Consider the following 107,159-nt stretch of genomic DNA (forward strand, 5'->3'; position numbering starts at 1 on the left):
ATTATTAACCAATTATCGAATGGCTCTTTCTTTGGAAGCCAGGAGACATGCTGTCCACGTCCATTACATGCTTTACTTAATTTCTTGAAATCTCTAAGAGCAGCCTTTTTCACCCCATCACTAAGTTTCTGAGGGAACCCTTATTTTCACTCCAATGGACTGGCTTTAAACTTCAGGATTCAATCATTCACTGAAGATACATTTATTTTTCTGGAGTATATGGAATATAAGCTAAGTGCGGAGTGTTGGACTGGGTACAGTTAAAGGCACAAAAGGAAGAGGAGGTGAACCCTGATGTCAGGAAACCTTAAGTCTAATCAAGGAGATAATCTGTAGGTAAGTTCAGGTGAACAACATGGTGCAGAACACAGCCAAATACATAGCAGAGCTCGAAGAAGGGAGAAAACAGGGCTGTCCAGAGAAAGTTTAATGGAAGGATTGGAATTTAGGAGGAAAACTGCATCAGTTCCATCTTAGGTTAAGGCAGGCTCGCTCAGTCTAGGCACCAGTGACACTGTGTGGGGGGCCCTTTCCATGCACTGGAGCTGTCAGCCAGCATCCCCCACCTCTGTTCAACATGCCGGTAACAGCCCCCCTCCAAGTGTGACAACCAAAAATCTCAAGATGTTGTCATATATCCCCTGGGGAGCAAAGTCACTCCTGTTGTAACCCTCGGGGTTAAGGTAGCCAGTCATCTAAGTGAATTATTCAACTGACCCTTAGAGATGGGTGACCAGTGCCCAGAAGAGAACTTAGGGCTGAAGTTTCAGCGTGGAGGAAGGATGTGAACTGATCATATCAGGGAGGCAGGAATAATGGTGGGGGAAGAGTGAAGAGGAGAGGTAGCCCTGAGACCAGATATGGCAGAGTACATAACTGTAGTTAGGAAATTTATTTGAGGCACTTAAACTGACATCTTGAAAGCACTTAAAATGTTCCTGCCTTTATTCTCACATTGCTGAATTTCCTGATATAGGATTTGCCTTTGACAAGACTCCAAATAAAAGGAGAAGCTGGCTACGTACAACTAATTATCTCAGAAGGTATCTCAGTAACCTATAGGAACAAATATGATTATAGGCGAGACATCAGAGCAAGCTTTTAGGGGCAGAGAGCTCCCTTTTCTCTATGCACGATTTTGCTTGAGAACGTGAGATCTAAACTGAGTGCCGAAGTGTATAATTACTACAGAACGTATTTCAACATGACACTCAGCATAAACAATGTCATCACAATCCGTCATGTAGTCCCTTTCCAGGGCGCTATTTCCCAGGGCTGCACACGAGCAAAAGTCTTCACCACCATCAGTAGCCACCAGTTTTCCCAACATGTCAAGTCAGCTCAGAGGAAGAAACTATTACCTATGCACAATCTGTGACTTCGCCAGTGACCTTGGAAGGGGACCAGGGAAAGACCACTGGCAAAGGGACTCCGGATGCCATGGTAGTCCTGTCGGTACTCCTTGGAGCTTTCAGCAGGCTCCTTGTCTCCCGGATTCATTTTGTAATAATTCTAGCAGGAAGTGAGAAGCCCCAGTGAGTCATGCAGAGATACATCCTTCAAAAAAAACCCACAAAATTCTAGTAGACCATTCCAACTTGCTCAGATGTACACCGTTTTAAAATTTTGCTTGTTTTTAATTCACCAAAAATCAAGTATTGTGGGGACATATGGTTGCGTGTTGACCACAGTGGATCTGTGTGTCTAGAAGGTGGTGGCTGGGAACATAAAGGGGGACAGAGGAGGGTAACCAGTTCAGAGAGGAGACTGGGGTCCATTGGAAAGTTTTACCAGCCTTGTCGCGCTAGTTTCAGGTCTTTTTCTTTTACTCTTTGCCGGGACTCCAGCGGGCCGGGAGCAGCAGGGCAGAGACCGGCTGATTCAGAACGTCTGGTTGCCAGAAACAGGAAAATGAAAAGGATTCTGTGTTGAGACAGCAGGCTGGACCCAGCGAGGTCTGTTATCCCTGCATGCGGGGAAAATCAGAATCTTTTGAATCAAAATATCAGAGTGGAAAGCAGCCTCAAAAAGAAAAAGAAAAGAAAAAACTTTTTTTTTTTAACGTGCTGACTTTCCTCTGATTTCCAGAGTTTTCTGATGAGGCGTCCATTAGAAATGCCACCGTGGGGAGAGTGTTCTCACACAATTCTTTTTCCCCTCTACTCCCAGTGAAAACCGTTGCGAGACAGTGATTCTTGTAAACTATAGGCAAATGTGAAGGATATTTTTTTATTTTGTCCAAACCCTGTTATTCATCTCTTCCTTTTAATCCTCTCCTTGCCCAGCCATTACCATCTGCTTCCTTTAAAAAAAAAAAAAGAAGCTACTCAGATCATGACATACACTAGAATAGCTCCAAGTCCTATTCTTAGATTGATATATAAGGAATTTACTTACCACTCCCTCCAGGATTAAGGAGCATTAACCTTTGGAACACAGTCTTTATATGCATGTCAGGGTATTTTTAAGAATGGGAAAACCCAAGACACAGATAAACAACAAGGGTTCCAAACGCAGAATATTTTTAGATCTGAGATTCCAAAGTATATAAAGCTACGGATACCAAAATGGTTCTCATCCTCGTGGACGTGCCCCTCCCATCACCTTCGCAGACTGCTGTGCCCTTGCTCTGTTGCATTTGTGTGCACACAGACATAACACACATGTACCATGTACACACAACCTCAGACCTCTTCATCAAATCCCACTGCCATAATCCCTAGTTTTGATCATAACTCAAACTATGATAAAGAGTAGAAATATTTAACTGTTTCCTGCAGATAAAAAGACCATTCTTGCTAAGGCTTCCCCCCAAAAAACTTTAATTAAAAAACACCTGGGTTGTGGCAAGTTGGTCTATAAGCATTTGAATATTAGTGATTTCTCCAAACCGGTCTTGAACTCTAAGGGGGAAACAGGAAAATAGGATCCTTCCTGCAGTTACTACCAACCACCAGTCTCTGAAAAAATGGGCAGAGAGTCCATTGGAAAGAATAGAAGAAGCTTCCTTACGTGATACAGCATGTAAAACCTGCGATGGAAAAGGAAGTAATAACATTTGAGAATTGACCTAGTTTGTGCTGACCGAGAGACCTCTTTTGGGGGTTCCACAGGGGTCACGCAGAATCACGTGCTTACTCCCAAGCTGTGAGTTCATCTAAGACATGGAGTTTGTGTTCACGAATCTTTGGTTTCCACTGATCTAGAACACACGGCACCCCCGGAAGGACGAGTGGGATCTGAGCATAACGGACCCGTTCGCTCTGCTCTTTAGGAGAAAGCAGCAGTCCTGTGGGTCTGGCACCTGGAGGGAAGCAATTTTTCTAGTTGGTTTTACCCATATTGTCTGAGTCTCTTCATGTTTCAGAGAAGGATCACGATGCTCACGATTTTTAAAATCTCAGTTGACTGATAACAAGATCAGGAATTTATTTCAAAATAATCCAGTGGGAACAAGAGGGAAGTGAGGAGACATGTAGACAAAACTAGTTCTAGCTGAACAGAGGGTTCAGGGGCCCAGGACAGGGTTGAGGGTATTCTTGCCACTTCAGTGTAGGCTTGACATTTTCCATAATAAAAAGCTTCTTAAGGCTTTAGGTGGTCATTCGTTTATTTTCTATCTCAACTCTCTGAGTCACTCTTTCAAAAAAACACAGTTTCCTGGTTTAATTCACACAGTAAAAGCACACAGGCAGCCAGCAACCTAGTCTGGGGGCATTATAAAGCAGTGTAAACAATAAGACACCCAGGGGCTCAGCTCCTGATTTCATCACTTACTAGCAGAGAGACTTCAGGGAAAATTACTTAATCTCCCTGAACTCAGTAATGTTACATTTGAAATTGAAGGTCATAATATCTACTTTATCAGAATTGTTGTGAAAGTTAAACAACTTAATATATCCAAAAGGGTTCTGACACTATAGGTGATGAATACATGCTGATTTTGTTTTTCAACCAAACTACTGATGGAATATAAAATGCTGTTTATGTCAAACTCCAAAGAAATAGAACAAGCATTCATTTAGGCATGTATTCGACCTATATATTTGAAGCATCTTTTGTGTGATTTGAACTGTGCTGGGTACAGCACGGAATAATACATGATCATTGCTTTACAGGATCCCATAGCCTAGAGGTAGGCAGAGATATAAATTTATACCACCGGTTGGGGAAAAGCCAAAACAGGGGTGTATATGTGGAGCTCCTGGAACCCTAGAAAGGCTACTGTGAGCTCAGCCCAGAAGGGGTCATTGAGTGGTTAATCAGGCACTCAAATAGGGCATCCTACTGACCACTAAGTCCTGCTCCACAGCCTCCCAGGGAATCCATCCAAGCTCCCAGCCAATCCATTGCCTCCCCTGGCCATATCCTAGGTAACCAACAGACAGCCACGGAAACGGAGCATACACAGTGGAAGGAAACCAGAACAAATAACCTCTGGCATTTCCACTCATTTCAGGACAGTACATCTGAATTGTTAATAAACAGAGAACAGAACTGCTGGAAGGAACATAGCAGATTGGAGGGTCCCGCTTCAGGGGCTGGGGCGAGGGCTTGGTAACGGGAGATGTGGCAGGAGGGCCTGAGTACTTGAGAGACAGTGAGGGGCCAGTTGTGGGGTCCTAAGGACGTCAGAAGGCAGACTCTTGCACGCTCTGCCTTTGGTCAGGGACAAAGAAGACTTGAAAACCAAAAAGAGAGAGAGAGAGAAATAGCTGGAGTGGCGGTGAGCAGAAAGAGGCAATGGCCAAATAACTCGCCTCTCCTGTTTTCTGTTGGCACTATAAATACCATTCTGAAATGTTACCGTAACTTAATGAGTCTCTTTTAGGAAGCACTGGGTAGTGAGTCATCGCGAAACTATGCATGAGGCTGAACACCCTGCTCGGATTCTGTGAAGCTTCTCCACTGGCTCATACTGGGTCTGGTTTGGAAGCCCATTTCTGTGGCGAGGAAGGATCCCGAGCACCGTACAGACAAGGTCACCTTGGCTGCCAAGGTCTCACAGACTGCATGTATTCCCGTCTTGCCCGGGGGACTTCCAGGAGAGGGGGAATACGCCAGAAGCCTGGATGACACTGATCAACTTTTAAAAAGAGAAGGTGGGGCTAATTTTCATGAATAAAATGTTTTCAGGGCCAGACCCTTTGCAGATGGCAGGCAATAGACAGATGGGAAATAGACCAGTGGCTCCAAGCAAGGGACTTGGGTTGACCGGACCTGATCCCCAGATCTCCTGCACCCCCTGTCCTCTGGGGTTAGTGCTGCAGCGCTGGCCAAGCCACCATTCTGGCCAACCTGCCTAAGGATGTTCCACAGACGTTCCTTTAGGCCTTGCCTCCTCTGCCTTGTGGCTCTTCAGAATGTCAGCAACCCAAACCAAAAAGTGTGTCCACACTGGACAACAATTCTAGCAAAATTTTTGCTTTACCTTACCAAGTAGGGGCCTGAGTTTATATTTCATCCTCACCAAACTCTGTGAACCTCTGCTTATTAGCCTTGGGTTGTTAATTTCGTTGAGTGATTCTGCCTTTTGAATAAAAAGTATTTCTATCCTAGTAACACATGTTCACTACATGAAGATTATAAGGCAAAAAAATAACTCAGGGAAATAACTGTGGTTCCCATCCCTTGGACATAAGGGCTGGTAGCATTTGGGTGCATTTCTCTGCTGAGTCGCATGGAGCTTTAAGGCATAGACCTGGGGACAGCTGCCTGCTTTTTTAGTAGCCCCTTCACTTGAAACCTATGCAACTTCTTTTTAAATTGAAGTACTGTTGTTATACAATATTATGTAAGTTACAAGTATACAGTATGGTGATTCACAAGTTTTATACTCCAGTTATAGTTATTATAAAATATTGGCTGTATTCCCCATGTTGTACAGCATATCCTTAGCTTACTTTATACCTAATAGTTTGTACGTCTTACTCTCCTACCCCTTAATGCCCCTCTCCACTTCCCTCTCCCCGCTGGTAACTGCTGGTTTGGTCTCTGTATCTGTCAGTCTGCCTCTTTTTTCTTATATTCACTAGTTTGTTATACTTTTTAGATTCCATATATAAGTGATATCATACAGTATTTGTCTGTCTCTGTCTGATTTAGTTCACTTAGCTTAATGCCCTCCAAGTCCATTCATGTTGCTGCAAATGGTGAAATTTTGTTCTTCTTTATGGCTGAGTAGTATTCCATCTATATACATATGTTTATGTTTAATTTCTAATACATACTTTATAATATATATTCATAATATATTTATATAATTTATAATATATTATATTTATCATGTATTTATATAATTTATAATATAATATATAATATATACATTTGTAATATATATATATCACATCTTTTTTACCCAGTTATCTGTTGATGGACACTTGGTTTGTTTCCATGCCTTGGCTATCGTAAATAATGCTGCTATGAACACTGAGGTGCAAGTATCTTTCTGAATTAATGCTTTTTTGAGATATATCCCCAGGTGTGGAATTGCTGGATCGTGTAGAGACCTATGTGACTTTGGCCAATTTGTTTAACCTCATATGACCCCATGTTGCTTATCTGAAAAATGGGGACTATTTTAGACTCAGTCTCACAAGGTCATTATAAAGACTAATCTCCAGAAAGGATGTGCCACAGCAAGATGAGAGCCAACAGACAGGGGCTCAGTAATAGAGGGCAGAGGGGCAGACGGAGGGGAACTTCTACCTGACAGCTCACGCTTAGGAAACCCCTGTGACTGATTACAGAATTTAGTTCTGAGTTCACTGGCAGCCAGAATAAAAGTAGTTAACTAACGCCTTGTTCACTCTCAGAATCTCATTAAGAAAAGCTTCCTATTACATCAGGAAAGACATATTCTATTAGCAGTTGGCTCTAAGAGGAATCATTGTGCAGTCTTTTATATATGGGACCATCAAGGGCGTATTAATGGCTGTATTTTAAATATTTACCGAAAACACAGATATTCCTCGGGCAACTGTCTCTCATCTTCTCTTGATGCTCTCCAAGCACGTAACATTTTGCTTTTAAAACTGAATGATATTTGTAAAAAGAAACATAAATCACCCCACATACAGCAGGTTGCCCTTGATTTAGTAGCTTCTACTTGTTTGATCACAACGCTGTGTGGCTTAATGCGGTATTTCACTTCACGGCTGTCGATAATTCCTACTTACACTCTTTCTTGATAGAGAGGTTCAAGAAGAAAATTCAGCCGAGTACATTTTAAAGATCTTAATTGGCTGTGTTCAGTAATTCATAAATCGGGCAGCATCCAGTTAGGCAGCAGATAGAAAGGAGTTCCAAGGAGTTGTGCAATTTGAGAGGGTTTTTATAAACCAAAGTGAGCAGGAACAAGGAAGCGACTGTGGGCAAAAGCAGACTGGTGAGCGCAGGGTTACTTTGCTCACGTGGAGCAAGGGGGAGTTCGGGCGCCCTGTCGAGTGACATGGATCAAGCAGGCAAACACTGGTTGCCCTACACTTTCTCTTCTGGGAGAGCTGGGGATAGAAACGTAGTCAAGATTTGGTTTGCTGAGGGGCTCCTCAGCTTGCAAAATTTCATCTCAGACCCAACAGAGCTAATATATGGATCCATTCCCTCTGAGGAGAAAACATGAATTAAAAAAATAATGTGTAGGGGAGGAGGGTATAACTCAGTGGTAGAGTGTGTGCTTAGCAAGCAGAAGGTCCTGGGTTCAATCTTCAGTCCCTCCATTACAAAAAAGTAATAAAATAAATAAATAAATAAATATAAACCTAATCACCTCCCTCCCCAAAAATTAAAAAAAATTTTTTAATTAAAAATTAAAAAAAAAAAATAGCGCCAGCAGAGTCTGTTGATCGTGGTGTCAGAAACAATATGTTTTTATAAAGCTTGAAAAAAATGACTAAGAAAGACAAGATGGCACGGAGCTTACTGAACATACTCAAGGATCATTTAAAGCTCTTCGTAAGTTGTTTACGTCCCCCAAATTGACAACAACTAAAAGCAGCTCTTTTGCGTCTTATCTATATTATCCTTGTAGTAAGTCCCGCCACAGCCTCTGTTACATAACACTTTCTTTATTCTAGAGTCACTGCACTTTGAAAGCTTGAAAACAACAAGGCTGCATTTTTAAGTGATAGCTCACATTTAGATTCTCTATTAATTCCAACAGCTCAATTAATAATTCCTATCATTAAAGCAGCAGAGAGACTGAGGGGATAAATATAGGTCAGTGATCTGAACGCATCCCCTAGAACTAAAGAACTTTCCAAAACCATCCGTGGAGCAAGCTTCCTTTTTTGAACAGCTGGTTCATGTTGTAAAAGATCACAGAAGCCCCCAGACGGCATTTTCGTTGTGTGCGAGGCTTGCTGAGCAACAGTTAACAAGGTTCGCAGTTTGGAAATGACGTCACAACTTCAGCAAGAGGGATGTTGGTTAACTTCGTAACTGTGCACATCTCCTGGCATTTCTGAGGGTGACTCGTGGTCACGGAACCGGAGCAGGGAGCTTCTTTTTAGACCGCCTGCAGCATACTTCCGTGGTGCGAGGACCACTCTCAGGGTGACTGAGATGGCATTGGAAGGGACAAAGTTTTAAATGACTCATATTTCAGAATCGGTCGCTGGAGCTGTGCAGGTTCAGCTCAGGTGGGCCACGTCCAAGTAGTGCTCACCACGACAGCACCCGACACACCTAGCCTCGGGGATGTCTGGGCAGGAGAAATGGTGAAATCGTAGAAAAGCCCAGAGTCCAGAATGAGGAAGAAATTTCTGCTCTTAGGCTCCATGCCTGACTCCAATTGGTTCCCTTTATTGGTAAAGTTTTTCTTTGTGGGTTTTCTTTCTGGTCGACTGAGGACTCGACCAATAGCCCATGGAATGTGTCAGCTCTAATTGCCTGTGTGGATTGGCACAAGTCGTGCCTCAAAATTGGAATGTTGTCACATATAACATAGTCCTGCAAAGGGATGAATGTGGCCTGGAAAATGTTTTATCCAAACATTCCTTAAAAGCAATTGTGTTCTGCTATGGTAAGGGGCAGACAGCCCTCACAGAACCAGCTGAACGAATTCCCAGGGTGCCGAAGTTTCAACACGTGTCAGAACACTGCTACCTCCCCTGGCCCCTAAAAAGCAGATTTTCTCTTCCTTTCAAGGACACAGACAATGGCCAACTGCACTCTGGGGGTACTCAGGCACTATTGTAGTCAGGGAGGATTTCCAAAAGAAGTGGGTGATTGGAGAGCAGTGCAGACAAGGGGTCTACGGACCTCAGCTCACTTTGAGGGTGAGCCTCTTAATTGATGAGCTTCTTACACAAGTGTCACCTGATGGGCAGGTAATAGCTGTCAAGCAAGCCTCATTGGAACAGGTTTGAAGAAAGCAAGGAAGTTGTCTCCAGGGAGGAGATTTGCCACTAAGTAAGAAAGATGCCATGAGGTAAGGGCATAATGCGATCAGGGAGACGAAGAAAGGACACGGACGGAGATCTTGAGCACCTGTTACGTGCCAGGCACTGTGAGCTGGCATTTTTATCAGTTTTCTCTCAGGGTTCTAAAGGTCAAGCACTCACATTCTCCTGCAGGATCTGTTTTCCTCATAAATAAATTGTGGCAATCTGGTTCCTGTGAGCCCTTTAAGTAGTAAATAAGGGGCCACACCGACAAATCAGTTCTTTGCTTGTTCACTCCATTTCCCTCTGCACCTGGCAGACAGGTACTGGGGGAGGAACACAGATGCCTGAACCAAATACAATAACATAGTCGGGAAAACATTCATTGTATATGCCAAAAGCCCAGGTAATGTCCCTATTGCCTCAGAAACATTCCTCATTAAAGGCGAATATGCAAGGGGGTGGGTATAGCTCAGTGGTAGAGTGCATGCTTAGCATGCACGAGGTCCTGGGTTCAATCCCCAGTACAGCACCTCCACTGAAAAAAAATAATAATAAACAAATAAACCTAATTATTTCCCCTCCAAAAAAGCAAACAGACAATAAAGGCACATATGCAGACACCAACGCATTGTTAGTAAATAAAACAAAGCAAAACCAAAAAAATTAGTTCAGTTGGCTACTTAAGGCTCATCACCTGGTTAGCTGATTTAATTTTTGGACAAATTAGCAAAATTGAGTTGCTGTTTTTATCCTAGGAGATTGAGTTAATTGGAGACTCGTAGCCAAGCCAGAACTCTGCATCAGTTAGGAGAGAGCTGCCGTCAGGGAAGGACTCTCTACCAGAGAAACTCGCCAGAAAGTTCCCATAGAAAATCTCAGGCCCACAGGAAATGTCTAGTTGAGATGACGGATCACAGACCACCCCATTAGCCAAACGTCCATTCCAGCCTCCTACAGGTCATATGAAGAAACAACTCTCTTGGTCGTCTTGGGATACGTCTTTTTTGGGAAATGACAAACTGTGGTCTTCTAAACATTTCATGTTCCACAGTTGACATTTTCCCAAGAGACCCAACCCTCTCCTTGCCACGCAACAGACTAGAGATAAAGATGCTTCTTTTTTTAGAGACAGGCGACATTGCTTAGGGAGAGCTAGACAGATGCACAAGCATCTCCTAGCAGAGAAAGGAACCGAGAAAACTAGATCCCTAGAGGTGTGAGTGTGAGTCTATCACCACATGACATTATCAGCACTCATCTTCTGATTGATAGTTGTTCAAATATTTAAAGCATCTGTCAATGATCTCTCATTGAAATAATCCTGTTTTAGGAATACTTTCTCATACATTTATATCAATTTATTCAGACAGTTCAGTTGACCACTGAACAATGTCAGGGGTCGGGGATGTGTACCCTACCCACAACTGAAAAGCTGCACATAACTTTACAGTTATATCCCGCATCCATGGATTTAGCCAACTGCAGATCGAATGGTGCTGTGGTATTTACTAGTGAAAAAAGATCCACGTATAAGTGGCCCCATGCAGTTTAAGGGTCAACTGTAATTGACAAATACCAGCATGGATTGCATCAGATTTCCTTGGAAGGGATCTTTTCTTTTGGCCCCAAAATTCTCTTTCCATCTCAAAAATAACCTGATTTAGTAGGGCTGGGATGGACACAGCAATCTGTAATTTTAAAAGCCCTCCAGGTGACTCTGTTGTGTACCCTGGTTTGGGACCACCGAAGGTAGCTGGAGTGCTCATCCACGAGGGAGTGTGAGAGTTTTGCTTCACCCTGCAAGTGTAGACTTCTCAAAATGTCCTACAGAGGAGACTGGGCAACAGAGTTTGGTCTAATTGGCCCAAATCTTTCTCCATTATTGGCAAAAATGTCTAGCCATTAGCAGATTGGTAAAGCCCATTTGTATACAGCTATTATTTCCTTTAACTTTGCCAGTGATAATTATTTATGCTCCTCTGCCCTTCTGATTTAAGTGGTTTGTGGGCTAAATTGTGTTCCCCTCAAAAGACACTCACTCCTAGAACCTCAGAATATGACCTTACTTGGACACAGGGGTTTTACTCAAGTAATTAAGTTAAAATGAAGTGATTAGGGTGGACCCGAATCCAGTATGATTGGTATCCTTGTTAAAAGGGGACGTTTGAACACAGAAAGAAACATGCATAGTGGGAAGATGATGTGAAGAGACACAGGGAGAAGACACTCATCTATAAACCAAGGAGAGAAGCCTGGAATAGGTCCTCTCATTCACAGCTGTGGGAAGGAACCAACCCTGTGTAATAATACACTATATAATATATAATCTATAATAATAATAAATATAAAAGCTAATAAACTAGTCAATTAGTCAGCAGTTGGTGGCGCAGCCTCCATCTACCTTCCTAATAAACTTAACTTTTCTCCCGTATAATTATATTTCCCTAGTGTAAGCTATCTTGCTGGGAGGGTAAGTCCCTGTTCCCCCACACACCATGGAAGCCAAGGGGACAAGATTCTCCCTCCATAACCCCATGTTCTTTTTTGTTTGTTTCTTCTTTTTTCTAGTCTTAATATTATGGTAATTTTTTAAAGAATCCATGTTCCAAGCATAGGGATTCCTAAACTCAGACAATTGGATGCTTTCTTCCTGAACTTTCTATCTTGAGTGAGGGTGGCACAGATGGAGGAAGCCGCAGGAGGCCATTCCCTGAGGCCCCGCAGCAGCAGTGGTGGCTGGCTCCCCGGCGCCTCCACTGGCAAGTCCTGCATGAAGAGGTTGGTTCCTCCTTCCTGTCTCCAGTCCCTCCAGGGCTCCCTTGGTTCCTGCTCATCCCCAAGTCTGGTCTCTCTGAATCCTGCTGATTCTGTGAGCCCTGAATATATTCATCAGTAAACAATCTTTTTTGACCAACAATCAATAAACCAATTTCCTATGGTTCAACCTAATAATTTTACCAGAGTGATTTTCCATTGTTTATTAATAAGACCCTTGATACACTTCCAGTGCATCTCATGCATGGATTGTTGTAACCCACTGTTATCATTTCCTTGTGTCTGTCTTCTCAAAACCACTCTATTCCCAGTTTCTGTAGAGTGCCTGTCACATTGCAGGTGCTGAATAAATATTTGATGAATTAATTGCTTTCGACTTCCAGATTGTATTTCAGATATTTATATTTAAATCTCTTCCAGAAGACTATGAATGTCTTCTGACCAGAGATTATGGATTTCTCCTCTCTGAATCTCCAGCAATTTACACAGTTCCTGGTAATATTAAAAGTTGCTAAGTTACTCAATTCACAAAGTTATTTTTTGAGAGAAAAGAGTCCATACAGATCATCTGATTAAACTTTCTTGCTTTACAGTGGCTCTAGTTTAATTAGTAAAAGTCATGCAGCTAACTTCTTAATTACAAAGGAAAAAATAGTAATTGTCTCAATGATCAGTATTATGTAACCAATCATCCCAAATCAGTGGCTTAAAGCAGCAATAATCATTTTTTTATTATTTCCTTTTGCAGTTCTGGGTATTAATTGGACTTAGCAAAGCAATTCTTGCTTGAGGGTCTTTGTGCAGAAAAATGTCACTGGCTGCAACCAGAGCCTTCTAATGGCTTCTTCACTCCCAAGTTGGACATTTGATATTGACTGTCTGCTGGGATCTTGGCTGAGACTGTTGGCTGGAAGCTTTCAGTGTGGTCTCTCCATGTAGCTTGGGTTTCCTCACAGCATGGCAGCTGGTTTCCAAGAAGATGCATCCCAAGAGGACAAGGCAACAGCTCTATCTTTTATGGTCTAGCCTTGAATATCATGTAGCAGCACTTCCACTGTGGTCCTGAGCCCAGCCAGATCCAAGGAGACAAGACATAGACCCTGCAAGTATTGGGAGGAGTGTAAATTTCATGAGGTAAGTTGCACATGTGGGAAGGCGTACATTGTGGCAGCAGCCATCTTTGAAAAATATGATCTTTTTCCATCTTCCCTCTAGGGACTACAATAGTTCAGATCTCTCCCACATGCCACATACACACAACCCTTCCTTCCAGACCATCACGTCTCATGCCATAAACTTGAAGTCCAGGATCTTGCTATTTAAGTAAGACATGGATGAGGCTTTGGTGAAATTCCTTTGGTACATCTCCCCAAGTACTGTTTCTCTAGATCTGAGGACCAATGAACTAAATTCCTGCTCCCTCAAAAGACATGTCCAGTATGGGACAGGAAGAGCATGTCTTGTTTCTCAAAAGGAAATGAGTTTCACAAGTAAGAAAGAAAGAAGAGATTGGAGGCAACTTGATTATGGTTTAGAAGATGCGAAAGGGATGGAGGTCCTGTAACCTTGGTCATGTTTGAGAAGTATCCATGTCCCTGCTTTCCCAGACAGCAAGCCTCAGAGGGCAGTCAAACACAGTGCCTGAGCCTTGGGAAATAATGACTGAAGGAGATATTTGAAAGGATGAGCCTAAGGCAGCACTGGGGAATTTTATGAAGTCAGCTTGAATCAAGAAAACAAATAAGAGTAGCCAACCGCTCTGAGAAAGGCATGGAAACATGAAAGCCTCAGCCAACAAGGGGAGAGATGGGGTTAGGAAGAGGAGAATGTAAAGCACGTTTTCCTGACAAGAGGGAAGCTACAGCAAGTGCTCTGACATCGACAGCACATGAAGCAAGAGTATATGGCGAGCTGGGCATGGCCTGTCTGCCATGAGAGCATTCCTCATTATTCCCTGCCCTGTCTGCCAACATAGAGAAGCCAAGCCCTCCATGTTGCATTTCCTAGCATCCCGTCTCACCTGGCTTCCCACTGAGTTTAACCAGTGAAGACCCCAGAAGAACAATGAGGGCAAAAGGAAGAAAGAATTTAGGGAACTTTTCTCCTTCTTTGTCTCAGACAACATTTCCAGCAAAGATCATGTGTCCCTCAAGGCACTGGCTCCCAACAGACAGGTCCCCTTGGACACCAGCCCCTGGGCTCTGGAAACACAACTTCTTCTCTTGTCCCTCAGGCTTAGGGGTGGTGCTGGCGTCCTTTGGAACTCAGGGAAGGTCGAGGAGGTGGAGTGAAGCCTCTTTCCTACAAACAAGAAACAGGGGACACAGAAAGAATTTATACCCAGGAGGGCCCCACAGGGTCCCACTCCATTTCATTATTAATAAAGATGTCTTTTGAAGCCTACCCTCACCAGAGACCTAAGGCTTTTGAGCACATTAGGATGGAAATAGCATCCCAATATATACAGTTGTAATTGGAGCTTCATAATAGACACAAATCAACGTGAAACTTGCTTTAAGAGAACTTCCGGTTGAGGTAAATGCTTTTGGAGATATTGTCACTGCTGCTACTGTGTGACTAGGGAGAGTTATGTCAGAAACTCATTACAGCTAGTCACACTTTGTTTCTGTAAGTGTGTTCATAATTCTTTACTGTCTTGTGAAATATTTGATAACTACCAAATGTGGCAGAAGTTTTTTTATCTAGATCAGAGTCTCAGCAGCATTGACATCTTTGGGCTAGATAACTTTATTAAGGACACTGTCTCACGCATTGTGGGATGTCTAGCTACAACCCCAGCCCCTACCCACTAGACACCAGTGGCACTTCCTGAGTTGTAACAACCAGAAATGTCTCCAGACTTTGTCAAATGTCCCACGAGGGAAGGGAGAGGAGGAAAAGTGGCTCCTGGTTCAGAGTCACTGGTTTGGATGGAATGAGTTAGCCATGGCATATAAATCAAGATACACACACTTAGCGAGTTGTAGTGATGATTTTGTGGATGATGGTGTTGCTGGCAACAAAACTAGGGATAATGATAATTTTGTGCATTGTTTCTTCCACTCTAGGCTAGGAGCTCCTGGGGTGCAGAACTAGTTACCGTTCACAGTCAAGATGATAATAGATCGAGAAATACACACCCCGAGCTCTCTTTGCTGATCCTCCACCTGCAAAAGCTACATGGTTCCGGTCTTTCTTCTTCATGAAGAGCAGTTTATTGATTCCTTTGTGTAAACTGGCAGAGTTGGGTTCTGCCTGGCACAGGTGTTAAAAGTCCAGCCACGTATCTGATTGGCAAATGAAAGGTGTCGTTCTCATGGAAAAAATATTGGGAGAAGTAGAGCCTCTTCCTTCTCCGGGACCCCTAAAATCAGGCTGCCTGATTCTGCCTGCACCAAAGATGATAAACCAATCCCAGCTCCTGCAGCAAGAAAGCCGCAGCACGAGAGCGGTGAAGCATCTTCGTTAGGGACTTCACTGGGCTGAACTCTCTGCTCAGCGTCCCCACGGAAGGTACCCAGCCTGTTTTGTTCACTTTTGTGAATCTAGAACCTAAAACCTAAAACAAAATCTGGTACCTAGGATATGCTCATAATTATTTGTTGAATTAATCATAATGAAGAGATGCTTCACGCTCACTGGCACAGTCCTAGAAAAACACACGAGGGCAACCAATGAACCAGAAACAAAGCGCTTACAAAGGACTTTGTAGACCATCTAATCTAATGCTTTTACTTTACTGAAGGAGACATTGAAAATGATTTTTCTGGGTGCTAGATTTGTGGGACCCAGTGGCAAAGATGGAGCTGTAGTTTCATCTCATGCCTTTCTTCAGTTTTGGCTGTGAGCTAAGTTGTATAGGAGATGCTGAGAACACAAGATAAATAAGGACAGGTCTAGACTAGGAAATGTAGGCTTGGGATGGCTCGCCATCATGAGGGAAGACCCCTGGGGGTAGGACCTGACCATTCCCCAAACCTGGCACAGCAGGGCACAGACAGAGAACAAACGGCCGCTTCTCCTAGTCACATCGTTTATGCAACCAGCTCCTTGTTTTTTCAAGCCCATGGTACAGCGGGATTCCTCTTGGAATCTTTGGCTTGAACTTAAGCCCACTTGACCAATTTGTTCTCTATTTCTTACTACACTTGTTTAGTTGCTTTGGTGTTATAGACAAACATCAAGCTCTTGATTAAATGTGTGGTGCACACAGAGTTGATGCTCAGTGTAACCCACTCCCTCTCCTGTCCCCCTCCCTGGGTACCCCCCTTCCACATCCATTGTGCTCTGAGTGTTCACTGGTCTCGCTATTCTAGTTCCCTGATCAGGAGGAAATAAATAAAAATCGACTATAGTATCTTTGGTTGGAATTGTTTCTTGTGCTACACCAGTGAGGGTATTGATATTAAAATTAATTTTTAAAAAATCTGTCTATCTATCTGTCTATCTATCTATCATCTACCTATCTATCTACCTATCTATCTAAAATCCTTGGGGAAAATCCTACAAGAATAATTCTTCATGGTTGACTATAAGAGCCTGTATTCAAGGATTTGTTAGACCTCCCTGGGTCTCCTCTAGACCTACCAGACCAGCTTCTGTCTGTGTTTCACTTTTGTAGGAATCTGAATGTAGCCAGTGGCTTTAGGGGACACCAGGATGTGAGCAAGGGGAAGGCGGACACACACAGTGATGTGAAATTGGATATCTCATGAAATGAACCACCACCACTTGATTTAAAGTGCTGCTCTGTTTTCCGTACTGTGGAACTTAATTTTGTTTCAAATGAAGAAATGAACGTTACACCCATGTTGGAGGACAAGCCAAACTGCATGACTTCACATCGCCTTTCAAGCTAAATTGGATTACACATAACTTCTTGTTTGCTCCTCACATCCTGAGAGTCAGGATTTTCTATATGAATCAGAATGGAGATTTGGGCCTGACTCCTCAGGGGTTCCCATCTCCAGGGCTGGCCAGACTCTTCTGATGTCACCTGAGTGACACATCTGCATTCTTTCAGTTGGGTTGGCATCTACAGGAGAGGAAATCCCAACTTTGGGGGAAAGCCTGAGAGATGATATTTGTCTTGACCACTAATTTTTGCCTTGCTGTTTAATTATGTCTGTTCTCTTAGGCTGAATGATTTTCCTCATTTTGATCACACAGCACAGTCTCCCTCAGTACATTCTGTTCCTTTTACTAGGTCTCTGCCCAATTACAGGAACACACTCATCTCTTCTCCAAACAGCCATTACTTGCTGAAAGAAAGAAACCAATTACAAAGTGTTTCAGGGAAATAGAGACACAGAAAGAAAGAAACCAATTACAAAGTGTTTCAGGGAAATAGAGACACAGTCACAATTGGGGGGAAACCCAGAGCAATTCTTTCACTTAAAAAAGGTAATTGAAAAGCATTTCTTTTGCAATTTCAGGTAAAGGTATTTATATCTATTGATGCAATTAGCTAATATTTCTGTTAACAAGTCTCCAATCTCACAGGGTGTTTACAAAAGAGGTATAAAAATAACATTGCCTTGATTGCCTCCGAAAAAAAGTTCTGTTTTCCCCTTTGTTCAGCACATCACATGCGATTTAGTAGGTTATCGGTAACGAGGGGGCAATTCGTTTTTGCTAGAATTACTGGGCGACAGTCTGATAGAAACAAAGGCATGTGTCAGCTTAAAGCCCAGAGGCCAGTTTGCCGTGACGATCTTGAAACTCACGGCGCCCCAGCGTCTCGCTTTATGGGCCCTTTTGAAGGCTCTGAATCTAATTTTGTATTTGTAATTTTGATTTTTAAAAAACAGAAAAACCTCCCTTATATAAGCTTCCGGAACACAAAGCCTGGATCCAGCCTTGTAAAACCTGTTAGAAAAGAGAGCACAGCTCAGTTTATTTCCAGATAGAAAAGCAATGTCTTCTCAAGACGAGCGACTTGAACGGGCACAGTGAGTGTTCTGGCTTTTTTCCCTCCTTAAACACAGCAGAAAACACTGTCACCAGTGCATTAATGAAGATTTCTGTGGCCTGAGAATATTTGGTAACATAGTCCAGCTACCCTAGAAGTAGGTTGTACTGTCTCACTTAGGAGTGTTTTGCTGGGAAGTAACCATCAATTTTACCAAGAGCTTTGCCAGTGGACCTTGTATAATATTTGTGTTTTCATGACCACATCTGTCAGTCCAACTATTAGGTTGAACCCTAAAGAACTGGCAACGTTCAACAAATCATGACCTACAAAAAACAGCTTCATAGGGTTTGACCCAATGCTGTTCAAACATAGGTTAATTAAGAAAACAAAAGCTGGTAATACAGCTTTGAGTAGAGTTTAGCCTTTGCTTTGAAACAGAGCTGCTTTCAAATTCTACTCCAGAGGCATCTAACAGAAATAGAAAGAACTTTCGGTTCCACATGGAAGGACCTCAGGAGTCACCACTGTGTCCTAACAACTAGTAAAACGCTGAACTGAAAAAATCCACAAATCTTCCTGGATCCATAAGTGGGGAAGACACAGGGCAAACTGCTGTCCCCAAGGTTGGAAAGACAGGAAATTACAGGTCACCACCGTTCACCAGAGCAGACTCACAAGCAGAAAGCACTGCAGGGACCAGGGCCCGGGCAGGAAAACCTGAATGGTAATTGATGAATTGCTGGAGGCTCAGTGCGGATGACTCTGAGAGGTAAAAACTCTGGGGGACCCCAGTCACAACATCTCTGCCCCCACATACGCACACAGTATTGTGAGATTAACTTCCAGGAGCTCCACTGGAGTGTCACAGTCAATACCAGAGAAAAATCTGGTACCCCTTGCAGGGGAAAGGGAGAAGGAACCACTCGGAAATACACCAGAGCACTCTCTTCTCAACAAGCCCTCCAGGTGACCAGAGGCTAACATGCTGGAGTATTATTGTCAGAGACTGGTTAATTGCCGACCTCCAGGAAGGGATATATCCAATTCCAGCCCATTTGAGCCATCTTACCCCAACGACGAGGGGAGAAAAAGATCTGAGACACTTTTTTGAGTTCACAGTCCAGAAGCATAGGCTCACTGAAACACTGAGATCTAATTATTGACTTATAGAACCTTCCCCTCCCGCCTCACCGCCATGTTTCTAAGGCCTATTTATAGAAGTTCCTCTTACCTAGTATACCATGTCCAACTATCCAGAAAGGCAAAAACAAACAACAAACAAACAAAAAGACCCTCACAATGTGAAGGGACAGAGTAAGTATCAGAAGCAAACATGGCGGGATGTTAGAATTATCAGGCCTGGAATTTAAAATAAGCATGATTAATTAATATGCTAAGGGCTCTAATAAATAAAGTAGACGGCATGCAAGAACAGAAGGGTGAGTAAGCAGAGAGACAGAAATCCTAAGAAAGAACTGAAAAGAAATGCTAGAGAATTAAAAGGCAAGGTACAAATGTGAGCCACATATGTGATTTTAAATTTTCTGGTAATTGTATTGGTAATTATGTTAAAAAAAAAGTTAAAAAGAAACAGGTGAAATGATTTCAATAATATACTTTATTTAATCCCATACATCCAAAATGGTATTCTTTAGACATGTAATCAATATTAAAAAAGTAATGAGACATTTTACATTCTTTTTGTTTTCTTTGGTACCAAGTCTTCAAAATCTGGTGTGTATATTTCACCTTGGAATATCTTCATTCAGATGCGTCATATTTCAACTGCATGAAAGCCACAGATGGCTAGTAGCTCGTGTGTTGGACAATGAGGTTCTAGACCCTCCTCTGACACACCGGGTGATCTTGGACATGCAATTTAACCGTTCTGAATCTGCTCACTTCCCTGTAAAATGGAGTTCTCTCAAGACAATCTACATCATAGGGTGAAATGTGAGGTTACCAGAGAACCACACCCAGTGGGCCCTCGGCACACTGGAGTTCTCATTGTCCCCATCTTCGAGAATGGGTCCTTCAGCATGCCGCCTGGTCTCTGCTACTCTGGATTTCAGTTGGTGGACTTGAGCAAAACTTCACCTGAACATTTCCCTCATTATTTTAAATGATTTCTGGTCAGTCATGCAACCAAAATGTTAACAAATAGAGTGACAGAATATTCTCAGGAAGAACTGATGGCTTGATTCATTGATGAGATTAGGATCAGGAGGGTTTTTGCACATTCAGTATCAAGAGGGAGTCTGGCTCCGGGTCCCAGTCTGAGTACGTTAAAAAGCTCATTAAAACAGGATCGCTGAGAAGCCAAAAACTGCATGGGAAATATTGTTAAGACTACGGATTTACTGAGCATCAATCAGCTACCGGCCAAACACCAAAGTACTTTTCATATGTCAATTTACGTAACAATAGCAAGGGCACAAAAACAAACACACAAAGTCCTGTAAAGCAGATCGTCTCATCCTCACTCTAAAGATAAGGAAGCTCTGAGTGAGCTGATAGATTTGCCAAAGTTGATACAGCTCTTGGTTGATTCTTTTCATGACCCTGAGATACCCTCTTATTCTCACAGGTCAAGTAAAGGTGATGTGGGCTGGGCTGATAAGCCGGGTCCTGGCCGTCTTCAGAGAAGCATGGACTAACTGTTCTAAAGTCAAACATTTCCTCTATCTGAGTCGAGGTTAAAAGATGAAACACAGATGGTAGAAAAGGGAACCGGTTTCTATCCTCCCTGGACATTTGAACGGATGGTTTGTTTCTATGTGATGTTTAGACAACAGGCACAAACTAGTTCTTTCTTGAGATAAAGCAAGACAACCAGATGGAGCCACAAGTCCTTTTTTTTTAATTAGTTCTATTTATGCAGAGACTGGCAACTCACTTGCTAACTCTGGTCTTATAGGGAACAGCCAAGGAAGTTTGCGGGAATAGGGGTTTTTTGGTGCAGTGGTAGGGGAGAAACAGAGAGAGGAGGAGCTGATCCCAAAGACCAACCCCAAAGAGCACATGGCTCTTGTTATATCTGGCTGGCTCAGCAACCATCCAAGTTATGGGGCTACAGGGGATACTGTCTAGACCAGTTCTTTTGGCCCTGGGGTTGGCAGAACACAGAACCAGAGAGCCAAAGCATGGTCCAAATATCTCTCTGCATTTTTTCTGGTAGACAGTCAAGCTGGATGGAAACTAAATCTCAAACAATTACCAAACAGCAATAAACAAGGGGAAAAAAAGACTGCACAGGGCTTTCTGCAGTCCTGGACAGATATATCCTGGCTCTTGAGCTGTAAAGCATGACCTCTCTGGAGTGAATCTCTCTGAGAAAAAAAAGCACAATCTTAAAGATGGGCTGACATCTCTAGCTGGAGATCACCCTCACTGCCATCAGAGGCGTTCTCTGTCTCCACGATGATACCATGATAGGAAAAACACATCAACGTGTAATTGAAATAATTTATTTACCACTAGAGCACCACAAAAACAGACATACATTGTGTTAAAATACAGCATAATCAGTCATCAAAATACAAAACAGCTAATCTTATGTTCCATTTTTTTAAAAAAAAATCATGCCAACCATAAAATTGTACTGCTGTTTAACACATAAAAACTGCGGCCCCACCCCACCCACATACTAACATTTCCCCTGTTCCCACCCAACTCCCGCCCCTCCCCTGGCAATATTTACTTATGGGAAATAAAGGCCTTATAGAACCCTCAAACTAAAAAAAAAAAAAAAAAAGATTCAAGAGATCTTAAAATAGAGCATTTAAAATATTATCAGTGCATTCATGAGGAAAGATAAAATAATACAAAACAAAATGTCATTCTATCTGATAGAAAAATACCTGCAGAAATAAAAGTGATTTACATAGAATGAATAGAGAAGTGGAAAAAAAAATCAACACACTCAAATCTGGGATTGGGTTACAGCCACCCCAAGGGTTGTTTAGCATTGTGGCGTCCCATCTCTTGCTTTTCCAGTTTTCAAACTTCCAAATCCAATTTGTCATTTTAATAATGGTCAGGAAATTTCGCCCCCCGAAAGAAGCATACTATATCAAACAACTTCACTCTGGATTCACACCTCACTGTGCTGTTCTTTAGGTAAAACTGCAAATACTCCATTGTCTTACCATTAATTTTTATCCTAAAGCTAAATAAGAGACAAGTGACAAAGTGACATACATATCCTACAAACCCTGGCATAAGGTTACCTTCTTGGCAAAAATGTGGCAAATCATGTATTCAGTTAAGGGAAATTCTAGCCTCTGATTTGATAACTCTCAATCAGAGGAAAGAAAAAAATTTTTGATCATGGGAGCACTTGCCTTGTGCCTTTTCAACGTTCAAAGAATACCTATAAAAACCTTAACTTTGATGAAATAAACTAAATGACTTATGCTGACCTGGGCTTTTTTTCTTCCTTAAAGAAAAAAATCAACAAAAATGTTAATCTTTGAATTTCCCCCTGAACACTAAAAACCCGATTAAAGAAAAAAAATGTTTCCTATGAACTAACTGTCTGCTCTTTAATAACAGTAGAATTCTGTGACAATGCTGATCCAACCAAGTTAGACTTTTCCTAAGCTAGTCACCAAGATTCTGATTTCCAGTCAGATCCTTAAGCCCTTGTTAAAAATACATTTCACCTCAGTCATCTATTTTCCTAAAATAGAAGATTGTTAATGTCTGAATTGATTAGTAAGGATGCTTAGATGATGAAGGAAAACTACCTCTTTTTACACAAGAAGAAAAAAGGACATGAAGACTCAGGTAGCTTATGTCATAATAATGGACAATGCAGAAGCACACGCGGAACAAATACCATCAAACACGTATTTGTAGTGCAAGTCAAAATATAGGGGCTTTACTCAAAAGTACTGGCCAGCTAAAGGAAACACACCATTCTGAGTGATCGTTAAAAAGAGCCCAAATTTAAGTCCAATCTAAATCAGAGTTGACAGTACTACAGACCATTAAAAATATGGTAAAAATTTACACATTACACATAAAGTAGTTAATGTTTTGATTTAATAGTTTGCAAAAAAGAGATCTGCAGACGTGTTTCCAATTACACCGGCTTCTACACCCATCTATTGTAATAACATAGGTCTGGTTACATACACCGAAACAAAGGAGAAACCTAGAGCACAACTATACAGCAATACTTTAAGGTCTGAAGTCTGACCAGTATGCATCAAAACATCTCAATGTCTCACTGCTTTACTAAACTGACAAAGAACCATTTACAATGAAAAAGAAAAGAAAAAAATCTTACAGACTTCTTCTGACTGAAAGTTTCCTTTATTTAACAGGCTTTTCCATTTTCAACCTTACAAGAAGCATCCTTGGACAGCTGGTACACAGCGTGTGGTTGCAGGGTCTTTTTCGTAATGCAGATTTGCTGGGTCATATGCTATCTCGCTTGCATTTTCATCCTGTTAATATGACCTCTTTATTTTTTTTTTTTTCTGGCTCCTTTGAGTTCAAGTTCCTTAAGCCATCCTTGAGTTTCTGGCAAAGTTTTTGGTCTCCACTTTATACACCTGTTTTATTTTCCAAGGGTCATGAAATGTTCGCTATATAGTAACACACAATAAATAACTCACTGTTAACTCTAAGAGGGCGAATGGGAAGGGTGCCTACTGCAGAGCAATACAGAAAAATCAAGTGAGGCCTGGGGTAGGAACGGTATGTACAGCAACTCCACGTAACGGGATTTTCCTGTTTTTTGTTTTTTTTTTTTCTTTCACATAATTAACACTAACAAATTCTTCCAGTGTTTATTTTTTCTCTTAAAAAAAAAAAAAGGTTTTGCTTCTCGTCTCTCTCACTTACAGAGTAGGTGAAATGTAGAATAAAGCCTTCAACTCTTTTTGTGTTTTTTTTTTTTTTCAGACGCCAGTTTTAACAAACAGAACACAAACTTCCAAAGTGTTTGAACTAGTACCGCTTGGTCAGATTTTTGTTTTTAACACTGATGAAGAAGCAAGGCTCTCTCGTGTTTTCTCGTTACAAACATCGCCAATGTCGTCACCGCCGTCACCGCCATCAATATCGTCATTGTGTGATTATCGACTTGTCACTTTTCCAAGAATCTTAGCTGCATTTGCAAGACTTTACGATCATGTTGGAAAGCTGTTCGATCTTGGGTGTTTTGCCGATGTAGTAGAGAATGGTTAGCGGTTCTAAATCCTGGGACACACAGCAAGGGGAGGCAGATGCTTCTGGATTTATGGTATTATATAAGCTGAGAACCTGAAAGGACACAGGAGAAGAAAGAAAACATAGGAAAAGATCAAAAAAGAAAAAAAAAATTATTTTGTAAAAGAACCATCCTCTCTTGTTATCTTAGCAGTCATAGCACTCAGTAGGCAATTGAAAACATTTTTGGCTTATATTTTCCTTTTCTTTCTTTTTTTTCTTCTTTTTTTGTGGAGGTACCAGGGATTGAAGCCAGGAGCATGCGCTAGACCACTGAGTTATGCCCATCCCCCCACACTTTCCTTTCCTTATCTTCCAATTATAGTCAGATAGGTATGTGTCCCTAGTAATCCCAGAAATCATCATTTTCCTACAGAATCCTTTTGTCATTCATTGTAAACAACTAATTCTGCAAAAGTCAGATTGGACAAAATTGCTCATTCAACAGATTTTGCAGTTTTCCCAGTAAGTCTTCACTTTTTTTTTTTTAAATTGGAATAAAGTCGGCTTTCTTTGACCACTGCTTTGTTGCACACACTTCCCAGGCACCTGGAAAACTTGGTCCTCACAGCATTTCATCATGTGTTTCCCGTTCTTTGTAACTGATGTTGCTCCATGAGTAGATATTTTCAATTCCCACCTAGATTAAGAGTTGCCTGGAGGCCAGGGAGTCCATACACTTATTTTTTTTACCTTATACCCCTGGTAAGTCTTCTCTGGACAGAATAAGACTCATGAGCCAGGCGAAGAAATGAATACATGGGTATGCAGGAGAACAATGCGTTGAATTAAAACTCATCAGAGCGTTCATCTATCCTGAGGTAGAGAAAAAGACACCTGCCTGCAGTGTGAAATCTTTCCGCGATAAATATCTATCTTCTCAGGCCAATTTAATGTCACCTAAATTTTCATTTAAAAGCAAAAAAAAAAAGAAAAAGTCTTTCCATTTGTCATTGCTTCATAAATACAACCATGCGAAGAATGCCCTCAGAAGCAATCTATATTCTTAATTATTCACTTTGCTTCATTTTGCTTAAAATCATATAATAATATTATACTAATATTATAATAATACTAATTGACCCTCCATGTAGCTTTCCACGTGGTAAAGGATAGTGGCTAAGTTGGAGGAGTGGAGAGCCGATATTAGAATGAAAAGAAAGTTCTACAGTGACTCTTATCCCTTTAACCCCATTCTACATCAAAGGTGCAATGTGACTTCTCCCGATGGAAGTACGGCGCTCCCCCGGCGATGATAAAGAGACATTTCCAAGGATGCCATTAACGTGTTAGTCAAACTGCAAGTGACCTTTTCCTCGAGATTCACTGCAATGTTTTCAGGCTAAGACAGAAGATCTGTTCAGCACAGCAACACTGACTACTTTATTGAGCTACCTCTGGCTTCTTGGGTAAATGTCCAAACCACATATTTGTGACCATGACAGTTATTCTTCCTCTCTCCTTGAAAAACAAGCGTGGTCTCAGCCTTCACACACTCCCTCTGTGTATCAGGGAGGAGAATTATGTTTCTACTTGGCAGCTGGGCCTTGCCCACATTACAGCTACCGTTGCCACAGCCCAGATGAAGCAGCCTGGCCAGAGAGCTCAGACAAAGGGACAGGCATGAGCAAGCTTCCCTCACGTGGCCAGGCACGTGGTCAGCCCAGGGTGCCAAAATCCACAGGGGAGCTGGGAACACAGCCGAAGGAAGGGAGCCGTATTTGTCAATCTAGAGTTTAGCTTATGTCAGCATTTATAAATCAGTCGACTTCCTCTTCCACTAACACATGATTTTTCGTATCAATTAAAGAGGAATTTTATAATACAGATTGTCTAAAATAATTGATATCCCCCGAAGCCCTGAGTTCGGCTGAATGCATTCTGTGGCCTTGCTGGCAGCAGGTGCATTTTCCTACCCTGCAGTGAAGGCAGTTCTTCTAATGCTTCTTTAATAAGGAGATTTACAGAGGCATGACCCCAACGTGTAGCCACATTTCAGGAATTAAACTCTTAAGACAGAGCAAACGAAGGCCTGGTTATAAAACAAGGAAGCCTGCATTCCAAGCTTTGGTTTGTCACCAACTATTTGATCTTGGGCAAGTCATCTACATGATCCAGACTCCAATTTATTTTTTTAAAAAATGAAAGGTTTGGACAAGATAACTTAGGATGTCCTTTCCATCTCTAGAATCTTACATTATGAGGCACAGGAAGAAGCATCTGGACAAACATCATTATTACATAGAAAAAGTCTTTGCTAATCTGGGCTGGGAGCCCCTGGCATCCAATCAAGGATTAACCTTCTCTCCTCATTAAAGTGACTTAATAAAACACTCAGATTCTCGTTTACTTTGGGTTGTATGAAAAAAGACTTAGAGATACTGATTTTCAAATCATTTTCACGTGTATCATCTTGAAGAGTTCTTCACATCAATTCTAGAGTTTGATGTGATTATTTTAAAGATAATGTTTAATTACAGACATTCTTTTTTACTGACAAGGAACTGAGGTTTGGAGAAGGAACATGATTTTATAATCATCATGCACTAGTGACTCACTCTGCCAAAGCATCCACCGAAGTCCTCAGTGTTTTTTCTAATGTGACAGTCCCTGATGGAGGTGGTAACAGAGCCTTTTTTCTAGAAGGGGACTGGGCCCCTGCACATCTTAACAGTACCTGATATGAAGCAGTGTATTGATTCTACCTTTTATGTTTACAGCTGTTGAGAATATAAAACAAAGAAAAAACATTCAACAAAATTGCCTTCGAGTTGATTACAGTCTAGTTGGGAAGACCAGACCTACTGTCCAAATTCATCATTGTTACTTTCTGAGTTCACCTACAACCTGCATTCTTTCCCATCACTCAAAAGGATTTCTCCAACACCCATTCATTTGCGATGGCAAAAGTGCACCGGGCTATTTAGAATTCATTTGGAAATGCTTTCAAGAGGTTCTTATTCACCGCCCAAGAACAGAAGAGACAAGGGAGCCATGGACTTACCCTGCTGTGCTGAGTGTCTGAGCTCCACAGATACGGGCAGGCTCCAGCACAGAAGTTAGCATTGTACCCTTTGGGTTCATGTATCCATTTCCACCCAAGATCCCTCTTGAAATCAATGTAAAGTGGACGCAGGCAGCAATTATCCTGCACATTTCTAGTAAAAGAAAGAGCAATGGAGATTTTAAAGCCGAGATCCCCCTGCCGCTGCCCTTCATCCCAAATGGGAAAAGTGACTCATTCATTTATTCAACAAATATCTGTGAGCAAATGCCAGGTCCTATCGGTCGTATTGAGATCTCAAGTGACTTTCGTGGTGGGGTGTTAATGGGAATTCTCTAGACTGCTTTCCCTTAGGACTTCTAGACCCTAATCCCCCTTGTCTGTGACCTCAAAACTCAAATCCTTCCCTTGCATGACAAGATATAAGCAGAGAGGTGGCGGATGGAGACCCAGCCCCTTCCAGCCAACACCGCGCAGTTTCAGCAACCAGCCTCTGTTGCCTTTTCAGATATAAAACAGAGGAGGTACAACAGCTATTTTCAAAAAATCATTTAAGGCATATTCCTTTGAGAATAAATCCTTGATTTCATTTCCTGTCCCTTGATCTAGGAATGAACCAGAGATCAAGATACATGGAGTCTTGCTTAGAGCAACCACTGGCTCCGGCAACCAAAAACACACCATTTCTCTCGTGAACGCAGACACTCGGAGCACTTTATCAGTGAGGACCCCTCACTGCCCAGTGGCTCACGACAGAAAGAAAGAGCCTTCTTCCTTACTAGGCTCGATAAGAAACCACAGGAGATCATGCACCCTTTGCCTCCATGAACTCACACGGGAATGGGAAATAAATGCATGTCAACCCTCACTTCTCTCATATTCTGCAGCAAAAGACCCGACAAATAGCATTCTCTTCTGTCTCTCTTGTCACTGTGACCGTGAAGGAGGTTTGACCACGTGTCCTCTGCAGGGGGTGCAAAGGCTTCTACAGAGGCTAAGTCTTCCTAATCAGGGAGCCACCACCATTGTGCACCTCAACTAAACTTATTTTTGCTCTGGGGAGCAGGGGGCTCCTTTTCTTCTTCAGCCTCAAAGTACTTCAGGGGTATTTGGGGGAAAAAATTCAGGAGCCTAGTTTTCTCCCTTCACAGTTGGTTCATTGCTAAAGAACTGATGAATGCAACACAGAAACGACTGCTGTAAGCCCCCGGGAAGGACGGTGCTATGAAATCTGACCGCCCTACCACTCTGTTCCCGGCTTTGAGCAATGAGTGCAGTTCCAGTTCGTTTTTAGGAAAAGGGAGGGGAAGGCAGGACAAGAGTTAACAGACACAATTATTTTGTGGGTTTTATTTTTACTTGCTTTTACCTAAAGCAATAAGCTGCGTCCAAAGCACGCTTCTTCCGCCGGTTGGATGGTTGCGACTCAAGTCTGTAGGAGGGCAACAACATTAGCAGGAGATGTGGGGTCTTCCCACTGTTTTTTTTCCTAGTGGACTTTATAGTTTTCTGATCACCACTGGTATATGTGGAGGTGCCATCAATACCTTGAAAAAATGCATTTGGGTAATAAACATTTAGCTTTACCTTCATCAAATATAATCAGCCATATTCTTTTATTTTTTTTTTCCTTTGCCTATGGTCACAAAGAGCGGTGATGACCACCCCAGCCACAGCAGCTGGCTCCAGCCATCCCCCATGGAAACGGACAGGATTACTGCAGGTGACAAGGAACTCTTCTAAATGGGGCTCTTGTCAGAAGGCAGTTCGGTGTCCAAGGCAGGCCCTGGTGGTTATGAAAGTCACTACAGAAGAAGTCTTTGACCTCTAGTCCAAGGGCAATCCATGCAGTTTATTTTAGTCGGTCCTCAGTTTAGGCTGTGTTCAACCCCTCAACGACTGAACACAGGGCAATAGAACGTGCCTTGTCACCCGCTGGTCCGCTCTCTTGCTGGGACTGCTAAACTCAAAAGACTCTCCTAGTGAACAGAAACTGACACTTACACTCAGCTGCAGTGAATCGGGTTCAAGGGAAACAGAAGTCACCCTTACCTAATGCTATTTTGGGAAGCGGTGAAGAAAGGGCTTTTTCATTTATTTTATGGCATCCTCAACACTTTCCTGATTCCATCTGAGATGGAGAAACTCGAGCTCCCCCAAGCATGCTCCGGAGATTGCCAGTTTAAGCATTTAATCTCCACACTCGAGAGAATCATGACTAGGTTAGAGACTGAAATAAATCTCTAGACCTCTGGGAGCATTTTTCCATGAGCAAGGGTCACTGCAGCCTTCTGCAAATGGACGGAGGTACTAGGCAGCGTTAGTTAGAGAAGGAGGATCAGCTCCCTGAGCTGGGGGCGTGGAGCCAGTGCTGCACAAACACACAGTCCAGACTCCCCCCTCCACCGCGCATCATCCAACAACTTGTTACCTAACACAAGATGGGACTCGAACCCCCGGCATCTCCTCGTTCTCCTTGACTATTGGCTAATTCATTAAAGGTGAGCAAGGATATGGGGGAGACTAAAACCTTGTTATGTGTTTATAAACTGTGATGGAAGTCTGCAAAGGAAGCCACATGGACTATGGGCACCAGCAAGGAGAGGCAGAGAGTTTTGATACGCGTTAAGGTTAGTTAAAGAGGCTGGGGTGGGAGGAGACGCCCTTCTGTGAAATACGGTTATGGGTTCCTGACATGGGGTTTGGGGGGATTATCAATGGACGTCCTTGAATGTATGTTTCTTCTTCTCCTATAATATTAGCATAGATGGAATGTTGGATTACTTAAATGAAGAATACGGGGCTTAACAGGCTATCTAAGAATCTGGAAGGTTGGCGAATCTGTCAGTATCATCAAGTCATCCCTGGGCATTGAGCAGTGTAAACGGAGAACCAGCCCCTTTTCCCAACCTTCCTGTCTTCACATATTTCTCCAACCACATCTTTGTCCAAATAAATGAAACTCCCCACGCCTCACCCAGCAATCTCATTTCCATGTGCAAACTGACTTCATCCCCCATGAGATTATCAACAGAGTCCCTTCCCTCCCGCACCTCACAGGACCAAGTTTCAGTTACCTGCAAATCGTGCTTCTAGTTCTTCACTTTTATTGGGGATGATGTAATTATTAGATGGTACAAAGGTGCAGCAAGGACAGTGTAAACTTATCTTAAATCCCAGGTTCCTATCTGGAAAACATCAAGTCAAGGAGGTCATTGGTCTGTGCACCCCTAAATCTGCAATCAAATCTGACAATAACTTGGGATCGCTGAACATCTAAGGAGGAAAACAGAGGGTGGCTGTACCTTTATGGTGGAGCCATTCGTGAACAGCATCCGTGACATCAAAGGACAGCCATTCACCTTCCGCTCTCGTTTTCACGACTTTGCTGTCGATGTAGCGCTGGGTTGGAGACGTTAAATCTTTGGATTTGAGAATCTGAAGAAGGAAAGGGCAAGAAAAAGGCTCAGCTGGCATCCTGACAGCATGACTGAACCCAAACCATTAACAGTATTCCAATTCATTATCTAAATTTAGCCCCACTCTCGTAGACCCACGTATTGTCATCTCAGCAGCATGGCCCCATGCAGAAAAACATACCACCAGGCCAGATGCCATGAAAAATAGAGCTACTAAATCAGTTGTGTGTTATGATAAAGGTGACAGGAACCATAAAGCCAAGTGTCTAAAAGAAAGTGACAGTAATTATTTTCCTCCGCTGACATAAGCTTCGTGAGATTTCAGCCATAAATTCTGTGCCACTAAGTTAGTGGTTTTGTTGTTTTGCTTCCCTGCTTATTTCACTTGGGGAGCTGGGATATGAGGAGAGGTGGGAGGGTGGGTCCAGTTCAGAGGAGCCGGGATCACCTTCAGAAGGCTCTGAAATATAGATAAATCTTCTAATAAAGAGAGAAGGGTCCTAACTTGGGTTCCTAAATCCACCAGCATTAAAGTCTGTGGCATGCCTCAGCTTTTGAGGTAAGTCTCTCCCTGGGAATTTTTACTCTCAATGTGACTTGTTATGATTTAGAGAGATATTCCATCTCCCGCAGACTAAGAATGAATCTGGGCAGGAGAAGTCTGGCACAGTGTGGAGTGAGAGCCTGAAAGGAAATCAGCCTGAACGCTGAGACTTTAGAAGGATGCATTTATTTCAAATAAGTTAAGAGCAACTGCAGTATGTTCTTGGGTTTCTATGGGAGAAGAACGTTTTAGATTTTTTTTTTTAATTCTGTCTTTAAAGGATAGTGTTTTATGAACCAGTCAGACCACGATCCTAAGTCTCCTAGAACTATATTAAATCCCTACCCAAACCCATATGCTGCATTTCCTCGGTGCTTAGGGGCTCAAGCCCTGTTGTTTTATTCTTCCTTTCCGGACACCGAGTCTAAGAGTTCTGTGGTCATTTCATATATACGTGTTTGGTCTCTCCAACAAGTTCATAAACTTCTCCAGGGCAGGGATCATGTCTTCAATTTGGTATCATTTCAAAGCATAGTGTCCAATGTAATCAGTGTCTATGAAATGACAATCCGCATGTCTAGAAAATGCATTTATTCTCCTTTAAACCTTGCAAGACAAAAATGCATGATCTTCCTGCTGATTTTTAAACGCCCTTTCCTCCCACGTGTGCACATGACTTGTCTCAAGTAGTTCAACCACAAACACTTCTTAGAATATCTGGCATGATAGTAGACATTGTTTTCTGGATGAAGTAAGGATAGAAAAGGAAAAAAAATCATACAATTGTACTTTGGGTGCCCTCATGAACTGTAGACAAAGCTCACTCAACAAACCTGCCCCTGAGGTCCAGCAAAGCCCATTAAGTGAAGAGAATGTCGGAGGCATGATGATTCTACCATTGGCAAGAGATGCTGTCTGTCGATTAAAGGAAGAAGAGAAACAGGAGTACTTCCGGGCTGAACTTTAGAACGCCAGCATAAGAGAGGCAAATATTTTAAGAAGATTATAATGAATGTTGGCACAAGATAAAAATTTAACATGTGGAACATATACACAGCTAATGCTGACATAAACCTGCAACTTTAAGGGTACAACTTCACAGCAGTCAATCCTCTGGAAATCAAACCTTGCCTTGAAAACACTCCCCATTGGGCACATAAGTCACCACTTACCCAATTCACAATAAATGGTATAATCAACCTAACACAGGATAACAATGGTTAAAAAAAATAGTTGAGAAGAAGTTTTCAGGCATCCATTGACTGAAAACTAATAACATTCTCCAAACTCATTTTTCCATCTTCAAATTTCTTCCCCTAGCTGACTTTCAATAATGATGCTTTATTTCAGAATGCTTTGTGTATTTGCTTTCCTCCTAATTAGCAGAGTGTATATCTTATGTATCTTTGTAACTCTAACATTTAGACACACTGCCTAGAACAAAACCTTGCTTTCATTGTTGAATTAATTACATATGATGAATACATACAGACATCAAATGCCCATGGATCTCCTTATGAGATCTATGTATATTATATCTCATATCTTAAGACACCATAGATACCCATGTATGTCTACATATATGTGTGTACATATATACGTGTGTACACAAACACACACACACAAAATCTCACTGAAAACACAGAGTTTTTTTTTTAAAGTCATGACCACCTTGACCAAGTGGGCAGAAAAAACACATGCCGGTAAATCTATGGAAATTCTTCATCTCACAGAGAAAAAGGAAACCTAGATTATCTTATCTTAAAAGCAGATCAAGGAGGGGCAAAGAGATTCTGAACTTTTTCTTCTTTTTAAATCTCATTAGAAGATAAGTGCTTCCCCAGCTGCAGACCACTGGCAGGTTCTGACATCAGACAGCTTCACACTCTCACAAGGCTGAAAGGTCTTCCACGTCTTTCTACCAGTTCAAGAACAGGCCAACGGAAATCACCCAAGAAAGACAGCTAGCGAGCGACATCATTCTGAAACAGGGAAGTGACTTTGGTCTTGTGTGTTTGTTGTCTTGAACTTACGACCAAGGAGTTCTTAAACCCACTTGTTACAATTTAACTCCATTCTTTCTTAGGCAGTCTTCCGTGGAAACAGGAAACAGCTGCTTTCCATCACTCATAGAATATCCCTCATATTCTTGGAGACTATTATTAAGTCCCCCTCAGCATGCAAAGGCTCCCTCTCTAAGCTAAATAAACCCAGTTCCTTTAGCCCATATTTAGAGGGGCAATTTCCCAAACCTTTAATCACCTAGGTCGCCAACAGGATGGATGATGCTATATAAAAGTGCTTCTCCTGCAGCTTTGTGATTTCGTTTCAGAACTGGCTAGAAAACCTTCTAATCACAACCCAAAGTCTCGAATCTTAACTTGCAAGTTATTTTCTTTCCAAGAATAGGCACGACCTCCCTATTCCGTTTATTGTCCATTTATCACCCAAGCTAAGTGAAGCTGTAACGGAAGACAATCAACCTACTGCTCTTGTCAGTTAGAACGTTCTTATATTCAATAGTTGGTACAAGAATGGCCACATTGGTCAACTTGCCATTTTATGTTAGCCTCTGCTGTCTGCCTTTGTCCCGTCTCCCAACAACAATTGTACTGGATGGTAACAGTCACGGATGTGCAGCTGTCGTTTTTGTCTAGAGCCACAGTCACTGCCGAATTCCTTCACACATCTTATCACGACAAAGATAATTTAGTTGGACGGTAAAAGCTCTCTTAACTGGCCTCCATTTTACTGGCCAGATTAACCAGTATTCTGCTTTTGTTCCGTAATGCACGTCGGTTAACGCTAGGGCTGTTGCTACAGTATGCTCTGAGGACTTCTGCTCTTACCAGTTGAGTTGCATGCTTACCAAGAATCAGTTACATATTTTTCTAAACCTGTTTATGATAATTGGACTTGCAATTGTATTTAAGTGGTCTAGAAACTGATGAAATACAGGATGAAAAGTAGAGAGTTGTTGCTTCTGTGAGAGCCAAGCTGAATGCCTTAGAAAGTCTTCATAAAGACACGTTGCTTTAAGCAAGTTTTGTTTCTCTCTCTCTCTCTCTCTCTTTTTTTTTTTTGAGAACAGTTTGGTGTTCCTCAAAAAGGTAAACATAGTTACCATGTGTTTTAGCAATTCTACTTTTAGGTGTATACCCAAAGAACTTAAAGCAGGGACTCAAACAGATACTTGTATGCCAATGTTCACAGCAGCACTATTTGCAATAGCTGAATGATGAAAACAAGCCAAGTGTCCATCAACAGATATATGGATAAACGTAGTATATACACACACCAGAATATTACAACACAGATGAATCTTGAAAACATTATGCTATGTGAAATAAGCCAGACACCAAAGGACAAATAGTGTATGATTTCACATACATGAAATACCTAGAATAAGGAAATTCGTGAAGATATACAGTGGACTAGAGGTCACAAGGAGGGGGAGGGGTAGAGAGAATGGGGAGTTATCATTTTATGGGGACGGAGTTTCTGTTTTGAACAATGAAAATTTTTGGAAATGGACAGTGCTGATTGATGGTTGTAAAACACTGTGAATTTACTTGATGCCACTGAACTGTATACTTTAAAAAAATGGTTAAAGGCTAAATTTTATGTTATGTATATTTCACCACAATAAATTTTTTAAAAAAGTTTTACATGTGAGAGAGAGAGCCGTCAAACAAAGAACTAAAAGAATAAAAATCTCGAAGGATCCTGAACTCAGTATGCTTAGCAGTTGTCCTGAAACTTCTCTCTCTTCTTTAAAGAAACTAAAGACTAGAAATTATTGATGACACATGATGGATGTGGTTTATGCAAAAAATAAGACGTGGGTTGGCAACAGGCAGAGCCACAGTCTAAGAAATGTCCTTGGTCTTTTACTAAAAAAAAAAAAAAACTCAGCATGTAAATTATGTGTGTGTTTATACATATATATATATATATATATACATACATCTTAGGATAAAATAGAAAGTTTGCTTCTTTCTCTTTCTCCCTCTCTCTCCCTCTCCCCCTCCTCTTTCTCATGGTTTTACAATCCCTTGCTTTAACTGCCTTTTTCCTTTAAATAACAGACCAACAGCTGTTCCTGACTGAATCAGAAGAGCGCTTCTACCGTATTAAACATGAGATATAGCTGTCTCTTGCTTAGCTACCACCCACAGGGGTGCTGAATGGTACCCTCATTATGTTATTGGTATGTACACATTATCTGTAATATGTGTGAAATACCCACATACGCCTTTGGCAAGGCTCAGTTCTTCCCTGAACTACAAAACTCCCTACACAAAAGAATCCATTCATCTCTCTGCCACTGGAAACCAGCCAATCAGGGAGTGGAGAGCGAGGCAAATGCGACTGATGTTACCCAATAGTTTAGGGGCGCAAAAAAAAAAGAAAGAAAGAAAGAAAGAAAAGTCTAGATGCAAAATTGTAGACAGAGGAAATCTGAGTCTTAAAGGAATAGGCTGTAAATCAACTCAGGATTTGGCGTAGGCCCCGAGGGGCGACGCTTCTTCTACTCCTAAGAGACACTGCAAAGAGTTATAAGAAAGCATTGGGAATTCTATTTTACTTCCCATATTCAGACATCAACAGATCTACAGGAGAACCAAGGGCTCCATTCAATCAGACTTCCAATGGAAAGAGAAATTTAACCATAGGGCGATAGAGAAAAACTGACGCCAGGTTAACTAGTGTGGGCCCATCTTGTTCTTTTTAAATGCTTTCTTTCTTTTCTAAATTGAAGCGTAGTCAGTTTATAACGTTGTGTCAATTCCTGATGTACAGCTAAATGCTTTTAATGTATTAATGTTTAACATTGCAAATGCTTGCAGTTGGCGTGCACGGAGCGGTGAGGGGATGAGGAATTAAACATTGGCCCTGCTGGCTCTGAGCATCTTTCTCTAAGCTCTGCCTCGCCTCCGGTCATGACTTCCGGGTCATGAAAGACTAGTCTCAGAGAGGTCCTTAGGGGCCACCTGCTCCAACCCAACACAGCACATCCTCTGATATCTTTGTCTTTGTCTGAAGACCTCTCAGGACAGTGAACTTGCTGCTTTTTTGAGAAAAAGCATCCCAATTTTGGCCAATTTGTAGGTTGAAATTTGTCTTTCTCTTGGACTTCAAATTTCCACCCACTCATCTTAGTTAATAAGAGCACCATGGCTTCATCTTCATACAGTCCTGTCAGTCTTTCAAATGTTTAAACATTGGCACATTTTTCAAGTCTTCACAAAACCCTGTGAGGTGGACCTCATGGCCCTTATTATCCAAAAACCACAGCGGAAGGAGAAGCCTGAAGCACTCACCTGGGTCGCCGAAGCCCAGCCGGAAAGCCTGGACTAACGTCTTGCCCTGTTGACACCAGGGGAGGGGACCCTCTAACATTGGACATATTTTGCTCTCTGCAACAAGATGTAAAATTCTCTTTCTTCTCTGTGTCAGCCCCCCATCGCAGGAGGTGGCTTCCCTCAACTTCTTCCTTCAAGTCAAGATTCGAGGTGATTTCCCATCCTTGTCAAGGCCCTTTTCAACATCCCTCTCAAAATCAGGTCCTAGACTCCAGGCACAGCGCAGCAGAATATGGCAAATACACAGACTATGCCGAGTGGGGCTTCCCTTGTTCTCATCACTATTTTTAATGCAAACTCCTTATTTTTGGGCACCAGCCACATCGCCACATTGAGTCTAAACTTTTTGTAAAATAAAACCTTTGTTTTCACACAAACTGTTACATCAGATTTTCCACCCCGAGTCCTTTCTGGAATGACACAGAACAGAGAGAAAGGAATCAAGGACAGCAAAGAGAGAAGGAAGGTTGGTTTCTCTAGCCAGTGGTTCTACAACTTCAGCCTGCATTAGACACATCTGGAGGGCTTATTAAAACATTTACAGAGCTTCTGACTTAATAGGGATGAACCTGGGGCAGAAGAATTTGCATTTCTAACATGTTCCCAAGGTGATACACAGCTACTGGTCCAGGGACCACTCGGAGAACTACTGTTCTAGTCTATATTTACACAATTTATTTTTGAACCTAAGTGCAAGTGACACGTGTCTCTGTTAATTTTAAACTTCTTATTTGACCTGGGTTTTTAGCATTTTAGAATCTCTCTGATACCTAAATTTGTGATTCAGCATCTAAATTGTCTTTGCCCTGGTACCAGCAATGATGCATCCAATGCCTTCATCAGGTTGATGATAACAATGTTAAAAGACACAGAGCCAAAGCCATAACCTCGTGCTGTATCTTTAGTTACCTCATTTCTGCTTGGCCCTGTTTCTTTAATCAACACCCTGTGGTGTGTTCTGTACAGCAGAAAAAAAGTAGAACTTTACTAGTGCAAGTGAGGTGTGAGGCCCAGGTTAAGCCACAGTCCTGCTCATCTTCGCCAATGGACAATGCATTCCATACCCTCTGTGGTCCCTTAGGGTTTCTCTGAAGCATCCATGGGCTTGCCCAGTGCCTTTGGAAATCATTAGTGGAGGGAAAAAGTTCATAGGCTTTGAAGTCAGGCAAACCATGACTCACTGAATCTGTGATTTTCTTGTTTAGGAAAGGCTTAGTAAATCCCAGCTTGTATGTCTGTTGAGAGAATTAAATGACATAGAAGAGGCAACGTGCCTCAATGAAAACATTGCCTGGTTTTCAATAAATGTGAATTATTATTGCAACCTGTTCCTTACCTGGTCAAAATCTTCCAGAGGGCTTCTACGTGTAGTAAATAAACTCCAGATTCCTTAGGTGAATAATTAAGAGACAACTTGCCACCAGCCGATCATCCTAGACTCACCTCTCATCCTTGGAAGCCTGATCTAAACACTCTCCCTGAAACATGTACTGCATGCCCCAAACTCTGTGTTTAAACTGGTATCCTCATCAGAATGTCTCCTCCCCTCCTCTGATTTTTACCTAAAAACAAAAACAAGCCAAAAAACAAAACAAAACAAATTCCTAGTCTTCCGTCCAGCTTCCAATGAAATGGTTACTTTCATTCCAAAGTCGATTTTCTTTTCCCAGCTTCCCAAGAAATTACTGGGTGTCCAGCCCCTTGTACGTGTGCGTGTGAATGTCAGTTTCTCCCAGTGGGATGTCAAGCTCCTAAAAGACCGAGGGAAACACGGACTTATTTAAATCTCCACAAACTCTGTATTCTAGCTTGCGTCCACTAGTAGCTTAAGGAATACACAGTCATCGATTTCATTTTAGAGGAATCTGACTCTCTGGGTTGAAATCTTGCTTAACACCTACACTTAGTCTCACGCAGACAGTGCACATTGGTGAAGGGATTTCTTGGCTTATCCGCAGAAGGAATGGGGGAAGGTACAGCTCAGTGGTAGTGTGTGTGCTTAGCATGCATGAGGTCCTGGGTTCAATCCCCAGTACCTCTATTTAGAAAAAAAAAAAGAATAATTAAAAGAAGAAACACTTCTCAGAATTTTGCACATGTATATCACAGAGACTTCATAGGTCGATGGACAGACAGACAGACATCTATGTCTGTATATCCATATCCTATCAATCTATCTATGTATGATGACAAAGAATCAGCAGACAATGTCAACAATTTTATACTGTATTTTACCCTCTTGACCTAATATATTTCATCGTGGGAATGAAAATGAGAAAAAGCAAGAAAGTGAATTTCCCAGTTTTAGAAAGAGGGGCCTTAGAGAGACTCCAAACTGGGTAAACAGCATCTCTCCCGTGGAGGCACGGTGGTGGCTCTCTGCCTCTGCCTAACCGCAGCCTCCTTGAACAAGGCTGGGTCACTTCGGGGTGTCTCCAGGCTGACACACGGCATGACAACCCTTCGGAAAGTGGCCTCACAGACCCAGCTCTTATCAGCCTGTAATGATCACAGCTCCTTTGTGATCGCACCCTGCTGAAAGGTCAGACATAAGGCATGTTTCACAAGAGCTCGCGAGAGCCTGCGTAGTTGACACCTATGGAATACGCATCAGCTCCAAATTAAGACTCATGTAAAAATACAGTCTCTTTGGAGCTCAGATATCTCCATTATTACACCCTGGTATTAACTCTTTCTCTTTACAGTACCAAGTAATGCACACTGGTACATTCCTAAATTACACGGATCCCTGTGCGTTATAATAAAGTATGGCATACAGAGGTCTTTAATGACCTTTATAGAAATGACACCAACAGGCTACACACACACACACACACAGGAAAGCCTGAGATGAAAACACCTCATAATTCCCTATTGTTTCCTTCCCTTTTTTTCATCCTCCACACTTGGGCCTTTGTGCTGACTGCACGTGCACATGAACAAGCACATGCATCTCTCCAGGTCCGAGGGATGAAGGAGCCCTTTGTGTAAATGGAGAGTCTCTGCAATATGGCAGCTCAGGAGCATTCACAAGACCATCAGATATAAATCACATAGCAGAGAAAAAAAAAGATTCAACTAGACTGAAGCCACCCAGCACAGACAAGGAGAGAGGTCTGCTCAGTCCAACGGTCAGAGATGGAAGCTGAAGAGAAATGAAGTCAAGGCCACAGGTCAAGGCAGTCGCTGGGGCTGAGCCCCGCAGCCTAGTCCTAAGGATGCTGGTAATTACCCAGTTGTTTCCTGCCCTGCAGGGAATGAGTCTCCCCAGCAAAGTGCCAAGCTCCCTGGGGCCATATCTTCTGATTTTCTTATTTGCTCTCCCCTTCTAATTCTGCTCTGATTTGATGCTAACAAACACACACACACTTAGGCAACAAAATTCCAGTCCCCTTTTCCTTCCTCCTGGCTGCCAATCACACATGTGACCTAAACTGTAATTCAAATCCCTGCTTCCATTCAGCTGCACACTTTAATTTAAGGGGTGTGACCATAAAGCAATGAGTCTAAAATAACATATAAAGAGCCTATTTTTTCTACAGTGTTTATGGGTTGCCCAAGAATATCAGTTTCATTAATTTATTACACAATTATTTTACCTCCATGGTTATTATTCACTTAACCAGAATTAGCTCTGAATAAATAGCAGGAAATGGGTAGATAGCCACGTTTCTTCCTTCATAAGCAGTTTCACAAATATCTTTAAAATGAACCTAGTGGAATTTCCAAATCCAAGTAAATGATGTTTCTCAAGAGTCCCCTGATGGTGTCACACACTTATTTCTACGTTCCTTGTACTTAGATCTTACTTTGAATTTTTTTCTTCGATTTATTCAAACACGTTCACTGAGCTCAGTCTATGCACCGGGTGCTGCTCCAGGAGTTTATCTCTAGAGGTGGAGACAAGACCGTCAACAAGATGAAGACGGAGGGGAGATCAGGTAGAGCCTGTGACCAAGAGCACAGTGGAGAACGGGGATGGGAAGTGTCAGGAAGAGGGGGGACCCTGAGATGTCAGACCGGGTGGCCATGAAGGTCTCTGAGCAGGTGACATTCAAGGAAAGATCTGAAGGAATGAAAGGAGGGAGGCTTCTGTAATGCAACTGCGGGGGGAGGATCAGCAGTCACAGGCTTTAGGAGGCGGTGAGCACAGGGTGTCTGAGGAGCAGCAAAGAGGCCAGGATGGCGGAGCCCCCTGAGTGTGGGAAGTCGCGGCTCGGGGGGCGGGCGAGTGAGCTAATGGCCCCACAGAGCACAAGGAGGCCTTTGGCTGTCATGCAGAGTGAGGTGAGAAGCCGCTCTAGGGTTTTGAATAGGGCATTTGGATCTGACCAACATCTTGGCAGAGGTCACCCTAACTGCTTTGTTGCAAACAGCCTCTAAGGAGGCCAGGGTGCAGAGAGCAAGCCCAGCTAGGAGGCCACTGCATAAGCCCAGGCGAGAGACAAGGAGCCCGGAGGACAAGGGTCATCGCAGCAGAGAGGTGAGAAGTGGTTAGATGTCTAGCTTTTAAAAACTGCCATCAGATGGGAAAATCAACTTAATTACTTCTTATCTTCCTCTTCACTAGAACTTTGGCAGTTTTCAAAAATCAACAATATCTTTTGAAAATCCAGCTCTGTCCCCAGTGGAGGAATTCTGAATTATGTGTTTGTGGGCTCTGAACACAGTTCTAGAGCAAAAGTTCCCCCAAAAGATTCTGTTTTCTGCTGCTATCAGGAAATAAACATATATCCTCTTTTGGAACAATTTTTGCCCCAGTGGAGGTTATGGAGAAGTTGGCACACATTTACAATGTGGAAAAAAAAAAAAGCTGCTACAATCAATCCAGGAAGCATGTCTCAAGACTACACCTGTGAAGCAGGGCGAGGTAGTCGGGGGCAGGGGATGAGGTAAAAAGACATCCCACTGGGGTCCATCACTCTGTAATCATTCTTCAAAAAGCAAAGCCAGACAGCCCACAGCCCCAGCTCACCTTGGCTGCCCTTCGAGCTTTTGTAAAGCAAACACACAGAGCGCTAACACCGCGCTGTTCCCCACAGCCCTGCTCTGCTCCACTGATGATCGAGAAACGGGTCGGACGAGACCCCGTCCACCCAGAGGAGATGACTGACATCATCAGGGAGGAGTCTTACAGTCACAGACCCACTCGAGGGGGACGGTAAACCGGGCCCTAGATGACAAGCAAATCCCCGATGAGAAGAATCCACTCCGGACGTAGCCAGCGTGCCTGACACTCAGCAGCTGTGCTCGCCTCGCAGCAACTCATCAGACACGAACTGTTATCTCTGGTTGATGATGAAAAACTGAGGCTCAGAGAGATGAGGGATTTGTAAGATCAGAGGGCCAGTAAATGACAAAGGTGAAAGGTGAACCCAGGGCTGACCGGCTGCAACGTTCCTCTTCATCCCTACTCAGAGCCACTCACCAGCAGCTGAATGACACCAGCTCAGGCAGGATGAGTTGAAACTATCATTTACGGAGGCCAGGAAGCTCACGCCTCGGATGGTCACTGCAAACCCAGGACCCGCAGCACGAGGCGCTGAGGTGAGGTTTCATCATTAAGAGATTTTGAGCAGATGGTAAATTTAAGAGATTATTTCTTACAAAAGGTCAAAGTCAATGCTTTGGAAACTATAATAATAATCATAATAGTAACCACCGAGTGGACTGAGATTGTGCTGGGAGTTTCCATGCATCCTCTCCATGCCTTACAAAATCCTTACCCAGTAGGTGCATTTATCCACATTTTAGAGATATGGAAATCATCTCAGTGATGTGATTGCCTCAAACTCCCCCAAGGGGCAAAGCCACACCTGGACCCCACACTGGCCCAGCTCCTCCACCAGTAGGGTAAAGTCGTCAAGAGCATGGCCTTTGGGGCCAGACTGCCTGGGTTCAAATCCTGGCTCGGCCTCTTCCCAGCTGTAAAGCCTCGGCAAAGTTCTCAACCTCTCTGTGCCTCAGTTTCCTTATTTGAAAACTGGAGATAGCAATAGTAACTGCCTTACAGGGTCATTATAAGGATTAAATGTATCAGTCTGTATAAAGCACTTAAAATAGCGCCCAGCTCACAGGAAGCACTGCATGTTTAGTGATAATAATCAACAGTTACTGCATCACGTTATGCAAAAAGAACATAGAATTATCCGTGACAATTGCACAATTATTACCATTTCTCTGCCCATTCCGGTGGGAAGGACTACTGTTCACACCACTTTTGGGGTCCTGTCTGCTCACAAGGTTACCAGACTCTGGGTAACGTCATAACCTAATGCAAACGGTAACGATCCAATTTCCTTATGAGGCAAGCATGACATTCGATCAGTTTGCAAAAACCTGAGATATTAATAGCCTTGTGCAAACAAAGTGTTTATTATACCTCATGGCTTTTTTTTTTAATGGGTCACTATTCGGTGTGTGTCTCCAACACGGCGCCAGAGCTAGGATCAGTGTTAAGGGGATTGTATGCTGTAAAATTCTGTACAACAGGAGCACAGTATAACTTTCTTTTTTTCAGTAGCACTTTTTGCAAGTCTCATTTAACAGACAGTCAGTTTTTTTGGCTGACCTCTTTATATTTTACATACCCTTGGGCAATATGAGAAATGAAAGCTGAGCTCTGTGTGCGTTTGTGTGTGCACGCATGCACGCACAAGTGCACACGAGCACGCGCATGTGTCTGGGGTTAGGAAAAGGGTGCGATTGTCATTAACCCTATCAGCGCTGTGGTCCTCGCGATGCCAGGAACCTCACCCTTCACTCTGCAGCTTTAGAGCCCTTTAAAAAGCAGGCCAAGGCCATCCACCTTGAATTTTAACCGTAAAGCCTCAGGAGTGTCCACAGGTCAACATCTTCGGTGGAGCTGAGATATATTGTCTGTTAAAAGTGGCTGGTGATTCGTTCCTCCCCACTGAAAGCTTTGTTGACTTATTTTGCTCCATAAACATCAATGCACCCTTTCATCCTCAAATCTGAAAAATCATTTCCTATTCACTACACAGCTTGAAGGCAAAGATAAACGGATATAAATGACTTAGGATTTAGCCGCTGTTTGTTACATCCTTGGGAGTGGTCTCTGAAGATGAGATTTCATCACAGTGGACAAGCTGGCTACTGTCTGAGTACAAATTCAACCAGGCATTCAAGTCCAAGGACCAGAGAAAGAGGTCAGAAAAAGCAGGAGGGCAGATTTTATTTTCCTCTCTTTCACTGAAGCACTGATGGAGTGTTCTGGGGGGGGGGGTTCCCTTGCAAAGGCAAAGGTGACTTCAACAGAAGTTGGATGCCCTTTCTCTACAAAAATGAATGATGCCATTGCTCCTTCTATGGCCACAGTCAGGAAATCTAAGGTTCCTCTGAGACCCACTGCGATCATTTCATCCCAGCACCTTTATCTTCTCCTGATGAACAGGGAACCATCAGCAGACTGTACTCTCCCAAGCTACCTGGCACCAACATCTGTGGCCTCACACCCACCCCACATGAGAAAGTGACATCTTCCTCCTGACACTTTATGATGTATGAGCTCAGTACCTCCCGTGACCTCCCAGGAAGTTATTCTGCATGAATTTTTAGGGGTCTGAAGATAATAAATTAATCTCAAAATAACCTGCAACTGAACGAGACCAATTCACGCAGAGCAATGCTCTGCTCGTTCTGAGCTGAGTCTTTAAGAGGAACGGCAGCTTCTGCTCTGGACCCTTGAGCCTCATATAAAAAGTCTGACTGCTCTTCTGGGAAGACCACTTGGATACCTCCTGAAACTATGTGGAGAGGAGGAGATGCTCAGTCATCCCATCCAAGCTCCAAGCGTATGAACAAAATCATCCTAGGTCCTCCAGACCAGCCCAGTTGCCACCTGAATGCCACCAGGTGACCCTGGTCAGAGCCTCATGGAGCAGAAGAACAATTCCTGCCCAAGTTTCTGACTCCCTGAAAATTGAGAGACATAATAAAATAGTTGTTATCTGAGGCCATGAAATTTGAGGGGTAAGTTTATCATACAGTGACTAGATCATTGGAACAGTTACAAAGGTACAAATCTTATTATCCTAGAGTTGGTAAAGTTTGGAATGAGCACTAAGTGTGTAAGGGTGTAGGTTGGTGAGAGGAAGCTGGAAATAGCTGAGAGCTCCCAGGTCCTCTGAGGTCAGCACCCCTAAACATAAGTATTCTTTGACCCATGTGGGGTCCCTTAAATAAGGTAGTAATTACTCAGGGCTTCATTTCTTCGCTTGTAACGCTGGGAACTTACCTCCCTCCAAGATGGCAGGTACCCTTGCTCTTGTTGGTGACATTCAATTGAAGAAGACTCCCATTTCCTATTTTTCCCCTCTCATAACTCTGGGCATGATTTTAATCATAAATCCAAGTGCAACGTAATCAAAGAAAGACAGATTCAATTTTCCAAAAGGGCTGAGAGCTATACTAAATACCGCAGATTTGCAAGTATTCCCTGAGCACTGGGGTTTTTATCTGAATGTATTTCAGCAAAAGCTGCCTTTGGTATAAATCTCTAAAAATACGGTAAGAGTCACTCCTACTTGGAAAAATTTCAGTTTTCATCTTTTTTTTCCCCTCTGTCCCTTCATATCAGAAGGCTTTATCTTTTTCCTCTTCCCTCCGATGTGGGTGTACGTCTGAAGTCACACCCTGATCACACCAGTCAATGTGATGCAGAGTCTGCTAACAGAAGTCAGAGGTAGCAGAGGACAGTCGAGTTTTATATTACCGCCATTCGTCAACATTCCGACAGACTATTCTATAAAGAGGAGAAGAGTGAAGTCCCCTTGCCAAACTAAACATGACTTCCACGGAAGCTCGGGTGTCCTGACCCTCCCAGGCTGGGAGAGTCAACAGATGCACAGCTCTGGACAAGACTAACTCTGAACTCACAGAAATGCTGTCTTCCATCTTTCCAGCCTGGTATTCTAACCCTGGACAGAGTACCTATATACATTTTATAGGACAGAATGACTCCAGAATCTTGGAATATGCCTTCAATCTGTGATTCCCAATGGAGAATGGAGAAGGATCACATCTGAATGATGAGGAGAGCTTTTTTTAAACCACATCTGCCTAAAGGCAAATCTTTCCCTCGAATCAGAATCTCCTGGAAAGGACCCTTGGGCAGTCCTTGCAGGAGCTCCCCAAGGGCTTTCACAGGTGCAGGAGTGAGCACACGCGCGTGTGCACGCACACACAAACACACAGGCATTTTCTCTCTCTGCTTAAAATCAGTGTCTTGAGGAATCCTGATAAATCATCCGTACAACCATCTAAACACCCTGGGAACCTATTTGTAGTCATCCTACCCTTCTTCCTCTAGGAAGTGCACCGTGAACTATGTGTCAAGTGACACAGTACTCAAAGGGCATCGAGACACTTCTGAGGCTTTGTTCTTCTGAGCAGTCGAGCTCTCTAAATAGCTAAAGATCTGCCCATTTATGCACCAAGTGTTTTATTTTTCAAACTAACATTTCAGCAATTTGGGATACAAAACTCTCTAGTATTTTACTACATGTGTTCAGTTTCCTGAATACAATTTAGGCTCATCTGCATAATTCAAGGCCCTTATCATAAGCATCAGTTTCTGTCCCGGGACTGGAAGGGGGAGTGTGTTACTGAATGCTGCAAAGACTTCCAAATGCACTGAAGGCAAGTAGAACGTTGGGGAATAACAAGCCAAAAATGGGACTCCAAATAAGGGGGCGATAAGCAGATGTCAGAAGCCAGGGAGGGTGCCACAGAGATAAAGAGTGAGTTAACCATAAACAGGATAAGATGAAGGAAAACTGTCCACAACAGGCATTGCATTCTGCGATTTGATCTTCTGGGCTGGCATCACAGGGCTGCACGGGCAAACATCTCAAGTCTAAAAGGTCCTCGGCTCTAGCTAGAGTGTCTTCCTCCAGCCCTCCTTCTAAGTCAGTCTTTAACTTCTTGTGGTCCTAGAGAGGGCCGAAGGCTGCCTTTCCAGTGAGTCAGCTGTGTGTGTGAGCCCTGCGTCCTCTGTTAGGAGGCTCAGGGATCTCTCTGACTCAACTTCCTGGACCCTGGCTGTGTTTCAAGAGGTTGGATTGCTGCAATGCTGAGCTCCAGAGTGATAAGGAGTTGTTATTCTTCCTTATTTTCCTCTAAAACTACCCCCTTCCGGAGTCCCGCGGTCAGTGTCAGTGAACCAGTCCACTTCACACTCTGCATAAAATAAGCTTGCACTGTGGGCTGTATCTTTCCCAGTTGGGGGACTTTCGTTGGTACAGAGCTTGCTGTTCGTGTCATGGGGTGGCCAGGGCTGCAGTAACCTCTGGGATGATACACATCCACTAAGAACTCAGTAAGGTCTGCTAAATTACCAGCCTCCAGGGACAGATCCCCTCCCGGAAATAAGATGGCCTTTGGGAGGAAGACAGACCACTAGTAATCCGCTATCAGAGGCCACTCCTCGGATCATAAGGTCAGGAGCCAAACAATAACAGTGATTTAGCAGCTTACGTTACAGACAACAAAACCTCAGAGAACTTGCCTTCAATTTACTGAAGCCATGTAATTGAAACAGGGCCAGAGAACCATCTGTGATGCTGTCATCTGTACAGAGAGGCATGTGAGACAGATTTAATTGAAAAAGAAGAAAAGAGAGGACATGGAATCGGGTTTTGGTTTTTATTTTTTAAATCCCCTTGCAATAATTCTGCCTACCTATGTTCAAGATGTTTTTTCAGAGAACTCAATCATTGCTTTCCCTCCAAATATCACCCCACCTTCTGGCCGGCCTGGTTTTGCTTATTTTTCTACTATTCTGGATGATATTGAGGTAAAGACATAGGGAAGGATTTGCTATGAGCAGCAAGTGTGGGAGTCAGAGCCGAGAACTTGTACCCCAGCCCCACCACTTCCCATCTGTGTGACCCCGGCCAAGTGGCTTCATTTCTCTGTGACTCAGCATATTCCTCTGTAAAAAGGAGAAAGAATACAGCAGTGGGAAGAATACTTGAAACGAGTGAAGGCGGTCAAAAGGTACAGAGTTCCAGTTAGAAGATGCGTGAGTCCTGGGGATGTAACGGGCAGCAGGGTGACTACAGCTAATAACACTGTATTGAATATCTGAAAGATAAGAAGGTAAACCACCTAAAGCTCTCGTTAGAAATGAAGATTCTGCTCTACATTCTGCGCATTCTGATTTAGTAAGTCTGGGGTAGGGCCTGAGATTCTGCATTCTTCACAGCTCCTAAGTGACGCTCATGCTGTTGCCCAGTAGCCCACTTGAGTAACAAGCTGTTAAGAACAGCTCTCAAATCTCAGTGACTCAGCACTGCGTCACCATCACCATCGCCATTATTCTCACCCTCATCCTCATCTTTTGACACAGCGGCTCAGCAATGGTACTGAGGAGGTGAGACGTCAGGGCTGCCTGAAATAACGGAGGACGGGGTAAACCAAGGATGTGCATTTGGTGGGGGCTGGAGGTGGGAAAAGGTGGGTAGAATCAGAGAGGAAAAGGAGGCAGGGTGAGGTTAATGAAGAGACAAGAGGTAGCAAAGAGAGGAAGACAACGGCATGAAAAAGACGGGGAGAGAGAAGAAGACAGGAAGGATGAGATGAGGGAAGTAAAGGAGGAAGGGAGTGGCCATTGGATGAGAAAACAAAGGTAGCCACCTTCTCTCCTTGGGGTGGGACTGGCCCTACATTATCTGACTTTCCTGAGTGGAGGGCGCTCTTCTCGACTAAAGCCCTCCCGAGGGTGGGCACTCCGGCCATTCAGGCTGCTGGAAAGCATGCTCAGAGCTTCCCCGCTTCACTCCCAAGGCTCTTCCTTCCGGAGTGATGGAGGAATGAGCTGTCACTGTGAGAGGAATAACACATGGGGGCCGATCTCACGACTGTGAGTGTAGAAAAGGCGTCTTTCAGTTCAGAACACCCAAGTCTGGGGGAAGTCTCTGACCCTCAGACTTCGAGCTGATTGTCCATGAAAACAACCCAAACAAAAGGTACCTGATACAGTTCGATCCGTTGTTCCGCGACTCTGGCCTTGGGGTTCTGTAAACGAAAGACTCTGAACTCAGCCTTCACCAAATTGGAAGCATTCTTCTCCATCGCTGAGACGTCAAATCGGACAATTCTGAAGTAGGGTCTGTAGAAAGTGGGCGGGATGGCATCTGTAAAAAGGGCAATCGTGAAAATGATTAAAATCCATTGTTCTCTCAAAAAAAAAAAAAAAAAAAAAGACCATGCAGCATGAGATAGACTCAAGAAACCAAACAGGAAATATCTACAGAATGATTTTGTTTCCAGTGGCCAATTTAATATCATTAACAATTTAACCAGAAAAAAAAATAATGTGTACTTGGTTCCAGGAGGAGCAGATTAACAGAGATTAACAAACCACTTCCAACTCCATTTGAGGGCGTGAAGTTAACCCTATCCTTTGAAAGCTGATGGCATGGTGGAAAATCCTAGATGGTTATGAATTGGAACAAGTTCATGACAGTTGATGCCTGGAGAGAGCTGTCGGGCTTGCATACGCTTTAATCAGACGTGCCAAGAAAATAGCTCCTAATGGCAAGCTGTTTGCCCACGTATTTTTCCTTGAAATTTTGGCAACCAAACACTCCACTCTATCCAGGTTCATGGATTGCATCTTTTTTGGCTTCAACAGTTTGGTCTTTCACACACATATGACCAAATACACCCTCTATTCAAGTCAGGCGGAGGACATCTGAATAAAAATCTGTGCACACTGGCTATACAAGGTCCAGTCTTAAAATTCTTTATTCAGTATAAATGTCCGTTGGTGGGAGGGGGTCCTAGCTAAGAAAGAGAAGGAATCAACCCAAATTCCTTCTGTTCTGAGCCATGAAAAGTACAGAGATGCAGAGCACACACAACAACTGCAAGTTCATGGGCTGCTAGAATTTTGCTGTTTATTTTGCAGTCGTCTGTCATTGCCTCATGCGCAACTTGAGGTTACACCCAAAGCAAAGCAAGTCCTAATTCTCTGCCCATACTTCCTATGTGACACCCATTGTTTAAGCACCTCCATGAGGCAGACCATCAGGCAGACCTACAGGTCTGTTTCTCTAAACCTCGTCTAAAATCTCCTTACTTTCATCCTTCTGGAATGTTCCATCCAACTCTGGCATCTCCATTACTTTCTACCCTCTCTTTAATCATGTCGCTTCATTACAACGTAATCATTCATGGTTTTTTACGGCTCCTTACAAATGTTTTCGTTACTTCAGTATTATGTTTGTTTATTTTTGTTTTCCCCCATGACATCTGAGGACTCTTGAGGACTGACCATCTTTTCCAGGTTTTTTTCTTCTCCCATGTAAGACAGGGCTCTGCACTCGTGCAGTTCACCAAATAGCCACTGTTCTCACAGTTGGTCAGCAACAGGAGTCTTGAAAGACTCAGGCATCTGGCTGTTGGCAAGACTAGTTTCTTATTAAACAAACGAGCCATCCTGTCGATCTTAAAATAGAAACAAACACCTTTCGTGATTTCCTGGGAAATCCATCCCCTGACGATTATACTGAAAAAAAAAAAAGCAAAAAAAAAAAAAAGCGAGGGACGCAGGAATACTTCCTCATCTTAAGAGCTCCGCACTTCTTCCCCTGATAGAGGCTCTCGCCCATCCCTTTCCCATGACCTGTGACTCTCATGAAACAGCTCATCGGGAAGCAGTGAATTCCAAACCACGCACGCTCAGCTCAATGACCGCTTCAAGGACGGTGTGAATTGAGGCTTTGAGCTCAGGAGTCTCAGACACAAACAACGAACAGACTCCCCCAAAATCCAAAGCATCCAGGTTTCAGGGAAAAGGACGTCTTCGCACAGATGCGGTGATGGCCCGCCTGCCGCACCACGGCTGTGAAGTCGTCGGTGGACAGTTTCAGACCAGCAAACGTGCACTTAAGTGGGGAGGATGTGGGAGCCCCCTCGCCCAGCAATTTGAAAAGGGAGCTTCGAGAAGAAATCAACCTTTCTCGCTGCTGGAACACGCCCAGCCCAGGGGACTGGGCAGGCTGATCGGAGCCTGACCAGCTCAGCTGAAAGCAGGCCAGTTGCCCAAGCAGAGAAGCCTGGGGAGGGCTGGGGCCAGGCTCCCTGGCCTCACACACTCTCTCGTTTGGCCGGAACCTTCCACAGGCCTAGCGGCTGCATTCATCTTCACATGGCCGCCCCATTAGACAGCAGAAGCTTCAAATATGCTTGAAAAAGCGTCCCGAGAGGGCCAAGCTGCTTCAGAGCATTTCCTGTCATTAGGAAGAGTAAACACTTCCTCGGGTCCCCCCTTCCCGTCAGTGGAACCCCCACAGGCCCGCTCCCCTTCCACAAACACCCATCTTTCACACCCACTCGCCCCAATCTTTTCCTTTCATCAAGTTTGTAAATAAGTGCTCTTGAGATTTATTTTTATTCTCTTCTGTGTTTATTAAACTTTGAACAAATTTTTCCCCCTTTTTGGTCTTCTGCCCACACACACGCTTGCTTTTTAAAGCCGCTTCCGACCAGGAGGTCAATTTTGTTTCTCCTTTTTCTAAGCAAATCGTCCAATGATCCTGTTCAAGCCTTTCGAGCTTTGAAGGGGTGTTTGCAAATATTTACAGGAGGAGCTTGATGGTTAAGGACGGTATTCTGCTCCACTCCCTACACACTGGCCAACAGCCTTCCTCCCCTCTGGCCATTATAACCGTTCCCGCTGTTAGAACCGAACCGCCTGAGGATTCAAGTCCAGCTATTCGGCTCTTGTTTTCTAAGTCGAAGCAGTTAACGTAGGAGGGCAAATGACTGCCCCACGCCCCTCCGCCCAGCACCTCGGCTTTGGTCTTGCGACCACACTGAAGCGACCAGGCCAGCAGGTCACAGCAGCCTCTCCCAGCCCCCTGCTCCAGCACCCAAGAGTGGGGGCTCACTGGATAAAGACTGGTGACACTAAAGAACTGACTGCCACTTCCGAGGGTCGGTCCCAGCTGTCCCCTGCTGTCATCTGCTACGGGTCACCAGCCCCCTGCCTGGCTGAGGAACTCAAACCACTGGCCAAATATTTCTGCATTTGAGGGAAAAAAAAAAACCACAGCAAACTGCTCGAGCCTAGCCTGTGACCCTGCCCTTAGCTCATAAAAGCTTTTGGATGCATGGGGCGAAGAGCTGAAGGCGGCCCCTCTCCACCCAGCCAGGATGCGCGGGCTTGTCTCCCTGGCCCAGGGCTCCGGGCGGCAGGTAGGTGCTGAACAGCTCAGGCAGCCCTAAGGGGTGCATCTTTTCCCCCTGCCTTCTCCAAGAATTCGTGTCCCTATTTGGAATGTGAGTCCCCTGGAACGCCCACTGGAATTCCAATCCGGTTCCCATCCCATCGCCGGGTGGTCAGGTACTGGTGTTTGACCTCGGCAGCCTGCCCACACTCCTTCTGGCTCCTCTCAATTTCAGATCGACTTTTTGGGGTTCAATCGAATGCATCTTCCTCCAGCCCCGTGGACTTCAGACCACCCGGCTGACTCTGCTCCTCTCCCCACCACGCTGTCCCGTCTGCCTCCCTCCCAGGGAAAAGCTTGCCCGTGGAAGATTCCAGAATGTCATCCAGCAAGGAGTGTTCCCCCATCTCAACCTTGGCCACACATCACACATAAATGCAAATTAGCCCAGGGAGTCTGAGGCACCAACACGTTGAACCGCTGTCCTAAAAGGTACTGGTTGGCTGCTAGCAAGTTAGTGCTATTTAAAATAACAAGCGGGTTAGCAGAGGCTGAACCCCACAAAGGAAAAAAGAAAATGAGGAAATCTAGTTACTAATTTACAAAAGAGGTGGGTACAGAAAGCCTAATGATAGCCATAATCACAAGCTACTTTTATAAGCACGCTAACTTGACCTGCCATTTGTTCCAAATAATGTATTGGCTCATTCTAAGTTATCTTCCTCCCGTGGAAGCACCTTGAGGTCAGGAATCTCCACTTGAGTTCTTCGGTTCCCCACTGCCCAGGGATGGCTTCCTGGGCATGTGACCAAGGCAGTTGCACTGGGTCCCAAGCTCAGAAAAAACCTCACACTTGAGTTTGATGCTCTGGGGTCACCACCTTGAAATCCTTAATCATTTCACCTTTGAATTTAGGCTTTGTACTTGAAGTCTGATGGGACAGTGGAGCATGCGTGGTGGGGGTAGGGGGCGGTACGGAGCCTCGCTCATGGGCTGTCCCACTCCCATCACCTACTGGCCTCCCTAGGATTGGCTCCCGGCCCCCTATCCCTCACCCCTGGCAGAGCCGGTGTCAGGCACTCACACTTGAACCATCTCGGGGCAGGGCACCGGGGCAGCTTTACCCCTGAGGCTGGCCCTGCCCTGATGCATTCAGAGGGCATCGCAGTGGGAGCAAGCAGCTAGTCCTGCCATGGTCACGTGGGATGTGAACGCAGCGAGGGGCCTTTAAGGCCATTGGAATTTTAACTCCAAATCAAAAAGTCCTAGCTGTGTGGAAATGGGAACATTATTTGGCTTTTCTGAGACTGTTTCTTCATCCATATAACGGGGTAAATAATTTCCTACCTCGTATGTATTGAATCAGTTTGTCGGGATTACATAAGGAGCAGACAGAATGTTTGGGCACTGGGTCCAGCGCAAAGATCCCCTCAAGAAGGTCCCTTCCTCTCCCTGTTTCCATGCCTTGGCAACAAAGCTGCCAAGCGGTCCTTGGGCCTTCCTTGAATGTCCCCAGAGAGAGGACTCTCTTACCACCTGACTTCATTAGCAGAGAAGAGGCAGAAGCCGCTGAGTGCATGGGGGCAGCTTATAAACGACTCCGGCCACCTGTTCCTCTCCCCTGCAGAGAGGAGTCGCAGTCACCTCGGTCCTCAGAACCCCCACCACCATGCTTTCACATTTCACCTGTTCCCCAAAACCCTGACCATCAGAAAGGCTGACCTGAGAATTCTGCCTTCCCGCCAAACATCTCTGCATCAAGTCAGCCCACCTCCCACCGTGACAATGCTCACATCAGGACCATGTAACAAACAAGTTAGTGAGAAACGAAACCCGAGGGAAGTCTTGCGACATCGCTGATACGTGATGAGCTCTGACAGAGCCTGTGGATTTGGGGCCTGAAAGAAACACCCCAAGGATGTCCAGAGCTCAGCCTTTAGGGAGGCAATGCTTTAATCATCTCTCTGTTATTTATTCCCTCCTAGGTGGTTTACATCACAAAATTGGCAGGAGAAAAAAGTGTGTGACGGACCTTGGAATCTTGGGTCAAGAATTGCTGGGTATTTGTTGTATTTGCTAAAGCAATGGTTCTGGAAGTGCGGTCTTGGACCCAGGGCATCTGCCTCACCTGGGAACCTGCAATAAATGCAGATTAGCCAGGGGAAGCTAATGCATTGTCGAGGCTGAAGAATCACTGTACTGAAAGGTACTGGTTGACTGCCAGCTGGTGAGACCAGCGCTATAACAGCAAGCAGATTAGTAGGGGCCAGAGAAGAGAAAGAAAGAGACCTTAGTTTCTAACAGCAGCTTTCTTGGAGCAGGCGCTGACCAGAGCCCCCAAGGGAGCTGGTCTCAGTGTTCTTGGGGGATTTCCAGGATAAGCCCGAGGGCAGGAGTTCAAAGTGACAGGCAGGAGGTATGGGAATGAAAGGAATTGTTAGAGGCCTGGAGGTTTTATTTGTCTCCCTGCCCGAGGCACTCGCCATCTACCTGAACTTTAAATACAAGCTAGTTTCCTTTCTCAGGGAAAAACTGTAAGAGGCTTAGAAAGCAGCCCAGGCCCCGGTTACTTAGCGTGGGTGGATACATCCTACACAGCCAGGCCCCTCAAGAGTGGGTATGGGGTAAGGTCCAATGCTCTGCATTTTAACAAGATCCTTGGGCAATTCTTATGTACCTGAACATTTGAGAACCACTGAAATAAATATGGAAGAGAAGAAATCGGCAAAGAAAGACAGAAAGACAAAGAGACTTTTTTATTTTTTGAAAGCACCAACCACGTTCTAACATACTATAAAACTGACTTATTTAATCAGTCTCTGGTTTATGATTGTCTGTCTCATGCTGCTAGGCTGTAAACTCCATAGAGGAATCTTTGTCTGTTTTGTCCAATAAGGTATACAAACTATTGAGGAAAATACACAGAACATAATAGTAGCTCAATAAATATTTTTAAATGGTTGGAAAAAAAAAGACAAAGGAACATCTAAACGTTTGATCAGACGTTTCACATAGAAAAAAAAAGAATAAGATAGAGAAAAGAAGAAATTGCAGCAAGAGATCTGAGGCTCTTATCATAGAAAAAATTCCTCTGTGATTTGCACTGTCTACCTTGACTGCCCATTTCAAACTGAAGAACTTGGAAAATATACTGATGCCTGGGTCCCAGCCCCTACGAGTCTGACTGGACCGGGATGGTCTTTTCTAAGCTCCTCAGATGATTCTCACACACAGGCAGGATAGAGACCAGCTCAATGGAAAAGACGGTATTTAATTTGAAGAAGAGACCACTTAGAGACATCAGATCCCTTAAGAGATTCCAAATGTTTCAGGGGCTTGCATATGGAACGTTCCTAAGCCAGGGAGTCACATTTGGGCTCAATATATAAAGAATTTTTCTAATAATTTAGAAGTTAAAAAAAGGGCAGGGGGGATGTGCTGTCCTTCAAGGTCGGGGGCCTTCACCTCACTGGAGGAAGTTATGTAGTTTCGAGATGCACCTTGTCCAGAAAGATGCACTGAGGTGCCCTCAGCCTGGGGGCAGGTTGAGCTAGACCCAGCTCACCAGCAGCTCTGCCATTTCATCAGTCTCCTGCTGACATTCTCCACAGATGGAGCCTCCAAAAACTGATTTTTCCCCCGTCAATCCTACCGTAGATGACTGTCCCTCACCTCCTGCATAGGAGTCACGTCGGGGCTTATGAATACGCTTATTCCTCGGCTCCATCCCAGACCTCCTGGGTGATTCTGTTTCAGGCCCAAGTTTGATAACATCAGCCCCAGACTGTGATCTAACCCTAATGAACTTGGCCAGGCTTCCCCTCCCGTTACTCTGTCTCATGACTTAGTGAGGGATGAATGCAAAAGATCCATCCCACCATCCTCACCGTTAAAAAGAGTGGCCTGGTCTCACTGCAGCCTCAGAATTTTACTTCATAATCCCCTCTCGTTTTCTAATAGCTTTACATGCTTCATTTCTGCTAAGAAGGTTTTCACCCCCATTTCACAGACAAAGAAAGTAAGAGCAAGGAGAGTGAAGTAACTCCTGGCTAAGCTCAAGGTGAGGCCGGCCTGTCAATCAAAAGCTCTGGCTTTTCACCACAATACCCTGTCTTCCAGGCAAAGGAGTCCCCTGAGTTGAGGACACGAATCCCACCTCAGGCAGAAATACCAACACGCTCTCTTGTTGGAGCATCACAAACGGGCACAAAGAAATAGATCCCCTGCAGCCAGAGGTCTGTTTGACTTTGGCAGTCAAGAAACTCTGATGCAAGGCCCAGTGTTTTCAGTGATACTCCTTAAAAGAATGACCCGGATGTGGAGACGGGGCGCTCGCTGCGTGGGAAAGCTCCCCCCATAAGAGGCACTCTGCTCTGAGTGACCAGGACCAGCCGGGACACTTTGGAGCCCTGTTCCTGGTGCCCCGCGCCCCAGGAGCATCCACCAGCTCTCAGCCCCAAGATCCTCGAACGAACGGAAGAGAACTCTTCATTCCTCTCTGCAGAAATGACCGCACTTTGCCTGCAGCTCTGCTGTAACTGGTGTGGACTCCTGACAGCGCTTAATGAGTGCAGTGGCCCTTCATTCCTGACGTCCCCCGCTTAGAGGGAAGTAGTTTGGGGTTCACTAGACATCCCCCAGAGTGTGGCAGGACCAGCAACACACTGAATGGCTGGAGGGCAATAAACGAGCTTCTATTTGTGTGTGCACAGACCCCGCCAGCCAGAAACCAAGACAATTGTGTTTTGGGGTTTTCTAAAATTTGTCTTGGCACACGGGATATGGATTTTGTTTCACTACCACATCCCAAACACGGCTGACATTCAAGTCACAGCAATTTAACACAAAATGACCGAGGAGTAAACAGCGCATCACCAGTGGTTTCTGATTTTCTCTCCGGCCATCCCTCCTAGTCAATGTAACGTCGCCCCCGAGCATCCGTGACGGGGAGCGGGCGTCTCCCAGAGAGGCGCGGTGTCAGCCTTGACATGGTGCTGGCAATCGTGAGTCTAACTGTGTCAGCGTCAGCCTATGTGACTTGGCGCTCTCGAGCTGCTATTTGAGACCATGCACCGTGTCAGCAGGAGTGTTTGGTCCCGTTCTTCCACGGGGCAAAACAAAGTAAAATTGCAGTGGTGCCGGCCCGTGGTGGTTGGTTTTCTCGAACTATGACAGATGTGGGGCTTCTAGTTTCTTCTCCAAGTTCCCCATCACCCTCATGAAACCCCACCTACATGGAGACCAGCTATTTCGTTTTAATTCCTCCTCCCATGATGCTCAGGACTATGCATGGGGTGGGCACCTGGACCCACTTTTGTGGGCAGGTGGACCACAAATGGGACATATCCCCTTGGAAAGGCCTCCTGGTGGGAGACTGGCCTCCTGGTTGGACTAGGCAATCAAAGCCTCTCTTCTCTGCCATTGTCTCATTCTTTAAAGCACATACAACTCTCTGGGTTCTTTCCCCCCCCCCCATTATCTTCTCTCCTTCATTTGTTCCATGTTCTTTCTCTCTTCTTTTCTTACTGATCTTCAATTTGTGCTTTTTTATTTTTTTCTCTAGGACATCCAGGGAGCAAAGCAGTCATGATTTTGGTCTCACTGATGGTGTTTAAGGAAGCCAATGACCTCACGACACAGTGACCCGGGCATCTCTTCTAGAACCCAGCAATGGCTCCCAATAAGATCAACAGAAAGAAGGCAATAGGTTGTTGATTCCATGAGCAATTTAAACTTGGAAATTTAGGATATCACCCTTAATCTCTTTATGAATTAGAAGCACATTTTATTTTCAATCTCTTTTTTTAGACCGAGAAATGAGTAAAATCTTTCCAGGACGACACCAAACACTGGCAAAATCAAGATAAAATGCACAGTCTTGGACATCGGTGCTCATCCCTGCAGAGCGCCTTCTTCTCCCAGAATAAACAGACTTCAACACTCCCCTTTCCAGAAACTACTGCACTCTCCCTGCAGCTCTGTAAGGACTGGGGTGGACTCTCTGACATGCTTAATGGGTGTGGTGACTCCTTAGTAGCCTGAAAATCTTTCTCTAATCTTCCTGAAATTATAGCAGTGAGGCATATACCGGCCATTGTGTGCCTTGTACTGTGAGCTCTTCTCTGGGTTTTCTGTAAGCTTCCTGCTCGTGGCCCCGCTTCTTTGTCAGGCCATCACCTGATTACTCTGAGGCACTCTGTTGATTTGCTGCTCCGCCCCAAAGCTAAACTAATAAGCAAGAGGGCACACCCTGCTAGGATTGCAAGCTATTTACCAACTTAACCAAGTGGCATGGGCTATTACTGCTGGCGTATTAAATTCAGGACTCGGGAGTGAGTAAACTTGAAGAGAAATAGACGGTCTGGATTATCTAGCTTGAAAGGGAAAGCAAACACAGTCAACGTTCATTCTCTCTGAAATTCTTCACTGCACTGAGGAATGAGAGCATGTTAAGGGAATGCCTGGCACCTAGGACATGCTCTGTCAATGTTATTGGTATCTAATTCCTCTCGCTGCAGTTTTCTCTACAAGACAAGACAAAACAGTCTCTCCCAGAACTCTTGCAGTGACAGAGAATGCAAAACTCGGCTGGATGACCTGCTGTAGACTCTTGACAGCTCCAGCTTTCCAAAGAGTCCTTCCCTATCTGGGGCTGAGATCTGTTTACCTGCAAGGTCTACCCACTGGCTCTAGTTCTGCTACATGTGATGATTTATTCACTTTCCACTTGACCCTACTCAGAACTCCTGAAGCCAAATCTCATGGCTGCCTGCCCATCTCTTTTCTTTTCTAAGCAAACAGTCCTAATTCCTTTCAACCCTTTCATCGTGAAAGCCTTTGACCTTCCTGGATGGTCCCCTCTCTGTGGATGGTTTCCTCTTAGCTCCAATTTTAAAACTGGACCCTTAAACCTGAACGTAATCCTCAACACAGAATAGAGTAGAACTATCACCTTCCTCATTTGGAACTCATACTTCTATTAATGCATCCCAACACTGAATTATTCTCATTCTCTCTCTCTTTTTAAACTTGGTACTCATATTGTATTTTCCATGTGTTTTAAATGTTAGAGGTGTTAGGTCTTTTCCACACGAAGTATTTCACAGATGTCATTATCCTATATTTCATACCCTAAGCCTTTTTTGTGCAAATTTGACAGCACACTCCTATTCAATATGTACTTACTTGATTTGACTCCTCACTTCAGATATGCTGAGATGGATTTGAAGTCTGATTTGGTAAACCTGTGTATTCATTTGTTACATAACACTGCAGAGGACAGAGTCTTAAAATTAGAATTGTTTTTTAGGCTGAAAGCTAGTCTGGCATCTTGACTATGAAGGTGGTAGGGAGGAAGAACTGCTTGGAAGGAATTTTCAGTTATCAGATATCCATACCAGCATTCTAGTAGATGGTCACCCTGTACTGTACAAAGAATACCAGAATTTCGAAGGATGGTGCTTTCTGAGGGTTGGTAGATGTGTTCATTGAGGGTGTGTGCACTTCTCCCATCCTGTTTGTACTGGCAACACAGCTATGGGCAATTAAGATACGGGAACGTACAGGAATTGTAGGAATCCAGATGAACTGTGGCATGACCGAGTTCTGGAATGGAGCCACAGGCGTTATGCTTCTTTTAAGAATTCACATTCATGTGGACACGAGGCAGCTTTCTGTTCGAGGTCAGGCCACCATTGGCGAGAGGAGAAAAGACATCTTTAAAGTCAGAATCTCTGTGGCAGAACTAGACCCCAGAGAAGGCCTTGGAAATGTCTGCGTGTGCCTGATTTTTATTTAATTATCTCAGAGCAAGCCCTATGGTTTGGCTTCAGTCGTATGACTTTGGTGTAGAGATGTTGAAAATGCACAAATTTTCATCTGCCCCTAGGGACCCTGGGAGAGAATACTGACTGAGAAACAGGACCTAGGACACCCAAGAATGAATCCAACCAGTCCCAAGTTATTTGACATCCCAGCCCAGGAGGGGGGCCCTGCAATTTTGACACTGGAAGGAGACGTCTTAAGAAAAACTAAGTTTCTTCTCTTGGAGGAGGCTTCAGCTCTCTGTGATCTTTGGAAGCCTGCAGAAGTCTTACTGACAGGGGTCAACACTCAGGTGCTTTCTGAACTTTCCCTGCTCTCTTTTCTCAAGGAGGTTGGGTAGACAGGACAGGACAGGTGCCTTTATTTAGTTTCGATCCAGTGGCTCTCCCACGCTTCTTAAGAAGCATTTACTGAGTCTCCTTTGAAGAGAGCTTTGAATCAGCCAGTGCTTCTTAAATGGGTTAGGGTGAAAGCAAATAGATCTCCCAGGGTGCCACCATGGTGTGTACACACATGCAGGACCAGAATAAAACAACTAGCAAACTAAGGTAGCAAGATGGCCCCTTTACAAAACACCAGCATGAGGTTTACCAGAAGGAACTCAAGGATGTCCCAAAGTCAGTGGAGTAACTTTTACCAGGTTGGGGTGCATCCGCTATGCCCCTGAAGACGTCTGTGTCTTGCCATATTACGTTAGACTAACTTTAAAGCTTAGACAACGTATCTGAAGGATTTTTTTCCTGTATCAGAAAAATGAGAAAATAGCCCGTCCCACCATATCCCCTAAAGAAACAACTTGAGTTTCATGTGGGCAAGGGAGTGAGAGGTTTCCAGTGAAGAACACACACCCTGCCCCCCAGAACACACACGGGGCAAGTCCCGAGGACATCTCCCGTCACAGGAGGTTTGACAAGGGAAACCTGGCAACTCCTCCCAGCTCCTTCCAAGTGCTCCTCAACACCCCAGGAACTGTCTTTAGCAGGGAGCAAGTTGTGTGCCTGCTTGGATGAGAGGCCACTGACAGCCAGGAAGAGGTCTGCACACCCCTATGTCTCCTGGCTGGTGGGCTCTCTTCTCGACCCTTCTCTGACCAGGCTGCACATTGAATCAGCACTAGGAGGACCGGCGCTGGGAGCACTGGCTTTACCTTGGAGGGAGGAGCCTTGGTAACTCTCCTGAGTACAGGAGCTGAATCTGTCATCTTCTCACTCCCCAGGGCCTCCTAGCACCTGATAAGTGCTCAATAAATATCACAAAGGAAAAGGAGGTGACGCCTCTCTTCAAACAGCTCAGCCATACGTTGATGACCAGCGTAAATCACAAGCCCTGACATCGTCCTAGGGTTTTATGTTTCTCAACGTACTTTCCCATACATCACTTCCTCCGAGCTGATAACCCTGTGCACTAGCAGTGTTGGCTCCATTCTACTGCTGAGGGAACCATAATTCAGAAGCCAATGGTTTTATTTCCATGAGTCCCGGGACTTCTTAGCGCTATCCCAGTGCTCCTCTCTTGCCACCAGGCTCGGGACCTGCCCCTCTGCAAGACAAAAAGCAGCCGGCGGAGCAGGAGATCCCTTAGAGGGTGTGTTCTAAAGAGAAGGCACGGAGCCTGGGAAGCCCCGTTCTGAGACCTCTGTGCTGTTCCAACGTGAAGAGAGCTACAGCAACAGGAACACGAACACGCTTCCCACTGGCTCTGACGCCCTGGGGATAGCAGTCTTCATAGATTTGGGGAAGAGCTATTCTATTGCCAAGAGCAGGAGCGTCTCCCTTTAAATGCCCAGTAGCCTGGCGGTGACAGTGCCTAGAAGGGACCAAGATGGAGAAAGTGATTTAAGCTCAGGCAGCTACCTTAGGAACACGACATAGAGTGACCTTCCCTGGAACTGGGACTTTGGGAATGACGCAGAGAGAGATTCGAGAGAGAAGCAGGGAGCAGGTTTCAGAGAGGGATTTAGATGTCCGTGGGACGGTCTGCTCTTTCTTCCACGGTGGGTGAAGGGGAGACTGCAGCTGCAGCAACAGGCATGGCAAAGACTCAGAGATGCTTTTTCACCATCAGCCTCAATGACAAAATCACTTTTCGGTGTACAAAGCGCATCCACAATTGCCCAGAAGTTTACTGCACTTAAAAATACCTTCCTCTGGATGTAGGAGACCAGCTGTGACCTCTCTGCCCTCAAGATGACCTCACAGAACAATCAATGCAGCCCAGACACAGACAGACTTTCACAAACGCCAGCTAATCTCTTTGTTTCTTTTTCTGAAACCAACTGATCGCACATTAATTACTCCTTGTTCACTGCAGGAAGGCAACTGGGGGCTCTCAGAGGCAAATACACCTTCTCCATGGCTCTACTATAATTACACACGTCTAAGCTCATGTCCACAGCTGGGAGGGTGCCCCCGGTCCTTGAACTACAGCTTCTAACCTGCAGAGGACAGACACATGGACTTGTTCTCGGTGGGCCTTCCAGGCTGAATCTGTTTCCATGAAGAATAACGCAGATGGGGAGAATGCTGGCAGGGGGCAGGGATACAGAGACAGACACACAGACTTCACGGCGTGTTCGGCAACCTCCAGTATCTCCGAGAATGATCCCAGAATCCTAAAAGCATTTTATGAGTCTAATATACATACAGACTGTCCACAGGGAGTAAATCCTATTTCCCCAGCCTTCAATCGGACCAGTTTTTCTCTCAAGCCTAGTGTGAGGGAAGGGAAGCGAAAAGGACACATGCAACAGGTCTTGGACAGTGGCCACGTGGACCACGAACAGATGTAAAGTGCACAATGTGGGAGGGGCTTTTCAGACGTCGGCCTGAAGAGGGAGGGCGGGGCGGCACACTTTCTCTGTAGACTTCACTTGGGGGCCGCAGTAAGCTCTCCCGCCAGTTCCCTCGCATCTGAAAGAATGTTGGGTGGGGACTGGGCTCAGGGGCTGGGAGAGGCACTGGCTGCCCTTGAGGCTACAGGGATTCAAGATTAGAAAGGACTAACCCTCTACAGCTTGTCGTGCCTCTTCTGGCAGTACACACAGCGTGGGACTGAGCAAGCCCACCTTTACTCTCCGCCATCTTCCATCTCTCTTGACCTTTAACCAGTGAGAAGTCTTGACGACTTTCAAATATCTCAGAGAGACAACTTCAACTCATGTCTTGCCAGGACCCTGCGACCCCAGCCTACACTTCTAGATTTGCAGTGACGCTGCCACCTCTGCCGCAGGGTCCTCTCCCCTCCCGCCCCCACCGCAGGGGACTCTGCCTTCGGTTCTACATGTACCGTATTACTTCCAGTCTCCAAGCAAGTGCTGATGCACCGCCACACCCAAGCCATGTTAATCCTTCACCTAGAAACCCTTTACTTTTGGCAAAGTCTACTCATTCTTGAAGGTCGAGCCTTGTTTCCCTTCTTTTCAGAAGAATTCCAGCTCCTCCAGGACAGAAGCCACCTCTCCTTCTGGGTGCCCGACAATGCCTACCCTGGTGTGTATGATGGTTCTCAAGATCTTTAGATGTTGACCTGATTGACGGCAGCATGAGAGCAAGGACTCAGATTCATTTCTGTGCTTATAAAATGTGATGCTAACTCTTGCCTCTAAGAACAGCCATAAGGGTTAAATAAGATAACGATTTGAACACAGTGAGTACTCGAGACTTGTAAGCCTATATGATTAACTGATCGCCGGGAGCAGAAGGGGAAGGGCTGCATCTACTCTCAGAGTTCAATGCCAGCAACACTCTCCTAACCAGGAACAGACAGGTCACATATGTCAAAATGGCAGCAGCATCTGAGCCCCGTGCACGGGAGACATTTCCTCTGCCTTACAGAGTCACACAAACCAGGACAGTCCTTGGACCTGCCCCTGCTCCTCGGTTTATAACTACTGGTATCAAGAACCTGTGGGCACAGGGGAGCCTAATTCAATAGGACACATCTTAGAAAACCACTCTCAGATTCACTAGATTTGCTGACCCACTGGCTCACTCACATAAAGCTAGGTGTAAAAGGGGACTTTGGTGATTTTACTATTAAAAGTACTCACATTTATGTGTTTTACTGGATATAATCTTGTTTTTAACCTTAGCGACATCTCATATTCTTATGAGTGACATCTCATAGTCTTATCTCACGAGATGCTTATGAGATGAAATGAAATGCTCTTACACAAGTGCTGTCTTATTGACAGTGCCGACCTGAGCTGGATGATTCCCACCGCCCACTTGCATGAATGAAGAGACAGGTTTAGAGCAGGCAAGTCACTTGTGCATGCTGCGAGAACACAGAAGTGGCTGGAGATTGCAAACCACGTCTATCTGAACCCAAGACCACAGTCTTCCCACTGTTCGACGTCCCCTCTCTTCCCAATAAAAGTTCATTCAAGGACCAGTGGGTGGAAAGTCCCAGAACAGCCAAAGCTCAGTAAGTGATGAGGCTTCTAAGAGTTGGAACCATCCACAGAAGGAGTCTGAAACTTCCCTGGGAACAGCCAGAGGCTTATGACAAGATTCAAGGAGAGATGACAGGACCAGATGGCCTTTGAAATGTGACCACCCTGACAACTTGTGACACTGTCCCAAGGTTTATTAGACAAGTCTGGTTCTAGTAGTTTGGATCTTCAGTTTTCCTCAAAGAGAAAAGATGGGGAAGGAACCAGATAGCATTGAGGATTCAGAGGCTGAGCTTGGGAAGGGCCATTCAGGCTACAAGGCACAAAACCCAGGCCACTCTCAGGGTGCCTATGAGATCAGAGTCATCAGTCCTATGCACGGTACTTGCCCGGGGCCACGGCGTGTCCACAGACAGCCTCCAAAGCACCTGTGGCCGACTCTCGTTTGTTTCCCTGGCTCCCCTGAACCCTCCATGGATCATCTTCCAAGCTGCATTGTATCCAGCCATTCTCAACAGATTTGAGTTTTGCCTTCTGTCCCTTTTGGTCTAGACCCTAGGGCTGTGAAGGACTGTCTACGGCCCCTGAGCTTAATGAAGAATGATGTGAAGCAAATGCAGGGTAAATCCACTGCCTGGAAAGTCAGCCTCTCAAAGTGTAAGATGCCAGGAATACCAGCCGCAGCTCCGAGCCTCACCTGCATTGCCCCCTTTACGCCTCGCAAAGACTCGATAAGGTAGACATTCTTTTCATTTCCGTTTTGCAGGTCAGGAGACCGGGGCTTAGGAGGGTTAGATAATTTATTTAAGGTCACGTAGCCAATAAGTGGTGGAGCCAGAGTGGAAGTGACTTACCGTGGACCACTGTCAGCGCTTCACTTCAAGGGGTGACCCGTTTCATACACAACCTTGTTTGTAACACATAGTAGGGCGTTTAACGTACTTGATTTTCTCAGATTTGCCAACATACCTGCTAGTGCTTTTTCCATGTCAAGTTATTCTAATTCTATTCCAACATACACAACAAGTTTAATTATCTACACAAAAATATGGTAACTTCTAATCCTATGAAATAATAAATGACAATGCACCATCATTAAAAATAGTCACATACCCAATGCATGGAGAACACTTATGCTATATAATTCCTTTTTTCTTTTTTCATTTAAAAAAAAAATGAATCAAGATGTTCTAGCAGAGGGGGGGGGGAACTCTGTGAATTACTTTATATTATTTAAATTAACCTTAAATCAACTTGCCCTATAGCTCATCACTACAGAACTGTCACATAGCCACAAAATCGCCATGCGTGACAAACTGTGAGGTCGAAATGAAAGAATGGGTGGAGGGAAAGCATTCTTGTGTCATTTCACAATTTTGGGGAGGCTCCAGAATGTGGCACATTTTTTGTCAGTATGTATTTACGCTCTGCCTTTTTAGGTGGAGAAGTCCAAAGGCAACATTTCTTATTTGAAAATGTGTTTCATGGAAAGTTCTTCAGAAGCCTGTGGTTAACTTTGCTGCAACTTCTAACTCCTTGAAATCTGACTCAAGACATCACCAAATATTGCGAATCCTCTGACATGTAGCTGTGTTAAAATTCTTCAGTAAAAAAACTCCCAGACATTGTGGTTACAGGGATAAACGGTTTATGCAAGGGCTGCCCCTTCTAAGTAAGAATTCCCACTGCCTATGAAGCCAATAGGAGCGTGTGCGACACTGGAGACCTGTGACTCCTTCCTTCTCCACCGCCCTGCCACCTGCTTTCCCATCAAACAGAAAAGGGACCTCTGAGGGGCGAATCAGCAACCTTGCTACTGGATTTCAAAATGTTCTTGTGGTTTTCTTAATGTAGATTCATACTTATAATCGATGATACTTTTTTTGATGAGGGTATTGTTTTTCTTTGTATTGAGGTATAGTTGGTTTGCAATGTTGTGTTAGTTTCTAATGTACAGCATAGTGATTCAGTTACACACACACACACACACACACATATGCATACCCTTTTTCCTGATAGGTTATTACAAGGTATTGAATATAGTTCCCTGTGCTGTACAGTAGGACCTTGCTGTCTATCTGTTTGATATATACTAATACATATAATTAGTATCTGTAAGTCCTGAACTCCCCATTTCTCTCTCCACCCCCGCCTTCTCCTGTAACCACAATTTTGTTCTGTGTCCATGAATCTGTTTCTGTTTTGTAAATAAGTTCATTTGATGATTTGTTTTTAAAAAAGGCACATGCTTTCCTGCCTTGCAGTTTTGACCTTCCTAAAAGATCACTTCCAAATCCCAGGGGGATTACACATCAACAAAACAGTAGTTTGAGATCCCGTCTAAACGTGGGTGCATTTGTGCTCAGAGGCTTCCCATTAAATCCCTGTTTATATCGTGAATCCAGTCCGAGAGCTCTCCTGCAATACCCCAGGGCAGGCCCAGCAGTCGGAGGCTCTGGCACATAGTTCTTTCCTCCTCGTTGGGAATTGCCCTTCCTTTTGCTTTTGATTCTTCCTTGAAAACTTTCTAGTGTTTAATTCAAAACTCCAATTATTTCCAAGAGGACTCTAAAAACATCTTACAGTAGGCTTGTGTCACAGGACAGACAACTTCCTGGCCCCCATAAATATTTATTTTCAAAAGTCAAGATGAGTGATCAAAAGAGAAAGCTCACACTGGAGCTCCACGTACCACCAGTGCTTGGAAAGGGAAGCCCCTGAAAAACATGCGCTCCTCAGGGAGTCGGGGGTGGGATCTGAGGATCTCAGCTTTATGTCAGGAGCAGGAGTTGGTAACTTTGATCCTCCTCTTCCTAAACCTGACTCTTTTCCCTAAACACTGGCTGTTTCACTACAGGAGAGTTACTCCACCCTCTTCTGCTTTAAAATTTTGTTGAAGGTTACTAAATATAAAATAGATAAACAAGTTTAAATTATATAGGACGGGGAACTATATGCAATATCTTGTAAGTAACTTACAATGAAAAAGAATATGAAACTAAATATACGTATGTTCATGTATGACTGAAACGTTTTGCTGCACACCAGAAATTAACACAACATTGTAAACTGACCATACTTCAATAACTAAAAAAAAAGATTTTGTTGAAGATATGTTTTTGTCAAAAATCATCAAGCTGCACACTTAAGACCTGTGTGTTTCACAGTATGTACTTCCCTTGAGAATAGGGGAAAAAAGAAATGAAAGGATGGAAATGCATATCAATATTTTTAAAATAATCCCATAATGAAATGTCCTACAAAGAAATACTAGTCCCCGGCAGCTGGAGGAGTCTCACTAGACTTTCAGGAAACATATCACTCCAATCCATGCAGACTCTTCCAGAGAAAGAAATAGGAAAATACTCCAACTCAGGCAGACAGTATACCCCTGACACCACCAAAGCCCAATCAGAAAAGGGAATTTAGAGACCAAATCCACTCACGAAACAAAACCCACTCAAAAAAATAGTAGCATCACCAAGGCCTGTTGTATATGCCAAAAAAAATGGAAATGATGGAAAATCATTCTTTGGATTCAGTTCCTGTAACCAACTGTCCAATACAGGACACAGAGGCACTGAAGCCAGAAGAGAAAAAACTCTGAATTTCCACAGAGAGAAAAGCTGACGACCCACTTGAGTGTGGAAGTGAAACCAAGTGCTTAAAACTAGGCCCCGCGTCCCTCGCGTGAGCAGCGGCGGGCGCCGTGCGCGTCAGGGGCCCTGCCCGAGTCTGGATGTGAGTCTTGGAGCCACGTTCTCTACGCTGGGGGCGACGGACTGCTCTCCCACCGACAACACTAACCCAAGAGCTTCATTTCACACCTTTGCTTTTCTAATTTTCCACCTTCGGCTAAAAATACTGCTTTTTGGGTGAGATTCAACCAAAGCATGGTCCCCCGAAGCAAAGGGAGCAGTGGCGAATAAGAGCCCTTGCAGGGGCCTCCGGGTAAGCTGGCTCTTCTGTTTATATTTCCAGCCTCGTTGGAAGACGGCCCCGAGCACTTTGGCTGGGGGGCGGGGGGCCGTTTCCAATGCTCTGGTCTCATTTTCACACAAATACTCCTCCGCAAAAAAATAAAAAATGAAAACTAAAAAACTACAGCGATGTTGAGGGTCATGGCAGCCCCCATCCCGGAAGGGCAGGAAGACCGAGAGGCAGCTTTCACCGTCCCCTTTTGCTGACCTCAGGGATCCTGTCACTATTTACTCATCCCACGAAGTGATGATGAAAGTAAAGTATGGTTCATTACCCATGTGCTTCTCTGACAACTGCTGATCTCTTCAATTTGAAAATAATTCTCCCCTGCTCCAGCCTAGGACGGCCCCACTGTGTGTGCACGGATACACACACACGCTCCTAATAACATTATCTCATTTACTAGCTCTGTTTATTGACATATGGGGTTCAGTACAGACCGCCTGGAACTCAGCCTCCAGCCCCTTCTCTTTCAGGCACATCACAGAGCTCAGGGCTTGTCCAGAGTTTTAGGATTTGGTTTTTTGTTTGTCATCTTGGCACTGGTGCTCGATGAAGACATCGCACTGTGACCAACGAGATTTAAGGTTTGGGACTCAGCGGACCCAGATTCGGCTTTGGCTTTGCCACTTCAGAGCTGGCCTCGGGCGCATCTTCTAATGATTTTAGGCCTCAGTTTCCTTATTTGCAAAATGTGAAACACCAACCTTGCAGGATGGTGGGAAGGTCAGAGGCAGAGAGAATAGACAGAGGTTACAGGGAATGCTTAGGGCCTGCTGGGCCACCCTCACCCTTTGCTCTAAACCAGTTTTACCAAAGTAAAAATACAGACAGACCTCGGGACAGAACTAGCTACCTGACTTTGGGCAATCCACGTAACTCTCTCAACTGCGCTTTCCCCATCTGTAAAATGGGGACAAGTCAGCATCTGCCGCCTAGAGCCGGGAGGATAAACTAGGACGGTGAAAGCAAAAAGACCCAGCGCTGGGCCTGGTTCGCGCTGAGCCCCAGCATCTCAGCCTCTGTTATTTTTTCCTCGATTCCAAGTTGCCAGCACAAGGGCTTGTTTCTGGCAGCTCTGTGCTCACCTTCCCGGCTCCCCGCTCACGCAGGGATTCCTCTGCCCATGAGCTCCCTTCCCAGCAGCCGGCCCCACCCCCACTCCGGGCAGCTCTGCTCCCCATCTCCAGATGAAGCGAAAATCTGGTAAATATTACACTTACAAGGTAACAGGTCTGGAATGCTCGGCATCCCAGGCGGAGCGCAGTTGCTTCTTGGCATCCAGACACATATATGCTGCAGCCCAGGGCCAAACTGCATTTGGCTGCTTTGTGCAATTCAAATAAAGATCTTCAAAATCCTCCAACTCTATAAACATTTGTACTGTTTGCTAATCAAAGGGGTGAGTTTTTTTAAAAAAAAAAAGCCATCTGAAGAGAGCTGGGCATGCTGACGGCTCTTTTCAGTGGAGACCCGCAGGAGTGCTGGGGTCCACGCACCATGTAGGTTTCCAACATATAAATGATTTCCATACTTTGGGCCAAGTGGACCCCACTTTCAGAGTGGACTGCCTTTCCCTCAACACACAGACCTAAGCAACTTTCATTCCAGCTGTTGGTGCCTAACTTAGCCATTACACCGCCCTGCTGCTTCCGTGTCACGTGGTTGGTGATTGACTCAAGCTTCAATGAACGGGAGTGAGTCATGATGACAGTGGCAACTATGGTGGCGGGGGAGGGGGGTGTCCTGGCTGGTCCACATTGTGGCTATTGATCTTGGGAGTGATTTAAACTCTCTGCCTTGGTTTTTTTCTTACGTGAGATGGAGAAAAGAATAACGCCTATCTATTATTGCCAGGATCAAATGAATCAATTTCTCCAAAGTGCTTAGCAGAAACCTGGGGTAGAAGCGGCACTACCATAGTAGAAGTAATAAATACTACTATTATTGCTGCTGCTGTTATTGTTATTATGGACCAAATACCAAGTGTGAATAAACGAAACTAGTCAGAGATCCTTAGCAAAGGGTAACTGGCTCCTCTGATAAGTAAAAGAAGTTAAGCACAGTTGAACGTATTTGAATTCACCTCTCTCCATTACCTGGAAGCAAGGAGAGGAGAGCGGTAAAATTAGATGATATCACAGCCAGCGACTTCAACTTTGGCCTTCGCTGATTCGGATGAAAGAACTGAACTTCCCGTGGTCAAGAGAAGAGATAAAGGAGACGGTTTTCAATTGGCTTCATCTTGCCTTCCAGAGACCTAACCTCAGAACTTTTAAATAAAACCTCCCCCTAAACAGCAACCTTGAGAAGAAATGTGAGAGCTGGCTGGGAGCATGAGGCGGGTCAAAGAAAGGCGCACCGTTTTCCCAAGAACACAGAAAAAAGTGCACCTTCTCCTGGTCTGCTTTGACAGTTAAAGGTAATCGTGGGTCCCGATTTCCCCTCTGGGTGATGGAAGGTCATGTTTCAAGGACTTCCGGGATGACAGCTGGAGTCTGCTGGCAGACTCCCCTCTAGCTTCGCCGGCCAGGGAAGGGGCTGCTCAGGCTGGTAGCAGCCGCCAAGTCCAAAGAGTGAGTGGAGGGGAGGGTATAGCTCAGTGGTAGAGGGCATGCCTAGCAGGCATGAGGTCCTGGGTTCGATCCCCAGTACCTCTGTTAAATAAAAAATAATAATGACAATAAATAAAATGAATAATATTACCTCCCCCCTAAAAAATTTTAAAAATGGTTAAAGTGGTAAAAAAAAAAAAAAACAAAACAAGGGCCGAGCAGGTGAAGGCTGTCTCTGTCCTCTGCACACCTGTCTGTCTGTCACCCTCCTCCTCCTCCCCTCTGGCCTCCCCAGGCAATCACAACTCCTGCCTCAGGGCCCTCCTGTGTAAGAACAGAAGGGGAAAAGCACTACAAGATACAGAATGAATCAAAATGAAGGAGGCGATGGCTCAGGAGGCCTCAGCATTCACTTTACAGAGGAGACAGGAGGAAGGCAGTTTCATGAGGAAGAAAGAGAGCAAGACTGTTTACTCAGGAAGGCCTTCTGGACCTCAGGCCGCCTCCTCTGGAAACATCTATCCTGCATACCCATGACCCCAGGCAGAGTTTCTCCCTGGCCACAACCACCCAAGGGACAAGGGACAGGACGGGGCTTCCCAGGGGTCAGGCGTGGGGCAAGCTATACAACACAGGAACAGGCAACCAGCACAAGACTGGGACTTTCTGTTCTTTGTACTTGGAGAAGCATAAGTCTCTCTCCATATAGAGTTTACTGGGGGGAGGAGCACAAAACGGAATGAATCACAGTGCTGATTGGGGGCGGGGATGGTGGGGAGGGATGTCCTTGTGGTTAACCACATTTTACTGGGGTTTTTTATTGATTGCAGTTGTATTGAAAGAGACATGACTCAGACATACCATATCCGAAGCCACGTAAAGCGCTGGATTCTAATGGAATTTCAATGTACGAGAGTGTCAGGAACTGTACTCCGAAATGTGAAAAGTTTCGCTATCAACACAGACATCATTTCCTTCTGTCCTCTAACAGCTGAAGGAGACGCTAACTTTCCTCCTTCCCTTTTCACAAAGAGGCGGTGGCTACTCCAAGACACATATCTGTTGCTCTATGTGCGACATGGATCACTTTTTTAAAAAGTTGGTCTCACATTCAGGACTTAGTCACATTTTAGAATGATCTTTGTACGGAGGATTTAAAAATCAAACTTTAATAAACGAAGAGGTATCTTATGTTCCTGGATGGGAAAATGAAATCTTGTAAAGATGTTAAAAAAAAAAAAAAAGAGTTGGTTTCATTAACCAATCACCTTGTCTTGGTGTTTCCATTGGCCTCGGCTTATAAATATCATTCAGCAACTTTTTGCTGTTCTGCTTTGTGCAAGGCAGTTGGTGCACATGACCCCCAGTGCCTTCCTCTGGGCTGTCTGTGCTGCTTCTTCCAGAAGGGACCCATCCCTAGTCTCTATTTTTTTGTCCAGCTGTGTGATTCAGGTAGCAAGCCCTTGAGACCCTGTATGCTTGGCGGATATTTACTGAATTAAATTAAATAAAACAATATTTTCCACATCATTGTTTTATCATTTATCATCTCATCATTTTCAGGGACGATCCAGGAAGGAATTAAATTAAAATGACAAGGGGGACGGAGGTATCCCTTAGTTGGAGAAATAGTCACTGAAACACATGGTCCCTTTAGGCAAGTCCTGAGAGTTTCAAACCCTTCTGACATAGGATGGCATTCTGCCTTATTAACATCTACCAATTTTTAAACAGTATCTCCAGTATCATTTTCCTCTGGTAGAAATTGGTACCACTTTTAACTTTTTTCCTAAGTTTTCGAAAATATATCTCACTTGCTTTTCTCAATGTATGGTAACTTGATATTAAAAACATGAGCTGGAATTTCTGGGTTTCCTTTGGTTCTCAGAACACAAAAGCAAGAACATTAAAATCTTCACTGATCACCTTGAAATGAATGAATGATTGAATGAATGAGTAATTCATTCGCTCCCTACCACAGGCAAGGCATTTTTATGTGTTAATTTCTTTTTTCAAAAGTACCGTTAGAGAAGCTTATTTTTCAAAGTTAATTCTTATTTTCAAGAGAAACACGAGGTTCAGAGAGGGTAACTGACTTGCCCAATATTTCACAGTCAGGATTTTACCCGAGGTTCTCCTTGATGCAAAGCCTGTCTTTTCCTTCTGTTATATCACAGACTAAGTGTCACACTTAAGAGTCATCTTTGGCTCATGTCTGAGTCACTTTCTTGGCTTATCAACAGTAAGCTGGGATCAAAACAACCAAAGGTTGACATCCTCACAAAGTTTAAAGGAAGGGACCACCGTCTGTTATAACAAAGCAGAAGAAACAGAGAGGCCCATTATATGAACTCGTCTGTCTAGACAGATGACTAAACAGGGGTCCCTCCAGGGTTAGACTTGAATTTCCTCTGTTCAGCCTGTTGGATATTTAGTAATAAAAAAAAAAAATGCTGAAAGGCTGTAGGACTAATCTGAGCCCTCCTCCACTACCCAGAGAGTAGTTTAAACATCATTTCGGGGCAGACTGCATGTGTTAAAAGTTTCAAGCAGAAGTTAGATTGCGACAAGATGAGCCCTAAAAATACTTGTGCTGTCTGGCTGAGGCCCGACTGGCCCTTCGTAACTCCAGTGACAGCAGCTTGAACTCACAGAGGGAGCAAGGGCTAATCCAGGTGTCCCCATGGGACCATCCATGGCAAGAACGCATCAAAGTTGGCCTTGTCTTCCCTGTGGGCTGGCAAAGAGCTTCTCTCCTGCTCTTGGTGGGCCCTGGGGACTAATTATTAATTCGTCATTTATAACATGAAACATACTACTGAGAGTAAAGAAAAAATCAGGATCCGTTCATCAAGGCTGAGAAATATAAACAGAGGTTGGCGATAATAAGATTTGTTTTAACCCTATTAATATTGCTATGCTTAGTGTGCAAAAAGCTCTCCCAGGTAGGAATTAAGAGTCGGCTAACAGACCAAGTGGCCTCTTGGGAACAGACCAACAGACTAAGACCTTGCTCATTTCCCAAGAAGTCCTTAGCAATATGCAAGGTGCTATTTCTATGAATATCTGCAAAATTCATTCACTCCCTCATTTATCAAATTTTTATTGGATGCCTCGATCTGCAACATTCCTTCAAACATATGCGGACAGATAGGATGGCCAGGAACTGGGGGTGGAATGTCTAAAGCCTGGGCCCAGTACCATTCTGATCTTTTAATAGGCATTGAAGGGTTAATGAAGCAGTTTGAGTAAGAACTCAGATTTACTAGCTTGCAAAAAAATAAACAAACAAATAAATAATTTTAAAAATTTAAAAAATAAGGAAAAACAAAGGTTGATCCTATCTAGGGAGCAAAATGAGAAACATCCAGATTTGACGTTGCACACCTCAGGGATTACCCAGTCTGGACCAGAGACTCACTTAAGGATGCACCATACTTCACACGAGGTCATGTAAGAAGAAACCATCTCCATCCCACAGACGAGGAACACAGAGGGATGAGCGAAACTCTGAAGCCGCTGCCTAATTTTGACATCTGCGTTCAAGCCCCTGAGTTCTGCTGCCTGCCTTGAATTTCCAGAGGTTTTTGTGAGAGAAATACTGGACTTAAAAGAAAGAAAAAAAGGAAGACATCCAAACATATCTTTTTTACCCCTCTTTCAGAAAAAAATGATTCCCTTATCACACAGATAACGTATTCGCACTCAGTGAATTCTGACACCTCATCCTTTCACCCCAAATCTTCTTGTTTATATTTAAGTTTATCATCTTAGGGGAGCGATTGGTTCGATGAGCTTTGGAACCAGACAGACCGAGTTCAAGCTCTGGCTCTGCCACTGAGTAGCCGTGTGACTGTGGGGAAATTACATGATGTCTGCAAGCTTCGGTCTCCTTATCTGGAAAACGGAGAATAACAAGTGTTTCTCTTCTAGGGCTAACGTAAAGATTAGCCCAGTGCCTAATTTAAGTATTCAATAACTGGCGGCTAATGGGATCATTATTATCCATCTTCTTACTACTAAAGACAGAATCCACCTTCATCTATCAACACCCTCACTCAGACATATGCCTTTTCTTCATACAGAAATTCACTCATATTATAACGTGGATGGCTAGACAGAAAATCACGGTAGCAAAAGCTCCGTTAACTCCCAAAACAGAGGTTCTCAATTCTGGATGCACATTAGCATGCCCTGGGGAGCTTTTGTAAAACAAGATGCCAGGCCCCACCCCACACCAAGTGAATCAGAATTTCTGGAGGCGGACCCCGGTCTGGAGGTGGGTCACTCACCTCCCAGCTGATTCTCATGCACACTGAGGTTGAGCACCTCAGCACTAGGACTACCAAGGGGAGACCACAGCCCCAGGGGCCCATGGTTCCAATAAGGGATCCGAGGGCTCTGATATCTGAAGCCCAAGTCCACGTTTTTGCCGTGGTACCGGCGGACCTAGTGGGTAAGCTGGTCTTGGTGCTTCCCCTGTTTAGTTTCCGACAATCAGTCTGCTCTCTCCCTGACAATAACCCTCCAGTAAACCATCCCAGAAGCCGCAGTGGCCGCAGTGCCCCCAGGGAGCTGCCCTCCCGCTCTCCCGCACATGCACAGCGGACGAGGTAAGTAGCAAGCTTGAGAAAACAAGAAACACAGACCAGGAAAATAGAGAAGCAACCCCCGCGGCGAATGTGAACACATCTGAGTCAGCTCCACTTCAGAGCAAGGAGCCAGTCCAGCCGAAGATTAGAAAAATATGGTCTGACCGTTTAGATTTCACAAGGATCCAAAACCAATTTAGAGTCCAGTCGGTGGACAAAGTTCACATTCAGCAAAACAGCCTCAGCAGTTGCATCAGCCACACAACAGGGCAATTCAGAAACACAGATGTCCAGCCATGTGCAAAACAATGCTTTCATTTTTTTTTTTTCCTGCTCTTTCCCACCGCTGACCCCAAGAGCAGGATGGAAAAGCTCAGCACCTGCTGCTACTAAGAATAGGCTGCGGTGACGACGATGACCTCGCTGGCACCGAGTTGCCCAGCGTGCTCCGGGGCGCTCCGGGCGGATGGATGGATGGCGCTCCCTGTCTTGAGAGCTGCACAGGAGATGCCCCAGGCCAGGCAGGGCTCCTCTCCAGTTTTCTCACTGGACACAGTGAGAAGGAGGCTGAGCCTAAGCCGTCGACGTCTAGGGAACCACATGGCGCGCGATATTTATATCATTAAACTGGCAATGGAACTCACACAAGAGAGATAAGAAATAGGGAAGTCATGGTCCCTCCAGCGAACAGCGAAGCATCTGCGGACTTACAGTCTCATGGAAACTCAGCCTGGATCCTTACTATGAAGAACATCTACCAGGCATGCCGGGCATGTCAGGACCACGGTAGCAGCCTGAGACCCTAAGGCTAAGGGATATGACTACATGTTTTGGAGGTAAGCCTGAGTTTCAGAGCTTCCCTGACATACATAAATTTCACATAACACATCAGGACTTGCTTCCTAAACCAACTGCTACCTACTGTGCCTTTGACATCAAACAAACCTATCTCAGTAGGAGGAACAAACAAGTCAGATACAAAAATGGAGGAGGACATTTATGTCTGTCTTATAAAGTCACCCTACTAATTATTTAGTAAATATCCATTGTAAAGCTCCTCATAATCCCACAGATAAAAGCAATACTGTGGATCCAATCATGGCATGTCCACAACACAGAAAGGTGTTACCACAGGAGAAATCCTTCTTTTTCGCCCAACTTCTCTGCCTACACTGTAGAAGACTCTATCATTTGTTCAAAATGGGGTCTGTCCTTCTCCCATGGGCCCACTCCCACATGGACCCTTTCTTGTGCCCCTTCCTGTCCTGTTGCCTTGGCCCCATGTGGGTGGGGGTAACTGCCGCATCTCATGAGGTCCAGCCAGAGGTTAGCGTGCCCAGGTTAGACGCTGCGCCCTCAGCCTGAGTCCCACAACAAAGTATCACGGGGCAGAGCCACAGCTAGCCCACAAACCCAAGTACGATGTGAGTATAATTTGAAAGAGAGATCCATCTTTGCGATATGCCCTTTAGATAAAGAAGGAAAGCTCTAGATCGTGACCTTGAACTTGTGAAATAATGTCATTTCACAGAGTTCCATTATGTCACAGCACATCGTGGTGCCATGGTATTCTTATGCAACAGGTCCATTATGGCTTCTGACTGTGTCAACTTTGAATAACCTATACTTGATACAGTGATCTTGCCCTGTTCTCCAGCCTCAGTATTTCGAAGTGGGTCTCCTGTAGGAACACACCGATTTTTTTTTTTCAAAGACTTCTAGGTGCTTTCATTGAGATGGTAGTCACTCGAGCTCACAGAGGAAGAAAAGGACACGACAGGGCCAGTCTCCTCCTTTCTGAAAACATAAGCAGCTTCCGATTGCTACTGGGTAACTGCCAAACTATTATTTCAAAGGTCATCTTTTTAAGCAGCGAATACCGCCTCCCACACGAAGGCTTCCCTGACCTCTAAGGCAAGTGGAGCAGTTCTTTTGACCTCTCACACCCTTCCTTGTAATCAACCACATGGTGCTGGCTCTCGCTTTTGTTTGTCTGCCTGACCTTGTCACTCAGCTTTAGGGTCCCAAAGACGAGGTCTATGCTGCGTTCCTCTCTCTGTGGACAGAGCTAGTCCCCTGGTCCACAGGAGAGTCCAGGGACGTGTCTCGTACAGATGGATGAAGGAGTCAGATCTACATCCCAGCGTAAAGTCTTGCTGTTCAAAACTTAAAAATTAGAAAGCAAACTCTCATCCAACAGAAATGCTTTCTGACTGATAAGAGACATAGTTTTACAAATTCCCTGGCTCATGACCTCACTTGAAAGTTTAGGCAAAGGCTCTGGGCACAGCTAGACAGATCCAAAGACCCTTCCAAGCCCAACTTTCCACTTCACAAAGGGCGGGGCAGTTAGTTTGTCATTCTCCGAGGCCAGCCGTGGTCACCTATGAGTTTGGCGCCATGTGTCCCTGGCCACTGAGCGGAGGGTGGCTGTGACTAGGCGTTACAGCAAGTACAACCTCCAGCAGCTGCCATCCCTCACTTGTCAGCACAAGATGCGAGGCCCAAGCGGTTATTTTCATACACAGAAGGGTGCAGAGAGCTTCTTTCCAGAAAGGAAGGGGGTGGGTTGCCAAAGACTTAGGAGTATTCACTTAAAACAAGCAAAAACCACAAAAAAGGGATTCTACATATAGAACCCACTTGGAGCCGACCAGTTGCATTATCTGCTGAAGAATGAACTCAGCACGAGGGAGGTCTGTTTGAAATTCTTGGTGCAGCTTCACTTAGAAATACAGCTGCAAAATGCCTTTCTGGGGGTGGAGTTGGGGCGCATATAGCTTGGCGGTACAGCGTGTGCTTAGCATGCACGAGGTCCTGGGTTCAATCCCCAGAACCTCCATTAAAAGAAAAAAGTAAATAAATAAACCGAATTGCCTCCCCCATCCAAAAGAAAAAAAAAGTGTGTTGCAAAGCTCTTCTCGCTGGACTCTGTGCCCCTACCTTGGTCACCTGGGGACTGTTCTCAACTTAAGAGCCACAGGAACCACTTGGCTAAAACCACCCTTCTCCCCCTTTGATTCAGAGGAAAAGCCATGACCTAGAAGGCCCCATCTGACCCATCTCTCATTCCCTCTCTAACCTCATCTCCTAGGGTACTCGGGATGATCCTTGAGTCTGCCAGGAATGACAACGTCTGTCTCCTCTGCCAGAAATGCTCTACTCCACGCAGCCCCAGGCTGTCCTCCGACCTCCTTCAAGGCTCTGTTTACATGTCACGCTCTTAAAGAGCCCTTCCGTGCCCCGCCCACCAAAAACTGCCACTCACCTCCCCACCCCCCAAGTCTACTCTACTTTTCTCCACTATAACATTGATCAGATTCTACCATTCTTATCTCATCTTTTTTAAATTAATCGGCTCTCTTCTTTCTCCCAAAATGTGAAGCTCCCCCAAGGGCAAAGTTTTTCACTGTTTTATTCACTGATGGTATCACTGGTACCAGTCACACAGCAGACAGTAAACACTGTGGAGCGAAATATGAATATGAATCTTCATCCCACGATCTCTGTATGCATTTGACATTTATCTTCAAACTATATCTATCTTTGTAGTTAACGTAGAGACCTTTTAATGGAAGGCTCGTTGGGTTGTAGAATTAAGACTATCAGTCATTCTTGCCATACTTCAGTAGCCCTGTGGGCTGTTCAGTGACCCAGACCACATAGAAGAACTGGTTATTCTTCTAGTGTGATGGTCAAAACCACAGTCCTTATAGAAGACCGAGTCTAGATGGTTGGATTCCAAATACTAGATGGTTCCCAAACAACATAAAAATATAAGGAGGTATATAGGCTTGCACAAAGAAAATACCAACTGATTTATCATTAACTTTTCTTTTTAATATCTGGGTCAGATTCTCACCTGCTCTCATACCTCTGGTTGAGAAAAGCAGTATTTGGAAAGAGAAAACTGCAGTTCCTTGCAGCTGAATTTGGCTGAGATAGTCAAGTTTACATTCCATTGTTGGCTAGATCCTTACCCCATGGAATGTCTCAGAACAGGATTCAGGCCATGCAGAGGTCAGCAGTGCTTCAACCAAACACTCCCTCAGCGAATTAAACATTATACACTGACTTACACATTATACGTTATACCCCACTTAGACACGTGAGTTTTGCAAAGCCCCTTGCCAGTCCACAGTTGGGACGCGAATGGAGGAACTCACTCCCACGCATCACCTTCAGACTAGGCTCCGACACGCCCGTGTGATCATTTACTTGCTGGCACACTCGTGGCCCCCTCTGTGGAGAATGGAGGGCCAGGGCTACGTGTGATCAGTGTGGTTAACCTCAGATCTACCTTGGTATCTGTAAGCACTGGGGAAAATGGAGAGCACAGGGTGAAACCTCAGCCCTGCATGGCTTCAGGGTCTCACATTTGCAGGACCAGCTGATCAAACAGAGGCCCTGCTGGACCTGCGCCCTTGGTGCTGAAGGACTGTGAGTAAACAGCCCGGCAGGATGAGAGCGCGCGCGCGGCCTGAGCTGCAGAGAGGCCAGCCTCCCCGGGGCGCCTCCTGAAGGGGAGGCCCCTCGGCTCCACCTGCCCCAGTGGTTCTGACCCTGCAGGGCTGAGACAGGCCAGGGGATCTGCTTCTTAGGACCCTTCGGGATGCACAAATGGCGGCCACCTTTTGAGAAGCCCATCTCAATTTAAGATTTAATCTCAACCAAGCTAGTGAAAAGCATCTTGCTCAGGAAATGCTTGAAAAACAAAGCTGAATCCACCTTCATGGCTTTTGGCCTGTTCCTTCATGGAGAGGCTGTCCCTACCGCTTATCGATTCCCGATTCTGATGTCTTAGGAGGAAAACCTTCAGGCAGGGTAACCTCGTTTTACCCTACGTTTTGGCGGAGAGTGAACTCAAAGGCAACAAAATGATGTAGCAGCTGCATGGGCTGGGAGGAGCAGGACGACTTCTTCCTCCAGGGGATTGTACTTAAAGCTGATGAAGCGTCAGCGCTGCCAGTCCAGCCATCAGGGTCAGGACGCGCCGTGATCAGCTACGCCCAGGTTGCGGAGGGACTGAGCAAAGCCAGGGGCGCCACAGGTCCCACACACCCCGCGGCCGCTCCCAGCATCTCCTTGGAAAGAGAGGCGGTTCACACAAGGTGACAGGGATGGCCCTCGAGCTGCTTGGCACAGGCCAGACTCCACTTAACGAGTGTTCAGAATCACACTCAGCATGGAGAAATTCACCCTGACCCTGGACGCCTGCCCCCTGGCATGCGCTCACTTACATTTTTACTCAATTACTATTTCTAAGAACAGAAACAAAAAAAAAAGAAAGAAAGAAAGAAAGAAAGAAAGAAAATGCAGAGCCCCACTGCTCAGCAGTCGTGCATGGAAGGTCTGGAAGGGTCCGTGGGGTTTGCTCACAGGCGGCGAGCTAGGTAGGGCCAGAGAGCCTCCCGTTGTCCGGGAAGCCGGGCATCTTTCTCCCCGGCCACACCCTCCGAGGCACTCCTGATTTTCCCAGAGTTGGAGGAGCAGGGTGGGTTTCCAGAGTTTTTTTGGTTTTTTTAACCAAAGAAAGAGGGAAACTTGCAGGGATCCAACGACCGAAAGTAACCCCAAGTGAGAAGGCAGGTCTGAGAAGGAAAACCAGGCAAGGAACTAGGGTAGGCAGGCCTCTACACTCGCTTACTGGGGAGGAAAAGATGAAAAGGAAATTAGCTCAAAGTAGTAGATAACAGAAGTAGAAAATTAATAGGACAGGATTCCCAAGGGAAAGCAAAAGGAAGACAAAAAAAAAAAAAAAAAAAAAGGAAGGTGGTCTCTGTGGTGTGCTGGAGGGCCCAGGGCCAGACCTGAATTCAGATTCTGGTCATCAGTGAGCTTGGTGGCAGAGGACCAGGCATTTACCTCTCCAAGCCACAGTGTCCTGACAAGTGGGGGTCGTCCCCCTGGGCCTCCCCGACCGCCCAGCATGGGGCGGATGAGGATGACCGCCTTAAGTCCCAGGGACATAAGGGGAAGTCAACAAATGTTTTCCTTCTCTCATCCCCTTCCCTTGTCTTTTCCAAAAAGCTGGTGAGAAAAAAAAAAAATCAGACAATTAACTCCTGGGTTTAAACAGTGAAATAAAATACAAATTTAGAGATTAAAAACAAAAAACGGAAGTCCCGTATCGTCTATCACACAATAAGTAGCTTTAAAAGCACAGATTACACTGTTTACTATTTTGATTCACATGGCAGCTTCCAGCCACTCTGAGGCTTCCTAGATGAAAATAAATGTATATTCTCAATAAATCCTTTTTTTTTTAAACCCCAGCTTAGGCCCCTATAAATAAACTATTTCTTTTCTTGATTCCTTGACTCCTAAGAAGCAAGGTTAGGTCTGGTAAAGGGCACAGGAGGGGAGCAGACATCTGCTAGGCTAATAAAGACATTTCCTTTGTCCTTATGCGGGACCTCCACTGGTATTTAGAATCCATATAATACAAGCTTCCTCAGGGCCTCAAAAATGCGAGTGACCCAGTATCCGGACAGCAGTCCATCTTCTCCCTTCCTGACATGGATCGGGGACCACTGGGCCAGAGCTCTGGAGTGTCAGGGTCAGCTAAGACCTGGTCTTGTCTGTGGGCTCACTGCCCAGCATACAATAAACGCTGGTACTTAATAAAAGTTGGCTGAATTTATGAATGCTCTAAATCAGAAAGGGGTGAGACCTCCGGCTTCGGTGGCCCCCAGCCTAACCTGTGACCTTGGCCCTGACGAGTCTGCACCTGTTCTGATAGTCACGGCTTAGTGGTCTGAGCAAGTGGCCAGCTCCCAGGTTCAGTCAGCTGATGGCTCGCCCACAACCCCATTTTCTCATGCAACCCAGAAATGGCAATTTGCAGGTGGCAAACCATGGCATCTGCATGACTTTCCCACAGGCCTCCCGCCAGAACTGCCAAGGAGAGAAAAGCTCCCTCTCCCTTTCAGTTCAGTACCAGAGACATTAATTGAGCAATTGCTCTGTGCCAGAAATAAGAACACAGATTCAAGGAAGACACCAAAAAAAGGACCCTTGACATCCTGGCCAGACTGTTCCACCCTCCAGAAAGCATCCTCCAAGGGGTCAGGAGACGAATCTGTCCATCACCTGGTAACCCCAGGAGCGCAGATCTCAGACACCCACAACCCACTGCGATCAAGTCATCATAGGACTTCAAAGCATTCATGAGTTTTTCTGATACAAACTCAGACTCCCAAACTGGGGATCAGCTACAAGGCTGCACATCAGAATTCCACTTCGCCGCGGACAAGTTCCCCCCAGGAGACACACACTCAAGATGGATTGCTATCTCTACATCAAATGAGGTATAAAGCAGACGAGTGTACTCACCAAGGTACCCACAGAGCACCTGGGACTGTCTGGAGCACAAGCTGCCCACTGAGCCAGAGGGTGTTGTAACAACTGGGCAGACAGCTAGGAGTTTTAAAAAGCACAGTCATTAGCTATTTTACGGAGGAGACACCTCGTACAGAGCTACACAAAGATTCAACGCAGAAGAAGGACTCACTGAATGTACTCATTGTTCCCCCAGAACCTGAAGGTCCCTGCTACTCAGGGCCAGGGGACAAGGCCGTAAGGGTCTATGAGGGACTGTGGGTTCTAGCCCCAGATCTCCTGGCGTCCCTTCACTGGCAGTCAGGCTCCTGAGTTCAGGGTTCCCTTTAACATATTCTAGCGTTAAAATGACAATGTGCAATTTACATACCGAAATGGTAAAATAAATACCTTGGCTTACATTAAGGAGGGACAGGGAAGGCCTTGACCTCTTTGACAGAAGACGGCCTTACCTACTAAGAGTGGTAACTGTTTTTCATTTGTTTGGCCTCAATTTCAGTTTTCTTCAAGCCACCTGTCATGATTTCTAACCCGCACGTGAAAATTCCTTCTCCAATGATCAAAAATTCAAGTGTATGTTGGTTTGGGGCTGCTCGGCTATGGCTTAAAACTCTGGAGCTCCTTGGAATGGATTAAACATATCTGCCCTGGAAGTTATGACATCCTGAAATTTGGAACTTTCTTTAAAACAACGGCAGCAACTAGATCTCGTATATGGCCCACCACATTCTTAGGAGAGAAATTACACCCCAGACACCTCCAGGTGAAGAGAAAACACTGCTGAGCGCTCCAGGGCTGTCCTGTCTATGGTACAGTCAGTAATAACTATCGGAATTTTGCACGAGAGAATGTAGATGGACACTCCTGCTCTGTCCCTGGTTTCCTCGGGAAATCTTTTTGAACACGTGCCTTGATTCGCCCAAGCCTCTGTTGCTGTGAAATGAAGCTGACGTAATGCTGTCCCTGGAGGTTTTTAGAAGATTGCAATGAAACAGTCAAAAGAAAAAGATGGATAAAAGAGATCAAGGGACATAATGCTAGGTATGTAACTTATCTGATGGATGAATCGCTGACTGCCTCCTAGGTCAGGCATGAAAATGCTTTTTTCCCAGCTCCTTGAGTGAATTTAAAACCCACCTGGCTCCCATTCACTTAAGGTGTGTTACCTGCCTTGCAAACTTCTTGGGACAGAAGAAAAAGGCCTTGAGGATGACTGTCTGCCTGTCTTTCTATCTCTCTCTCCCAGATCTGTGCCTTTTATCTCTCAATTTGAAAACAGATAAGGAAGACTTTTTCCGTGCCCTGTAACTCCCCATCTCCAACATTCAGCCCACTAATAAGATCCTAGTGACGTGTTTTCACACCTGTGTGGATGACACCTCCCAGTCAGGAGCCTCTTTAATTGAGACGCGGGACTCGGGCTGGGCTGCGTGGCGGGGGAGACGAGGGCCCACCACGCAGGCCTTTGTAACACGCTGCTATCACGTTGCCACCACATGCCGTCACCAGCTGACATCTGCTCACACATGTTCTCACCAATAAGCAACCATGTTGTTTATTTTTAGAGCCCTCTCCACAGACTCACAGCGAAGAAAATTCCCTCAAAATAACCCGTCAGCAAAGACAGGAAGCTACAGCCTGGGTATAAACTGTTTGTCACAGGATCAGCAAGTCAAACAAAGTCTTCTCATTCATAGCTGACCTCTAAGAAGAGATGCTGAAAGTTATCTTAAAGGAAAATCTCAAGGACTATCACAGAGGAAGGCAGGGGATGCAGAGGGCCGCTTGGTTAGCAGCACATTCTCTCCCAGCGATGGCCCTGTGCGTTTCTTGGGGGGACTTCACTCCTTTTCCTGGGAAACAGCACCTTCTTCAGGCCAGTGGATGTTGTGGTGCAGAAGAGGGACGATTCTATTACCGGAATCCAGTCCCTGTAATCGCCCCAGGTCGCCCAGGGCAAAGGAGGTCGGTGTGCGGACAAGGCAAGTAACTGCTGCCATTTGTAGTTTCCAACAAGCAGTCCTCAAGTGTGCACCTTAGGTTTACTTTCACTCTGCTATGAGGCGACAGTATTAAGATGTTTCTTTCCTCCCCATCCCCTTCTTGTTGTTGTTGTTTGTTTGTTTTTAAGAAGGGCCAGAGGACAGGGTGCTCGGGTGCAGACTCAGTGCCTCAGAAGTTCAGGCCATGAATTGGATGGAGACAGAAGTGATGCTAACAGTGATGATTTAGGCCAAAGAAAGCAGCTTAGTTTTTTAAAAATCAATTTTCAACAATCTACGTGTTTGAAGTGGCACTGTGGTTTGGATAAATGTTTTCAGATCAATGAGGTTTGGGGTACCTGTGAAATGCTTTTTAAATGTGAAATGGTATGAAAACTCTGAGACATTAACAATCTTAGAGAAATAATAATTTGTAGGGGTATTAGGCACGCCCTAATTGATAATGGGGGACTATGGCTCATATAGGTCATAAGATAGAATAAGTTTGGGCCTGAACATTTTGCATGGGTAATTTACAAAATAACTAAAAGACTATGACATTAACTATAAATGTGTTAGGACTCATTTTTGCCTGTGATGGCACAGCTAAGAAATAAAACAACAAAACAAAAATACACAGTATTTTCAGAATGTGTTTCTGAACTACCTGCTTGAGAATCACCTGAGCTTCTTGTCTAAATGCAGTTTTCTGGAGCTCACGTTAAAACTACTGAAGTAATAAGGTGGATGGAGGGTAGGGGACACAGGTTTGGGCATCGGCACATATGATAAGCACTACAGGTGATTCTTCTGCTCGGTGAAATTCAAGAACCACTGCTATAGGCTTTTGTGACTTACAGGTTAGAAAGACTTTTTATAAAATTTCCCTTGACCTCAAAACAACGCAACCAGGTGGATCTAGGAAAACCTATCCTCTCATAAGGGTGGCTTGTTACAAGAATGGTTTTATGTAGTATGAAAGTGTAGATAGAGATCAAGCCATGTTTGCTGCAATGATATCTTAAGGAAGAAGATTAAATGTCATTAAAAAATGCTCCAGTCACCTTCGTGCCAACTCAGTTCCTGCTTCGGCTGCTCTGCAGCCCTGCACACAAACATCTCTCGCGATCCTACCAGTTCCCAAGGTGGGGACTGTCAGTTCCTCCCAGCACTAGACTGGGAGTTTCTACTCTACTCAGAGAATTCCCAGCCATTGTTACTGAGAAAGGGCCAACGGCTGATCCCCAGTGTATAACGACTGGGGGTCAGCTTGGCTCAGACCCTCTTTCTAGTATCCGAGGACTAGTGCCAAAAAGAATTAATGAAATTAGACATGACGCTATACAGAGTTTCCTTCTTGATTTCTCTGACAGTGGAATTCTTCTGAAATCTATCTCCCTCCAAGATACACCAGCACCCGTCACCTCGTTCTCTGGAGGAGAAAAGCGCAAGCTGGGTAGGTGAAACAGAGGCCAGCTCAGGACAAGGGTCACAGATCTGACCAGAGACTTCCATTAACACACTTAATGGGGCGAGGGGTATAGCTCAGTGGTGGAGTGCGTGCCTAGCATGCATGAGGTCCTGGGTTCTGTGTCCAGTACCTCCATTAAAAAAAAAAATTAAATACATAAATAAGCCTAATTATCTACCCCCCCCAAAAAAATTTAAAAATAAAAAATAATTTAAAAAACCCTACACTTAACAACCTGAGGCTTAATACTATGAGGTACAAGTGAGTGACTAAATTACTGCTCAGATCAAAATAACTTCACAGACACACCTTAGGGTGAGAACTGCTGTCTTAGAACCACAGGAGACAGCCATAGTTCACCTTGGGTTCTGTCTGGCTACTTCGGGTACAACTCCTACCTCTGTTTCTTTCTCCTTAGTTTCCAGAGCCCCAGATGCTAAAGTGTGAGCTTGGATGTGGAGTCACTTCCCCCACAGTAAGCCCTGACCAGCCTCCAAGGGGGCAGTTCCTCTACCACATCATCCATCTTCTGCAAAGAAATGTCCTCAGTCTGTGATTTTCTTTTTTTTTTTCTCCCTCCTTCTAAAGTAGAATCAGAATAAGTCATTCACTTTTTTTTTCTTTTTTTTTTGGGGGGGGCCTTTCTCAGTCAGCAGCTTACTATAAGAGTCTACTATAAAGCAAGCAGAAACGACTTCAACGGTATCATCATTACGAAGTCAAAGCAGAAGTGAAAATGAGATTAAGTCAATGGATGTGGAAATAAATGACTGAATAAGAATGAACCACCTGCCCCATGGAAGGAACGACCAAGTTACTGATACATATGGTAGAGAAAGAATAACCCTGATGAATTTGGTCTCAGAAGTGTTGAATTACCAAGACTGAAATGAATCCAAAATTTAAAAAGTAGGCTCTGTTTTCCAGAAAGTTCCCATTTATGTGTTGGCAACAAGGACCATCTTAGTGCTCTTGAAATGCATGAAAAAAATACTGTTTTCTCTTTTAGACAGCGCTTCCTCAGAGATCTGCAAAGACCAATGCCTTTGTGATCGCTTCAGTGGCCTTCTCAAAACCAAACCTTGCATTCTGGTTCCCAGGATGAAATGACCAAGGAGGATTCTTACAACAGCTGCAAGTTATGAATGAACAGCGACTTGTGAGCTAGCCTGTGGAGACAGACACGGTACTTGTCAGGGTGCTGTGGCTTAGATAGGGAAAGCCAAGTGAACAGAGCCACGGTCGAAGTCACATTTTTCCTTTTCTTCCATGAGACTGGAAGGATGCTACAGCCTTTCCTGAAACAAACCACAGCTCCAAAAAGAGCAGTCTTGCTCTCCAACAGCTGCCCCTGACCCTCCCGTCAGAAACACCGTGTCTCTTCCTGCAAGGGATGTCCTGCTTGGTCACCACGGCCACGAAGGCCGCTGGGAAGGCCCGGAGGACGAAGGGCGTGCTCTCTGTGAACAGAGACGCGGAACAGGCCGGCGTGAGAGCAAACAGCTGCCCGAGGAGGCTGGAAATGCATCTGAACTATTTTCAGAAGGTCTGGGCTTGGCAACATCCAGAAAGCATTTTCCATTTGCTTGAAGTTCCTCAAGTTGTTGTGATTAAAGGAACATCTAAGCCCCACATTTCTGACTTATCAGGCAGAACCAAATCCAAGGGCTCATTTTTGAGAAGGAAGGGATGGGGCTGGTCCACAGAGAATAGCTTTCTGGCCACTGCAAGGCTTTCCCTCCTTCTAAGATGCTAAACCCAGTAAACTCCATTCCTCTTGGACAGCAATGTTTTCTCACACCCAGGAAGTGGTTTCACTCAGTCACCCCAGGAAAGCCAGGATGCGACTTCCCGCAGAGAGCGTCTTGCTGTGTGAACAGTGGCCCTGGGGCTAGTGTGGACTCTCTTCTCTGATACCATCTCCTCAATTTTCATTTCCTCCTCAAACCCTTTGCGATGGTGCCCCCTGACCACCTTCTCCCCTTCCTTCTGTCCGTCTTCCTCTTGGAGACTTCTGCTCCCTACTGGCATGTTGTTGCCCAAGTCTGTTTTTCAGTGAATCTCCTGACAGCAAAGAAACTGCTGTGGCAGATGCCCGGTCATGGAGATGACAGGTCTCCCAGAGTCTAATCGTAGCCGCCTGACCTGGCTCAGCCCGGACTCCAAACATCCCAGCTTCCTTCTCAGCACACAATCTCACCAGGGGAGGTGATGAGACTAGGGACCTGGCAGGAGGGGCTGAACCAGCCCAGAAGACATCACCCAGAAGCCCCTTCTGCATGTTAGCCTTTGATGGATGACCCCCACCTTCACCCCCATCCCACCCTTTGGTCCTTTGTTGGATTTCAGCCTTTACGGCCCAGAAAGATAAAGAGGCGAGTGCTATGTGACTCATGTGCATATCCAGAGAGATCAGTTAACACAATTCAAACTATTTTTTTCCCTAAAATTTAATTGCCCTTTGAAACTACTGGTAACATCTTGTGATGCACAAAAAATAAAAAATAAAAACTGGATATTCGTGCGCTGAGCATGCATGGCAAGACCCTGCGGCTGGAAGGACCACGTGATGTGGACCTCCTGCTTCTGATGTCAGAGGTGGATACTCCCAGCTTGAGCTCTTAAAGCTGACTAAGTAGAATCGTTTTCTGAGGCAGATACCAGGTCCCAATTAATTTTATTTTCAGTGACTTTCTGGCACAGTACTCTATGCTGCGTGCCCAAGGCCTGCCATTCTTCCGTCCCATGAAATTTAGGTGCCTTCACTGATTTTCCATATTTTTCATATTTTAATACTTCTAAAGTCCCAATCCTCGCTTAGCACATTACAATTAATTGGCAATGAGACTTCTTCCTCGGTGGCATCTGAAATAACGGTGCACCGTAAAATCAACGGTCTTTGAGATCAGGAATGAATGATAGCTGTCGTAAAAAGCCAGCCCAGGAAGTGCCAGGAGCGGCCACACTAGGCATCTCTTTGACAAGCATCAAAAACCCTTTGCCGCCCTGGGAAGCAGGTGTCATTTTCTTCATCGTTACAAGTGAAGAAACTGAGACCAGGTTAAGGGAAGGGGCCTCGACCTGGCCACAAAGCCAGTGATGGCAGAGCCAAGATCCGAACTCAGCAGGAGGCAACTTAAATGTGAGCGAGGCAGCTGCAATAACGTGTGCTGAGAGAGCCAAGGGGCTACCAAGCGCTGGACCACGTTTCCGCGGGTGCGATTCCTTCCCATTCATTCTCCTCCTTTTACTCACTGGGTCCGTCTGGCTCTGAAGTCCGTGCTCATCACACGACACCATCCTGCCTGCCCCCCAGGAAATTAATTTTCCACAAGACACAAGACAAATCCCTATCCATCAAATGTATCCAAAATTTTGTGAAGAATACAGCTGCAGTTAAAGATCAAGACCAGGAGACTTGCTAAATCACAACTTTTACATCAACCAAGGGCACAGATAAAAGCAGAACGTTCTAGAGGCAAGCAAAGAGACCCAGGGTTGTGTGAAAGGCTTCAAAAGTATATACCCTTCTGCAGGGAAAGAATGCAGAGCTTTTATGAAGGTAACTCCCGGTGGGAGGGGAGAGTCACCACCCTTTCTTGGCTGTTCTACATCGTTTCGCAAGAGGGCAAGGAAAGTCATGCTGTTCATTTCCTGGTCTCTGTTTAGGGTCACTATGATCTGTCGCAGCTAAAAGCCTTATTTTCAATAAGACATCACTGATAGAAACAGTTACATCCATGTCCTCATACCTGGCAGGGAGAATATTAGCATGGACCATATGGGGTCACTTGTGGAATTAAATAACATGTGAAATATATAAAACAATGCTTGGCACCCAGTATGTACCCGATGACAGGTAGCTTTCACCATCATCATCACTGCCATCATTTTCATTATTATATGCAAAACTGGAAACAAAAAAATGGATGGTTATGAGAAGCCTCGTGTTGCCTTCAGCACAGTGACGATGCACGAGGCATGTTTTCCCTGATAGGGAAGGTGAGCAGATTTCCTTCTCGGCACATCTCCTGGCCTTAATGCTTTGAACTCATGGACCCTTCATTTATTCTCTAAAGGGAAATTCTCATTCATTGATTGAGCACGGATTGAGCAAAACCAGTGTGCTGGAAGAATGCAGATACATCCGTGTTGGTTCCTGTTTCGAGGCAGCTGACCAACCAATGAAGAAGAAGACAGGTCAGAACACAGCTGGATTTTACCCACAGCAAAAGAAAAGAGGCGCTGAGAGAGAGATGGATATCAGTATTGTGGGTGTGCAGGGGAAGAGCTAATTAAATATGACTCGGAAAACCAAAGACGGTTTCATAAGGAGATGGCGCTGATTAAACCTCGAAAGATGTTTATAAAGGTGTTAAAAGATGGCTCTCCAAGTGGAAGAAACAACATAAACAAAGGCTTGGAGGCATGAAAATAAATGGCCTATTTGGGTAAAGGCAAAGAGGGTGATCTGGCTGGAGCTGTCTTCATGGGGAGAGGTGGGGCAAGCAAGGGGGAGGGACCAGACCCTGAAAAGTCTTTGGTGCTCCCTAAGACATCTGAAATCTTACCAAGAAGCCTAAATGCTCAAGGCCTTCTTATATGAGGACTAGATATTGCCGAACATGGTGGATTCCCAGGCCTGCCAGTCTCAGTCGCCAGCCCCTTAAGTGGCAAAGGTCACCTAAGGACCGATCCAAATGAGTCTGGGAAATAGATCCACTGAGTGGAACTTAATAAAGAAATGAACAAGACAGAGATCCCCAGACATCCCAGGCTGGTGGGTGTGATTCCCAGAGCATCACTTTTAATCACCTTTTAATATCTCTGAAATGCCTCTCTTTAATATCGCTTATAATCAATGGCACATTGGAGTCAATTGTCAGGGATACTTCTCTCTTAGTGACACATAAAATAATGGTGCACCTGAGAAATCAATAGCGTTTGAGGTTCGATGTTTAGTAGCTGCAGCGCAAAGAAGGCACTACTGAGTGCCAGAAGCAGAAGCCAGGGTTCCGTTACACATCATGGTCCATCCCTGGCAACCCTAGGAAGCCAGCATCTTCCTCATCTTTGCAAAGGAAGAAATGGAGGCCTGGTTAAGTGAAGTTCACCGCCATACAGGCAGATATTCCAGAACAGAGAAGAACAAGAAGGCAATTCAGACACTGTAGGGAAGAGGTCAACGGGGAGTTTTTTGCAGAGTCGAGGCCACCGTGCCAATCTGGGAAGCAAGGTGGTGGTCCCCATGCAGTGTGGCTCAACCTCCGGCTCTCCAGAGGTTAGGAAAAGAAATGAAGCAGACGGCAACCACCCATCCAAACCCACCTGTGGTAGCAGCGGGATGCGAATTTCTCCCAAACAAATGACTGAAGCAAGCTTTTCAGTCTAAACAAACCCGGCAAAGAATCCCTAGCATGTGATTCAATTTAAAATACCTGGGGAAGGTTGCATCTCTAGGTGAAAAACTATCTTTGTTTAAAGAACACTAAAAACAAAAGCATACCATATGGTTTCAAAATGACAATGGAAACATTTGTTTATCTCGGCCAGAGGCACATTTCATCTAGCTGTTCCGAATCTGCAGAGTGGATACACCCTTCAGCAGAAGGGCTGCCCAGGAGAGCAAGCACATGAGAGCAAGCACATCTGGCAAGTCCAAATCCTCTCTGCAGGATCCCTCAGGACCGGAAATGCTCCATCAAGAGAGCTGACGGGGCCGTTTCCAGAGCTCTTCCCTGCAGTCTCTCTGCTCACTTGCTTACCTTAATACTGAACCTGGAGAGGGGTGGGAGTGGCGGGGAGACAGGAGTTCTCCCCGCTCCCCGACCCAGGGTCCCACCTCAGTGGTCGGCTCCCACACTTCTCCCAGGGCCAGGCTCTTCCAGTCTATTTCCCTAACCTTCTAAAAGTGCAGTCTGAAGTGTGTTGTCATCTCTGGGCAAAGACCTAGGAGTCAGTGACCTCCTCCGTTCTAACCCAGATTGGATATGGGATCAACAATGAGTCATTAGTCCTTTTCTCACATCTCGGTTTCCTCTAGGAAAAATGATCTGTCATCCTTTCATATCTTTGTGTGAAAGATGTTGTGACTACATTAGATCAGCATCTTTTCACCAGGGAGAAGGCATCATTCAGAAAGTGCCACTCCTCGAGTAGACCCCAGGGGGCGCTGTGGAGACGCAGAGGGCTCCGGGAGCCTCTGCCAGGTCAAGTGGTCCCCCAGCCACCCCTCCAGCTTCCCAAAGTCTAGCCTTCATCAGGTGGGGACTCCCCAGGAGCCATCTGAAGCCGTCTGGCAGCACTTGGCAACAAAGATGGCCCAACTGCTCCAGTTATAAACACTGTATTTCTTTGAGGGCTTTTCCTAGTCTTTGAAAAGTAAAAGAAAGAAAAGAGGAAATCCTGGAAGAGAATGTGGCCTAAGTTAAATGTAACCACAATTAGGCGCTAGAGTTAGTACAAGTGATGATGCAATACAAGTGGGGGAGTGAAAGTTTGGTCTGTTGTGTAGTATTAACTCAATCACATCGTAAAAGTCAAGGGAAGGGGTTCAAGTCTGTCTTTTATTTCTCTCTCTCTCTCTCTCTCTCTCTCTGTGTCACACACCCAAACACAGAGAATATTAAAAAATAAAATCCTTATCACTTTGCTGTACACCTGAAACTAACGCAGTATTGCAAATCAACTATAGTTCTACTGAAAAATAAAGAAAAAAAACCCTGGACATAAAGCAAAAGTGCTACTATGTTCTGGCAGTCACTAATATTTCTCCTCATTGGGCAACTGGCCAATCATCCCGTGCTGTGTGTAAAGAGAGACACATCCATGAATAGAATGTTAAGTCACATTCCCCCAAACCACAGTGTTGTTGGTATTCATTCTCGATTCCACGATTTCACTTGGAAAATTACAGGGGAAATAGAAAAAGTGATGGCTTGGTATTAAATGTTTAGCATTTATGTGAAAGTTACAAAGGAAACCTCACCACGATGTTGCAGGCTGTATATTTTAGTTTATCTAATTCGATATGATAGAAAAAACCAACACGATTATTTACTTTCTTCGGCTGCTTAGCTTGGAGAATCTACTCTTTATTAACACGAACTGCTTATTTTCCTTGCAAGGAAAATCCAAGATAATTCCTCACTTCTTTTTTTCTCTGTTCTGACTAACATCACACGGCAGCTGACTGAAGCTACCCAGTTACCGATGGGCGGGGCAACATCATTACTTAAGCTAAATGAATGGGAAGTTCTGCTGCCTCTAACTTAGGCACCTTAAGATACTCGTAATAAAGTGTACTCCATACAAAAAAGTCTAATTCATACTCTCAGTTATTTAAGATAACTTTCTGATTATCTTCCTGTTCAATTTTGATGTCCTTTTGATCCTAAAGATGTTTTATTTTTAAGTTGGTACTCTTGAAATGGCACTACTAGCAGAATTCAGTAACCCCAAATAAATGCCAGGGTCACCCTGGCTTCTCCACGTGGGCATTACTGACATTTGGGAATGGATCATTTTTTGATGGGTGGGGGAAGGGTACCTGTCCCGTGCATTCTAGGACGGTTAGCTCCATCCCTGGCCTCTCTTCACTAAATGCCAGTAGGGCCCCTTACTCCCAGCCATGACAACCAAAAATGTCTCTAGACATTCCCAAACGTTCCTGGGCTCAGGGGTTGCAGAGGGAGGTACAAAATCACCAGAATTAGAACCACAATACTGCCTGGTTTGTTAACAATGAAAAAGAGAGGGGAAAGAAAGAAAAGGCAACTTTTTGTCTCTTCCTTTTTTTGACTGACCAAGTTTCTACATACTTTAACTGTTTATCATGTGGATTCTTACTCTATGAAAGTGGAATCACTCCTAAGTTTCTAGAGCCTGGTCCAGTGTCTTTTGAACAGATGTGCCTTGAAGTTCAAACGGATTGTCCAAAGGACAAGAAGTCCACTAATTCCCACCGGATAAAGTATCCGTACACCTTAGCATAACTCCACTTTGAGCCTTAAACTAACAGCATGTGAAAAGATCAATACGAATACATTTAAAACTAATCAGGCCCCTTCTTCAAATGTTGACACAGTATTATTTATATCCCATAAATACCTTCTTGACTAAAATTCATCCTAGGAGATTGGCACCTGGCCAGTTCTATTCATATTGACTGTATTTAAATAGTACACTGGGCCAAGGATAATATTTAAGACAAAATATGCCTGAAGGCATATACAATATCTCTTATATTTTTACTTTTAAAACTCCGCATTGCTAAAAATATTTAGTCTGAACTCTATAAAATGTCCCACAATGGTCTGTCAACAATCTGTAATGATATATAGCTCATTGAATATAATTAGAGCATTTTTGTAATATTTGAGCTGAAGTCACTCCCTGAACGCTAATAAGTTGGTGGTAAAAAATGAACCAGTGATCTTTCCCATGCCTTCCTCTCTGGGGCTTATGACCCTCCCCGGATTCACTGCAAGAAATGACAGACATGCTCTCTCTCCACTGCCACTTCAGCGAGGACCGAGTTAAAAGGCAGAAAAGTCCTGAAGAGGGAAAGTTGGTATACAAGCCAATGCTGTACTTTCAATTTGCCCTTTAAAAATATGGTGGAGTGATTTTTTTTTCTTTTCTTCCTTTTTTTTTTGGAAGGGTTCACTATATTCCAGTAGAACTAGAAAGTGCTGGAAAATCAGTTAACCTACTTTCTATAAAATTATCCACAGTCCTAGCACAGCAGTATCAGACCTGCTCTGAATATGGCTTTCTGCTTCAAAACTTCCATACGGAACAAAAGGATTAAAAAGCTTGTGTTCCTTGCAAGCAAACTGATAGTATCTATTTTATACGGCAGTTGTCAGAGGGTTTCATTAACTTGGTACTTGGGAGTGAATGCGGAAGAAAATTCACAAATGGAGCTTAGATGTCAACCTCTGAAATCCTAATAATTTGAGAATTTGTCCAGTTCGGTGATGATTATGATCCTGGGTTGGATCATCTCAGTTCTTGAGACTGAAGAGTGCTTGAAAGAGCAAAGAATTAACACCCTCTTGGGTAACTTGCTCTCTCCACACCTGTCTAATGAAGAGATCAGACCTCCTCTCGGCTATGAAAGTGCTGGTGGTTCATTAGAGCTTTTGCAGGTAAACACTGAAGGGGTGGCTTGCTCAAGGTCTGTTGAACACCCTTGCTGCCTGCCCAGATTCCAGCAGAACTGATGCACGCGCTCGGGAAAGCAAGCTGACTTCACTCCCTGCTGGGTCTCAGTGGTTCTGAACTAAATACAATGAATTTTCTTTCCTAATATCTCCTTGGCTCCACCCCAGGTGGACCACTTTACTTCCCCAGGGGAATCACCAGGGGGGAGTGCCTTTATCACCACCGTTGATAAATACAGTGGATGGTGCTATAATTACAATAATAAAATCACCCTGCTTGCCAGGATCTCCTGCCTCTGCTCGGCTCTTGAACAAGAGGAGGAGGTGCAGCAAAACAGAGGTCGCCAGGAAGGGGCTGGATTCTTCAGCCTGAGCTGTGAGACCATCGAGAACAAGACATGGCAAGTCACGGAACTAGGACTTGTCAAATTAACCATAAATATTACAAAAGAAAGGCACCACCCTGCAATTAGAACCTCTAGGATAAAATTACCAGGATGGCCATACAATCTATGTAGGCAAGACACAGAGACTTTGTGAAAGCAGCCAGCAAGTATATAGGCCATGGAAAGGGGAGGAGAGAAATGGGCAACCAATGAAAAGTGCACGGCTTGGGATTTGGAATAGGCAAATGTTGGAGGTTTTTTTTTTTTCCCTTCTTCCTGGTATTTAACCCTCTCAGGTATCATTGGATGCTTCTTTTCTTTTCTTTTCTTTTCTTTTCTTTTCTTTTCTTTTCTTTTCTTTTCTTTTTAAGAACTTGGAAATAATTCTAAGCTAACTGTCCTCCTCCCTTCCCCCCAAGGAACGCCAGGATAAATCATTTCACTCCCATCGCTACTGTATGCCAGCTGGTTTTGAGGACACTGCCCTCAGAGAAGCCAGTTTAAAAAAAAAAAAATCGGCTGTCTTCTATGCTGAGATTCAGGAATGCAGCGAAGTAATGCAGGAAGCCTATGAAAGGGCAGGGAGCACCGGGCTCGAGAGTGAGAAAGATAAACGATCAACACAGAAGGAAAAATGACCTGCCACACCGGCGGTTTTAAAAAGGCAGGTTTGAGTGAATTCTGAAAAAGTAACGTGAACTAAAAACCCTTTTGAAACACAGTCAGAAGCGAAGTTGTCCTTTCTACCATTCCAGGTGAAATCAAACGGGGACGTGGTGACAAGATCTCGCCTTGGGGGAATGTAAACACCTCGCTACGGCCATAGATTCAAGAATTGAGGGGCTGGAGGTAGGTTTTTCCGAGGGGTCTCCAAACCAGCTTTTGACTTGGCGATGCTGACATTTTCGGGGAGTTACAGACAATAGAGGAGGCTTGGGGAATCAGCTGATAGTTCGGCACGGAAAGGGGCGCCTTCCGGAGAGGCTAGTTCTGAGCCACTTTTTTTTAACCCTTCGTGCACCAGTTCGGCGGGCTCCACGCCAATCGGAGCAAAGAAAACAAACCCACCAAGGTTCCCCAGTTTAACTCTACCCCAGGGAGCGCCTCCAGTTTGACAGAGGAGGGCTGACTCCTAGCTGGTGGCCGAGTCGAGAATTTCAGGGCAGAGAAAAAGAGAATTACGCCTTATAAAAGACGGGGGCGTTGGGGGAAGGGAAAAATGGAGAAAATAAAGTCGCAGGTCCACGTTTTAAAGCCTCACGTCCTCGGGCACACAACTGGGAAGGAGGTGGGTGGGACGGAGGACCCGAGGAGGGGAAAGAGCCAGCGGGGACCCGGAGAGGGAAGGGCGATCCCTGGAGTGGCTGCGGTTCTGGAAGCATCGGGCAGCGCTAAGCCCCGGGGAATGGGAGCGTGAAGCAGTACTTACTTTCCGAGGGGTAGAAGGGCGGCATGTCTATTTTGTAAACCTCCTTGGCGTAGTACTCCTCGTCGCTCCGCTCGCGCTCGCAGGCGGCCGCCCTCCGGCTCGCCTTCTCCTGGAGCAAGTCCCTGGTGCTGTTGTAGATGGAAATCACCTCCGGGGGGACCTCCTCGGGTTCGGGGTAGTCTTCTGGGGGGCTGGTGAGCTTCAGCTTGCTCAGGATCTGCCCGCGGATCGCCTCGATCCTCTTGCGCATGAACTGGTCCATGTCGAGCGTGCTGCAGGTAGACAGGCTGAGCGCGACCGTGACCAGATGCAGGATCAGAAAAGCGCTCAGCACACAGTAGTGCATTTTTTTAAAGGTGGAAAAAATTTTTTTAAAAAGTAAAAACAAGCAAGAAAAAAAAAAGAAAACAACAACTCTCCAAGTACAGATCAGGTAGCTTTTTTTTTTAATGCGAAACTTTTGCAAACAACCGAGAGTCAATGTCCGAGAGAAAAAGGTATCTTGCTTGAATTCCTTTAAAAAGAAAAGGCAGGTCGTTCCCCAAGTGGAAATATTCATGCACGATGGGCAGGGGGAACCCTCACTTTGGGGAGTCAGAAAAAGTTTTCTTGGAGCGACGAGATGGGGAAAAAAGAGACGAGTGGCTATGAGGCAGAAATAAATTTAGGAGGAGGAAACGGAGTTCAGTGTGTCAGTTTCGGGTGCGGAGTGGCGGATCTGAACTCGGCTCCTCCGGCCAAAAGGGAAGAGATGAAAAGGTCCCGGGGCTGGCAGCTGGCGCGCCGGCGGGAGGGGCGCCGGGAGCGCTGTCAGGGGGGCCGCCGAGGCCGGCCGGCTCCAATTTAGATATTTAAAGAAGGAGCCGTGCGGCCCTGCCTTCCACTGCGGCGCTGAGCGCAGGAGCAGCAGCAGCTCCGGAGCGGAGGAGCGCACACGTGTGTGAGTGTGTGTGTGAGAGTGTGTGTGTGTGTGTGTGTGTGTGTATGCGCGCGCGCGCCCGCGTGCGCGTGCTGGGGGCGAGCCCGGCTCGCGGCGGGGACGCGGGAGCGCTCGGCGCGGCGCTCGGACTGGATCGGGTCCGGCGGGGGCCGCGGGGACAGCGGAGGGAGGCGGCGAGGATCCTGCGCCCGGAGCTGCGCTCGGGGGCCGACACCCCGGCCGGCGCGCCGACCCGCCCGGTTACTCCACGTTGCTGCCGCCGCCGCCGCCGCCGCCGCCGCTGGCGAACGCGTCCAGCCTCCAGCTCCCTCCTTCTGCTCCTCCTTCTCCTCTCGCTCCAAACGCCAACCCGGCAACAGACGACCGGCTGCCGCCGCCGTTGCTTTCAGCCCCCGCGGACCGCAGCGGCAGCCCCGGGCCGCGCTGACTGGGGAGTTTTATTCCTGGGGGGTTGCGAGGGGGTTCCCTTGGACTCCCACCCTTTGCCACCCTCTCCGGGTTTCTCTCCCACTTGGACTTTCTCGCTTAGGGTAGGTAGGCACTTGGCAGCCTGCAGCCGTTCCTCTGCTTTCTCTTTCCTGCAGCCTGGCAGCCCCTCGGCTCGTCCCCGAATGGCTCTCTAGACCGTTATCCTAGGTTCTCCATCCCTTTCCGCTGGCCTCCTTCACTTGCTCTCTCCCTCGCTCTTCTCTGTGCGTGTCTCTCTCTCTGCCCCTCTCTCGGTCTCTCTGTATCTCTGTCTGCCTCTCTCCGTCTCCCTTCTCTCTCTCTCTCTCTCTCTCTCTCTCTCTCTCTCTCTCTCTCTCTCTCTCTCTCTCTCTCTCTCTCTCTCTCTCTCTCTCTCTCTCTCGTTGGGAGCTTCTGGAGCTCCCCTTGGAGCAAACCTTCCGCTGCCAGCAGATAACATCACGATCTTGCCTGGGAGGAGAGATTTATAAGTTCTCTCGGAACCACGTGTTTGCCTTCAACAAAGTGACGTGCTAGGATTACAGTCAGAAGTCCTCCCGTTTACTTAGACCACGAGCTCTCCCTGAACCGTTGAGGGGGTGTGGAAATGAGGACGGCGGCGGGGAAGGGAGCGAGGAGGTGGAGTGTGCGCCCTGACAACGGTGATTTATGGTATTTACTTTATATAGTCATTTTGGACCAGTCTGTTGAAGGACAAGCGATCAAGCCTCCCATTTTTGCTTAGTGGGGCCCTCTCGCAGCCTCCCAGATTGAAGCACTTGCTCTAGAATGGAAGTCTTCCCTCCTGTATTGTACATCCACACTTAAGGCAAATAAGCATCAAACAGTTGATTCTGGGCCAGGCCATTTTTTTTTTCAGTCTGTACAATTTATACAAGAGACAGGGACTCAGCCTGGACCCCTACATTCCCTACAAATATAGAGTTCCCTCTACAAAATGTAGATAATTTAGCCCCCCATAGCAGTGGGGGGGTGCAAGGAGCCACCCTCTGCGGAAGCTGAGGGCAGGGCAGGGAGAGGGCTTAAAGACACCATCAGCACTGAAAGGGGAGGGGCTACAGGAGCGGCGCAGAGGCTGGGGACCCAGGGTCTGGGGGCACCAGAATGTGGCATCTGATATCAGTGTTTATGGGGAGGGGGTTCACAGCTGAAGGCACCACCTGTGGGCATGAGGGCTGCACCAGAACCTTAGAAATAGGGCGAGGGGGTGTGGGAAGGGTGGCTTCATGTCCTAGGAACCCGGAAGTCCAGCGTGGACAACACAGAGGAAGCCCTGAGATGGGTCTTCCACAGTCTAAGATCCACCGCCTACCTTTTTAGTGGAATCATTTTCTGAGATTCCACACCACTGTTCCAGTACCTCTATCTTAAAGTTTATCTTTTTATGGATCTTAAAGCTTATCTTATTGTAGTTTGTTGTTGACAGTTGATTCCTCCATTTGATTGAACTGCTGAAAACAGAGCTCTATCTTTTGTACCTAGAGAATAAAGTGTATTTATTTTACTGTTTGAATGAATGGATATATTTTTAATTCACTGCCTAAGTCACGTCTTGATATGCCTTTCTCTCAGCTTCTTCCCCAGCTAGACTTGAGCAACTAACTTCATTCTTTCCACAGCATACATCCAGGAAGCTGGAATTTTCAGTGTTTGATGTCTACAGTTACACGCTACCCAGAACCTGACATTTTCTATTTCAACCTAGTCCAAATGAAAGGAATACAGAAATAATTCTTGCCCCTGTTCACTTTTCCTTTTTTCTTTTCCTTTTACCTTTAGTTACTCAAAGTCAACATTTTCATTCATCATGACTGTACCCATACTGACTAGACAGATGATTTAAGCTGGAAAGTGTTGAGTTTTTCCCTAAACTCAAAGCCACTATATTATTCCCCAGTTCAGATGTTCCTTTTATTACAGAAAAGTCACGAGGAACTTTAGCTTACAGAATTTACACTTTACATGTGTATAGGAACTATATCGTTAGTAACTAGAGGGCTAACTGGTTTAACAGCAATAGCTAACACATAGCACACTTAGTAATGTGAGGCAGATGGGTAGGTGTGTGTATGTGTGTATATATATATATGTATATGTGTGTGTGTGTGTGTGTATAGTCACTTAATCTCCACAACACTGTAAAGTAGGTATTATTATTATCACCTCTATTTTGCAGTGCAGAGAGGTTTAGTACCTTGGTCCAGACCATAGTCTTCGGCAGAGCTGGATTTTGCAGTTGGGACCCATTGTCTATATTCTCACCCACGATGTATTTCTGAGAAGCACTGGTACCAGAATATGTCTGACGAATGCGGATTCTTGGTGCAGTTAAGTTTGGGAGACACTGGGTACCCTATTGTTCTTTTACAGATTCACAGTTCCCATCATGATGTTAAAGGCTCTGACAATCATCCAGAACATAAACCCGTTTCTCTTTTTTAACCCAGCATACTCTGAACTTCCTTGAATGTGGAATTTTTCCCTATTAAAACACATTAGAAAACTCGGGAATAAAGGAATTGTTCCAACCCACTTGTGAATAATTCTGAAAATTATGTGTAAATCAGCATTAGCACCTTCCTTTCCTTGAGGCCAGTTTCAGACTGAAGCTACTTGGAAGGAGTCAGATAACCAGCTCCAATTCCAAGAGCCAACACAAAACATGATCCAGAGGGGCTACCTGTGGGGCTGGTACTTTAAACAAGTTGTCATCCCTTTGAGTTCAGCTTGAGAACAGCAACCATCCAGCTATACACAAAGGAAACAAAGTGACCATTCCTACACCTGGGGCAATTCTAGAATGGAAAGCAGGAACTGCGAACTAGAGCCACGGAGAGAAGATGCGGCTTTGGAACACGGCTGGTGAACTTCGTCTCCACACTCCGCTCAGGACCCAGGCTCAGCCTCACTGCAGCCACACACCTCTGACTACCTTCTTGAGATAAATGCAAACTCACTGAGGGTAAGTGGATTCGGATTAGAGAGTGGATAGAGCAGCAAAAGTCCATGTTACATCACTTGGAGGAAAACCACCTAAGCCATACAACCTTGTGACAAGCAACCCCTTCCAATGGAACCATACACACTTTGTCCATAATATTCAGTTTGCTGAATAGTTACTGCTTATTTTACAAGCTCTTAGACTCCCGGCCTACTCATGAGAGGCTACTTAAAATTTCCCCAAAGCCCAGGGAGGCAGGACAGGGGAGGGGTGGGTAAAGTCTCCCACTATGACTGAGGGCAGTAATGTGAGTGCAGCAAGAGGGGAGCCCTTTCTACCTCTGTGGTGGGCGGTCCTTTGAAGATGTAATGGGTGAGACTTCAAGAGCTGTCTCTCTGGGTTTCCCATAGCCATCTGGTGGGAAAAGGGTATTTAACCCACGTAGACCGTCTTGATTATCCCAAGGAGGCAGGCTCCAGACTCGGGTTTTCTTGGAGGATTCAAATTTCTGTCACTTTCTGGCTTTGTGATCCCAGCCGTGATACTCAGACACTTTGTGTTTGTTTCTTCATCTATGAAATGGGGATAACACATAGTACCAACAACATAAGGTGATCGTGAGGATTAAATTACACAAGGTACCAAGAGAGCATCTCACACAGCCTGGCCCTGAGCATGTGCTCCTGAAATGTCACCTACCATTTTTGTACCCTCTGGCATCTCCATTTGTGTCAGCTCTTTCTCAGATACAAATAGAATGAAGCAGCCAGGGAAGATGCGAGTAAGAATTGGTCTCATGGTTATTATGCCTCCTAGCAGTTTCTGTAAGTCCATGTTCATTGTGATTTTAACAATTGTGGTATTTTGCCCCCAGTAATTGTACTGAAGAAAATACATTTTTGGTGAATAGAACTCTAAATGATTATCACAGTCCAGTTAAGTCCAAATTCAAGTTAACGTTCTTATTATGTAACACCCTAAAATGGGATATGCTTTGTTTTCCAGATCAGACAGGTAGAGAGCATAGCTGTTTTGACCGCTAGGCCTTCTCTGCTCATTCAAGGGTCTGTTCACTTAACTATTGCAGAGTTCCTACAAGGGGCTAAACAAATGTTTGACATCAAAACGACGACTCATCCTTGTCCTGGAGTTTTGCCTTCAAGGATCCCAGCCGAGAGTCTGTGATCTAATAGTCCTTCCTAACTCTGATGAAAAGAATAACTTCATCTGTAACAATTTTGGAAGTTTTCCACAATGGTTTCAAGCATTAAAAACCAGGAGGTGGGGAAAAGAAGTATGGAACCCCTGTAACTAATTATATTTTACTCTAAAGGCTAATGCTTGATAAACGCAAAACAGGGTAACTTAACTTGAAAATATATCAAAAACCTTTTAATTTCTTATAATTTTGTCTCTGATCCCACAATTCAAAACCAATGTTTGGTCCATAATAGTTTTTGTCTCCTGTTCTGTGTGCATTTCTAGAGATACAAGTTTCTGCTCTCAGAATAATGAAATGGAGAGGTGAGTAATTTCCCCAGGGAAAAAAATGATCCAATCATTGTTTCCATTCTGTATCTGTAGGTTTATCTAAGAAAGAAGTGATGAGGAACAAAGGAAGGGGGGAGAAGGACTGAAAGAGAAGATCAGAGGTGGGAAAAGATGAAGGGATGAACTCAAGAGGCAGGGACAAGAGCGGAATGTATCCCAGGTAGTGAGGTTTTAAAGAGAGAAGTGCCTCACACTTTGATGATACACTGTGGGAACGTGTATCCTGCCCTTTGGAATTGTGATTCGTGGATGGATTATTGCTGGTGGCTTTGGGGCCCTTCCGTCTCTACATTTTCAGCTCCGTGAGACGTCCGACATGGGGTGACCTCCAGAGGCCTGGGGACTCACTCCCAAGGCTTTCTGAAATCCGCCAGAGCCTCTGTTTTCTCACCCTTGGTGAAATTCAGCCACTAAAATAGCACTTGGTGACCGATATAAATAAACAGCATTTAGTGATGGATATAAATACATGAACATTATGGGGACAGTTGTCATCCTGTAAAATATGGATATGTGCTTAATGAAATGCTAATGCTGATAAAAAGAAGCTAGTGGTAGAGTTGACCTTTGTTCTTAGGGCTGGGTTTGACACTTGCCCTTACAGAATGTCCCACTTTGCTTATCCCACCACCCCAGCAGTTCACAGACACTTCACAAACAAGAAGCCGGAATTAGGTTGCTGGGGAGACAGGAAGAGAGAGAAGCACTAACATAGTAAAAATTAAAAGATGAGGAAGGAAAAGAAGCAGCAAATGATGAGACAAAAACATAATGATGTTCTCATACATAATATGAGAATGACAACGTAAAGTGGATTTTTAATCTTTTAAGATATATAGTCTTAAAATGAATTTGTCATCATTTCAGTGGGCTTCACAGATGGTGTAAAATTCTGAATGTGTAAATTACCTTTAGCAAAGTTACCAACCTATATTTCAGACAACCTTGCCTTTCTGCTGCCTGCAATTAAAAGATGAAAATAAAACAAAAACCAAGAGGTAGTCGTAATTGCACATAAAAAGAAAACCTGGATGCATTTCTTTAATGTTAGAAGAAAAAACTAGCAAATGCATATTTTAAAAAGCAGTGTAAGTATATTTTAATAAATATTTTAAAAAGCAAAGCTGTATCAGTAGTTATGACTTGGAAAACTGGAGACTAAGGGCCACTAACTTTTCCTGTTGTTTCAAGTCTTAGAAAACAAAGTTAGTTCTTGCAGCCAGGGTGACCATGTAACTTATCACACAAACCTGAGCCCTTTCAAGAGTGAAGCAGATACCCTTCATCAGTACATTAGGACAAAGGGGGCAGACGAGGACTGTCCCCAATAATCACTCTAAAATGAAGCTACTTTAAAATCTGAAATCTCCAACAAAGCATCGGTTAAATTTTCACCTTTTCTTGGTTAAAATAGTGATCTATTTTGCATATTTCCAAGCCCTTTCCCCTTTGCCTATGCTACAGATTCTAATAATCACCATCAGAGCTATAGTTTGAAAACACTTACTTATACAATTTTAGCATTTACATAATATGCCCCACCCCCAAAATGAAGAGGTGCTTGGTCAAGATTCTTCTGAGCGCCATGAGGGCCAGTCTCCCACACAAAAAGGAAGAAGAGGATAAAGATGGTCATAATTGGGATTAACAAGTATTCTGGGTATTCTGGGTACAGCCAAATTTGTCTTTAAATTTTGGAAAGTGAACAATAGATAAGGAATCTGAAAAGTAAAAATAAAGCGTCCTCTTCCCATTTTAGCCTACAGACAAAGAAGAACAGAATGTTTCTGTCGTTTGCTGCTTCCGGGTCACCTCATACTGACTTCTTACTTGTGGTGACTTACTTTAGCAAACAGTAAAGTCTGCACAAAACCAGGGACACCTGGGGAGTTAACTTCACCTAACTGATCGGGTTGTGTCAATGTGGAAATTTGTGATCCAGATCCCTACGATTCCTGGTTTCTACCTGGATTATTTCAGTTAGATGTATGTGTCCTGTAAAGGTCAAAGGCAGTCGTATTTTTACAGTTCCTATCAAATGGCAAGCCGTTTAGCATAAACCAGAGAAATAAATCCAGAAATAGGTATGTGCTATGACCCGAAGAGACTCCAGCAATACACAAAAATGATTTTGGCTATCTGGTTATTAGAGATAAGTTTTTGGCTTTTATTTAAGAAGTCTAAAAGACAAAACGTTAAGTTAATTAAGGTCACTAAACAACAGGCTGGTCACTCTGGTTATCTGACCAGTTGTAACAATTAAATGGCATCAATACCGTGGTGGTTCTGGTTGTTCAGAAACTAGTCAGTCATCTGGTTGTGGGGGAAAAAAAAAAATCAGTTAATGCAATGAAAGCCTAAACTATGCCATCTAGAGGAGAGAGGTAGGTATGTCTTCCTATTTGGAGAAAACCAATATGCTCAATTTTTTCTGGATATTTTCATCACAGCCTATTAAACATACAATAATATCAATTTGCTGTAAAATCTTTTTTAAAACTGTCATTAAGTAAGTTTCACCTCAAGAATATCTTCCACTGGCTTGTTGTTTATTTCAGAGGAAAAATTATGAAGTTTTAGTTACCAGTCATCTCCTAGCCAATAACATTCTAAGCTAAAATCCAGTCTTCATTTATAAAGTATAATTTGAATATATATATTCTTAATAGCCAAAAAAAGTCAGCATTTACACTTTTATGAGTCATCTAATAACAACCAGCAGCCATGGGTGATATATTGTATCTTAGTATAAAAGGAGCAACCATTATGTTCCAAGAGAAAAACTACTGGATGCCACTCCTAATGGAATTTTACAGTAGTTCCATATCCGCAGCATCCAGATAATTAAATAGTAAAGTCTTAATTATCAGACATATTCAAACAAGATCCATAATAAATTATCCAATAGTACATGGCATAATAGACTGGCAACAACAACCAAAATACAGCCTGGGGTGATATGCTACCTTAAATTCTGAATTGCTACTGCCAGGAAAATGTTCACCTTTTGATACATGATGTCTAGTCTCACCTTCCACTGGCCATTCGTTCATACTCATAAGTAAATGAGATGAAAAGTTACAACATGCCTATTTATTTTTCCCAGAGCAAAGTGCAATTTCTAGAATCTCATTTTCTGTAAGACATTAATATCATCTAACATGTGAGGAATCACTGCTGTGTTTAACAGTTCTTATGACTCAAGCTTGGACTTAGCTGTATTAGCTGTGTGAACTTGGGCAAGTTCCTTAACCCATTGCCTGTTTCCTCAACTATGTGTTGGGAACAATAATAGCACATACTTCACAGGGTTATAGGAAGACTGCATGAGTTGAGGGCATTATAAACTATTAAACGGTATCTGGCACACAGTAATTACTGTATAAATGCTTGCTGTTCTTAGTACGTTTTCTGTTCCAACTTACACTGCAGGGTCGATGGGATTTGCACATGGTCATCAATTTCGCCTCTCCACGTCAAGCCTTAGTGTTCTATTAAGACAGTATTTAGAGGCTGGGTTCTGAACAGTTGAAGGAGGCAGTAAATATGTTTTAATCTCTCGTTAAATGTCAGAATTTTTGCAGAGGGTGAAATTTGTCTTTTCAGACAGTCCAAAGTTATTTTCTTAAAAAAAGAATGTATTAACACGGCCATCATGTTAACTGGTAGCACCAAGGTGGAGGTACGTACCATAGTTGATGTACGTGACCTCATGTCACCGAACTTAGAATTTGTTGCTATCAAAAATGATATCACACTGTTCACTGAGAATTTTTTGTGTGATCTTTTCCTGAGGAGGGTTTCTAGAAGTAGAAATTACTGGGTCTCAACAAGTATCCACTGTCAGCCTCTTAAATCTGTGTGTGGGGAACTCTCTATCTAGAACAGTTACAATTACATAGATCAGAAATGAATGACAAATCTACATGCACAGCACCTAGTCCTCCAAGTGCATAACACCGTCTCTCGAGACACTCCCTACTACATACTAGGCTGTGTGGACATTATTCAATCCTTACAACACAAACGTATCCCTCTGCCTGCTGCGCAGGATAGCCTCAGAGTTTGAAGACACTTGTCCAAGGAAACACAGCTTAATGAGTCCAAACTGAATTGAGTTCTGATTCCAAAATTTGCCTTTTGTTATCTGTAATGAATACTGATATTTCTAAAAATGTTCGCTGTACATAGGATTTATCATTAAAAAGTGTACTTGGGAGTCCTCGTAAGGATCAAAATAATGGCAGCTGTGTCAAGCAAGTTATTCCTATCACGCCTACCATTTGTAGAGAAGGGTACGTCACCTTGAACCTT

At 44.7% G+C, this 107,159-nt stretch overlaps 1 protein-coding gene across 3 annotated transcripts; it reads right to left on the reverse strand.

Annotated features, from left to right (window-relative positions):
- Positions 1–23,423: 23,423 nt before the first annotated feature.
- On the reverse strand, positions 23,424–98,795 carry TGFB2 (transforming growth factor beta 2). Of its 3 annotated transcripts, none has more exons than XM_015238632.3 (8): positions 96,946–98,795; positions 82,505–82,588; positions 48,622–48,785; positions 30,604–30,736; positions 30,376–30,486; positions 28,668–28,730; positions 27,299–27,452; positions 23,424–24,348 (listed from the first exon to the last, which is right to left on the reverse strand). In XM_015238632.3, the coding sequence occupies exons 1-8, from the start codon at positions 97,502–97,504 to the stop codon at positions 24,324–24,326; spliced, it is 1,293 nt and encodes a 430-aa protein (XP_015094118.2). In that variant the 5' UTR covers positions 97,505–98,795; the 3' UTR covers positions 23,424–24,323. The 3 variants fall into 3 exon arrangements, with proteins under 3 accessions (XP_015094118.2, XP_006203718.1, XP_006203719.1); XM_006203656.4 differs by having other exon boundaries at positions 28,668–28,845; positions 96,946–98,790; XM_006203657.4 differs by lacking the exon at positions 82,505–82,588 and having other exon boundaries at positions 28,668–28,845; positions 96,946–98,779.
- Positions 98,796–107,159: the final 8,364 nt, after the last annotated feature.

This window comes from Vicugna pacos, chromosome 23 (genome assembly GCF_048564905.1).
Source record: "Vicugna pacos chromosome 23, VicPac4, whole genome shotgun sequence".
In the NCBI taxonomy this organism is placed as follows: Eukaryota; Metazoa; Chordata; class Mammalia; order Artiodactyla; family Camelidae; genus Vicugna; species Vicugna pacos.

What these genes read in the sequence shown, in the direction of transcription:
- TGFB2 (XM_006203656.4), bottom strand. Translation starts at nt 97,504, where the DNA reads ATGAATATTTCCACTTGGGGAACGACCTGCCTTTTCTTTTTAAAGGAA. An exon ending in GCCCTTCTACCCCTCGGAAA is followed by an intron (nt 82,589 to 96,945) that starts GTAAGTACTGCT and finishes TAAAACTCCTAG; the next exon opens with CTGTCTGCCCAGTTGTTACA. An exon ending in GACGCAGCTTATTGCTTTAG is followed by an intron (nt 27,453 to 28,667) that starts GTAAAAGCAAGT and finishes TTCTTTTACTAG; the next exon opens with AAATGTGCAGGATAATTGCT.